Source organism: Phyllobates terribilis, unplaced genomic scaffold (genome assembly GCF_046119375.1).
Source record: "Phyllobates terribilis strain yellow unplaced genomic scaffold, ASM4611937v1 Scaffold_44__1_contigs__length_10104851, whole genome shotgun sequence".
Taxonomy (NCBI): Eukaryota; Metazoa; Chordata; class Amphibia; order Anura; family Dendrobatidae; genus Phyllobates; species Phyllobates terribilis.
In genome coordinates, this window is record NW_027362804.1 from 2,016,424 (window position 1) to 2,158,219 (window position 141,796).

A 141,796-nucleotide genomic window follows, 5' to 3' on the forward strand; every position below is an offset into this window, starting at 1 on the left:
AGGTAGCAGTAGCTAAACATGAGGGTTTAAATGCACCTCCCAAGAGACGTGCAGGTCGCAGTAGCTTAACAAGAGGGTTTAAATGCCCCTTGGAAGAGACGTGCAGGTCGCAGTAGCTTAACAAGAAAGTTTAAATGCCCCTTGGAGGAGACATGCAGGTCGCAGTTGCTTAACAAGACAGCTTAATTGACCCTTGGAAAAGTGGTGGAGGTTACAGTAGCTTAACAAGACTCTTTAAATGCACCTTGGAAGAGACGTGCAAGTCGCAGTAGCATAACAAGACTGTTTAAATGCCCCTTAGAAGAGACGTGCAGGTCGCAGTAGCTTAACAAGACAGTTTAAATGCCCCTTGGAAGAGACGTGCAGGTCGCAGTAGCTTAACAAGAAGGTTTAAATGCACTTTGGAAGAGACATGCAGTTCGCAGCAGCTTAACAAGACGGTTTAATTGCCCCTTGGAGAAGTTTTGGAGGTTACAGTAGCTTAAAAAGACTGTTTAAATGCACCTTGGAAAAGACGTGCAAGTCGCTTTAGCTTAACAAGACGGTTTAAATGCCCCTTAGAAGAGACGGGCAGGTCGCAGTAGCTTAACAAGACGGTTTAAATGTCCCTTGGAAGAGACGTGCAGGTCGCAGTAGCTTAACAAGATGGTTTAAATGCCCCTTGGAAGAGCGGTGGAGGTCGCAGTAGCTTAACAAGACAGTTTAAATGCCCCTTGGAAGAGACTTGCAGGTCGCAGTAGCTTAACAAGACGGTTTAAATGCCCCTTGGAAGAGGCTTGCACGTCGCAGTAGCTTACCAAGACGATTTAAATGCCCCTTGGAAGAGCGGTGGGGGTCGCAGTAGCTTAACAAGACAGTTTAAATGCCCCTTGGAAGAGACATGCAGGTCGCAGCAGCTTAACAAGACGGTTTAAATGCCCCTTGGAAGAGACGTGCAGGTCGCAGTAGCTTAACAAGACGCTTTAAATGCCCCTTGGAAGAGACGTGCAGGTCGCAGTAGCTTACCAAGACAGTTTAAATGCCCCTTGGAAGAGACGTGCAGGTCGCAGTAGCTTAACAAGAAAGTTTAAATGCCCCTTGGAAGAGACATGCAGGTCGCAGTTGCTTAACAAGACAGCTTAATTGACCCTTGGAAAAGTGGTGGAGGTTACAGTAGCTTAACAAGACTCTTTAAATGCCCCTTGGAAGAGACGTGCAAGTCGCAGTAGCATAACAAGACTGTTTAAATGCCCCTTAGAAGAGACGTGCAGGTCGCAGTAGCTTAACAAGACAGTTTAAATGCCCCTTGGAAGAGACGTGCAGGTCGCAGTAGCTTAACAAGAAGGTTTAAATGCACTTTGGAAGAGACATGCAGTTCGCAGCAGCTTAACAAGACGGTTTAATTGCCCCTTGGAGAAGTGGTGGAGTTTACAGTAACTTAAAAAGACTGTTTAAATGCACCTTGGAAGAGACGTGCAAGTCGCTTTAGCTTAACAAGACGGTTTAAATGCCCCTTAGAAGAGACGGGCAGGTCGCAGTAGCTTAACAAGACGGTTTAAATGTCCCTTGGAAGAGACGTGCAGGTCGCAGTAGCTTAACAAGATGGTTTAAATGCCCCTTGGAAGAGCGGTGGAGGTCGCAGTAGCTTAACAAGACAGTTTAAATGCCCCTTGGAAGAGACTTGCAGGTCGCAGTAGCTTAACATGACGGTTTAAATGCCCCTTGGAAGAGGCTTGCACGTCGCAGTAGCTTACCAAGACGATTTAAATGCCCCTTGGAAGAGCGGTGGGGGTCGCAGTGGCTTAACAAGACAGCTTAAATTCCCCTTGGAAGAGACATGCAGGTCGCAGCAGCTTAAGAAGACGGTTTAAATGCCCCTTCGAAGAGACGTGCAGGTCCCAGTAGCTTAACAAGACGGTTTAAATGCCCCTTGGAAGAGACATGCAGGTCGCATTAGCTTAACAAGACGGTTTAAATGCCTCTTGGAAAAGTGGTGGAGGTTACAGTTGCTAAACAAGAAGGTTTAAATGCCCCTTGGAAGAGACGTGCAAGTCGCAGTAGCTTAACAAGACGGTTTAAATGCCCCTTGGAAGAGACATGCAGGGCGCAGTAGCTTAACAAGACGGTTTAAATGCCTCTTGGAAGAGACGTGCAGGTAGCAGTAGCTAAACATGAGGGTTTAAATGCACCTCACAAGAGACGTGCAGGTCGCAGTAGCTTAACAAGAGGGTTTAAATGCCCCTTGGAAGAGACGTGCAGGTCGCAGTAGCTTAACAAGAAAGTTTAAATGCCCCTTGGAGGAGACATGCAGGTCGCAGTTGCTTAACAAGACAGCTTAATTGACCCTTGGAAAAGTGGTGGAGGTTACAGTAGCTTAACAAGACTCTTTAAATGCACCTTGGAAGAGACGTGCAAGTCGCAGTAGCATAACAAGACTGTTTAAATGCCCCTTAGAAGAGACGTGCAGGTCGCAGTAGCTTAACAAGACAGTTTAAATGCCCCTTGGAAGAGACGTGCAGGTCGCAGTAGCTTAACAAGAAGGTTTAAATGCACTTTGGAAGAGACATGCAGTTCGCAGCAGCTTAACAAGACGGTTTAATTGCCCCTTGGAGAAGTTTTGGAGGTTACAGTAGCTTAAAAAGACTGTTTAAATGCACCTTGGAAAAGACGTGCAAGTCGCTTGAGCTTAACAAGACGGTTTAAATGCCCCTTAGAAGAGACGGGCAGGTCGCAGTAGCTTAACAAGACGGTTTAAATGTCCCTTGGAAGAGACGTGCAGGTCGCAGTAGCTTAACAAGATGGTTTAAATGCCCCTTGGAAGAGCGGTGGAGGTCGCAGTAGCTTAACAAGACAGTTTAAATTCCCCTTGGAAGAGACTTGCAGGTCGCAGTAGCTTAACAAGACGGTTTAAATGCCCCTTGGAAGAGGCTTGCACGTCGCAGTAGCTTACCAAGACGATTTAAATGACCCTTGGAAGAGACATGCAGGTCGCATTAGCTTAACAAGACAGTTTAAATGCCCCTTGGAAGAGACATGCAGGTCGCAGCAGCTTAACAAGACGGTTTAAATGCCCCTTCGAAGAGACGTGCAGGTCCCAGTAGCTTAACAAGACGGTTTAAATGCCCCTTGGAAGAGACATGCAGGTCGCATTAGCTTAACAAGACGGTTTAAATGCCTCTTGGAAAAGTGGTGGAGGTTACAGTTGCTAAACAAGAAGGTTTAAATGCCCCTTGGAAGAGACGTGCAAGTCGCAGTAGCTTAACAAGACGGTTTAAAAGCCCCTTGGAAGAGACGTGCAGGTCGCAGTAGCTTAACAAGACGGTTTAAATGCCCCTCGGAAGAGACGTGCAGGTCGCAGTAGCTTAAAAAGACGGTTTAAATGCCCCTTGAAAGAGACATGTAGATCGCAGTAGCTTAACAAGACAATTTAAATGCCCCTTGGAAAAGTGGTGGAGGTTACAGTAGCTAAAAAGAAGGTTTAAATGCCCCTTGGAAGAGACGTGCAAGTCGCAGTAGCTTAACAAGACGGTTTAAATGCCCCTTGGAAGAGACGTGCAGGTCGCAGTAGCTTAACAAGACAGTTTAAATGCCACTTGGAAGAGACATGCAGATCGCAGTAGCTTAACCAGACTGTTTAAATGCCCCTTGGAAGAGACGTGCAGGTCGCAGTAGCTTAACAAGACGGTATAAATGTCCCTTGGAAGAGCGGTGGAGGTCGCAGTAGCTTAACAAGACAGTTTAAATGCCCCTTAGAAGAGACGTGCAGGTCGCAGTAGCTTAATAAGACCGTTAAAATGCCCCTTGGAAGATAAGTGCAGGTCGCAGTAGCTTAACAAGACGGTTTAAATGCCCCTTGGAAGAGACGTGCAAGTCGCAGTAGCTTAACAAGACGGTTTAAATGCCCCTTGGAAGAGACGTGCAGGTCGCAGTAGCTTAACAAGACGTTTAAATGCCCCTTGGAAGAGACGTGCAGGTCGCAGTAGCTTAACAAGATGGTTTAAATGCCCCTTGGAAGAGACGTGCAGGTCGCAGTAGCTTAACAAGATGGTTTAAATGCCCCTTGGAAGAGCCGTGCAGGTAGCAGTAGCTAAACATGAGGGTTTAAATGCCCCTCTCAAGAGACGTGCAGGTCGCAGTAGCTTAACAAGAGGGTTTAAATGCCCCTTGGAAGAGACGTGCAGGTCGCAGTAGCTTAACAAGATGTTTTAAATGCCCCCTGGAAGAGCGATGGAGGTCGCAGTAGCTTAACAAGACGGTTTAAAGGCCCCTTGGAAGAGACATGCAGGTCACAGCAGCTTAACAAGACGGTTTAAATGCCCCTTCGAAGAGTCGTACTGGTCGCAGTAGCTTAACAAGACGGTTTAAATGCCCCTTGGAAGAGACATGTAGGTCGCAGTAGCTTAACAAGACGGTTTAAATGACCCTTGAAAGAGACGTGCAGGTCGCAGTAGCTTAACAAGATGGTTTAGATGCCCAATGGAAAAGTGGTGAAGGTTACAGTAGCTTAACAAGACGGTTTAAATACCCCTTGGTAGAGACGAGCAGGTCGCAGTAGCTTACCAAGACAGTTTAAATGCCCCTTGGAAGAGACATGCAGGTCGCAGTAGCTTAACAAGACGGCTTAATTGACCCTTGGAAAAGTGGTGGAGGTTACAGTAGCTTAATAAGACTGTTTAAATGCCCCTTGGAAGAGACGTGCAAGTCGCAGTAGCTTAACAAGACGGTTTAAATGCCCCTTGGAAGAGACGAGCAGGTCGCAGTAGCTTAAAAAGACGGTTTAAATGCCCCTTGGAAGAGAGGTGGAGGTTGCAGTAGCTTAACAAGACAGTTTAAATGACCCTTTGAAGAGACGTGCAGGTCGAGGTAGCTTAACAATACGGTTTAAATGCCCATTGGAAAAGTGGTGGAGGTTACAGTAGCTTAACAAGATAGTTTAAATGCCCCTTGGAAGAGACGTGCAAGTCGCAGTAGCTTAACAAGACGGCTTAAATGCCCCTTAGAAGAGACATGCAGGTCGCAGTAGTTTAACAAGACGGTTTAAATGCCCCTTGGAAGACACGTGCAGATAGCAGCAGCTTAACAAGATGGTTTAAATGCCCATTGGAAGAGACGTGGAGGACGCAGTAGCTTAACAAGACGGTTTAAATGCCCCTTGGAAGAGACGTGCAGGTCGCAGTAGCTTATCAAGACGATTTCAATGCCCCTTGGAAGAAAGGTGCAGGTCGCAGTAGCTTATCAAGACGATTTAAATGCCCCTAGGAAGAGAGGTGAAGGTAGCAGTAGCTTAACAAGTTAGTTTAAATGCCCCTTGGAAGAGACATGCAGGTCGCAGCAGCTAAACAAGACTGTTCAAATGCCCCTTGGAAGAGAACTGCAGGTAGCAGTAGCTTAACAAGACGGTTTAAATGCCCCTTGGTAGAGATATGCAGGTCGCAGTAGCTTAACAAGACGGTTTACATGCCCCAGGGAAAAGAAGTGCAGGTCGCAGTAGCTTAACAAGACGGTTTAAATGCCCCTTGGAAAAGTGGTGGAGGTTACAGTAGCTTAACAAGATTGTTTAAATGACCCTTGGCAGAGCAGTGGAGGTGGCAGTAGCTTAACAAGACAGTTTAAATGCCCCTTGGAAGAGACATGTGTAGCGCCGGCGTCCCTGCCCTCTGCTAGGCAGGGACTCTGTTCCCCTCACCTCTCTGCTCCGTGCCCGGCGTCCTCCTCCCGCTCTGCTGGCAGCGCGCGCTCCTTCCCGGCCACTGTGCTTAGGGCGCGCGCGCTCTCCCTCCCTCTTAAAGGGGCCGCGCGCGCCATCCTAAGGAGTCCCCGGCCAATGGCCGGAGGACTTCACCATATATAAGGCACCTCCTCCAAAATGGAGGTGCCCGAGCAATGTTGTTGCACTGTTCACTACTCTGCTTCAGCCCTCAGGTCCCGTTGCCAGTTACCTGCCAGATACCTGCCAGATTCCTGCCAGCTTGCTGTCTTATTCCTGCCTGATATTCTGCTACCTGCCTGCTAGCCTGAGGTCCGACGGTCTGCCTTACAACTCCTGTTAGTCTGTCTAAGGACCAGCTTGCCCGCTCACCTGGGACCGCACATCAGCTACCTGCCTGCTTGCCTGAGGTCCGACGGTCTGCCTTCCAACTCCTGTCAGTCTGTCTATGGACCAGCTTGCCCGCTCACCTGGGAGCGCACATCTGCTACCTGCCTGCTAGCCTACCTGGAGGCTCCGCCGTCACGTGCTGTGACCACCTGCCTGTCCAGTGACTCCTGCCCGCTCACCTGGGAACGCTCATCTGCTGCCTGTCTGCTAGCCTACCTGGAGGCTCTGCCGTCACGTGCTGTGACCACCCGCCTGTCCAGAGACTTCTGCCCGCTCACCTGGGAGCGCTCATCTGCCGCCTGTCTGTTGGTCTTCCTGGAGGCTCCGCCGTCACATGCTGTGACCACCCGTTTATTCAGAGACTCTTGCCTGCTCACCTGGGAGCTCACGTCTACCATCAGCCGCCACAGGTCGTACCAACCCTTTACCCAGAGACTGCCCCGGTCACTTGCCGTGACCATCTGCCCGTTCATCCAGAGACTGCCCCGGTCACTTGCCGGGACCATTTGCCCGTTCATCCAGAGACTGCCCCGGTCACTTGCCGTGACCATCTGCCCGTTCATCCAGAGACTGCCCCGGTCACTTGCCGTGACCTCCTGCCCGTTCTTCCAGAGACTGTCCCGGTCACCTGCTGTGACTGCCTGCCTGGTCGCCACCCGCTCCCTTACAAGGACCGCCCCCTTGTATAGTAGCTCAGAGGTTCCGCCTCCCAGACCCGTTACAACATGCAGGTCACAGTAGCTTAACAAGACTGTTTAAATGCCCCTTGGAAGAGACGTGCAGGTCGCATAAGCTTAACAAGACGGTTTAAATGCCCTTTGGAAAAGCGGTGGGGGTCGCAGTAGCTTAACAAGTCAGTTTAAATGCCCCTTGGAAGAGACATGCAGGTCGCAGCAGCTAAACAAGACTGTTCAAATGCCCATTGGAAGAGACATGCAGGTCGCAGTATCTTAACAAGACGGTTTAAATGCCCCTTGGTAGAGATATGCAGGTCGCAGTAGCTTAACAAGACGGTTTAAATGCCCCATGGAAGAGACGTGCAGGTCGCAGTAGCTTAACAAGACGGTTTAAATGCCCCTTGGAAAAGTGGTGGAGGTTACAGTAGCTTAACAAGATTGTTTAAATGACCCTTGGCAGAGCGGTGAAGGTCGCAGTAGCTTAACAAGACAGTTTAAATGCCCCTTGGAAGAGACATGCAGGTCACAGTAACTTAACAAGACTGTTTAAATGCCCCTTGGAAGAGACGTGCAGGTCACAGAAGCTTAACAAGACGGTTTAAATGCCCCTTGTAAGAGACGTGCAGTTCGCAGTAGCTTAACAAGACAGTTTAAATGCCCCTTCGAAGAGACGTGCAGGTCGTAGTAGATTAAAAAGATGGATTAAATGCCCCTTGGAAGAGCAGTGTAGGTCGCAGTAGCTTAACAAGACTGTTAAAATGCGCTTTGGAAGAGAGGTGGAGGTCCCAGTAGCTTTACAAGACGGTTTAAATGCCCCTTGGAAGAGACGAGCAGGTCGCAGTAGCTTAACAAGACGGTTTAAATGTCCCTTGGAAGAGACATGCATGGCGCAGTAGATTAACAAGATGGTTTAATTGCCCCTTGGAAGAGACGTGCAGGTCACAGTAGCTTAATAAGACGGTTTAAATGCCCCTTGGAAGAGACGTGCAGGTCCCAGTAGCTTAACAAGATGGTTTAAATGCCCCTTTGAAAAGCGGTGGAGGTCGCAGTAGCTTAACAAGATGATTTAAATGCCCCTTGGAAGAGACGTGCAGGTCGCAGTAGCTTAACAAGATGGTTTAAATGCCCCTTGGAATAGACGTGCAGGTCGAAGTAGCTTAACAAGACGGTTTAAATGCCACCTTGGAAAAGTGGTGGACGTTATAGTAACTTAACATGACGGTTTAAATGCCCCTTGGCAGAGCGGAGGAGGTCGCAGTTGCTTAACAAGACAGTTTAAATGGCCCTTGGAAGAGACATGCAAGTCGCAGTAGCTTAACAAGACGTTTAAATGCCCCTTGGAAGAGACTTGCAGGTCGCAGTAGCTTCACAAGGCTGTTTAGATGCCCCTTAGAAAAGTAGTGGAGGTTACAGTAGCTTAACAAGACGGTTTAAATGCCCCTTGGAAGAGATGTTCAAGTCGCAGTAGCTTAAAAAGAGGGTTTAAATGCGCCTTGGAAGAGACTTACAGGTCGCAGTAGCTTAACAAGACGGTTTAAATGCCCCTTGGAAGAGACGAGCAGGTCGCAGTAGCTTAAAAAGACGGTTTAAATGCCCCTTGGAAGAGAGGTGGAGTTTGCAGTAGCTTAACAAGACAGTTTAAATGCCCCTTGTAAGAGACGTGCAGTTCGCAGTAGCTTTACAAGACGGTTTAAATGCCCCTTCGAAGAGACGTGCAGGTCGTAGTAGCTTAACAAGATGGATTAAATGCCACTTGGAAGAGCAGTGTAGGTCGCAGTAGCTTAACAAGACGGTTTAAATGCCCCTTGGTAGAGACATGCAGGTCACATTAGCTTAACAAGACTGTTAAAATGCCCTTTGGAAGAGAGGTGTATGTCGCAGTAGCTTTACAATACGGTTTAAATGCCCCTTGGAAGAGACATGCAGGTCGCAGTAGCTTAACAAGACGGTTTAAATGTCCCTTGGAAGAGACATGCATGGCGCAGTAGATTAACAAGATGGTTTAATTGCCCCTTGGAAGAGACGTGCAGGTCACAGTAGCTTAATAAGACGGTTTAAATGCCCCTTGGAAGAGACGTGCAGGTCCCAGTAGCTTAACAAGATGGTTTAAATGCCCCTTTGAAAAGCGGTGGAGGTCGCAGTAGCTTAACAAGACGAATTAAATGCCCCTTGGAAGAGACGTGCAGGTCGCAGTAGCTTAACAAGACGGTTTAAATGCCCCTTGGAAGAGACGTGCAGGTCGCAGTAGCTTAACAAGACGGTTTAAATGCCACCTTGGAAAAGTGGTGGACGTTATAGTAACTTAACAAGACGGTTTAAATGCCCCTTGGCAGAGCGGTGGAGGTCGCAGTTGCTTAACAAGACAGTTTAAATGGCCCTTGGAAGAGACATGCAAGTCGCAGTAGCTTAACAAGACGTTTAAATGCACCTTGGAAGAGACTTGCAGGTCGCAGTAGCTTCACAAGGCTGTTTAGATTCCCCTTAGAAAAGTAGTGGAGGTTACAGTAGCTTAACAAGACGGTTTAAATGCCCCTTGGAAGAGATGTTCAAGACGCAGTAGCTTAAAAAGAGGGTTTAAATGCGCCTTGGAAGAGACTTGCAGGTCGCAGTAGCTTAACAAGACGGTTTAAATGCCCCTTGGAAGAGAGGTGGAGGTTGCAGTAGCTTAACAAGACAGTTTAAATGCCCCTTTGAAGAGACGTGCAGGTCGAGGTGCAGATAGCAGCAGCTTAACAAGATGGTTTAAATGCCCATTGGAAGAGACGTGGAGGTCGCAGTAGCTTAACAAGACGGTTTAAATGCCCCTTGGAAGAGACGTGCAGGTCGCAGTAGCTTATCAAGATGATTTAAATGCCCCTTGGCAGAAAGGTGCAGGTCGCAGTAGCTTATCAAGACGATTTAAATGCCCCTAGGAAGAGAGGTGAAGGTAGCAGTAGCTTAACAAGTTAGATTAAATGCCCCTTGGAAAAGACATGCAGGTCGCAGCAGCTAAACAAGACTGTTCAAATGCCCCTTGGAAGAGAACTGCAGGTAGCAGTAGCTTAACAAGACGGTTTAAATGCCCCAGGGAAGAGACGTGCAGGTCGCAGTAGCTTAACAAGATGGTTTAAATGCCCCTTGGAAAAGTGGTGGAGGTTACAGTAGCTTAACAAGATTGTTTAAATGACACTTGGCAGAGCGGTGGAGGTCGCAGTAGCTTAACAAGACAGTTTAAATGCCCCATGGAAGAGACATGCAGGTCGCAGTAGCTTAACAAGACGGTTTAAATGCCCCTTGGAAAAGTGGTGAAGGTTACAGTAGCTTAACAAGACGGTTTAAATTCCCCTTGTAAAAGTGGTGGAGGTTACAGTGGCTTAACAAGACGGTTTAAATGCCCCTTGGCAGAGCGGTGGAGGTCGCAGTTGCTTAACAAGACAGTTTAAATATCCCTTGGAAAAGTAGTGGAGGTTACAGTAGTTTAACAAGACGATTTAAATGCCCCTTGGAAGAGACGTTCAAGTCGCAGTAGCTTAAAAAGAGGGTTTAAATGCGCCTTGGAAGACACTTGCAGGTCGCAGTAGCTTAACAAGACGGTTTAAATGCCCCTTGGAAGAGACGTGCAGGTCGCAGTAGCTTATCAAGATGATTTAAATGCCCCTTGGAAGAGAGGTGCAGGTCGCAGTAGCTTAACAAGTTAGTTTAAATGCCCCTTGGAAGAGACATGCAGGTCGCAGCAGCTAAACAAGACTGTTCAAATGCCCCTTGGAAGAGAAGTGCAGGTAGCAGTAGCTTAACAAGACGGTTTAAATGTCCCTTGGAAGAGCGGTGGAGGTCGCAGTAGCTTAACAAGACAGTTTAAATGCCCCTTGGAAGAGACGTGCAGGGCGCAGTAGCTTAATAAGACGGTTTAAATGCCCCTTGGAAGAGACGTGCAGGTCGCAGTAGCTTAACAAGATGGTTTAAATGCCCCATGGAAGAGACGTGCAGGTAGCAGTAGCTAAACATGAGGGTTTAAGTGCCCCTCTCAAGAGACGTGCAGGTCGCAGTAGCTTAACAAGAGGGTTTAAATGCCCCTTGGAAGAGACGTGTAGGTCGCAGTAGCTTAACAAGAAAGATTAAATGCCCCTTGGAAGAGACATGCAGGTCGCAGTAGCTTAACAAGACAGCTTAATTGACCCTTGGAAGAGACGTGCAAGTCGCTTTAGCTTAACAAGACGGTTTAAATGCCCCTTAGAAAAGACGGGCAGGTCGCAGTAGCTTAACAAGACGGTTTAAATGTCCCTTGGAAGAGACGTGCAGGTCGCAGTAGCTTAACAAGATGGTTTAAATGCCCCTTGGAAGAGCGGTGGAGGTCGCAGTAGCTTAACAAGACAGTTTAAATGCCCCTTGGAAGAGACTTGCAGGTGGCAGTAGCTTAACAAGACGGTTTAAATGCCACTTGGAAGAGGCTTGCACATCGCAGTAGCTTACCAAGACGATGTAAATGCCCCTTGGAAGAGCGGTGGGGGTCACAGTAGCTTAACAAGACAGTTTAAATGCCCCTTGGAAGAGACATGCAGGTCGCAGCAGCTTAAAAAGACGGTTTAAATGCCCCTTGGAAGAGACGTGCAGTTCGCAGTAGCTTAACAAGACGGTTTAAATGCCCCTTCGAAGAGACGTGCAGGTCGTAGTAGCTTAACAAGATGGATTAAATGCCCCTTGGAAGAGCAGTGTAGGTCGCAGTAGCTTAACAAGACGGTTTAAATGCCCCTTGGTAGAGACATGCAGGTCACAGTAGCTTAACAAGACTGTTAAAATGCCCTTTGGAAGAGAGGTGGAGGTCGCAGTAGCTTTACAAGACGATTTAAATGCCCCTTGGAAGAGACGTGCAGGTCGCATTAGCTTAACAAGACGGTTTAAATGTCCCTTGGAAGAGACATGCATGGCGCAGTAGATTAACAAGACGGTTTAATTGCCCCTTGGAAGAGACGTGCAGGTCACAGTAGCTTAATAAGACGGTTTAAATGCCCATTGGAAGAGACGTGCAGGTCCCAGTAGCTTAACAAGACGGTTTAAATGCCACTTGGAAAAGTGGTGGAGGTTATAGTAACTTAACAAGATTTTTTAAATGCCCCTTGGCAGAGCGGTGGAGGTCGCAGTAGCTTAACAAGACAGTTTAAATGCCCCTTGGAAGAGACATGCAGGTCACAGTAGCTTAACAAGAATGTTTAAATGCCCCTTGGAAGAGACGTGCAGGTCGCAGAAGCTTAACAAGAAGGTTTAAATGCCCTTTCGAAGAGACATGCAGTTCTCAGTAGCTTAACAAGAAGGTTTAAATGCCCCTTCGAAGAGACATACAGGTCGCAGTAGCTTAACAAGATGGATTAAATGCCCCTTGGAAGAGCAGTGGTGGTGGTAGTAGCTTAACAAGACAGTTTAAATGCCCCTTGGTAGAGACGTGCAGGTCGCAGTAGCTTAACAAGACGGTTTAAATGCCCCTTAGAAGAGATGTGCAGGTCGCAGTAGCTTAACAAGACGGTTTAAAAGTCCCTTGGAAGAGACGTGCAGGTCGCAGTAGCTTAACAAGATGGTTTAAATGCCCCTTGGAAGAGAGGTGGAGGTCGCAGTAGCTTAACAAGACAGTTTAAATGCCCCTTGGAAGAGACAAGCAGGTCGCAGTAGCTTAACAAGACGGTTTAAATTCCCCTTGGAAAAGTGGTGTAGGTCGCAGTTGCTTAACAAGACAGTTTAAATAGCCCTTGGAAGAGACATGCAAGTCGCAGTAGCTTAACAAGACGGTTAAATGCCCCTTGGAAGAGACTTGCAGGTCGCAGTAGCTTCACAAGGCTGTTTAGATGCCCCTTAGAAAAGTAGTGGAGGTTACAGTAGCTTAACAAGACGGTTTAAATGCCCCTTGGAAGAGACGTTCAAGTCGCAGTAGCTTAAAAATAGGGTTTAAATGCTCCTTGGAAGACACTTGCAGGTCGCAGTAGCTTAACAAGACGGTTTAAGTGCCCCTTGAAAGAGAGGTGGAGGTTGCAGTAGCTTAACAAGACAGTTTAATTGCCCCTTGGAAGAGACGTGCAGGTCGAGGTAGCTTAACAAGATAGTTTAAATGCCCCTTGGAAGAGACGTGCAAGTCGCAGTAGCTTAACAAGACGGCTTAAATGCCCCTTAGAAGACACGTGTAGGCGACAGAAGTTTAACAAGACGGTTTAAATGCCCCTTGGAAGAGACATGCAGGTGGCAGCAGCTTAACAAGATGGTTTAAATGACCCTTGGCAGAGCGGTGAAGGTCACAGTAGCTTAACAAGACAGTTTAAATGCCCCTTGGAAGAGACATGCAGGTCACAGTAGCTTAACAAGGCTGTTTAAATGCCCCTTGGAAGAGACGTGCAGGTCGCATAAGCTTAACAAGACGGTTTAAATGCCCCTTGGAAAAGCGGTGGGGGTCGCAGTAGCTTAACAAGTCAGTTTAAATGCTCCTTGGAAGAGACATGCAGGTCGCAGCAGCTAAACAATACTGTTCAAATACCCCTTGGAAGAGACGTGCAGGTCGCAGTATCTTAACAAGATGGTTTAAATGCCCCTTGGTAGAGATATGCAGGTCGCACTAGCTTAACAAGACGGTTTAAATGCCCCATGGAAGAGACGTGCAGGTCACAGTAGCTTAACAAGACGGTTTAAATGCCCTTTGGAAAAGTGGTAGAGGTTACAGTAGCTTAACAAGATTGTTTAAATGACCCTTGGCAGAGCGGTGGAGGTCGCAGTAGCTTAACAAGACAGTTTAAATGCCCCTTGGAAGAGACATGCAGATCACAGTAGCTTAACAAGTCTGTTTAAATGCCCCTTGGAAGAGACGTGCAGGTCGCAGAAGCTTAACAAGACGGTTTAAATGCCCCTTGTAGGAGACGTGCAGTTCGCAGTAGCTTAACAAGACGGTTTAAATGCCCCTTCGAAGAGACGTGCAGGTCGCAGTAGCTTAACAAGATGGATTAAATGCCCCTTGGAAGAGACGTGGAGGTCGCAGTAGCTTAACAAGACGGTTTAAATGCCCATTGGTAGAGACATGCAGGTCACAGTAGCTTAACAAGACTGTTAAAATGCCCTTTGGAAGAGAGGTGGAGGTCGCAGTAGCTTTACAAGACGGTTTAAATGCCCCTTGGAAGAGACGTGCAGGTCGCAGTAGCTTAACTAGACGGTTTAAATGTCCCTTGGAAGAGACATGCATGGCGCAGTAGATTAACAAGACGTTTTAATTGCCCCTTGCAAGAGACGTGCAGGTCACAGTAGCTTAATAAGACGGTTTAAATGCCCCTTGGAAGAGACGTGCAGGTCCCAGTAGCTTAACAAGATGGTTTAAATGCCCATTTGAAAAGCGGTGGAGGTCGCAGTAGCTTAACAAGACGATTTAAATGCCCGTTGGAAGAGACGTGCAGGTCGCAGTAGCTTAACAAGACGGTTTAAATGCCCCTTGGAAGAGACGTGCAGGTCGCAGTAGCTTAACAAGACGGTTTAAATGCCACCTTGGAAAAGTGGTGGAGGTTATACTAACTTAATAAGATGGTTTAATTGCCACATTGCAGAGCGGTGGAGGTCGCAGTAGCTTAACAAGACAGTTTAAATGCCCCTTGGAAGAGACATGCAGGTCACAGTAGCTTATCAAGACGGTTTAAATGCCCCTTGGAAGAGACGTGCAGGTCGCAGAAGCTTAACAAGACGGTTTAAATGCCCCTTGGAAGAGCAGTGGTGGTGGTAGTAGCTTAACAAGACAGTTTAAATGCCCCTTGGTACAGACGTGCAGGTCACAGTAGCTTAACAAGATGGTTAAAATGCCCTTTGGAAGAGCGGTGGAGGTCGCAGTAGCTTAACAAGACGGTTTAAATGCCCCTTGGAAGAGACGTGCAGGTCGCAGTAGCTTAACAAGACGGTTTAAATGTCCCTTGGAAGAGAAGTTCACAGCGCAGTAGATTAACAAGACGGTTTAAATGCCCCTTGGTAGAGACGTGCAGGTCGCAGTAGCTAAACAAGACGGTTTAAATGCCCCTTGGAAGAGCGGTGGAGGTCGCAGTAGCTTAACATGACGATTTAATTGCCCCTTGGAAGAGACCTGCAGGTCGCAGAAGCTTAACAATACAGTTTAAATGCCCCTTGAAAGAGACTTACAGGTCGCAGTAGCTTAACAAGAAGGTTTAAATGCCCCTTGGAAGAGATATGCAGGTCGCAGTAGCTTAAAAAGACGGTTTAAATGCCCCTTGGAAGAGCGGTGTAGGTCGTAGTAGCTTAGCAAGATGGATTAAATAACCCCTTGGTAGAGACGTGCAGATCGCAGCAGCTTACCAAGACAGTTTAAATGCCCCTTGGAAGAGCGTTGGAGGTCGCAGTAGATTAACAAGATGGTTTAAATGCCCGTTGGAACAGACGTGATAAAATGCCCTTTGAAAGAGCGGTGGAGGTCGCAGTAGCTTAACAAGACGGTTTAAATGCACTTTGGAAAAGTGGTGGAGGTTACAGTAGCTTAACAAGAAGGTTTAAATGCCCCTTGGCATAGCAGTGGAGGTTGCAGTAGCTTAACAAGACGGTTTAAATGCCCTTTGGAAGAGACGTGCAGGTCGGAGAAGCTTAACAAGACGGTATAAATGCCACTTGGAAGAGACGTGCAGGTCGGAGAAGCTTAACAAGACGGTTTAAATGCTCCTTGGAAGAGGCGTGCAGGTCACAGAAACTTAAAAAGACGGTTTAAATGCGCTTGGAAGACACGAGTAGGTCGCAGTAGCTTAACAAGACGGTTTAAATGCCCTTTGGAAGAGAGGTGGAGGTCGAAGTAGCTTAACAAGACAGTTTAAATGCCCCTTGGAAGAGACTTGCAGGTCGCAGCAGCATAACAAGAGGTTTTATATGCCCTTTAGAAAAGTGGTGGAGGTTACAGTAGCTTAACAAGACGGTTTAAATGCCCCTTGGAAGAGACGTGCAAGTCGCAGTAGCTTAACAAGACGGTTTTAATGCCCCTTGGAAAAGACGTGCAGGTCAGAGTAGCTTAACAAGGCGGTTTAAATGCCCCTTGGAAGAACGGTGGAGGTCACAGTAGCTTAACAAGATAGTTTAAATGCCCCTTTGAAGAGACGTGCAGGTCGCAGTAGCTTAACAAGACGGTTTAAATGCCCCTTGGAAGAGGCTAGCATGTCGCAGTAGCTTACCAAGACGGTTTAAATGCCCCTTGGAAGAGGCTAGCATGTCGCAGTAGCTTAACAAGACGGTTTAAATGCCCCATGGAAGAGTGCTGGGGGTCGCAGTAGCTAAACAGGTCAGTTTAAATGGCCCTTGGAAGAGACATGCAGGTCGCAGCAGCCTAACAAGTCTGTTAAATGCCCCTTGGAAGAGACGAGCCCGTCGCAGTAGCTTAACAAGATGGCTAAATGCCCCTTGGTAGAGATCTGCAGGTCGCAGCAGCCTAACAAGTCTGTTAAATGCCCCTTCGAAGAGACGTGCAGGTCGAAGTAGCTTAACAAGACAGTTAAAATGCCCTTTGGAAGAGCAGTGGAGGTCGCAGTAGCTTAACAAGACGGTTTAAATGCCCCTTGGTAGAGACCTGCAGGTCACAGTAGCTTAACAAGACGGTTAAAATGCCCTTTGGAAGAGCGGTGAAGGTCGCATTAGCTTAACAAGACGGTTTAAATGCCCCTTGGAAGAGACGTGCAGGTCGCAGGAGCTTAACAAGACGGTTTAAATGCCCCTTGGAAGAGACGTGCATGGCGCAGTAGATTAACAAGACGGTTTAAATGCCCATTGGTAGAGACGCGCAGGTCGCAGTAGCTAAACAAGACGGTTTAAATGCCCCTTGGAAGAGCAGTGGAGGTCGCAGTAGCTTAACAAGATGGTTTAAATGCCCCTTGGTAGAGACGTGCAGGTCACAGTAGCTTAATAAGACGGTTTAAATGGCCCGTGGAAGAGACGTGCAGGTCCCAGTAGCTTAACAAGATGGTTTAAATGCCCCTTTGAAAAGCGGTGGAGGTCGCAGTAGCATAACAAGATGATTTAAATGCCCCTTGGAAGAGACGTGCAGGTCGCAGTAGCTTAACAAGATGGTTTAAATGCCCCTTGGAAGAAACGTGCAGGTCGCAGTAGCTTAACAAGACGGTTTAAATGCCCCTTGGAAGAAACATGCAGGTCGCAGTAGCTTAACAAGACGGTTTAAATGACCCTTGTAAGAGCGGTGGAGGTCGTAGTAGCTTAACAAGACGGATTAAATGCCCCTTGGTAGAGACGTGCAGATCGCAGCAGCTTACCAAGACGGTTTAAATGCCCCTTGGAAGAGACGTGCAGGTCGAAGTAGCTTAACAAGACGATTTAAATGCCCCTTGGAAAAGCGATGGAGGTCGCAGTAGATTAACAAGATTGTTTAAATGTCCCTTGGAAGAGACGTGCAGGTCGCAGTAGCTTAACAAGACGGTTAAAATGCCCCTTGGAAGAGCGGTGGAGGTCGCAGTAGCTTAAAAAGACGGTTTAAATGCCCCTTGGAAGAGACGTGCAGGTCGCAGTAGCTTAACAAGACGGTTTAAATGCCCCTTGGAAGAGCGATGGAGGTCGCAGTAGCTTAACAAGACGGTTTAAGTGCCCCTTGGAAGAGACATGCAGGTTGCAGCAGCTTAACAAGACCGTTTAAATGCCCCTTGGAAGAGACGTGCAGGTCCCAGTAGCTTAACGAGATGGTTTAAATGCCACTTGGAAGAGACATGCAGGTCGCAGTAGCTTAACAAGATGGTTTAAATTCCCCTTGGAAAAGAGGTGGAGGTTACAGCAGCTTAACACGACGACTTAAATGCCCCTTGGAAAAGCGGTGGAGGTCGCAGTAGCTTAACAAGACGGTTTAAATGCCCCTTGGAAGAGACGTGCAGGTCGCAGTAGCTTAACCAGACGGTTTAAATGCCCCTTGGAAAAGCGGTGGAGGTCGCAGTAGCTTAACAAGACGGTTTAAATGCCCCTTGGAAGAGACGTGCAGGTCGCAGTAGCTTAACAAGAAGTTTTAAATGCCCCTTGGAAAAGAGGTGGAGGTCGCAGTAGATTAACAAGATGGTTTAAATGCGCCTTGGAAGAGACGTGCCGGTCGCAGTAGCTTAACAAGACGGTTAAAATGCCCCTTGGAAGAGCGGAGGAGGTCGCAGTAGCTTAACAAGACGGTTTAAGTGCCCCTTGGAAGAGACATGCAGGTCGCAGCAGCTTAACAAGACGGTTTAAATGCCCCTTGGAAGAGACGTGCAGGTAGCAGTAGCTTAAAAAGATGGTTTAAATGCCCCTTGGAAGAGACGTGCAGGTCGCAGTAGCTTAACAAGACGGTTTAAATGCCCCTAGGCAGAGAAGTGTAGGTCGCAGTAGCTTAACAAGTGAAAAGAAAAGAAAGGGCGCATGTGTAGACTCACAGGGCTATATAATTAATTTAAAAAGTGCCAGTACACTCACCTGTGATGGTTGTGTACGTCTACACAACCAAGATTAAGCGTGTGATTAATGAGGCTCCGGGTCACCTCTATTTGTAGTACCGTCCTGTCGGTGTTTGCCTCGCAACTCCGTGCTCCTCAAGTGGTCACACGATCCTGCTGGACCAGATACTACGTCACCGCAGGTCCTCAGTAGTTTAACCCGGTGGCTGGATAACCGCAGGTCCTCAAACATCCAAATAGACCAGGCTGCTCCTGCCGCTTTGGCTCCGTATGGAGATATTTCACAAGTAAACAATGGTGCAGCGGTCTCAGGGAGCGCGAAAGGAATACTGGACAATTTAATAGATGTCAACCGACTTTTATTCTTCCTCCAATACCACTGCCACAACGCGTTTCAACGGTCTAAGCCGTCTTCATCAGGTGCGGTAAAGGGGAATGTTACCTTCCCCTTTACCCCACCTGATGAAGACGGCTTAGACCGTTGAAACGCGTTGTGGCAGTGGTATTGGAGGAAGAACAAAAGTCGGTTGACATCTACTAAATTGTCCAGTATTCCTTTGGCGCTCCCTGAGACCGCTGCACCATTGTTTACTTGCAGTAGCTTAACAAGACGGTTTAAATGCCCCTTGGAAGAGACGTGCAGGTCGCAGTAGCTTAACAAGATGGTTTAAATGCCCCTTGGAAGAGACGTGCAGGTCGCAGTAGCTTAACAAGACGGTTTAAATGCCCCTTGGAAGCGGCGTGCAGGTCGCAGTAGCTTAACAAGATGGATTAAATGCCCCTTGGAAGAGCAGTGGAGGTCGCAGTAGCTTAACAAGACGGTTTAAATGCCCCTTGGTAGAGACGTGCAGGTCACAGTAGCTTAACAAGACAGTTAAAATGCTCTTTGGAAGAGCGGTGGAGGTCGCAGTAGCTTAACAAGACGGTTTAAATGCACCTTGGAAAAGTGGTGGAGGTTACAGTAGCTTAACAAGATGGTTTAAATGCCCCTTGGAAGAGATGTGGAGGTCGCAGTAGCTTAACAAGACGGTTTAAATGCCCCTTGGAAGAGCGGTGGAGGTCGCAGTAGCTTAAGAAGACAGTTTAAATGCCCCTTGGACAAGACGTGCAGGTCGCAGTAGCTTAACAAGACGGTTTAAATGCCTCTTGGGAGAGACATGCAGGTCGCAGTAGCTTAACAAGATGGTTTAAATGCCACTTGGAAGAGCGGTGGAGGTCGCAGTAGCTTAACGAGACAGTTTAAATTCCCCTTGGACAAGACGTGCAGGTCGCAGTAGCTTACCAAGATGATTTAAATGCCCCTTGGCAGAGATATGCAGGTCGCAGTTGCTTAACAAGACAGTTTAAATGCCCCTTGGAAGAGCGGTGGAGGTCGCCGTAGCTTAACAAGACAGTTTAAATGCCCCTTGGAAGAGACATGCAGGTCACAGCAGCTTAACAAGACTGTTTAAATGCCCCTTGGAAGAGACGTGAAGGTCGCAGTATCTTAACAAGACAGTTTAAATGTCCCTTGGTAGAGACATGCAGGTCGCAGTAGCTTAACAAGACGGTTTAAATGCCCCATGGAAGAGACGTGCAGGTCGCAGTAGCTTAACAAGACGGTTTAAATGACCCTTGGAAAAGTGCTGGTGGTTACAATAGCTTAACAAGATGGTTTAAATGCCCCTTGGAAGAGACGTGCAAGTCGCAGTAGCTTAACAAGACGGTTTAAATGCCCCTTGGAAGACACGTGCAGGTCGCAGTAGCTTAACAAGATGGTTTAAATGACCCTTGGAAGAGATGTGAAGGTCGCAGCAACTTAACAAGACTGTTTAAATGCCCCTTGGAAGAGCGGTGGAGGTCGCAGTAGCTTAACAAGACAGTTTAAATGCCCCTTGGAAGAGCGGTGGAGGTAGCAGTAGCTTAACAAGACAGTTTAAATGCCCCTTGGAAGAGACATGCAGGTCGCAGCAGCTTAACAAGGTTGTTTAAATGCCCCTTGAAAGAGATATACAGGTCGCAGTAGTTTAACAAGACGGTTTAAATGTCCCTTGGTAGAGACATGCAGGTTGCAGTAGCTTAACAAGACGGTTTAAATGCCCCATGGAAGAGACGTGCAGGTCGCAGTCGCTTAACAAGACGGTTTAAATGCCCCTTGGAAGACACGTGCAGGTCGCAGTAGCTTAACAAGACGGTTTAAATGCCCCTTGGAAGAGATGTGGAGGTCTCTGTAGCTTAACAAGACGGTTTAAATGCCCCTTGGAAGAGCGGTGGAGGTCGCAGTAGCTTAAGAAGACAGTTTAAATGCCCCTTGGTAGAGACGTGCAGGTCGCAGTAGCTTAACAAGATGGTTTAAATGCCCCTTGGACGAGACATGCAGGTCGCAGTAGCTTAACAAGACGGTTTAAATGCCCCTTGGAAGAGACATGCAGGTCGCAGTAGCTTAACAAGACGGTTTAAATGCCTCTTGGGAGAGACATGCAGGTCGCAGTAGCTTAACAAGATGGTTTAAATGCCACTTGGAAGAGCGGTGGAGGTCGCAGTAGCTTAACGAGACGGTTTAAATGCCCCTTGGAAAAGTGGTGGTGGTTACAATAGCTTAACAAGACGGTTTAAATGCCCCTTGGAAGAGACGTGCAAGACGCAGTAGCTTAACAAGACGTTTTAAATGCCCCTCGGAAGACACGTTCAGGTCGCAGTAGCTTAACAAGACGGTTTAAATGCCCCTTGGAAGAGATGTGGAGGTCGCAGTAGCTTAACAAGACGGTTTAAATGCCCCTTGGAAGAGCGTTGGAGGTCGCAGTAGCTTAACAAGACAGTTTAAATGCCCCTTGGAAGAGACATGCAGGTCGCAGTAGCTTAATAAGACGCTTTAAATGCCCCTTAGAAGAGACGTGCAGGTCGCAGTAGCTTAACAAGATGGTTTAAATGCCCCTTGGAAGAGACGTGCAGGTCGCAGTAGCTTAACAAGACGGTTTAAATGCCCCTTGGAAGAGACGTGCAGGTCGCAGTAGCTTAACAAGATGGTTTAAATGCCACTTGGAAGAGACGTGGAGGTCGCAGTAGCTTAACAAGACAGTTTACATGCACCTTGTACGAGACGTGCAGGTCGCAATAGCTTAACAAGATGGATTAAATGTCCCTTGGAAGAGCGGTGAAGGTCGCAGTAGCTTAACAAGACAGTTTAAATGCCCCTTGGAAGAGACGTGCAGGTCGCAGTAGCTTAACAAGATGTTTTAAATGCCCCTTGGAAGAGGCTTGCAGGTCGCAGTAGCTTACCAAGATGATTTAAATGCCCCTTGGAAGAGACGTGCAGGTCGCAGTAGCTTAACAAGACAGTTTAAATGACCCTTGGAAGAGCGGTGGAGGTCGCAGTAGCTTAACAAGATGGTTTAAATGCCCCTTGGAAGAGCGGTGAAGGTAGCAGTAGCTTAACAAGACAGTTTAAATGCCCCTTGGAAGAGACATGCAGGTAGCAGCAGCTTAACAAGACTGTTTAAATGCCCCTTGGAAGAGACGTGAAGGTCACAGTATCTTAACAAGACAGTTTAAATGTCCCTTGGTAGAGACATGCAGGTCGCAGTAGCTTAACAAGACGGTTTAAATGCCCCATGGAAGAGACGTGCAGGTCGCAGTAGCTTAACAAGACGGTTTAAATGACCCTTGGAAAAGTGCTGGTGGTTACAATAGCTTAACAAGACGGTTTAAATGCCCCTTGGAAGAGACGTGCAAGTCGCAGTAGCTTAACAAGACGGTTTAAATGCCCCTTGGAAGACACGTGCAGGTCGCAGTAGCTTAACAAGATGGTTTAAATGCCCCTTGGAAGAGATGTGAAGGTCGCAGCAGCTTAACAAGACTGTTTAAATGCCCCTTGGAAGAGCGGTGGAGGTCGCAGTAGCTTAACAAGACAGTTTAAATGCCCCTTGGAAGAGACGTGCAGGTCGCAGTAGCTTAATAAGACTGTTTAAATGCCCCTTGGAAAAGACGTGCAGGTCGCAGTAGCTTAACAAGATGGTTTAAATGCCCCTTGGAAGAGACGTGCAGGTCGCAGTAGCTTAACAAGACGGTTTAAATGCCCCTTGGAAAAGTGGTGGTGGTTACAATAGCTTAACAAGACGGTTTAAATGCCCCTTGGAAGAGACGTGCAAGACGCAGTAGCTTAACAAGACGTTTTAAATGCCCCTCGGAAGACACGTTCAGGTCGCAGTAGCTTAACAAGACGGTTTAAATGCCCCTTGGAAGAGATGTGGAGGTCGCAGTAGCTTAACAAGACGGTTTAAATGCCCCTTGGAAGAGCGTTGGAGGTCGCAGTAGCTTAACAAGACAGTTTAAATGCCCCTTGGAAGAGACATGCAGGTCGCAGTAGCTTAATAAGACGCTTTAAATGCCCCTTAGAAGAGACGTGCAGGTCGCAGTAGCTTAACAAGATGGTTTAAATGCCCCTTGGAAGAGACGTGCAGGTCGCAGTTGCTTAACAAGACGGTTTAAATGCCCCTTGGAAGAGACGTGCAGGTTGCAGTAGCTTAACAAGATGGTTTAAATGCCACTTGGAAGAGACGTGGAGGTCGCAGTAGCTTAACAAGACAGTTTAAATGCACCTTGTACGAGACGTGCAGGTCGCAATAGCTTAACAATATGGATTAAATGTCCCTTGGAAAAGCGGTGAAGGTCGCAGTAGCTTAACAAGACAGTTTAAATGCCCCTTGGAAGAGACGTGCAGGTCGCAGTAGCTTAACAAGACGTTTTAAATGCCCCTTGGAAGAGGCTTGCAGGTCGCAGTAGCTTACCAAGATGATTTAAATGCCCCTTGGAAGAGACGTGCAGGTCGCAGTAGCTTAACAAGACAGTTTAAATGACCCTTGGAAGAGCGGTGGAGGTCGCAGTAGCTTAACAAGATGGTTTAAATGCCCCTTGGAAGAGCGGTGAAGGTAGCAGTAGCTTAACAAGACAGTTTAAATGCCCCTTGGAAGAGACGTGCAGGTCGCAGTAGCTTAACAAGACGTTTTAAATGCCCCTTGGAAGTGGTTTGCAGGTCGCAGTAGCTTACCAAGACGATTTAAATGCCCCTTGGAAGAGACGTGCAGGTCGAAGTAGCTTAACAAGACAGTTTAAATGCCCCTTGGAAGAGAGGTGGAGGTCGCAGTTAGAGATGAGCGTTGTTCTACTCGAACTGTTCGCCAATCTCAAATTCGAGCTGTTTTGGGCGGTGTTCGAGCCGTTCGGCGAATACGAACAATTTGAGAAAAATTCGGCTGTTCGAGGTTATGTTCGATAACTGTTCGTGCACCAAAATCATAACTGGATTTTTTCTCAGTAATGATGAAAATTAATGTTAATATGCAGTTTGAGTGTACAGCGGGGTGGGGGGAGGGGCAGGGGATGGATTTCTGCAGGAACAATGAAGATCTCCATTTTTTTTCTCTTTCCCGCATTTGCAGTGGGGAGGTGCAATCTGTCAGCCTATCAGCAGCGCACACACGGAGCGAAGTGCTTTTTTTCACACAAGCAAGGGCATGTGTCATTGGCAGTGTATGTCTCATGTCCTTGCCATATAAGACCAAGCCATTTTCCCCGTCGCCACCATTTTCTCACTGCTGCAGCTGCGTGTTAGACGGCACCGCGGTTGCTGTGTGCGCTATACCTTGTTAATTTCAAGCCAATTTTCGCACAAATCTACAGATAGCTTGGGAGTAAGGAATAGTTGTGATTGCAGTCCTTTTAAGGACTAGGTTACAGCATTTCCTACGACTTTTATCAGGCAGGTCTGTGCTCTTAAATAGATAGATTGTGGGAGTAAAGACTAATTGTAATTGGAGTCCTTTTCAGGACTAGGTTACATCAGTTCCTATCAGTTTTTGCCAGGCAGGTCTGTGCCAGTGCTGTGCAAGTTTTTTTCACAGCATTTGGCTGAATCTAGCAAAGCTAATCCTTTTTGGCCTATTGCAGAGTGTGTTAGTCAGTGGAGTAGCCTATCTGTGTTGCAAGATATACCACCTGTGTATAGAATACCAATTTTTTTACTGCACCTAGTGAAGTAGAATCTTTTGGGCATAGCATCATTCTATTAGTCCATCTATACTGACCTCCATCAGGTTGCAAATTGAATATAATTTTTTTCTGCATCTAGCTCTGAAAAAATATTGGGCTTCTAGCTGTGTGTGGGACTTGTTCTATTAATCCATCTATACAGACCTCCATCAGGTTGCAAACTGAATATATTTTTTTCTGCATCTACCTCTGAAAAAATATTGGGCTTCTAGCTGTGTGTGGGACTTGTTCTATTAATCCATCTATACAGACCTCCATCAGGTTGCAAACTGAATATATTTTTTTCTGCATCTACCTCTGAAAAAATATTGGGCTTCTAGCTGTGTGCGGGACTTGTTGTATTAGTCCATCTATACTGACCTCCATCAGGTTGCAAACTGAATATATTTTTTTCTGCATCTAACCCAGCCAATAGTTTTGGCCTAATACCACAGTTTGGCCACTCAGCTCTGTTCCCATCCATTGTTTTTTTGTGCAAACAACTCCAGAGTTGTGAATTAGTTAACCACCAAAATGAGTGGAAAAAGGCCTGCTGCTGGTGGAAAGGGGAATAGGCGTGTTGGGAAGGGGAAAAAAGGTTGTGTCCGTGGGGTAGGTGTTAAAGCAACAGTAACATCTGCAGAAGAAAGACCATCTTCCAGCCAAACTAAAATGTCTACTTCTTTTAGCCGACAATGTGATAAGATCCCTTTCTTGCGGCCACGCCAATCGCTACAAATTCCAGATGAGGCACAAAAACAGCAGGTGCTTCAACGGATATCAAGTGCTCCTTTAAGTGGGCTCTCCTCCACATCAACTTCAACATCACAAATACTCCAGTCCTCAAAGTTGTCACCCCAATCGCACTTGCTTCCTCACAGCTCCCAAATCTCCAGCTGCCCGTCTGAGTATGAGGTAGAACAGATGGTTGAGTCTGCAGAGCTGTTTACTCATACTATAGCCTGGGAATCAGAGGTCGACTCCAGCGCTTCTGTGAATCCAGACGAGGAAATGATCTGCACTGATGCCCAGAATCTTTATGAGTCGGATCCAGGACCAGACGCAGAAGGTTCTGACCATAATGTAGACCCTCAATCCCAAACTGTAACTCCTGTTGGTGGAGACAATGAGGAAGACGATGATAAGACTCAAATACCTGATTGGAGCGACAACTTTAGTTTTTTGTCAGGGCAGGAACAGGTTGGCTCTGAGGACGACGGGTGTGATAACACACAGGGTGATGATGATGAGGTTGGAGATCCCACTTACTGTCAACCCACAGTCAGCCAAGAGATGAGGTCAGCAGAGGAGGTGGAGGAAGATGCTAGTGTCGACGAGGTCAGGTTGCGCCTTCCTGGACAGAGACGTAGTACTGGAAGCACGTCAACAACTGCATCCTCAAACACAACTCTGTCTCTCACCACAAGTCGTGGTGGCTCTTCAGGTCGCATGGGTGCTAAGCCTTGCATAGCCTGGGCATTTTTTCAGATCGATAAAGATGACCCAACTCGTGTTATCTGTAACATTTGTCAGCAAAAGCTAAGTAGAGGCCAAAAAATACATAGTTTGAGTACTTCATGCATGAACCGGCACATGGACATGAAGCATAAGTTGCAGTGGGAAGCTCAGTGTGCTACAATGCGGCCTAGCCGGCCGGGCCAACCACCGTCTGCCATATCTTGTGCATCCGCGGCCTCTTCATCCTCTGTGACTGGGGGGACAGCAGTCACACCTGTTTTGGGGCGCAGACCTGCCACCTCTTTACCCGCAACAGCCAGCGTGATTGGCAGGTCATCATTTTCTTTGGAGGTGGTAACACCAGCTGGTGTTGAGCGCTGTCCGACATCGATAGCACCACCTTTGGATCAAGGCAACCTAACATGTCCGCCTGCATCTTCCTCACAGACCGGCAGTTTGCCGGGGACACCCTTATCAACCCCGTCTAAGCACAATAGCCAGCCCTCGGTCCCTCAGGTGTGGACAAGTAAAAGACCATTTCCTCCTAGCCATGAGAAAGCTAAGAGGTTGAATTTCACCATCTGCAAGCTCTTGGCTACAGAAATGCTGCCTTTCCGCCTGGTGGACACAGAGGATTTTCGAGACCTTATGTCCGTCGCAGTGCCCCAGTACCAGATGCCCAGTCGGCACTACTTCTCAAAGAAAGGTGTGCCTGCGCTCCACCAGCATGTCGCACACAACATCACCGCTTCTTTGAGAAACTCTGTGTGTGACAGGGTGCATTTCACCACAGACACTTGGACGAGTAGGCATGGACAGGGGCGTTACATGTCGCTGACTGGGCACTGGGTAACTATGGTGACAGCAGGACAAGGGGCTGCTGTCCAAGTCTTGCCGTCCCCACGAGTTGTGCGTCAATCCTCTTTATGTCAAAGTTCCTCCACTGCTTCTGCCTCCTCAACCTCCTCTTGGTCTTCCACCTGCACCCAAAGCCTGTCTGGTCATGCCACAAGCTTTCTAACTGCGCAGAAGGAATCCTGCACACCTCCTTACTATGCTGGCAGTAGGGCTCAACGTCATCAGGCGGTTTTTACATTGAAATGTCTGGGAAATGTGAGTCACACAGCTGAGGAGTTGTGGTCAGCTCTGGAGAACCAATTTCATGAATGGTTGTCTCCACTGGACCTGAAACCAGGGAAGGCCGTGTGCGACAATGCTGCAAACCTGGGTGCGGCCCTTCGCCGGGGCAATGTAACACACGTGCCTTGTATGGCTCACGTGTTGAACCTGGTTGTCCAGCAATTTTTAGCCCACTATCCCAGACTAGATGGCCTTCTGCAGAGGGCACAGTCGCTGTGTGCTCACTTCCGCCGTTCGCATCCCGCAGCTCAGCGACTTACATCTCTACAGAAGTCGTTGGGCCTGCCACTTCACCGGCTAAAATGCGATGTGCCTACCCGGTGGAATTCAACTCTGTACATGTTGCAGCGACTGTAGAAGCACCGACAAGCCCTGGTGCAATACGTTCTGACGTATAGCCTGGGCCAACGAGATTCAGAGGTGGGGCAAATCACGCTGGAGGAGTGGTCTCAGATCAGGGACCTATGCACCCTTCTGCACAGTTTTGAAATGGCGACGAAGATGTTTAGTGCTGACGATGCCATTATCAGCATGACTATTCCGGTGATTTACATGCTGGAGCACATGTTAAACAGAATTTGGAGTCAGGTGGTGGCACAAGAGGAGGTGGAGGAAGTAGAGGAGGAGGAGTTGTATGCGGAAGGGCTAACATCTGCAAGGTCCAGACGGTCGGCAGCACCAAGGCGGCAGGCATGTGAGGGTGGGGGAGATGGTTTTACCAGGGCGCATGGTAGCAGCCAAACTAGTGAGGAAGGTGCAGGAGCCCAGGAAGAAGTGGAGGACGAACTGATGGAAGACTCATCAGATGAGGGAGACCTTGATCACATTTCTGTTGTGCGAGGTTGGGGGGAGAGGACAGAGGAAGGAAGCATGATTGTTACCTCGCCACCAACACAACAGGGACTTGGTGCTCCTGGATGCGCAACACACATGAGTGCCTTCTTGCTGCACTACCTGCAACATGACCCTCGAATTGTGAGAATTAGAAATAATCCTGACTACTGGGTTGCCACACTGTTAGATCCCCGGTACAAAAGTAAATTTGCAGAAATTATTCCTGCCATAGAAAGGGATGCACGCATGCAGGAGTATCAGCAGAGACTGTTGCAGAATCTTACATGTGCTTTTCCACAAAATACCAGTGGTGCACGTAGTGAATCTCACAGTTCCAACTTGCCAACCGTGGGACCGTCAAGTGTTCAGCACTCAAACCGTAACAGAACCACAGTATCTGCTGGTAACATCAATTTTGCGGAATCATTTCACCACTTTTTTAGCCCATCCTTTGCAAGGCCACAGGAGACAAGAAGTCTGACACATAGTCAACGCCTAGAGACGATGGTACAGGAGTATCTCCAAGTAAACATTGAAGCCACGACTGTGTCACTGGACCCTTGCTTTTTTTGGGCTTCCAATCTGGATAAATGGCCGGAGCTAGCCACTTACGCTTTGGAGATCTTGTCATGCCCCGCAGCCAGCGTTCTGTCTGAACGTGTGTTCAGCGCTGCTGGTGGTGTGCTGACAGATAAGAGCACGCGGCTCTCCACTGATAATGTAGACAGACTCACGTTCATAAAGATGAACAAATCATGGTTCCGAAACGACTTTTCTACCCCTGTGTCATCCTGGGGAGAGTAAAAGCTTGATGATTGGTTAAAATCACCCTACCAACCGTTTTAAGCTTTCAAATTACTAATCATGTTTATCTGTATCTTGGCTGGAAAATAATTGGGCTTTGTAGCAGTGTGCAGCACTGATCCTATTAGGCCATCTATACTAAAGCTTCACCAGATTTAAAATTAATAATAATTTTTAGCTGCATCTAGCCCGGAAAATAATTTTGGGGCTCCGAGATGCGCAAGACACATAAGTGCCTTCTTGCTGCACTACCTGCAGCATGACCCTCATATTGTCAGAATTCAAAGTAATCATGACTACTGGGTTGCCACACTCTTAGATCCCCCAAACTTTTCGATCAACCTTTTCATTTTAATAAAGACCAAAAAAATGGTCATTTTTGAAATTATAAGCATTAGCAGGTTGTTAGAAACTGAAATCAAAGTTTTCAACTCAAAACTTTATTCTAGGTGATGTTACATTTTCACATAGGACCCCTTGTTCGAAAGGAGCTTCTGAACTCTCTTGTCCATTGAATTTGTCAGGTTTTGGATGGTTTCTGCTTCAATTGTTTTGCATGAGGACAGAATACCCTCCCAGAGCTGTTGCTTAGATGTGAACTGCCTCCCGCCATCATAGACACTCCTTTTAATGATGCTCCAAAGGTTCTGAATGGGGTACAGGTCAGGGGAGCATGGGGGTCACACCATAAGTTTGTCCCCTTTTATGCCCATATCAGCCAGAGATGCAGATGTTTTATGTGCAGCATGAGATGGTGCATTATCATGCAGAAAAATGATCTTGCTGTGAAATACACGGTTCTTCTTCTTGAACCATGGCAGGAAGTGCTGTTTGAGAAAATCCACATACATTATGGAGTTCATCTTTAGCGCCTTCAGGGATCCTAAAGGGGCCGACAATCTCTCTCCCCATGATTCCAGCCCAAAACATTACTCCACCTCCTCCTTGTTGGCGCTCTAGCCGTGTTTGCGTGGGGTGTCCATCAACCAGCCATCCTCCACTCCATCCATCTGGACCATCGAGCGCTGCACGGCACTCATCCGTGAACAAAACAGTTTTGAAATCAGTCTTCATGTAATTTTTGGCCCACTGGATCCGTTTCTGCTTGTGTGAAGTGGATAGAGGAGGTCGACAGGATGGCGTATGCACAGCTGCAAACCTCTGAAGGACCCTGCATCTTGTTGTTCGGGGGACGTTGGAGGCACAAGCAGCTTCAAAAACTTGTCTGCTGCTATGACAAGGCTTTTTTGCCGCTGCTCTTTCAACCTGACGTAATTGCCTGTAGGAAAGAGTCCTCAATTTGCCCTTATCAGCACGCACACGTGTGTACTGTGAATCAGCTACATACTTCTTGATTGCCAAGACACTTCATCCTGATCATCGCACAATGTTGATTGTAGTCATGCCTTCACCTAAACACTCCACAATTTGTTGCTTCTCAGCAGCCGACACATCCTTTTTCTTTCCCATTTTGGCAGAAAATGTAGGCTGCTTAATAATGTGAGACAGCCTTCTTAAGTAGTCTTGCCTTTCATTGGACACACCTGCCAAACTAATTAGCACAGGTGTCTGCAATTGCTTACAGTGATATAAAGAGCCCTGACACACATCACCATCAATGAGTTTAACTGACAAACAAACAAATTCTTCCCTTATCACTCCTAAACACTTTTTGCATAATAATTTGGAACGCAGTGTACATGTGCTTTTCCACAAAACACCAGTGGTTCACGTAGTGAATCTTACAGTTCTAACTTGCCAACCGTGGTCTGTATGGAGTTGTTCAATAAAGGGCCCAAAATTAAGATAACATAGATGGGAGAGGTCTCTATGAATAGGAATTCCTAAGTATTTGATACCCTGTGAGGGCCAGGCAAAGGGAAAGTTGGACTGGATGGAATCCTATATGGATTTGGGGAGGGAGACATCGAGGGCCTCAGACTTCGCTGCATTGATTTTAAAATTTGACCATGTAACAAAGTGATCTATTTCAGCCATAACAGCATGGATGGATATATGTGATTGAGTGATATATACTAGGACATCATCAGCAAATAGAGAGCACTTGTACTCGGTGCCTCCCACCTCAATCCACCTAATATTGGGGTTATGGCGAATTGATGAGAGCAGGTGCTCCGTCACTAGGATGTATAAGAGAGGGGACAGAGGACATCCCTGCCTTGTCCCATTGGTGATTGTGAAAGGTGATGAAAATGTTCTGATGCACCCCCTGGGCCTTGGGACACCCGGAGCCGGACCCTTTTTGGTGGATGCTGGTGGTTGTAGTCTTCGTGGCGGCGACCCGGTTCCGTGGCTCAGGGTGGTCAAACCAGTGGCGGAACTATTTATGTGGTTTTGATGTTTAAATGTCCGACTACGCCACCCGTGGATTGCGGTCAGAGTGAACCGCCGCTGCAGGGCAGACCGCTGAGGCTGGTGTTGTGGGTGCAGCAGAGCGTAGCATAACTCCCCACGGGAGGAGTATAGCCTCAGGGCAGTGTATGCGGAGGATGGGGGTGATGGTGCAGGGCAGCAGCAGTAACGACACGGAGTCAGTGATGCAGTCCAGGGCCTTTACTCACAGTTCTTATTATCCAGACCACGTCTGCAGGTAACGGCTGCCCACGTCGTACTGTGCTCACCAGGTGAGGGGCTCAGACAACTCCCAGATAACTTTGGAGCGCTTCACAGGACCCCCTTTGTGTGTCCTTTGTCTGGCCTTTCTTACCAACCCTTCTGTCCGGCTGCCTCGGGCCTCCTCTTGGTAAACTTGGCGCCAGTTTCCCTGACCCTATGTGGTGCCTTCCTAGCGGGTGTAGCGAGGGGCTGCGCCACATAAAATGTCACAGCCTCCGGTTTCTAGCTGAGGGTCGTTTCCTGCCTCCACTAGTTTCGGGGACCGGTCTCCCCCTTTGGCCTGACCCCTCCACGCAGGTGGATTCGGGCGTGCGGTGGCGACTCGCCCGTCCGCACCCCTGGGATCCCTTCATTCCTCGTTCCTGGAGCCTTCTCCGCTCCTCTTCCTTCCTTCTCCCTCTTCCAGGCCTGGGCCTCTGTTACTAGGCCCGCCTCCGGAGCAGAGCTCATGGAGAGCCCCTGCTCCCTGCCACTTCTGCTCAGACTTCTCTGCACTGAACTAAGATGGTGCCCACCTTTTATACTCCCTTCTCAATGCACCCAGGAACTGCTTCCTCCCTGCTCCTGCACTACAGGGTTCCCCTTCCTCAGTGTTCCCTCCCCCCACTCCAGCCAGGGACAGGGACTGTCGTGCCCATCTCAGAGGCATATTGGTCGCCCTGCCCCACGGCAATGTGGTGTAATGCATGCAGGTGTCGGGTCCTGATCCACACTCCATCCTTACCTGAGAGTGAGATATCACACCTCTGGGTGAGGTGCAATACCTCTGTAGCAACCGAGCCCTCAGGGTGCTACAGTTCCATTTATCTTCAGCCTAGGTGACGTATTGTGATACAGGGCCGTGATTTTGGCTATAAAAGGGTCCCCTAGACCCCTACCCCAAGCTTTTTAAGAGAATCATATATGGCGTGCCAGGAGACTCTATGGAATGCTTTCTCAGCATCCAACGAGAGTATCTAATTACAAATTTTTAACTGCATCTAGCCCAGGAAATACTTTGTGCCTAGTAGCAGTGTCTGCTAGTCAGCGGATTATCCCGGCTGTTAAGCAAGCTACACCACCTGTAGTTTAGACACTTAATTTTTTCAAAGGAAATGCTTCGGGACCATGGAATACTCAGTGAAGAGCATCAGGAGGCACCCCAAGGCATAGGGGCTGGGACTGGCAGTAGGATGCCTTGCGGTGGACAGCCAAGCTCGATCCATATAAAAGCTTTTTAACTGCAGCAGCTTTAGTGGACGCTACTGGAACTGGAATTACGCGGCTGCTGGCATGAGACTTGCCCTCCAATAGATCCTTGTAAATGGATTTAAAGTGTATTCATTCAAATTAGAGAGACAATTTAAATTAAAAAGCTTAGAGCTGCCTCCACCACAGGGGGGCTCGCTCGACCCACCAGCGGACAGGCACCAGTATTGGGAGAGGGGGACTGGCCATCAGGGTTCACCGCGGCTCTGGCACAAACCCGGCGACACGGAGGTGGCACGGGCAGGAGCGGACTGGCCGTGTCGGCTTCTCACTTTTTGGATTTTAGAAGGGCATGACTTGCCTATATCTGTGTCTCCCCCTCCTTTTACTCCTCCACCTCTTTTATTTTCGCATGACTATATGTACTTGTCACTTTTCCATGTGTTAGTTATGTCTTCTGAGCAGTTTGTCAGCTTTTGGACACCTTTGAAGGTGTTTTCTATGTGTTTCTATGTGTTTTTGTTTGCCTGCCATTGGTTTTAACGGTGTTCGACGAACAGTTCGACGAACAGTTCGGCGAACACACGGGTGTTCGACGAACCGAACCGAACTCGAACACTACGGGGGTGGCTCAACACTAGTCGCAGTAGATTAACAAGACAGTTTAAATGCCACTTGGAAGAGACGTGCAGGTAGCAGTAGCTTAAAAAGACAGTTTAAATGCCCCTTGGAAGAGACTTGCAGGTCGCAGTAGCTTAACAAGACGGTTTAAATGCCCCTTGGAAGAGGCTTGCACGTCGCAGTAGCTTACCAAGATGATTTAAATGCCCCTTGGAAGAGCGGTGGAGGTCGCAGTAGCTTAACAAGACAGTTTAAATGCCCCTGGAAGAGACATGCAGGTCGCAGCAGCTTAACAAGACAGTTTAAATGCCCCTTGGAAGAGACGTGCAGGTCCCAGTAGCTTAACAAGACGGTTTAAATGCCCCTTGGAAGAGACATGCAGGTCGCATTAGCTTAACAAGACGGTTTAAATGCCCCTTGGAAAAGTGGTGGAGGTTACAGTTGCTAAACAAGAAGGTTTAAATGCCCCTTGGAAGAGACGTGCAGGTAGCAGTAGCTTAAAAAGACGGTTTAAATGCCCCTTGAAAGAGACATGTAGATCGCAGTAGCTTAACAAGACAGTTTAAATGCCCCTTGGAAAAGTGGTGGAGGTTACAGTAGCTTAACAAGATTGTTTAAATGACCCTTGGCAGAGCGGTGGAGGTCGCAGTAGCTTAACAAGACAGTTTAAATGCCCCTTGGAAGAGACATGCAGGTCACAGTAACTTAACAAGACTGTTTAAATGCCCCTTGGAAGAGACGTGCAGATCGCAGAAGCTTAACAAGACGGTTTAAATGCCTCTTGTAAGAGACGTGCAGTTCACAGTAGCTTAACAAGATGGTTTAAATGCCCCTTCGAAGAGACGTGCAGGTCGTAGTAGCTTAACAAGATGGATTAAATGCCCCTTGGAAGAGCAGTGTAGGTCGCAGTAGCTTAACAAGACGGTTTAAATGCCCCTTGGTAGAGACATGCAGGTCACAGTAGCTTAACAAGACTGTTATATTGCCCTTTGGAAGAGAGGTGGAGGTCGCAGTAGCTTTACAAGACGGTTTAAATGCCCCTTGGAAGAGACGTGCAGGTCGCAGTAGCTTAAAAGACGGTTTAAATGTCCCTTGGAAGAGACATGCATGGCGCAGTACATTAACAAGACGGTTTAATTGCCCCTTGGAAGAGACGTGCAGGTCACAGTAGCTTAATAAGACGGTTTAAATGCCCCTTGGAAGAGACGTGCAGGTCCCAGTAGCTTAACAAGATGGTTTAAATGCCCCTTTGAAAAGTGGTGGAGGTCGCAGTAGCTTAACAAGACGATTTAAATGTCCGTTGGAAGAGACGTGCAGGTCGCAGTAGCTTCACAAGACGGTTTAAATGCCCCTTGGAAGAGACGTGCAGGTCGCAGTAGCTTAACAAGACGGTTTAAATGCCACCTTGGAAAAGTGGTGGAGGTTATAGTAACTTAACAAGATGGTTTAAATGCCCCTTGGCAGAGCGGTGGAGGTCGCAGTAGCTTAACAAGACAGTTTAAATGCTCCTTGGAAGAGACATGCAGGTCACAGTAGCTTAACAAGACGGTTTAAATGCCCCTTGGAAGAGACGTGCAGGTCGTAGTAGCTTAACAAGATGGATTAAATGCCCCTTGGAAGAGCAGTGTAGGTCGCAGTAGCTTAACAAGACGGTTTAAATGCCCCTTGGTAGAGACATGCAGGTCACAGTAGCTTAACAAGACTGTTAAAATGCCCTTTGGAAGAGAGGTGGAGGTCGCAGTAGCTTTACAAGACGGTTTAAATGCCCCTTGGAAGAGACGTGCAGGTCGCAGTAGCTTAAAAGACGGTTTAAATGTCCCTTGGAAGAGACATGCATGGCGCAGTACATTAACAAGACGGTTTAATTGCCCCTTGGAAGAGACGTGCAGGTCACAGTAGCTTAATAAGACGGTTTAAATGCCCCTTGGAAGAGACGTGCAGGTCCCAGTAGCTTAACAAGATGGTTTAAATGCCCCTTTGAAAAGCGGTGGAGGTCGCAGTAGCTTAACAAGACGATTTAAATGTCCGTTGGAAGAGATGTGCAGGTCGCAGTAGCTTCACAAGACGGTTTAAATGCCCCTTGGAAGAGACGTGCAGGTCGCAGTAGCTTAACAAGACGGTTTAAATGCCACCTTGGAAAAGTGGTGGAGGTTATAGTAACTTAACAAGATGGTTTAAATGCCCCTTGGCAGAGCAGTGGAGGTCGCAGTAGCTTAACAAGACAGTTTAAATGCTCCTTGGAAGAGACATGCAGGTCACAGTAGCTTAACAAGACGGTTTAAATGCCCCTTGGAAGAGACGTGCAGGTCACAGTAGCTTAACAAGACGCTTTAAATGCCCCTTGGAGGAGACGTGCAGGTCGCAGAAGCTTAACAAGACGGTTTAAATGCCCCTTGGAAGAGACGTGCAGTTCTCAGTAGCTTAACAAGAAGGTTTAAATGCCCCTTCAAAGAGACGTGCAGGTCGCAGTAGCTTAACAAGATGGATTAAATGCCCCTTGGAAGAGCAGTGGTGGTGGTAGTAGCTTAACAAGACAGTTTAAATGCCCCTTGGTAGAGACGTGCAGGTCGCAGTAGCTTAACAAGATGGTTTAAATGCCCCTTAGAAGAGACGTGCAGGTCGCAGTAGCTTAACAAGACGGTTTAAATGTTCCTTGGAAGAGACGTGCAGGTTGCAGTAGCTTAACAAGATGGTTTAAATGCCCCTTGGAAGAGCGGTGGACGTCGCAGTAGCTTAAGAAGACAGTTTAAATGCCCCTTGGAAGAGACAAGCAGGTCGCAGTAGCTTAACAAGACGGTTTAAATTCCCCTTGGAAAAGTGGTGGAGGTTACAGTGGCTTAACAAGACGGTTTAAATGCCCCTTGGCAGAGCGGTGTAGGTCGCAGTTGCTTAACAAGACAGTTTAAATAGCCCTTGGAAGAGACATGCAAGTCGCAGTAGCTTAACAAGACGGTTAAATGCCCCTTAGAAGAGACTTGCAGGTCGCAGTAGCTTCACAAGGCTGTTTAGATGCCCCTTAGAAAAGTAGTGGAGGTTACATTAGCTTAACAAGACAGTTTAAATGCCCCTTGGAAGAGACGTTCAAGTCGCAGTAGCTTAAAAAGAGGGTTTAAATGCGCCTTGGAAGACACTTGCAGGTCGCAGTAGCTTAACAAGACGGTTTAAATGCCCCTTGGAAGAGACGAGCAGGTCGCAGTAGCTTAAAAAGACGGTTTAAATGCCCCTTGGAAGAGAGGTGGAGGTTGCAGTAGCTTAACAAGACAGTTTAAATGCCCCTTGGAAGAGACGAGCAAGTCGAGGTAGCTTAACAAGAAGGTATAAATGCCCATTGGAAAAGTGGTGGAGGTTACAGTAGCTTAACAAGATAGTTTAAATGCCCCTTGGAAGAGACGTGCAAGTCGCAGTAGCTTAAGAAGACGGCTTAAATGCCCCTTAGAAGAGACGTGCAGGTGACAGAAGTTTAACAAGACGGTTTAAATGCCCCTTGGAAGAGACGTGCAGGTGGCAGCAGCTTAACAAGATGGTTTAAATGCCCATTGGAAGAGACGTGGAGGTCGCAGTAGCTTAACAAGACGGTTTAAATGCCCCTTGGAAGAGACGTGCAGGTCGCAGTAGCTTATCAAGACGATTTAAATGCCCCTTGGAAGAGAGGTGCAGGTCGCAGTAGCTTAACAAGACGATTTAAATGCCCCTTGGAAAAGCGGTGGGGGTCGCAGTAGCTTAACAAGTCAGTTTAAATGCCCCTTGGAAGAGACATGCAGTTCGCAGCAGCTTAACAAGACTGTTCAAATGCCCCTTGGAAGAGACGTGCAGGTAGCAGTAGCTTAACAAGACGGTTTAAATGCCCCTTGGTAGAGATATGCAGGTCGCAGTAGCGTAACAAGACGGTTTAAATGCCCCATGGAAGAGACGTGCAGGTCGCAGTAGCTTAGCAAGACGGTTTAAATGCCCTTTGGAAAAGTGGTGGAGGTTACAGTAGCTTAAGAAGATTGTTTAAATGACCCTTGGCAGAGCGGTGTAGGTCGCAGTAGCTTAACAAGACAGTTTAAATGCCCCTTGGAAGAGACAAGCAGGTCACAGTAGCTTAACAAGACTGTTTAAATACCCCTTGGAAGAGACGTGCAGGTCGCATAAGCTTAACAAGACGGTTTAAATGCCCCTTGGAAAAGCGGTGGGGGTCGCAGTAGCTTAACAAGTCAGTTTAAATGCCCCTTGGAAGAGATATGCAGGTCGCAGCAGCTAAACAAGACTGTTGAAATGCCCCTTGGAAGAGACGTGCAGGTCGGAGTATCTTAACAAGATGGTTTAAATGCCCCTTTGTAGAGATATGCAGGTCGCACTAGCTTAACAAGACGGTTTAAATGCCCCATGGAAGAGACGTGCAGGTCGCAGTAGCTTAACAAGACGGTTTAAATGCCCTTTGGAAAGTGGTGGAGGTTACAGTAGCTTAACAAGATTGTTTAAATGACCCGTGGCAGAGCGGTGGAGGTCGCAGTAGCTTAACAAGACAGTTTAAATGCCCCTTGGAAGAGACATGCAGGTCACAGTAGCTTAACAAGACTGTTTAAATGCCCCTTGGAAGAGACGTGCAGGTCGCAGTAGCTTAACAAGACGGTTTAAATGCCCCTTGTAAGAGACGTGCAGTTCGCAGTAGCTTAACAAGACGGTTTAAATGCCCCTCGAAGAGACGTGCAGGTCGCAGTAGCTTAACAAGATGGATTAAATGCCCCTTGGAAGAGACGTGGAGGTCGCAGTAGCTTAACAAGACAGTTTAAATGCCCCTTGGTAGAGACATGCAGGTCACAGTAGCTTAACAAGACTGTTAAAATGCCCTTTGGAAGAGAGGTGGAGGTCGCAGTAGCTTTACAAGACGGTTTAAATGCCCCTTGGAAGAGACGTGCAGGTCGCAGTAGCTTAACAAGACGGTTTAAATGTCCCTTGGAAGAAACATGCATGGCACAGTAGATTAACAAGACGATTTAATTGCCTCTTGCAAGAGACGTGCAGGTCACAGTAGCTTAATAAGACGGTTTAAATGCCCCTTGGAAGAGACGTGCAGGTCCCAGTAGCTTAACAAGATGGTTTAAATGCCCCTTTGAAAAGCGGTGGAGGTCGCAGTAGCTTAACAAGACGATTTAAATGCCCGTTGGAAGAGACGTGCAGGTCGCAGTAGCTTAACAAGACGGTTTAAATGCCCCTTGGAAGAGACATGCAGGTCGCAGCAGCTTAACAAGACGGTTTAAATGCCCCTTGGAAAAGTGGTGGAGGTTAGAGTAGCTAAACAAGAAGGTTTAAATGCCCCTTGGAAGAGACGTGCAAGTGGCAGAAGCTTAACAAGACAGTTTAAATGCCCCTTGGAAGAGACGTGCAGGTCCCAGTAGCTTAACAAGATGGTTTAAATGCCCCTTTGAAAAGCGGTGGAGGTCGCAGTAGCTTAACAAGACGATTTAAATGCCCGTTGGAAGAGACGTGCAGGTCGCAGTAGCTTAACAAGACGGTTTAAATGCCCCTTGGAAGAGACATGCAGGTCGCAGCAGCTTAACAAGACGGTTTAAATGCCCCTTGGAAAAGTGGTGGAGGTTAGAGTAGCTAAACAAGAAGGTTTAAATGCCCCTTGGAAGAGACGTGCAAGTGGCAGAAGCTTAACAAGACAGTTTAAATGCCCCTTGGAAGAGACGTGCAGGTCGCAGTAGCTTAACAAGACGGTTTAAATGCTCCTTGGAAAAGGTGTGCAGGTCACAGTATCTTAAAAAGATGGTTTAAATGCCCCTTGGAAGAGACGAGCAGGTCGCAGTAGCTTAACAAGACGGTTTAAATGCCCCTTGGAAGAGATGTGGAGGTCGAAGTAGCTTAACAAGACAGTTTAAATGCCCCTTGGAAGAGACATGCAGGTCGCAGTAGCTTAACAAGACGGTTTAAATGCCCCTTGGAAGAGACGTGCAAGTCGCAGTAGCTTAACAATACGGTTTAAATGTCCCTTGGAAGAGACGTGCAGGTCGCAGTAGCTTAACAAGACAGTTTAAATGCTCCTTGGAAAAGGTGTGCAGGTGACAGTAGCTTAAAAATACGGTTTAAATGCCCCTTGGAAGAGACGAGCAGGTCGCAGTAGCTTAACAAGATGGTTTAAATGCCCCTTGGAAGAGACGTGCAGGTCGCAGTAGCTTAACAAGACGGTTTAAATGCTCCTTGGAAAAGGCGTGCAGGTCACAGTAGCTTAAAAAGATGGTTTAAATGCCCCTTGGAAGAGACGGGCAGGTCGCAGTAGCTTAACAAGATGGTTTAAATGCTCCTTGGAAAAGGGGTGCAGGTCGCAGTAGCTTAACAAGACAGTTTAAATGCCCCTTGGAAGAGAGGTGGAGGTCGAAGTAGCTTAACAAGACAGTTTAAATGCCCCTTGCAAGAGACTTGCAGGTCGCAGTAGCTTAAGAAGAAGGTTTAAATGCCCCTTGGAAGAGACATGCAGGTCACAGTAGCTTAACACAGCGCTTTAAATGCCCCTTGGAAGAGACGTGCAGGTCGCAGTAGCTTAACAAGACGGTTTAAATGCCCCTTGGAAAAGTGGTGGAGGTTACAGTAGCTTAACAAAACGGTTTAAATGCCCCTTGGAAGAGACATGCAAGTCGCAGTAGCTTAACAAGACGGTTTAAATGCCCCTTGGTAGAGACTTGCAGGTCGCAGTAGCTAAACAAGACGGTTTAAATGCCCCTTGGAAGAGCGGTGGAGGTCGCAGTAGCTTAACATGACAATTTAATTGCCCCTTGGAAGAGACCTGCAGGTCGCAGAAGCTTAACAAGACAGTTTAAGTGCCCCTTGAAAGAGACTTACAGGTCGCAGTAGCTTAACAAGAAGGTTTAAATGCCCCTTGGAAGAGATATGCAGGTCGCAGTAGCTAAAAAAGACAGTTTAAATGCCCCTTTGAAGAGCGGTGTAGGTCGTAGTAGCTTAGCAAGATGGATTAAATAACCCCTTGGTAGAGACGTGCAGATCGTAGCAGCTTACCAAGACAGTTTAAATGCCCCTTGGTGGAGGTTGCAGCAGATTAACAAGATGGTTTAAATGCCCGTTGGAAGATTCGTGCAGGTCGCAGTAGCTTAACAAGACGGTTTAAATGCCCCTTGGAAGAGACGTGCAGGTCGCAGTAGCTTAACAAGACGGTTTAAATGTCCCTTGGAAGAGACGTGCAGGTTGCAGTAGCTTAACAAGACGGTTTAAATGCCCCTTGGAAGAGCGGTGGAGGTCGCAGTACCTTAACAAGACGGTTTAAATGCTCCTTAGAAGAGACGTGCAGGTCGCAGTAGCTTAACAAGATGGATTAAATGCCCCTTGGAAGAGCAGTGGTGGTGGTAGTAGCTTAACAAGACGGTTTAAATGCCCCTTGGTAGAGACGTGCAGGTCACAGTAGCTTAACAAGACAGTTAAAATGCCCTTTGGAAGAGCGGTGGAGGTCGCAGTAGCTTAACAAGATGGTTTAAATGCCCCTTGGAAGAGACGTGCAGGTCGCAGTAGCTTAACAAGATGGTTTAAATGTCCCTTGGAAGAGACGTGCATGGAGCAGTAGATTAACAAGATGGTTTAAATGCTCCTTGGTAGAGACGTGCAGGTCGCAGTAGCTAAACAAGACGGTTTAAATGCCCCTTGGAAGAGCGGTGGAGGTCGCAGTAGCTTAACATGACGATTTAATTGCCCCTTGGAAGAGACCTGCAGGTCACAGTAGCTTAATAAGATGGTTTAAATGCCCCTTGGAAGAGACGTTCTGGTCCCAGTAGCTTAACAAGATGGTTTAAATGCCCCTTTGTAAAGCGGTGGAGGTCGCAGTAGCTTAACAAGACGATTTAAATGCCCTTTGGAAGAGACGTGCAGGTCGCAGTAGCTTAACAAAACGGTTTAAATACCCCTTGCAAGAGACGTGCGTGTCGCAGTACCTTACAAGATGGTTTAAATGCCCGTTGGAAGAGACGTGCAGGTCGCAGTAGCTTAACAAGACGGTTTAAATGCCCTTTGGAAGAGACGTGCAGGTCGCAGTAGCTTAACAAGACGGTTTAAATGCCCCATGGAAGAGACGTGCAGGTCGTAGTAGCTTAACAAGACGGTTTAAATGCCCCTTGGAAGAGCGGTGGAGGTCGCAGGAGTTTAACAAGACGGTTTAAATACCTATTGGAAGAGACGTGCCGGTCGCATTAGCTTAACAAGACGGTTTAAATGCCCCTTGGAAAAGCGGTGGAGGTCGCAGTAGATTAACAAGATGGTTAAAATGCCCCTTGGAAGAGCGGTGGAGGTCGCAGTAGCTTAACAAGATGGTTTAAATGCCCTTTGGTAGAGAAGTGCAGGTCGCAGTAGCTTAACAAGATGGTTTAAATGCCCCTTGGAAGAGACATGCAGGTCGCAGCAGCTTAACAAGACGGTTTAAATGCCCCTTGGAAGAGACGTGCAGGTCCCAGTAGCTTAAAAAGACGGTTTAAATGCCCCTTGGAAAAGTGGTGGAGGTTACAGTAGCTAAACAAGAAGGTTTAAATGTCGCTTGGAAGAGACGTGCAAGTCTCAGTAGCTTAACAAGAAGGTTTAAATGCCCCTTGGAAGAGACGAGCACGTCGCAGTAGCTTAACAGGAATGTTTAAATACCCCTTGGAAGAGATATGCAGATCGCAGTAGCTTAAAAAGACGGTTGAAATGCCCCTTGGAAGAGCGGTGTAGGTCATAGTAGCTTAGCAAGATGGATTAAATAACCCCTTGGTAGAGACGTGCAGATCGCAGCAGCTTACCAAGACAGTTTAAATGCCCCTTGGAAAAGCGGTTGAGGTCGCAGTAGATTAACAAGATGGTTTAAATGTCCGTTGGAAGAGACGTGCAGGTCGCAGTAGCTTAACAAGACGGTTTAAATACCCCATGGAAGAGACGTGCAGGTCGCAGTAGCTTAACAAGACGGTTTAAATGCCCCTTGGAAGAGACATGCAGGTTGCAGTAGCTTAACAAGACGGTTTAAATGCCCCTTGGAAGAGCGGTGGAGGTCGCAGTAGCTTAACAAGACGATTTAAATGCCCCTTGGAAAAGCGGTGGAGATCGCAGTAGATTAACAAGATGGTTTAAATGCCCCTTGGAAGAGACGTGCAGGTCGCAGTAGCTTAACAAGACGGTTAAAATGCCCGTTGGTAGAGAAGTGCAGGTAGCAGTAGCTTAACAAGATGGTTTAAATGCCCCTTGGAAGAGACATGCAGGTCGCAGCAGCTTAACAAGACGGTTTAAATGCCCCTTGGAAGAGACGTGCAGGTCCCAGTAGGTTAACAAGACGGTTTAAATGCCCCTTGGAAGAGACATGCAGGTCGCAGTAGCTTAACAAGACGGTTTAAATGCCCCTTGGAAAAGTGGTGGAGGTTACAGTAGCTAAACAAGAAGGTTTAAATGCCCCTTGGAAGAGACGTGCAAGTCGCAGAAGCTTAACAAGACAGTTTAAATGCCCCTTGGATGAGACGTGCAGGTCGCAGTAGCTTAACAAGACGGTTTAAATGCTCCTTGGAAAAGGCGTGCAGGTCACAGTAGCTTAAAAAGATGGTTTAAATGTTCCTTGGAAGAGACGAGCAGGTCGCAGTAGCTTAACAAGACGGTTTAAATGCCCCTTGGAAGAGAGGTGGAGGTCGAAGTAGCTTAACAAGACAGTTTAAATGCCGCTTGGAAGAGACATGCAGGTCGCAGTAGCTTAACAAGATGGTTTAAATGCCCCTTGGAAAAGTGGTGGAGGTTACAGTAGCTAAACAAGAAGGTTTAAATGCCCCTTGGGAGAGACGTGCAAGTCGCAGTAGCTTAACAAGACGGTTTAAATGTCCCTTGGAAGAGACGTGCAGGTCGCAGTAGCTTAACAAGACGGTTTAAATGCTCCTTGGAAAAGGTGTGCAGGTGACAGTAGCTTAAAAATACGGTTTAAATGCCCCTTGGAAGAGACGAGCAGGTCGCAGTAGCTTAACAAGACGGTTTAAATGCCCCTTGGAAGAGACGTGCAGGTTGCAGTAGCTTAACAAGACGGTTTAAATGCTCCTTGGAAAAGGCGTGCCGGTCACAGTAGCTTAAAAAGACGGTTTAAATGACCCTTGGAAGAGACGTGCAGGTCGTAGTAGATTAACAAGACGGTTTAAATGCTCCTTGGAAAAGGCGTGCAGGTCACAGTAGCTTAAAAAGATGGTTTAAATGCCCCTTGGAAGAGACGGGCAGGTCGCAGTAGCTTAACAAGACGGTTTAAGTGCTCCTTGGAAAAGGGGTGCAGGTCGCAGTAGCTTAACAAGACAGTTTAAATGCCCCTTGGAAGAGAGGTGGAGGTCGAAGTAGCTTAACAAGACAGTTTAAATGCCCCTTGCAAGAGACTTGCAGGTCGCAGTAGCTTAAGAAGAAGGTTTAAATGCCCCTTGGAAGAGACATGCAGGTCACAGTAGCTTAACACAGCGGTTTAAATGCCCCTTGGAAGAGACGTGCAGGTCGCAATAGCTTAACAAGACGGTTTAAATGCCCCTTGGAAAAGTGGTGGAGGTTACAGTAGCTTAACAAAATGGTTTAAATGCCCCTTAGAAGAGACGTGCAGGTCGCAGTAGCTTAAAAAAGACGGTTTAAATGCCCCTTGGAAGAGGCTTGCAGGTCGCAGTAGCTTACCAAGATGATTTAAATGCCCCTTGGAAGAGAGGTGCAGGTCGCAGTAGCTTAACAAGACGGTTTAAATGTCCCTTGGAAGAGCGGTGGGGGTCGCAGTAGCTTAACAAGTCTGTTTAAATGCCCCTTGGAAGAGACATGCTGGATGCAGCAGCAGCCTAACAAGACAGTTTAAATGCCCCTTGGAAGAGACGTGCAGGTCGCAGTAGCTTAACATGACGTTTTAAATGCCCCTTGGTAGAGATATGCATGTCGCAGTAGCTTAACAAGTCGGTTTAAATGCCCCTTGGAAGAGACATGCTGGTCGCAGCAGCCTAACAAGACAGTTTAAATGCCCCTTCGAAGAGACGTGCAGGTCGCAGTAGCTTAACAAGACGGATTAAATGCCCCTTGGAAGAGCAGTGGAGGTCGCAGCAGCTTAATAAGACGGTTTAAATGCCCCTTGGTAGAGACGTGCAGGTCACAGTAGCTTAACAAGACAGTTAAAATGCCCTTTGGAAGAGCGGTGGAGGTCGCAGTAGCTTAACAAGACGGTTTAAATGCACCTTGGAAAAGTGGTGGAGGTTACAGGAGCTTAACAAGATGGTTTAAATGCCCCTTGGCAAAGCGGTGGTGGTCGCAGTAGCTTAACAAGACAGTTTAAATGCCCCTTGGAATAGACATGCAGGTCACAGTAGCTTAAAAAGACGGTTTAAATGCCCCTTGGAAGAGACGTGCAGTTCGGAGAAGCTTAACAAGACGGTTTAAATGCCCCTTGGAAAAGTGGTGCAGTTCACAGTAGCTTAAAAAGACGGTTAAAATGCCCTTTGGAAGAGCGGTGGAGGTCGCAGTAGCTTAACAAGACGGTTTAAATGCCCCTTGGAAGAGACGTGCATGGCGCAGTAGATTAACAAGACGGTTTAAATGCCCCTTGGTAGAGACGTGCAGGTCACAGTAGCTTAATAAGACGGTTTAAATGCCCCTTGGAAGAGACGTGCAGGTCACAGTAGCTTAACAAGATGGTTTAAATGCCCCTTTGAAATGCGGTGGAGGTCGCAGTAGCTTAACAAGATGATTTAAATGCCCCTTGGAAGAGACGTGTAGGTTGCAGTAGCTTAACAAAAGGTTTTAAATACCCCTTGCAAGAGACGTGCAGGTCGCAGTAGCTTAACAAGACGGTTTAAATGCCCCTTGGAAGAAACGTGCAGGTCGCAGTAGCTTAACAAGACGGTTTAAATGCCCCTTGGAAGAAACGTGCAGGTCGCAGTAGCTTAGCAAGACGATTTAAATACCCCTTGGAAAAGCGGTGGAGGTCGCAGTAGATTAACAAGATTGTTTAAATGCCCCTTGGAAGAGACGTGCAGGTCGCAGTAGCTTAACAAGACGGTTAAAATGCCCCTTGGAAGAGCGGTGGAGGTTCCAGTAGCTTAACAACATGGTTTAAATGCCCCTTGGAAGAGACATGCAGGTCTCAGTAGCTTAACAAGATGGTTTAAATGTCCCTTGGAAAAGAGGTGGAGGTTACAGTAGCTAAACAAGAAGGTTTAAATGCCCCTTGGAAGAGACGTGCAAGTCGCAGTAGCTTACCAAGACGGTTTAAATTCCCCTTGGAAGAGACGTGCAGGTCGCAGTAGCTTAACAAGACGAATTAAATGCCCCTTGGAAAAGCGGTGGAGGTCGCAGTAGATTAACAAGATTGTTTAAATGCCCCTTGGAAGAGACGTGCAGGTCGCAGTAGCTTAACAAGACGGTTAAAATGCCCCTTGGAAGAGCGGTGGAGGTCGCAGTAGCTTAAAAAGACGTTTTATATGCCCCTTGGAAGAGACATGCAGGTCGCAGTAGCTTAACAAGATGGTTTAAATGCCCTTTGGTAGAGAAGTGCTGGTCGCAGTAGCTTAAAAAGACTGTTTAAATGCCCCTTGGAAGAGCGGTGGAGGTCGCAGTAGCTTAACAAGACGGTTTAAGTGCACCTTGGAAGAGACAAGCAGGTCGCAGCAGCTTAACAAGACGGTTTAAATGCCCCTTGGAAGAGACGTGCAGGTACCAGTAGCTTAACAAGATGGTTTAAATGCCCCTTGGAAGAGACATGCAGGTCGCAGTAGCTTAACAAGATGGTTTAAATGCCCCTTGGAAAAGAGGTGGAGGTTACAGTAGCTAAAGAAGAAGGTTTAAATGCCCCTTGGAAGAGACGCGTAGGTCGCAGTAGCTTAACAAAACGTTTTAAATACCCCTTGCAAGAGACGTGCAGGTCGCAGTAGCTTAACAAGACGGTTTAAATGCCCCTTGGAAGAAACGTGCAGGTCGCAGTAGCTTAACAAGACGGTTTAAATGCCACTTGGAAGAAACGTGCAGGTCGCAGTAGCTTAACAAGACGGTTTAAATGACCCTTGGAAGAGCGGTGGAAGTCGTAGTAGCTTAACAAGACGGATTAAATGCCCCTTGGTAGAGACGTGCAGATCGCAGCAGCTAACCAAGACGGTTTAAATGCCCCTTGGAAGAGACGTGCAGGTAGCAGTAGCTTAGCAAGACGATTTAAATACCCCTTGGAAAAGCGGTGGAGGTCGCAGTAGATTAGCAAGATTGTTTAAATGCCCCTTGGAAGAGACGTGCAGGTCGCAGTAGCTTAACAAGACGGTTAAAATGCCCCTTGGAAGAGCGGTGGAGGTTCCAGTAGCTTAACAAGATGGTTTAAATGCCCCTTGGAAGAGACATGCAGGTCTCAGTAGCTTAACAAGATGGTTTAAATGCCCCTTGGAAAAGAGGTGGAGGTTACAATAGCTAAACAAGAAGGTTTAAATGCCCCTTGGAAGAGACATACAAGTCGCAGTAGCTAACTAAGACGGTTTAAATGCCCCTTGGAAGAGACGTGCAGGTCGCAGTAGCTTAACAAGACGATTTAAATGCCCCTTGGAAAAGCGGTGGAGGTCGCAGTAGATTAACAAGATTGTTTAAATGCCCCTTGGAAGAGACGTGCAGCTCGCAGTAGCTTAACAAGACGGTTAAAATGCCCCTTGGAAGAGCGGTGGAGGTCGCAGTAGCTTAAAAAGACGTTTTAAATGCCCCTTGGAAGAGACGTGCAGGTCGCAGTAGCTTAACAAGACGGTTTAAGTGCCCTTTGGTAGAGAAGTGCAGGTCGCAGTAGCTTAAAAAGACGGTTTAAATGCCCCTTGGAAAAGAGGTGGAGGTTACAGTAGCTAAAGAAGAAGGTTTAAATGCCCCTTGGAAGAGACATGCAGGTCGCAGTAGCTTAACAAGATGTTTTAAATGCCCCTTGGAAAATAGGTGGAGGTTACAATAGCTAAAGAAGAAGGTTTAAATGCCCCTTGGAAGAGACGTGCATGTCGCAGTAGCTTACCAAGACGGTTTAAATGCCCCTTGGAAGAGACGTGCAGGTCGCAGTAGCTTAACAAGACGATTTAAATGCCCCTTGGAAAAGCGGTGGAGGTCGCAGTAGATTAACAAGATTGTTTAAATGCCCCTTGGAAGAGACGTGCAGGTCGCAGTAGCTTAACAAGACGGTTAAAATGCCCCTTGGAAGAGCGGTGGAGGTCGCAGTAGCTTAAAAAGACGTTTTAAATGCCCCTTGGAAGAGACGTGCAGGTCCCAGTAGCTTAACAAGATGGTTTAAATGCCCCTTGGAAGAGACATGCAGGTCGCAGTAGCTTAACAAGATGGTTTAAATGCCCCTTGGAAAAGAGGTGGAGGTTACAGTAGCTAAAGAAGAAGGTTTAAATGCCCCTTGGAAGAGACGCGTAGGTCGCAGTAGCTTAACAAAACGTTTTAAATACCCCTTGCAAGAGACGTGCAGGTCGCAGTAGCTTAACAAGACGGTTTAAATGCCCCTTGGAAGAAACGTGCAGGTCGCAGTAGCTTAACAAGACGGTTTAAATGACCCTTGGAAGAGCGGTGGAAGTCGTAGTAGCTTAACAAGACGGATTAAATGCCCCTTGGTAGAGACGTGCAGATCGCAGCAGCTAACCAAGACGGTTTAAATGCCCCTTGGAAGAGACGTGCAGGTCGCAGTAGCTTAGCAAGACGATTTAAATACCCCTTGGAAAAGCGGTGCAGGTCGCAGTAGATTAACAAGATTGTTTAAATGCCCCTTGGAAGAGACGTGCAGGTCGCAGTAGCTTAACAAGACGGTTAAAATGCCCCTTGGAAGAGCGGTGGAGGTTCCAGTAGCTTAACAAGATGGTTTAAATGCCCCTTGGAAGAGACATGCAGGTCTCAGTAGCTTAACAAGATGGTTTAAATGCCCCTTGGAAAAGAGGTGGAGGTTACAATAGCTAAACAAGAAGGTTTAAATGCCCCTTGGAAGAGACATGCAAGTCGCAGTAGCTAACTAAGACGGTTTAAATGCCCCTTGGAAGAGACGTGCAGGTCGCAGTAGCTTAACAAGACGATTTAAATGCCCTTTGGAAAAGCGGTGGAGGTCGCAGTAGATTAACAAGATTGTTTAAATGCCCCTTGGAAGAGACGTGCAGGTCGCAGTAGCTTAACAAGACGGTTAAAATGCCCCTTGGAAGAGCGGTGGAGGTCGCAGTAGCTTAAAAAGACGTTTTAAATGCCCCTTGGAAAAGAGGTGGAGGTTACAGTAGCTAAAGAAGAAGGTTTAAATGCCCCTTGGAAGAGACATGCAGGTCGCAGTAGCTTAACAAGATGTTTTAAATGCCCCTTGGAAAATAGGTGGAGGTTACAATAGCTAAAGAAGAAGGTTTAAATGCCCCTTGGAAGAGACGTGCAAGTCGCAGTAGCTTACCAAGACGGTTTAAATGCCCCTTGGAAGAGACGTGCAGGTCGCAGTAGCTTAACAAGACGATTTAAATGCCCCTTGGAAAAGCGGTGGAGGTCGCAGTAGATTAACAAGATTGTTTAAATGCCCCTTGGAAGAGACGTGCAGGTCGCAGTAGCTTAACAAGACGGTTAAAATGCCCCTTGGAAGAGCGGTGGAGGTCGCAGTAGCTTAAAAAGACGTTTTAAATGCCCCTTGGAAGAGACGTGCAGGTCGCAGTAGCTTAACAAGACGGTTTAAATGCCCTTTGGTAGAGAAGTGCAGGTCGCAGTAGCTTAAAAAGACGGTTTAAATGCCCCTTGGAAGAGCGGTGGAGGTCGCAGTAGCTTAACAAGACGGTTTTAGTGCCCCTTGGAAGAGACATGCAGGTCGCAGCAGCTTAACAAGACGGTTTAAATGCCCCTTGGAAGAGACGTGCAGGTCCCAGTAGCTTAACAAGATGGTTAAATGGCCCTTGGAAGAGACATGCAGGTCGCAGTAGCTTAACAAGATGTTTTAAATGCCCGTTGGAAAAGAGGTGGAGGTTACAGTAGCTAAAGAAGAAGGTTTAAATGCCCCTTGGAAGAGACGTGCAAGTCGCAGTAGCTTACCAAGACGGTTTAAATGCCCCTTGGAAGAGACGTGCAGGTCGCAGTGGCTTAACAAGACGATTTAAATGCCCCTTGGAAAAGCGGTGGAGGTCGCAGTAGATTAACAAGATTGTTTAAATGCCCCTTGGAAGAGACGTGCAGGTCGTAGTAGCTTAACAAGACGGTTAAAATGCCCCTTGGAAGAGCGGTGGAGGTCGCAGTAGATTAACAAGATTGTTTAAATACCCCTTGGAAGAGACGTGCAAGTCGCAGTAGCTTAACAAGACGGTTTAAATGCCCCTTGGAAGAGACGTGCAGGTCGCAGTAGCTTAACAACACGGTTTAAATGACCCCTTGAGAGAGACGTGCAGGTCGCAGTAGCTTAAAAAGATGGTTTAAATGCCCTTGGAAGAGACGTGCAGGTCGCAGTAAATTAACAAGACGGTTTAAATGCCACTTGGGAGAGACGTGTAGGTCGCAGAAGCTTAACAAGATGGTTTAAATGCCCCTTGGAAGAGACGTGCAAGTCGCAGTAGCTTAACAAGACGGTTTAAATGCCCCTTGGAAGAGACGTACAGGTAGCAGTAGCTTAACAAGATGGTTTAAATGTCCCTTTGAAGAGACGTGCAGGTCGCAGTAGCTTAACAAGACGGTTTAAATGCCCCTTGGGAGAGACGTGCAGGTCTCAGTAGCTTAAAAAGACGGTTTAAATGCCCCTTGAAGAGACATGCAGGTGGCAGTAGCTTAACGAGACGATTTAAATGCCCCTTGGAAAAGAGGTGGAGGTCATAGTAGCTTAACAAGATGGATTAAATGCCCCTTGGAAGAGCGGTGCAGGTGACAGTAGCTTAACAAGACGGTTTAAATGCCCCTCGGAAGAGACATACAGGTCGCAGTAGCTTAACAAGATGGTTTAAATGCCCCTTGCAAAAGTGGTGGAGGTTACAGTAGCTAAACAAGAAGGTTTAAATGCCCCTTGGAAGAGACGTGCAAGTCGCAGTAGCTTAACAAGACGGTTTAAATGCATTTGGAAGAGACGTGCAGGTCGCAGTAGCTTAACAAGACGGTTTAAATGCCCCTTGGAAGAGGCGTGCATGTCGCAGTAGCTTAAAAAGACGGTTTAAATGCCACTTGGAAGAGTCGAGCACGTCGCAGTAGCTTAACAAGACGGTTTAAATGCCCCTTGGAAGAGAGGTGGAGGTCGCAGTAGCTTAAAAAGACGGTTTAAATGCCCGTTGGAAGAGATTTGCAGGTCGCAGTAGCTTAACAAGAAGGTTTAAATGCCCTCTGGAAGAGACATGCAGGTCGCAGTAGCTTAACAAGACGGTTTAAATGCCCCTTGGAAGAGACGTGCAGGTCGCAGTAGCTTAACAAGATGGTTTAAATGCCCCTTGGAAGAGAGGTGTAGGTCGTAGTAGCTTAACAAGATGGATTAAATGCCCCTTCGTAGAGACGTGCAGATCGCAGCAGCTTACCAAGACGGTTTAAATGCCCCTTGGAAAAGCGGTGGAGGACGCAGTTGATTAACAAGATGGTTTAAATGCTCGTTGGAAGAGACATGCAGGTCGCAGTAGCTTACCAAGATGATTTAAATGCCCCTTGGAAGAGAGGTGCAGGTCGCACTAGCTTAACAAGACGGTTTAAATGCACCTTGGAAGAGCGGTGGGGGTCGCAGTAGCTTAACAAGACGGTTAAATGCCCCTTGGTAGAGATATGCAGGTCGCAGTAGCTTAACAAGCCGCTTTAAATGCCCCATGGAAGAGACGTGCAGGTCGCAGTAGGTTAACAAGACGGTTTAAATGCACCTTGGAAAAGTGGTGGAGGTTACAGTAGCTGAACAAGATGGTTTAAATGCCCCTTGGCAGAGCGGTGGAGGTCGCAGTAGCTTAACAAGACAGTTTAAATGCACCTTGGAAGAGACATGCAGGTCACAGTAGCTTGACAAGACGGTTTAAATCCCCCTTGTAAGAGACATGCAGGTTGGAGAAGCTTAGCAAGACGTTTTAAATGCCCCTTGGAAGAGACGTGCAGTTCGCAGTAGCTTAACAAGACGGTTTAAATGCCCCTTCGAAGAGACGTGCAGGTCGCAGTAGCTTAACAAGAGGGTTTAAATCCCCATTGGAAGAGACGTGCAGGTTGCAGTAGCTTAACAAGATGGTTTAAATGCCCCTTGGAAGTGCGGTGGAAGTCGCAGTAGCTTAACAAGACGGTTTAAATGCTCCTTGGAAGAGACGTGCAGGTCGCAGTAGCTTAACAAGATGGTTTAAATGCCCCTTGGAAGAGCGGTGGAGGTCGCAGTAGCTTAACAAGACGGTTTAAATGCCCCTTGGAAGAGACGTGCTGGTCGCAGTAGCTTAACAAGACGGTTTAAATGCCCTTTGGTAGAGAAGTGCAGGTCGCAGTTGCTTAACAAGATGGTTTAAATGCCCCTTAAAAGAGACATGCAGGTCGCAGCAGCTTAACAAGATGGTTTAAATGCCCCTTGGAAGAGACGTGCAGGTCCCAGTAGCTTAACAAGACGGTTTAAATGCCCCTTTGAAGAGACGTGCCGGTCGCAGTAGCTTAACAAGATGGTTTAAATGCCCTTTGGTAGAGAAGTGCAGGTCGCAGTTGCTTAACAAGATGGTTTAAATGCCCCTTGAAAGAGACATGCAGGTCGCAGCAGCTTAACAAGACGGTTTAAATGCCCCTTGGAAGAGACGTGCAGGTCCCAGTAGCTTAACAAGACGGTTTAAATCCACCTTGGAAAAGTGGTGGAGGTTACAGTAGCTAAACAAGAAGGTTTAAATGCCCCTTGGAAGAGACGTGCAAGTCGCAGTAGCTTAACAAGACAGTTTAAATGCCCCTTGGAAGAGACGTGCAGGTCGCAGTAGCTTAACAAGACTGTTTAAATGCTCCTTGGAAAAGGCGTGCAGGTCACAGTAGCTTAAAAAGACGGTTTAAATGCCCCTTGGAAGAGACGAGCAGGTCGCAGTAGCTTAACAAGACGGTTTAAATGCCCCTTGGAAGAGAGGTGGAGGTCGCAGTAGCTTAACAAGAAGCTTTAAATGCCCCTTGGAAGAGACATGCAGGTCGCAGTAGCTTAACAAGGCGGATTAAATGCCTTTTGGAAAAGTGGTGGAGGTTACATTAGCTAAACAAGAAGGTTTAAATGCCCCATGGAAGAGACGTGCAAGTCGCAGTAGCTTAACAAGACGGTTTAAATGCCCCTTGGAAGAGACGTGCAGGTCGCAGTAGCTTAACAAGACGGTTTAAATGCTCCTTGGAAAAGGTGTGCAGGTGACAGTAGCTTAAAAATACGGTTTAAATGCCCCTTGGAAGAGACGAGCAGGTCGCAGTAGCTTAACAAGACGGTTTAAATGCCCCTTGGAAGAGACGTGCAGGTCGCAGTAGCTTAACAAGACGGTTTAAATGCTGCTTGGAAAAGGCGTGCTGGTCACAGTAGCTTAAAAAGACGGTTTAAATGCCCTTTGGAACAGACGTGCAGGTCGCAGTAGCTTAACAAGACGGTTTAAATGCTCCTTGGAAAAGGCGTGCAGGTCACAGTAGCTTAAAAAGATGGTTTAAATGCCCCTTGGAAGAGACGTGCTGGTCGCAGTAGCTTAACAAGACGATTTAAATGCTCCTTGGAAAAGGGGTGCAGGTCGCAGTAGCTTAACAAGACAGTTTAAATGCCCCTTGGAAGAGAGGTGGAGGTCGAAGTAGCTTAACAAGACAGTTTAAATGCCCCTTGGAAGAGACTTCCAGGTCGCAGTAGCTTAACAAGAAGGTTTAAATGCCCCTTGGAAGAGACATGCAGGTTGCAGTAGCTTAACAAGACGGTTTAAATGCTCCTTGGAAAAGGGGTGCAGGTCGCAGTAGCTTAACAAGACGGTTTAAATGCCCCTTTGAAGAGATGTGCAGGTCGCAGTTGCTTAACAAGACGGATTAAATGCCCCTTGGCATAGCAGGGGAGGTCGCAGTAGCTTAACAAAACAGTTTAAATGCCCCTTGGAAGAGACATGCAGGTCACAGTAGCTTAACAAGACGGTTTAAATGCCCCTTGGAAGAGACGTGCAGGTCGGAGAAGCTTAACAAGACGGTTTAAATGCTCCTTGGAAGAGGCGTGCAGGTCACAGAAGCTTAAAAAGACGGTGTAAATGCACTTGGAAGACACGAGTAGGTCGCAGTAGCTTAACAAGACGGTTTAAATGCCCCTTGGAAGAGAGGTGGAGGTCGAAGTAGCTTAACAAGACAGTTTAAATGCCCCTTGGAAGAGACTTGCAGGTCGCAGCAGCTTAACAAGAAGGTTTAAATGCCCCTTGGAAGAGACATGCAGGTCGTAGTAGCTTAACACAGCGGTTTAAATGCCCCTTGGAAGAGACGTGCAGGTCGCAGTAGCTTAACAAGACGGTTTATATGCCCTTTGGAAAAGTGGTGGAGGTTACAGTAGCTTAACAAGACGGTTTAAATGCCCCTTGGAAGAGACATGCAAGTCGCAGTAGCTTAACAAGATGGTTTAAATGCCCATTAGAAGAGACGTGCAGGTCGCAGTAGCTTAACAAGACGGTTTAAATGCCCCTTGGAAAAGACGTGCAGGTCAGAGTAGCTTAACAAGACGGTTTAAATGCCCCTTGGAAGAACGGTGAAGGTCACAGTAGCTTAACAAGATAGTTTTAATGCCCCTTGGTAGAGACGTGCAGGTCACAGTAGCTTAACAAGACGGTTTAAATGCCCCTTGGAAGAGACGTGCATGGCGCAGTATATTAAAAAGACGGTTTAAATGCCCATTGGTAGAGACGTGCAGGTTGCAGTAGCTAAACAAGACGGTTTAAATGCCCCTTGAAAGAGCAGTGGAGGTCGCAGTAGCTTAACAAGATGGTTTAAATGCCCCTTGGTAGAGACGTGCAGGTCACAGTAGCTTAATAAGACGGTTTAAATGGCCCGTGGAAGAGACGTGCAGGTCCCAGTAGCTTAACAAGACGGTTTAAATGCCCCTTGGAAAAGCGGTGGAGGTCGCAGTAGCTTAACAAGATGGTTTAAATGCCCCTTGGAAGAGACGTGCAGGTCGCAGTAGCTTAACAAGATGGTTTAAATGCCCCTTGGAAGAGACGTGCAGGTCCCAGTAGCTTAACAATATGGTTTAAATGCCCCTTGGAAGAGACATGCAGGTCGCAGTAGCTTAACAAGATGGTTTAAATTCCCCTTGGATAAGAGGTGGAGGTTACAGTAGCTAAACAAGACGGTTTAAATGCCCCTTGGAAGAGACGTGCAATTCGCAGCAGCTTAACAAGACGATTTAAATGCCCCTTGGAAAAGAGGTGGAGGTCGCAGTAGATTAACAAGATGGTTTAAATGCCCCTTGGAAGCGACGTGCCGGTCGCAGTAGCTTAACAAGACGGTTAAAATGCCCCTTGGAAGAGCGGAGGAGGTCGCAGTAGCTTAACAAGATGGTTTAAGTGCCCCTTGGAAGAGACATGTGTGGCACCCCAGGGGTCTGGTTTCCACAGTAATAGCAATATTACGTCTGAGAGCAGGTGGGAGGTCTCCTGGTCAGGAACCCTAAGCATACCACACCTCCTGCCCAGTCCTGGGAGGGGAAGAACTTCCCCTACATAAACTGGGGCTGAGGCAGGGTTAGAGGAGAAGGAGAGGAGTTCCAGACAGAGACGGAGTCTGGTCTGGACACGCAGAAACAGGGACAGATAGACATCAGGAGCTCTGTAGGAGCCAAGGAGAAGCGCCAGGGGCTGGAGCTGTGCAGAGCTCGCCCTGGGAGAAGGTACTAAAACCGGACACAGGAGTCCGAGGCTGTGGGGACTAAGATATACCCAGCAGCAGAATCCATCCGGCAGGGGATTCCAGGTCCTCTGGCCATAAAAGCCCGGAGGCTCAGTCACAACGAAGGGACCAGCACCGCCATCCCGGAGCGGAGGCTAACAGGAGGCCCCAGGTCACCAGCCATACGGGTGAGCACCACACGGTATACCCAGGGACGTGGGCTACTTGTAACCGCCGAAAGCAGGGTAGCCAGGAAGGGTACAGACTAACGGGAAGGCTTACAACTCCACCTGGCCAGGGGAACTCCGGCTTACTCGCAGACTAACCAGGCCCCAACTACTAGCCAGTACTCCCGGGAGAGTTTGCCTTGTACCATCAGTAAAGACCCTGAACTGTACCCTCGCGTCTCCGTGCTTCCTTGTCGCACCATTAGTGCTGGGACATCCACACCATCACTCCCAACATCATCCACATCCGCTGCCCTGAGGCCATACCTCTCCCGTTGGGGGTTATATCAACATCGCTGCACACCCATACCACCGGCCTCAGCGGTCTGCCCTGCAGCGGCGGTTTCATAACCGCATTCAACGGGTGGCGTAGTCGGACACTAATACCATCATACCAATAACTGCCACTTAGTTTGACCACCCTGGGCACGGACCGGGTCACCGCCACACGAAGACTACTACCCCCATCGGATCCGGCTCCGGGTATTCCCCCGCGCGCACGTGCGCCGCACTACAGCACTGGCCCAGGGGGCGCGTCACATGCAGGTCGCAGCAGCTTAACAAGACGGTTTAAATGCCCCTTGGAAGAGACGTGCAGGTCCCAGTAGCTTAACAAGATGGTTTAAATGCCCCTTGGAAGAGACATGCAGGTCGCAGTAGCTTAACAAGATGGTTTAAATTCCCCTTGGAAAAGAGGTGGAGGTTACAGTAGCTAAACAAGACGGCTTAAATGCCCCTTGGAAGAGACGTGCAAGTCGCAGCAGCTTAACAAGACGATTTAAATGCCCCTTGGAAGAGACGTGCAGGTCGTAGTAGCTTAAAAAGATGGTTTAAATGCCCCTTGGGAGAGATGTGCAGGTCGCAGTAGCTTAAAAAGATGGTTTAAATGCCCCTTGGAAGAGACGTGCAGGTCGCAGTAGCTTAACAAGGCGGTTTAAATGCCCCTAGGGAGAGGCGTGTAGGTCGCAGTAGCTTAACAAGACGGTTTAAATGCCCCTTGGAAGAGACGTGCAGGTCGCAGTAGCTTAACAAGATGGTTTAAATGCCCCTTGGAAGAGACGTGCAGGTCGAAGTAGCTTAACAAGGCGGTTTAAATGCCCCTAGGGAGAGACGTGTAGGTCGCAGTAGCTTAACAAGACGGTTTAAATGCCCCTTGGAAGAGACGTGCAGGTCGCAGTAGCTTAACAAGACGGTTTAAATGCCCCTTGGAAGAGACGTGCAGGGCGCAGTAGCTTAACAAGAAGGTTTAAAAGCCCCTTGGAAGAGAGGTGGAGGTCGCAGTAGCTTAACAAGAAGCTTTAAATGCCCCTTGGAAGAGACATGCAGGTCGCAGTAGCTTAACAAGGCGGATTAAATGCCTTTTGGAAAAGTGGTGGAGGTTACATTAGCTAAACAAGAAGGTTTAAATGCCCCATGGAAGAGACGTGCAAGTCGCAGTAGCTTAACAAGACGGTTTAAATGCCCCTTGGAAGAGACGTGCAGGTCGCAGTAGCTTAACAAGACGGTTTAAATGCTCCTTGGAAAAGGTGTGCAGGTGACAGTAGCTTAAAAATACGGTTTAAATGCCCCTTGGAAGAGACGAGCAGGTCGCAGTAGCTTAACAAGACGGTTTAAATGCCCCTTGGAAGAGACGTGCAGGTCGCAGTAGCTTAACAAGACGGTTTAAATGCTGCTTGGAAAAGGCGTGCTGGTCACAGTAGCTTAAAAAGACGGTTTAAATGCCCTTTGGAACAGACGTGCAGGTCGCAGTAGCTTAACAAGACGGTTTAAATGCTCCTTGGAAAAGGCGTGCAGGTCACAGTAGCTTAAAAAGATGGTTTAAATGCCCCTTGGAAGAGACGTGCTGGTCGCAGTAGCTTAACAAGACGATTTAAATGCTCCTTGGAAAAGGGGTGCAGGTCGCAGTAGCTTAACAAGACAGTTTAAATGCCCCTTGGAAGAGAGGTGGAGGTCGAAGTAGCTTAACAAGACAGTTTAAATGCCCCTTGGAAGAGACTTCCAGGTCGCAGTAGCTTAACAAGAAGGTTTAAATGCCCCTTGGAAGAGACATGCAGGTTGCAGTAGCTTAACAAGACGGTTTAAATGCTCCTTGGAAAAGGGGTGCAGGTCGCAGTAGCTTAACAAGACGGTTTAAATGCCCCTTTGAAGAGATGTGCAGGTCGCAGTTGCTTAACAAGACGGATTAAATGCCCCTTGGCATAGCAGGGGAGGTCGCAGTAGCTTAACAAAACAGTTTAAATGCCCCTTGGAAGAGACATGCAGGTCACAGTAGCTTAACAAGACGGTTTAAATGCCCCTTGGAAGAGACGTGCAGGTCGGAGAAGCTTAACAAGACGGTTTAAATGCTCCTTGGAAGAGGCGTGCAGGTCACAGAAGCTTAAAAAGACGGTGTAAATGCACTTGGAAGACACGAGTAGGTCGCAGTAGCTTAACAAGACGGTTTAAATGCCCCTTGGAAGAGAGGTGGAGGTCGAAGTAGCTTAACAAGACAGTTTAAATGCCCCTTGGAAGAGACTTGCAGGTCGCAGCAGCTTAACAAGAAGGTTTAAATGCCCCTTGGAAGAGACATGCAGGTCGTAGTAGCTTAACACAGCGGTTTAAATGCCCCTTGGAAGAGACGTGCAGGTCGCAGTAGCTTAACAAGACGGTTTATATGCCCTTTGGAAAAGTGGTGGAGGTTACAGTAGCTTAACAAGACGGTTTAAATGCCCCTTGGAAGAGACATGCAAGTCGCAGTAGCTTAACAAGATGGTTTAAATGCCCATTAGAAGAGACGTGCAGGTCGCAGTAGCTTAACAAGACGGTTTAAATGCCCCTTGGAAAAGACGTGCAGGTCAGAGTAGCTTAACAAGACGGTTTAAATGCCCCTTGGAAGAACGGTGAAGGTCACAGTAGCTTAACAAGATAGTTTTAATGCCCCTTGGTAGAGACGTGCAGGTCACAGTAGCTTAACAAGACGGTTTAAATGCCCCTTGGAAGAGACGTGCATGGCGCAGTATATTAAAAAGACGGTTTAAATGCCCATTGGTAGAGACGTGCAGGTTGCAGTAGCTAAACAAGACGGTTTAAATGCCCCTTGAAAGAGCAGTGGAGGTCGCAGTAGCTTAACAAGATGGTTTAAATGCCCCTTGGTAGAGACGTGCAGGTCACAGTAGCTTAATAAGACGGTTTAAATGGCCCGTGGAAGAGACGTGCAGGTCCCAGTAGCTTAACAAGACGGTTTAAATGCCCCTTGGAAAAGCGGTGGAGGTCGCAGTAGCTTAACAAGATGGTTTAAATGCCCCTTGGAAGAGACGTGCAGGTCGCAGTAGCTTAACAAGATGGTTTAAATGCCCCTTGGAAGAGACGTGCAGGTCCCAGTAGCTTAACAATATGGTTTAAATGCCCCTTGGAAGAGACATGCAGGTCGCAGTAGCTTAACAAGATGGTTTAAATTCCCCTTGGATAAGAGGTGGAGGTTACAGTAGCTAAACAAGACGGTTTAAATGCCCCTTGGAAGAGACGTGCAATTCGCAGCAGCTTAACAAGACGATTTAAATGCCCCTTGGAAAAGAGGTGGAGGTCGCAGTAGATTAACAAGATGGTTTAAATGCCCCTTGGAAGCGACGTGCCGGTCGCAGTAGCTTAACAAGACGGTTAAAATGCCCCTTGGAAGAGCGGAGGAGGTCGCAGTAGCTTAACAAGATGGTTTAAGTGCCCCTTGGAAGAGACATGTGTGGCACCCCAGGGGTCTGGTTTCCACAGTAATAGCAATATTACGTCTGAGAGCAGGTGGGAGGTCTCCTGGTCAGGAACCCTAAGCATACCACACCTCCTGCCCAGTCCTGGGAGGGGAAGAACTTCCCCTACATAAACTGGGGCTGAGGCAGGGTTAGAGGAGAAGGAGAGGAGTTCCAGACAGAGACGGAGTCTGGTCTGGACACGCAGAAACAGGGACAGATAGACATCAGGAGCTCTGTAGGAGCCAAGGAGAAGCGCCAGGGGCTGGAGCTGTGCAGAGCTCGCCCTGGGAGAAGGTACTAAAACCGGACACAGGAGTCCGAGGCTGTGGGGACTAAGATATACCCAGCAGCAGAATCCATCCGGCAGGGGATTCCAGGTCCTCTGGCCATAAAAGCCCGGAGGCTCAGTCACAACGAAGGGACCAGCACCGCCATCCCGGAGCGGAGGCTAACAGGAGGCCCCAGGTCACCAGCCATACGGGTGAGCACCACACGGTATACCCAGGGACGTGGGCTACTTGTAACCGCCGAAAGCAGGGTAGCCAGGAAGGGTACAGACTAACGGGAAGGCTTACAACTCCACCTGGCCAGGGGAACTCCGGCTTACTCGCAGACTAACCAGGCCCCAACTACTAGCCAGTACTCCCGGGAGAGTTTGCCTTGTACCATCAGTAAAGACCCTGAACTGTACCCTCGCGTCTCCGTGCTTCCTTGTCGCACCATTAGTGCTGGGACATCCACACCATCACTCCCAACATCATCCACATCCGCTGCCCTGAGGCCATACCTCTCCCGTTGGGGGTTATATCAACATCGCTGCACACCCATACCACCGGCCTCAGCGGTCTGCCCTGCAGCGGCGGTTTCATAACCGCATTCAACGGGTGGCGTAGTCGGACACTAATACCATCATACCAATAACTGCCACTTAGTTTGACCACCCTGGGCACGGACCGGGTCACCGCCACACGAAGACTACTACCCCCATCGGATCCGGCTCCGGGTATTCCCCCGCGCGCACGTGCGCCGCACTACAGCACTGGCCCAGGGGGCGCGTCACATGCAGGTCGCAGCAGCTTAACAAGACGGTTTAAATGCCCCTTGGAAGAGACGTGCAGGTCCCAGTAGCTTAACAAGATGGTTTAAATGCCCCTTGGAAGAGACATGCAGGTCGCAGTAGCTTAACAAGATGGTTTAAATTCCCCTTGGAAAAGAGGTGGAGGTTACAGTAGCTAAACAAGACGGCTTAAATGCCCCTTGGAAGAGACGTGCAAGTCGCAGCAGCTTAACAAGACGATTTAAATGCCCCTTGGAAGAGACGTGCAGGTCGTAGTAGCTTAAAAAGATGGTTTAAATGCCCCTTGGGAGAGATGTGCAGGTCGCAGTAGCTTAAAAAGATGGTTTAAATGCCCCTTGGAAGAGACGTGCAGGTCGCAGTAGCTTAACAAGGCGGTTTAAATGCCCCTAGGGAGAGGCGTGTAGGTCGCAGTAGCTTAACAAGACGGTTTAAATGCCCCTTGGAAGAGACGTGCAGGTCGCAGTAGCTTAACAAGATGGTTTAAATGCCCCTTGGAAGAGACGTGCAGGTCGAAGTAGCTTAACAAGGCGGTTTAAATGCCCCTAGGGAGAGACGTGTAGGTCGCAGTAGCTTAACAAGACGGTTTAAATGCCCCTTGGAAGAGACGTGCAGGTCGCAGTAGCTTAACAAGACGGTTTAAATGCCCCTTGGAAGAGACGTGCAGGGCGCAGTAGCTTAACAAGAAGGTTTAAAAGCCCCTTGGAAGAGACATGCAGGTCGCAGTAGCTTAACAAGACGATTTAAATGCCCCTTGGAAAAGCGGTGGAGGTCGTAGCAGCTTAAAAAGATGGATTAAATGCCCCTTGGAAGAGAGGTGCAGGTCACAGTAGCTTAACAAGATGGTTTAAATGCCCCATGGAAGAGACGTGCAGGTCGCAGTAGCTTAACCAGACGGTTTAAATGCCCCTTGGAAAAGCGGTGGAGGTCGCAGTAGATTAACAAGATGGTTTAAATGCCCGTTGGAAGAGACGTGCAGGTCGCAGTAGCTTAACAAGACGGTTTAAATGCCCCATGGAAGAGACGTGCAGGTCGCAGTAGCTTAACCAGACGGTTTAAATGCCCCTTATAAAAGCGGTGGAGGTCGCAGTAGCATAACAAGACGGTTTAAATGCCCCTTGGAAGAGACGTGCAGGTCGCAGTAGCTTAACAAGACGTTTTAAATGCCCCTTGGAAAAGAGGTGGAGGTCGCAGTAGATTATCAAGATGGTTTAAATGCCCCTTGAAAGAGACGTGCAGGTCACAGTAGCTTAACAAGACGGTTAAAATGCCCCTTGGAAGAGCGAAGGAGATCGCAGTAGCTTAACAAGACGGTTTAAATGCCCCTTGGAAGATACGTGCAGGTCGTAGTAGCGTAACGAGACGGATTAAATGCCCTTTAGTAGAGAAGTGCAGGTCGCAGTAGCTTAACAAGACGGTTTAAATGCCCCTTGGAAGAGACATGCAGGTCGCAGCAGCTTAGCAAGACGGTTTAAATGCCCCTTGGAAGAGACGTGCAGGTCGCAGTAGATTAACAAGACGGTTTAAATGCCCCTTGGAAGAGACATACAGTTCGCAGTAGCTTAACAAGATGGTTTAAATGCCCCTTGCAAAAGTGGTGGAGGTTACAGTAGCAAAACAAGAAGGTTTAAATGCCCGTTGGAAGAGACATGCAAGTCGCAGTAGCTTAACAAGACGGTTTAAATGCCCCTTGGAAGAGACGTGCAGGTCGCAGTAGCTTAACAAGACAGTTTAAATGCCCCTTGGAAGAGGCGTGCAGGTCGCAGTAGCTTAAAAAGACGGTTTAAATGCCCCTTAGAAGAGTCGAGCACGTCGCAGTAGCTTAACAAGACGGTTTAAATGCCCCTTGGAAGAGCGGAGGAGGTCGCAGTAGCTTAACAAGACGGTTTAAATGCCCCTTGGAAGAGACTTGCAGGTCGCAGTAGCTTAACAAGAAGGTTTAAATGCCCCCTGGAAGAGACATGCAGGTCGCAGTAGCTTAACAAGACGGTTTAAATGCCCTTTGGTAGAGAAGTGCAGGTTGCAGTTGCTTAACAAGATGGTTTAAATGCCCCTTAAAAGAGACATGCAGGTCGCAGCAGCTTAACAAGACGGTTTAAATGCCCCTTGGAAGAGACGTGCAGGTCTCAGTAGCTTAACAAGACGGTTTAAATGCCCATTTGAAGAGACGTGACGGTCGCAGTAGCTTAACAAGATGGTTTAAATGCCCTTTGGTAGAGAAGTGCAGGTCGCAGTTGCTTAACAAGATGGTTTAAATGCCCCTTGAAAGAGACATGCAGGTCGCAGCAGCTTAACAAAACGGTTTAAATGCCCCTTGGAAGAGACGTGCAGGTCCCAGTAGCTTAACAAGACGGTTTAAATGCACCTTGGAAAAGTGGTGGAGGTTACAGTAGCTAAACAAGAAGGTTTAAATGCCCCTTGGAAGAGACGTGCAAGTCGCAGTAGCTTAACAAGACAGTTTAAATGCCCCTTGGAAGAGACGTGCAGGTCGCAGTAGCTTAACAAGACGGTTTAAATGCTCCTTGGAAAAGGCGTGCAGGTCACAGTAGCTTAAAAAGACGGTTTAAATGCCACTTGGAAGAGACGAGCAGGTCGCAGTAGCTTAACAAGACGGTTTAAATGCCCCTTGGAAGAGAGGTGGAGGTCGCAGTAGCTTAACAAGAAGCTTTAAATGCCCCTTGGAAGAGACATGCAGGTCGCAGTAGCTTAACAAGGCGGATTAAATGCCTTTTGGAAAAGTGGTGGAGGTTACATTAGCTAAACAAGAAGGTTTAAATGCCCCATGGAAGAGACGTGCAAGTCGCAGTAGCTTAACAAGACGGTTTAAATGCCCCTTGGAAGAGACGTGCAGGTCACAGTAGCTTAACAAGACGGTTTAAATGCTCCTTGGAAAAGGTGTGCAGGTGACAGTAGCTTAAAAATATGGTTTAAATGCCCCTTGGAAGAGACGAGCAGGTCGCAGTAGCTTAACAAGACGGTTTAAATGCCCCTTGGAAGAGACGTGCAGGTCGCAGTAGCTTAACAAGACGGTTTAAATGCTCCTTGGAAAAGGCGTGCTGGTCACAGTAGCTTAAAAAGACGGTTTAAATGCCCTTTGGAACAGACGTGCAGGTCGCAGTAGCTTAACAAGACGGTTTAAATGCTCCTTGGAAAAGGCGTGCAGCTCACAGTAGCTTAAAAAGATGGTTTAAATGCCCCTTGGAAGAGACGTGCTGGTCGCAGTAGCTTAACAAGACGATTTAAATGCTCCTTGGAAAAGGGGTGCAGGTCGCAGTAGCTTAACAAGACAGTTTAAATGCCCCTTGGAAGAGAGGTGGAGGTCGAATTAGCTTAACAAGACAGTTTAAATGCCCCTTGGAAGAGACTTGCAGGTCGCAGTAGCTTAACAAGAAGGTTTAAATGCCCCTTGGAAGAGACATGTAGGTTGCAGTAGCTTAACAAGACGGTTTAAATGCTCCTTGGAAAAGGGGTGCAGGTCGCAGTAGCTTAACAAGACGGTTTAAATGCCCCTTTGAAGAGATGTGCAGGTCGCAGTAGCTTAACAAGACGGATTAAATGCCCCTTGGAAAAGCAGTGGAGGTCGCAATAGCTTAACAAGAAGGTTAAAATGCCCTTTGGAAGAGCGGTGGAGGTCGCAGTAGCTTAACAAGACGGTTTAAATGCACTTTGGAAAAGTGGTGGAGGTTACAGTAGCTTAACAAGAAGGTTTAAATGCCCCTTGGCATAGCAGTGGAGGTCGCAGTAGCTTAACAAAACAGTTTAAATGCCCCTTGGAAGAGACATGCAGGTCACAGTAGCTTAACAAGACGGTTTAAATGCCCCTTGGAAGAGACGTGCAGGTCGGAGAAGCTTAACAAGACGGTTTAAATGCTCCTTGGAAGAGGCGTGCAGGTCACAGAAGCTTAAAAAGACGGTTTAAATGCACTTGGAAGACACGAGTAGGTCGCAGTAGCTTAACAAGACGGTTTAAATGACCCTTGGAAGAGAGGTGGAGGTCGAAGTAGCTTAACAAGACAGTTTTAATGCCCCTTGGAAGAGACTTGCAGGTCGCAGCAGCTTAACAAGAAGGTTTAAATGCCCCTTGGAAGAGACGTGCAGGTCGTAGTAGCTTAACACAGCGGTTTAAATGCCCCTTGGAAGAGACGTGCAGGTCGCAGTAGCTTAACAAGACGGTTTATATGCCCTTTGGAAAAGTGGTGGAGGTTACAGTAGCTTAACAAGAAGGTTTAAATGCCCCTTGGAAGAGACGTGCAAGTCGCAGTAGCTTAACAAGATGGTTTAAATGCCCATTAGAAGAGACGTGCAGGTCGCAGTAGCTTAAAAAGACGGTTTAAATGCCCCTTGGAAAAGACGTGCAGGTCAGAGTAGCTTAACAAGACGGTTTAAATGCCCCTTGGAAGAACGGTGAAGGTCACAGTAGCTTAACAAGATAGTTTTAATGCCCCTTGGTAGAGACGTGCAGGTCACAGTAGCTTAACAAGACGGTTTAAATGCCCCTTGGAAGAGACGTGCATGGCGCAGTAGATTAAAAAGACGGTTTAAATGCCCATTGGTAGAGACGTGCAGGTTGCAGTAGCTAAACAAGACGGTTTAAATGCCCCTTGAAAGAGCAGTGGAGGTCGCAGTAGCTTAACAAGATGGTTTAAATGCCCCTTGGTAGAGACGTGCAGGTCACAGTAGCTTAATAAGACGGTTTAAATGGCCCGTGGAAGAGACGTGCAGGTCCCAGTAGCTTAACAAGATGGTTTAAATGCCCCTTGGAAAAGCGGTGGAGGTCGCAGTAGCTTAACAAGACGGTTTAAATGCCCCTTGGAAGAGACGTGCAGGTCGCAGTAGCTTAACAAGATGGTTTAAATGCCCCTTGGAAGAGACGTGCAGGTCCCAGTAGCTTAACAAGATGGTTTAAATGCCCCTTGGAAGAGACATGCAGGTCGCAGTAGCTTAACAAGATGGTTTAAATTCCCCTTGGAAAAGAGGTGGAGGTTACAGTAGCTAAACAAGACGGTTTAAATGCCCCTTGGAAGAGACGTGCAAGTCGCAGCAGCTTAACAAGACGATTTAAATGCCCCTTGGAAAAGAGGTGGAGGTCGCAGTAGATTAACAAGATGGTTTAAATGCCCCTTGGAAGAGATGTGCCGGTCGCAGTAGCTTAACAAGACGGTTAAAATGCCCCTTGGAAGAGCGGAGGAGGTCGCAGTAGCTTAACAAGACGGTTTAAGTGCCCCTTGGAAGAGACATGTGTGGCACCCCAGGGGTCTGGTTTCCACAGTAATAGCAATATTACGTCTGAGAGCAGGTGGGAGGTCTCCTGGTCAGGAACCCTAAGCATACCACACCTCCTGCCCAGTCCTGGGAGGGGAAGAACTTCCCCTACATAAACTGGGGCTGAGGCAGGGTTAGAGGAGAAGGAGAGGAGTTCCAGACAGAGACGGAGTCTGGTCTGGACACGCAGAAACAGGGACAGATAGACATCAGGAGCTCTGTAGGAGCCAAGGAGAAGCGCCAGGGGCTGGAGCTGTGCAGAGCTCGCCCTGGGAGAAGGTACTAAAACCGGACACAGGAGTCCGAGGCTGTGGGGACTAAGATATACCCAGCAGCAGAATCCATCCGGCAGGGGATTCCAGGTCCTCTGGCCATAAAAGCCCGGAGGCTCAGTCACAACGAAGGGACCAGCACCGCCATCCCGGAGCGGAGGCTAACAGGAGGCCCCAGGTCACCAGCCATACGGGTGAGCACCACACGGTATACCCAGGGACGTGGGCTACTTGTAACCGCCGAAAGCAGGGTAGCCAGGAAGGGTACAGACTAACGGGAAGGCTTACAACTCCACCTGGCCAGGGGAACTCCGGCTTACTCGCAGACTAACCAGGCCCCAACTACTAGCCAGTACTCCCGGGAGAGTTTGCCTTGTACCATCAGTAAAGACCCTGAACTGTACCCTCGCGTCTCCGTGCTTCCTTGTCGCACCATTAGTGCTGGGACATCCACACCATCACTCCCAACATCATCCACATCCGCTGCCCTGAGGCCATACCTCTCCCGTTGGGGGTTATATCAACATCGCTGCACACCCATACCACCGGCCTCAGCGGTCTGCCCTGCAGCGGCGGTTTCATAACCGCATTCAACGGGTGGCGTAGTCGGACACTAATACCATCATACCAATAACTGCCACTTAGTTTGACCACCCTGGGCACGGACCGGGTCACCGCCACACGAAGACTACTACCCCCATCGGATCCGGCTCCGGGTATTCCCCCGCGCGCACGTGCGCCGCACTACAGCACTGGCCCAGGGGGCGCGTCACATGCAGGTCGCAGCAGCTTAACAAGACGGTTTAAATGCCCCTTGGAAGAGACGTGCAGGTCCCATTAGCTTAACAAGATGGTTTAAATGCCCCTTGGAAGAGACATGCAGGTCGCAGTAGCTTAACAAGATGGTTTAAATTCCCCTTGGAAAAGAGGTGGAGGTTACAGTAGCTAAACAAGACGGTTTAAATGCCCCTTGGAAGAGACGTGCAAGTCGCAGCAGCTTAACAAGACGATTTAAATGCCCCTTGGAAGAGACGTGCAGGTCGTAGTAGCTTAAAAAGATGGTTTAAATGCCCCTTGGGAGAGATGTGCAGGTCGCAGTAGCTTAAAAAGATGGTTTAAATGCCCCTTGGAAGAGACGTGCAGGTCGCAGTAGCTTAACAAGGCGGTTTAAATGCCCCTAGGGAGAGACGTGTAGGTCGCAGTAGCTTAACAAGACGGTTTAAATGCCCCTTGGAAGAGACGTGCAGGTCGCAGTAGCTTAACAAGACGGTTTAAATGCCCCTTGGAAGAGACGTGCAGGGCGCAGTAGCTTAACAAGATGGTTTAAAAGCCCCTTGGAAGAGACATGCAGGTCGCAGTAGCTTAACAAGACGATTTAAATGCCCCTTGGAAAAGCGGTGGAGGTCGTAGCAGCTTAACAAGATGGATTAAATGCCCCTTGGAAGAGAGGTGCAGGTCACAGTAGCTTAACAAGATGGTTTAAATGCCCCTTGGAAGAGATGTGCAAGTCGCAGCAGCTTAACAAGACGATTTAAATGCCCCTTGGAAGAGACGTGCAGGTCGTAGTAGCTTAAAAAGATGGTTTAAATGCCCCTTGGGAGAGATGTGCAGGTCGCAGTAGCTTAAAAAGATGGTTTAAATGCCCCTTGGAAGAGACGTGCAGGTCGCAGTAGCTTAACAAGGCGGTTTAAATGCCCCTAGGGAGAGACGTGTAGGTCGCAGTAGCTTAACAAGACGGTTTAAATGCCCCTTGGAAGAGACGTGCAGGTCGCAGTAGCTTAACAAGATGGTTTAAATGCCCCTTGGAAGAGACGTGCAGGTCGAAGTAGCTTAACAAGGCGGTTTAAATGCCCCTAGGGAGAGACGTGTAGGTCGCAGTAGCTTAACAAGACGGTTTAAATGCCCCTTGGAAAAGACGTGCAGGTCGCAGTAGCTTAACAAGACGGTTTAAATGCCCCTTGGAAGAGACGTGCAGGGCGCAGTAGCTTAACAAGATGGTTTAAAAGCCCCTTGGAAGAGACATGCAGGTCGCAGTAGCTTAACAAGACGATTTAAATGCCCCTTGGAAAAGCGGTGGAGGTCGTAGCAGCTTAACAAGATGGATTAAATGCCCCTTGGAAGAGAGGTGCAGGTCACAGTAGCTTAACAAGATGGTTTAAATGCCCCTTGGAAGAGACGTGCAGGTCGCAGTAGCTTAACCAGACGGTTTAAATGCCCCTTGGAAAAGCGGTGGAGGTCGCAGTAGATTAACAAGATGGTTTAAATGCCCGTTGGAAGAGACGTGCAGGTCGCAGTAGCTTAACAAGACGGTTTAAATGCCCCATGGAAGAGACGTGCAGGTCGCAGTAGCTTAACCAGACGGTTTAAATGCCCCTTGGAAAAGCGGTGGAGGTCGCAGTAGATTAACAAGATGGTTTAAATGCCCATTGGAAGAGACGTGCAGGTCGCAATAGCATAACAAGACGGTTTAAATGCCCCTTGGAAGAGACGTGCAGGTCGCAGTAGCTTAACAAGACGTTTTAAATGCCCCTTGGAAAAGAGGTGGAGGTCGCAGTAGATTATCAAGATGGTTTAAATGCACCTTGAAAGAGACGTGCAGGTCACATTAGCTTAACAAGACGGTTAAAATGCCCCTTGGAAGAGCGAAGGAGATCGCAGTAGCTTAACAAGACGGTTTAAATGCCCCTTGGAAGATACGTGCAGGTCGTAGTAGCGTAACGAGACGGTTTAAATGCCCTTTGGTAGAGAAGTGCAGGTCGCAGTAGCTTAACTAGACGGTTTAAATGCCCCTTGGAAGAGACATGCAGGTCGCAGCAGCTTAGCAAGACAGTTTAAATGCCCCTTGGAAGAGACGTGCCGGTCGCAGTAGATTAACAAGACGGTTTAAATGCCCCTTGGAAGAGACATACAGGTCGCAGTAGCTTAACAAGATGGTTTAAATGCCCCTTGCAAAAGTGGTGGAGGTTACAGTATCAAAACAAGAAGGTTTAAATGCCCGTTGGAAGAGACGTGCAAGTCGCAGTAGCTTAACAAGACGGTTTAAATGCCCCTTGGAAGAGACGTGCAGGTCGCAGTAGCTTAACAAGACGGTTTAAATGCCCCTTGGAAGAGGCGTGCAGGTCGCAGTAGCTTAAAAAGACGGTTTAAATGCCCCTTGGAAGAGTCGAGCACGTCGCAGTAGCTTAACAAGACGGTTTAAATGCCCCTTGGAAGAGCGGAGGAGGTCGCAGTAGCTTAACAAGACGGTTTAAATGCCCCTTGGAAGAGACTTGCAGGTCGCAGTAGCTTAACAAGAAGGTTTAAATGCCCCCTGGAAGAGACATGCAGGTCGCAGTAGCTTAACAAGACGGTTTAAATGCCCCTTGGAAGAGACGTGCAGGTCGCAGTAGCTTAACAAGACGGTTTTAAATGCCCCTTGGAAGAGCGGTGTAGGTCGTAGTAGCTTAACAAGATGAATTAAATGCCCCTTGGTTTAGACGTGCAGATCGCAGCAGCTTACCAAGACGGTTTAAATGCCCCTTGGAAAAGCGGTGAAGGACGCAGTTGATCAACAAGATGGTTTAAATGCCCGTTGGAAGAGACGTGCAGGTCGCAGTAGCTTACCAAGATGGTTAAATGCCCCTTGGTAGAGATATGCAGGTCGCAGTAGCTTAACAAGCCGCTTTAAATGCACCTTGGAAAAGTGGTGGAGGTTACAGTAGCTTAACAAGATGGTTTAAATGCCCCTTGGCAGAGCGGTGGAGGTCGCAGTAGCTTAACAAGACAGTTTAAATGCCCCTTGGAAGAGACATGCAGGTCACAGTAGCTTAACAAGACGGTTTAAATGCCCCTTGTAAGAGACGTGCAGGTCGGAGAAGCTTAACAAGATGTTTTAAATGCCCCTTGGAAGAGACGTGCAGTTCGCAGAAGCTTAACAAGACGGTTTAAATGCCCCTTCGAAGAGACGTGCAGGTCGCAGTAGCTTAACAAGATGGATTAAATGCCCCTTGGAAGAGCAGTGGAGGTCGCAGTAGCTTAACAAGACGGTTTAAATGCCCCTTGGTAGAGACGTGCAGGTCACAGTAGCTTAACAAGACAGTTAAAATGCCCTTTGGAAGAGCGGTGGAGGTCGCAGTAGCTTAACAAGACGGTTTAAATGCACCTTGGAAAAGTGGTGGAGGTTACAGTAGCTTAACAAGATGGTTTAAATGCCCCTTGGCAAAGCGGTGGTGGTGGCAGTACCTTAACAAGACAGTTTAAATGCCCCTTGGAAGAGAAATGCAGGTCACAGTAGCTTAACAAGACGGTTTAAATGCCCCTTGGAAGAGACGTGCAGTTCGGAGAAGCTTAACAAGACGGTTTAAATGCCCCTTGGAAGAGACGTGCAGTTCGCAGTAGCTTAACAAGACGTTTTAAATGTCGCTTCGAAGAGACGTGCAGGTCGCAGTAGCTTAACAAGACGTTTTAAATGCCGCTTCGAAGAGACGTGCAGGTCGCAGTAGCTTAACAAGACGGATTAAATGCCCTTTGGAAGAGCGGTGGAGGTCGCAGTAGCTTCACAAGGCGGTTTAAATGCCCCTTGGAAGAGAAATGCAGGTCACAGTAGCTTAACAAGACGGTTTAAATGCCCCTTGGAAGAGACGTGCAGTTCAGAGAAGCTTAACAAGACGGTTTAAATGTAGAGATGAGCGTTGTTCTACTCGAACTGTTCGCCAATCTCAAATTCGAGCTGTTTTGGGCGGTGTTCGAGCCGTTCGGCGAACACGAACAATTTGAGAAAAATTCGGCTGTTCGAGGTTATGTTCGATAACTGTTCGTGCACCAAAATCATAACTGGATTTTTTCTCAGTAATGATGAAAATTAATGTTAATACGCAATTTGAGTGTACAGCGGGGTGGGGGGAGGGGCAGGGGATGGATCTCTGCAGGAACAATGAAGATCTCCATTTTTTTTTCTCTTTCCCGCATTTGCAGTGGGGAGGTGCAATCTGTCAGCCTATCAGCAGCGCACACACGGAGCGAAGTGCTTTTTTTCACACAAGCAAGGGCATGTGTCATTGGCAGTGTATGTCACATGTCCTTGCCCTATAAGACCAAGCCATTTTCCCCGTCGCCACCATTTTCTCACTGCTGCAGCTGCGTGTTAGACGGCACCGCTGTTGCTGTGTGCGCTATACCTTGTTAATTTCAAGCCAATTTTCGCACAAATATACAGATAGCTTGGGAGTAGGGAATAGTTGTGATTGCAGTCCTTTTAAGGACTAGGTTACAGCATTTCCTACGACTTTTATCAGGGAGGTCTGTGCTCTTAAATAGATAGATTGTGGGAGTAAAGACTAATTGTAATTGGAGTCCTTTTCAGGACTAGGTTACATCAGTTCCTATCAGTTTTTGCCAGGCAGGTCTGTGCCAGTGCTGTGCAAGTTTTTTTCACAGCATTTGGCTGAATCTAGCAAAGCTAATCCTTTTTGGCCTATTGCAGAGTGTGTTAGTCAGTGGAGTAGCCTATCTGTGTTGCAAGATATACCACCTGTGTATAGAATACCAATTTTTTTACTGCACCTAGTGAAGTAAAATCTTTTGGGCATAGCATCATTCTATTAGTCCATCTATACTGACCTCCATCAGGTTGCAAACTGAATATAATTTTTTTCTGCATCTAGCTCTGAAAAAATATTTGGCCTTCTAGCAGTGTGTCGGACTTTCTCTATTAGTCCATCTATACTGACCTCCATCAGGTTGCAAATTAAAAATAATTTTCATCTGCATCTACAGTACCTCTGAAAAAATATTTGGGCTTCTAGCAGTGTGTGGGACTTGGTCTATTAGTCCATCTATACTGACCTCCATCAGGTTGCAAACTGAATATATTTTTTTCTGCATCTACCTCTGAAAAAATATTGGGCTTCTAGCTGTGTGTGGGACTTGTTGTATTAGTCCATCTATACTGACCTCCATCAGGTTGCAAACTGAATATATTTTTTTCTGCATCTACCTCTGAAAAAATATTGGGCTTCTAGCTGTGTGTGGGACTTGTTGTATTAGTCCATCTATACTGACCTCCATAAGGTTGCAAACTGAATATATTTTTTTCTGCATCTACCTCTGAAAAAATATTGGGCTTCTAGCTGTGTGTGGGTCTTGTTCTATTAATCCATCTATACAGACCTCCATCAGGTTGCAAACTGAATATAATTTTTTTCTGCATCTAGCTCTGAAAAAATATTTGGCCTTCTAGCAGTGTGTGGGACTTGTTCTATTAGTCCACCTATACTGACCTCCATCAGGTTGCAAATTCAAAATAATTTTTTGTATGCATCTAGCTCTGAAAAAATATTTGGCCTTCTAGTAGTGTGTGGGACTTTCTCTGTTAGTCCATCTATACTGACCTCCATCAGGTTGCAAACTGAATATAATTTTTTTCTGCATCTAGCTCTGAAAAAATATTTGGCCTTCTAGCAGTGTGTGGGACTTTCTCTATTAGTCCATCTATACTGACCTCCATCAGGTTGCAAATTAAAAATAATTTTTATCTGCATCTACAGTACCTCTGAAAAAATATTTGGGCTTCTAGCTGTGTGTGGGACTTGTTGTATTAGTCCATCTATACTGACCTCCATCAGGTTGCAAACTGAATATATTTTTTTCTGCATCTACCTCTGAAAAAATATTGGGCTTCTAGCTGTGTGTGGGACTTGTTGTATTAGTCCATCTATACTGACCTCCATCAGGTTGCAAACTGAATATATTTTTTTCTGCATCTACCTCTGAAAAAATATTGGGCTTCTAGCTGTGTGTGGGACTTGTTGTATTAGTCCATCTATACTGACCTCCATCAGGTTGCAAATTGAATATAATTTTTTTCTGCATCTAACCCAGCCAATAGTTTTGGCCTAATACCACAGTTTGGCCACTCAGCTCTGCTCGGTTACCATCCATTGTTTTTTTGTGCAAACAACTCCAGAGTTGTGAATTAGTTAACCACCAAAATGAGTGGAAAAAGGCCTGCTGCTGGTGGAAAGGGAAATAGGCGTGTTGGGAAGGGGAAAAAAGGTTGTGTCCGTGGGGTAGGTGTTAAAGCAACAGTAACATCTGCAGAAGAAAGACCATCTTCCAGCCAAACTAAAATGTCTACTTTTTTTAGCGGACAATGTGATAAGATCCCTTTCTTACGGCCACGCCAATCGCTACAAATTCCAGATGAGGCACAAAAACAGCAGGTGCTTCAACGGATATCAAGTTCTCCTTTAAGTGGGCTCTCCTCCACATCAACTTCAACATCACAAATACTCCAGTCCTCAAAGGTGTCACCCCAATCGCACTTGCTTCCTCACAGCTCCCAAATCTCCAGCTGCCCGTCTGAGTATGAGGTAGAACAGATGGTTGAGTCTGCAGAGCTGTTTACTCATACTATAGCCTGGGAATCAGAGGTCGACTCCAGCGCTTCAGTGAATCCAGACGAGGAAATGATCTGCACTGATGCCCAGAATCTTTATGAGTCGGATCCAGGACCAGACGCAGAAGGTTCTGACCATAATGTAGACCCTCATTCCCAAGCTGTAACTCCTGTTGGTGGAGACAATGAGGAAGACGATGATAAGACTCAAATACCTGATTGGAGCGACAACTTTAGTTTTTTGTCAGGGCAGGAACAGGTTGGCTCTGAGGACGACGGGTGTGATAACGCACAGGGTGATGATGATGAGGTTGGAGATCCCACTTACTGTCAACCCACAGTCAGCCAAGTGATGAGGTCAGCAGAGGAGGTGGAGGAAGATGCTAGTGACGACGAGGTCAGGTTGCGCCTTCCTGGACAGAGACGTAGTACTGGAAGCACGTCAACAACTGCATCCTCAAACACAACTCTGCCTCTCACCACAAGTCGTGGTGGCTCTTCAGGTTGCATGGGTGCTAAGCCTTGCATAGCCTGGGCATTTTTTCAGATCGATAAAGATGACCCAACTCGTGTTATCTGTAACATTTGTCAGCAAAAGCTAAGTAGAGGCCAAAAAATACATAGTTTGAGTACTTCATGCATGAACCGGCACATGGACATGAAGCATAAGTTGCAGTGGGAAGCTCAGTGTGCTACAATGCGGCCTAGCCGGCCGGGCCAACCACCGTCTGCCATATCTTGTGCATCCGCGGCCTCTTCATCCTCTGTGACTGGGGGGACAGCAGTCACACCTGTTTTGGGGCGCAGACCTGCCACCTCTTTACCCGCAACAGCCAGCGTGATTGGCAGGTCATCATTTTCTTTGGAGGTGGTAACACCAGCTGGTGTTGAGCGCTGTCCGACATCGATAGCACCACCTTTGGATCAAGGCAACCTAACATGTCCGCCTGCATCTTCCTCACAGACCGGCAGTTTGCCGGGGACACCCTTATCAACCCTGTCTAAGCACAATAGCCAGCCCTCGGTCCCTCAGATGTGGACAAGTAAAAGACCATTTCCTCCTAGCCATGAGAAAGCTAAGAGGTTGAATTTCACCATCTGCAAGCTCTTGGCTACAGAAATGCTGCCTTTCCGCCTGGTGGACACAGAGGATTTTCGAGACCTTATGTCCGTCGCAGTGCCCCAGTACCAGATGCCCAGTCGGCACTACTTCTCAAAGAAAGGTGTGCCTGCGCTCCACCAGCATGTCGCACACAACATCACCGCTTCTTTGAGAAACTCTGTGTGTGACAGGGTGCATTTCACCACAGACACTTGAACGAGTAGGCATGGACATGGGCGTTACATGTCGCTGACTGGGCACTGGGTAACTATGGTGACAGCAGGACAAGGGGCTGCTGTCCAAGTCTTGCCGTCCCCACGAGTTGTGCGTCAATCCTCTTTATGTCAAAGTTCCTCCACTGCTTCTGCCTCCTCAACCTCCTCTCGGTCTTCCACCTGCACCCAAAGCCTGTCTGGTCATGCCACAAGCTTTCTAACTGCGCAGAAGGGATCCTGCACACCTCCTTACTATGCTGGCAGTAGGGCTCAACGTCATCAGGCGGTTTTTACATTGAAATGTCTGGGAAATGTGAGTCACACAGCTGAGGAGTTGTGGTCAGCTCTGGAGAACCAATTTCATGAATGGTTGTCTCCACTGGACCTGAAACCAGGGAAGGCCGTGTGCGACAATGCTGCAAACCTGGGTGCGGCCCTTCGCCGGGGCAATGTCACACACGTGCCTTGTATGGCTCACGTGTTGAACCTGGTTGTCCAGCAATTTTTAGCCCACTATCCCAGACTAGATGGCCTTCTGCAGAGGGCACGGTCGCTGTGTGCTCACTTCCGCCGTTCGCATCCCGCAGCTCAGCGACTTACATCTCTACAGAAGTCGTTGGGCCTGCCACTTCACCGGCTAAAATGCGATGTGCCTACCCGGTGGAATTCAACTCTGCACATGTTGCAGCGACTGTGGCAGCACCGACAAGCCCTGGTGCAATACGTTCTGACGTATAGCCTGGGCCAACGAGATTCAGAGGTGGGGCAAATCACGCTGGAGGAGTGGTCTCAGATCAGGGACCTATGCACCCTTCTGCACAGTTTTGAAATGGCGACGAAGATGTTTAGTGCTGACGATGCCATTATCAGCATGACTATTCCGGTGATTTACATGCTGGAGCACATGTTAAACAGAATTCGGAGTCAGGTGGTGGCACAAGAGGAGGTGGAGGAAGTAGAGGAGGAGGAGTTGTATGCGGAAGGGCTAACATCTGCAAGGTCCAGACGGTCGGCAGCACCAAGGCGGCAGGCATGTGAGGGTGGGGGAGATGGTTTTACCAGGGCGCATGGTAGCAGCCAAACTAGTGAGGAAGGTGCAGGAGCCCAGGAAGAAGTGGAGGACGAACTGATGGAAGACTCATCAGATGAGGGAGACCTTGATCACATTTCTGTTGTGCGAGGTTGGGGGGAGAGGACAGAGGAAGGAAGCATGATTGTTACCTCGCCACCAACACAACAGGGACTTGGTGCTCCTGGATGCGCAACACACATGGGTGCCTTCTTGCTGCACTACCTGCAACATGACCCTTGAATTGTGAGAATTAGAAATAATCCTGACTACTGGGTTGCCACACTGTTAGATCCCCGGTACAAAAGTAAATTTGCAGAAATTATTCCTGCCATAGAAAGGGATGCACGCATGCAGGAGTATCAGCAAAGACTGTTGCAGAATCTTACATGTGCTTTTCCACAAAATACCAGTGGTACACGTAGTGAATCTCACAGTTCCAACTTGCCAACCGTGGGACCGTCAAGTGTTCAGCACTCAAACCGTAACAGAACCACAGTATCTGCTGGTAACATCAATTTTGCAGAATCATTTCACCACTTTTTTAGCCCATCCTTTGCAAGGCCACAGGAGACAAGAAGTCTGACACATAGTCAACGCCTAGAGACGATGGTACAGGAGTATCTCCAAGTAAACATTGAAGCCACGACTGTGTCACTGGACCCTTGCTCTTTTTGGGCTTCCAATCTGGATAAATGGCCGGAGCTAGCCACTTACGCCTTGGAGATCTTGTCATGCCCCGCAGCCAGCGTTCTGTCTGAACGTGTGTTCAGCGCTGCTGGTGGTGTGCTGACAGATAAGCGCACGCGGCTCTCCACTGATAATGTAGACAGACTCACGTTCATAAAGATGAACAAATCATGGATCCGAAACGACTTTTCTACCCCTGTGTCATCCTGGGGAGAGTAAAAGCTTGATGATTGGTTAAAATTACCCTACCAACCATTTTAAGCTTTCAAATTACTAATCATGTTTATCTGTATCTTGACTGGAAAATAATTTGGGCTTTGTAGCAGTGTGCAGCACTGATCCTATTAGGCCATCTATACTAAAGCTTCACCAGATTTAAAATTAAAAATAATTTTTAGCTGCATCTAGCCCGGAAAATAATTTTGGGGCTCCGAGATGCGCAAGACACATAAGTGCTTTCTTGCTGCACTACCTGCAGCATGACCCTCATATTGTCAGAATTCGAAGTAATCATGACTACTGGGTTGCCACACTCTTAGATCCCCCAAACTTTTCGATCAACCTTTTCATTTTAATAAATACCAAAAAAATGGTCATTTTTGAAATTATAAGCATTAGCAGGTTGTTAGAAACTGAAATCAAACAGTTTTCAACTCAAAACTTTATTCTAGGTGATGTTACATTTTCACATAGGACCCCTTGTTCGAAAGGAGCTTCTGAACTCTCTCGTCCATTGAATTTGTCAGGTTTTGGATGGTTTCTGCTTCAATTGTTTTGCATGAGGACAGAATACCCTCCCAGAGCTGTTGCTTAGATGTGAACTGCCTCCCGCCATCATAGACACTCCTTTTAATGATGCTCCAAAGGTTCTGAATGGGGTAGAGGTCAGGGGAGCATGGGGGTCACACCATAAGTTTGTCCCCTTTTATGCCCATATCAGCCAGAGATGCAGATGTTTTATGTGCAGCATGAGATGGTGCATTATCATGCAGAAAAATGATCTTGCTGTGAAATACACGGTTCTTCTTCTTGAACCATGGCAGGAAGTGCTGTTTGAGAAAATCCACATACATTATGGAGTTCATCTTTAGCGCCTTCAGGGATCCTAAAGGGGCCGACAATCTCTCTCCCCATGATTCCAGCCCAAAACATTACTTCACCTCCTCCTTGTTGGCGCTGTAGCCGTGTTTGCGTGGGGTGTCCATCAACCAGCCATCCTCCACTCCATCCATCTGGACCATCGAGCGCTGCACGGCACTCATCCGTGAACAAAACAGTTTTGAAATCAGTCTTCATGTAATGTTTGGCCCACTGGAGCCGTTTCTGCTTGTGTGAAGTGGATAGAGGAGGTCGACAGGATGGCGTATGCACAGCTGCAAACCTCTGAAGGACCCTGCATCTTGTTGTTCGGGGGACGTTGGAGGCACAAGCAGCTTCAAAAACTTGTCTGCTGCTATGACAAGGCTTTTTTGCCGCTGCTCTTTCAACCTGACATAATTGCCTGTAGGAAAGAGTCCTCAATTTGCCCTTATCAGCACGCACACGTGTGTACTGTGAATCAGCTACATACTTCTTGATTGCCAAGACACTTCATCCTGATCATCGCACAATGTTGATTGTAGTCATGCCTTGACCTAAACACTCCACAATTTGTTGCTTCTCAGCAGCCGACACATCCTTTTTCTTTCCCATTTTGGCAGAAAATGTAGGCTGCTTAATAATGTGAGACAGCCTTCTTAAGTAGTCTTGCCTTTCATTGGACACACCTGCCAAACCAATTAGCACAGGTGTCTGCAATTGCTTACAGTAATATAAAGAGCCCTGACACACATCACCATCAATGAGTTTAACTGACAAACAAACAAATTCTTCCCTTATCACTCCTAAACACTTTTTGCATAATAATTTGGAACGCACTGTACATGTGCTTTTCCACAAAACACCAGTGGTTCACGTAGTGAATCTTACAGTTCTAACTTGCCAACCGTGGTCTGTATGGAGTTGTTCAATAAAGGGCCCAAAATTAAGATAACATAGATGGGAGAGGTCTCTATGAATAGGAATTCCTAAGTATTTGATACCCTGTGAGGGCCAGGCAAAGGGAAAGTTGGACTGGATGGAATCCTATATGGATTTGGGGAGGGAGACATCGAGGGCCTCAGACTTCGCTGCATTGATTTTAAAATTTTACCATGTAACAAAGTGATCTATTTCAGCCATAACAGCATGGATGGATATATGTGATTGAGTGATATATACTAGGACATCATCAGCAAATAGAGAGCACTTGTACTCGGTGCCTCCCACCTCAATCCACCTAATATTGGGGTTATGGCGAATTGATGAGAGCAGGTGCTCCGTCACTAGGATGTATAAGAGAGGGGACAGAGAACATCCCTGCCTTGTCCCATTGGTGATTGTGAAAGGTGATGAAAATGTTCTGACGCGCCCCCTGGGCCTTGGGACACCCGGAGCCGGACCCTTTTTGGTGGATGCTGGTGGTTGTAGTCTTCGTGGCGGCGACCCGGTTCCGTGGCTCAGGGCGATCAAACCAGTGGCGGAACTATTTATGTGGTTTTGATGTTTAAATGTCCGACTACGCCACCCGTGGATTGCGGTCAGAGTGAACCGCCGCTACAGGGCAGACCGCTGAGGCTGGTGTTGTGGGTGCAGCAGAGCGTAGCATAACTCCCCACGGGAGGAGTATAGCCTCAGGGCAGTGTATGCGGAGGATGGGGGTGATGGTGCAGGGCAGCAGCAGTAACGACACGGAGTCAGTGATGCAGTTCAGGGCCTTTACTCACAGTTCTTATTATCCAGACCACGTCTGCAGGTAACGGCTGCCCACGTCGTACTGTGCTCACCAGGTGAGGGGCTCAGACAACTCCCAGATAACTTTGGAGCACTTCACAGGACCCCCTTTGTGTGTCCTTTGTCTGGCCCTTCTTACCAACACTTCTGTCCGGCTGCCTCGGGCCTCCTCTTGGTAAACTTGGCGCCAGTTTCCCTGACCCTATGTGGTGCCTTCCTAGCGGGTGTAGCGAGGGGCTGCGCCACATAAAATGTCAGATCCTCCGGTTTCTAGCTGAGGGTCGTTTCCTGCCTCCACTAGTTCGGGGACCGGTCTCCCCCTTTGGCCTGACCCCTCCACGCAGGTGGATTCGGGCGTGCGGTGGCGACTCGCCCGTCCGCACCCCTGGGATCCCTTCATTCCTCGTTCCTGGAGCCTTCTCCGCTCCTCTTCCTTCCTTCTCCCTCTTCCAGGCCTGGGCCTCTGTTACTAGGCCCACCTCCGGAGCAGAGCTCATGCAGAGCCCCTGCTCCCTGCCACTTCTGCTCAGACTTCTCTGCACTGAACTAAGATGGTGCCCACCTTTTATACTCCCTTCTCAATGCACCCAGGAACTGCTTCCTCCCTGCTCCTGCACTACAGGGTTCCCCTTCCTCAGTGTTCCCTCCCCCCACTCCAGCCAGGGACAGGGACTGTCGTGCCCATCTCAGGGGCATATTGGTCGCCCTGCCCCACGGCAATGTGGTGTAATGCATGCAGGTGTCGGGTCCTGATCCACACTCCATCCTTACCTGAGAGTGAGATATCACACCTCTGGGTGAGGTGCAATACGTCTGTAGCAACCGAGCCCTCAGGGTGCTACAGTTCCATTTATCTTCAGCCTAGGTGACGTATTGTGATACAGGGCCGTGATTTTGGCTATAAAAGGGTCCCCTAGACCCCTACCCCAAGCTTTTTAAGAGAATCATATATGGCGTGCCAGGAGACTCTATGGAATGCTTTCTCAGCATCCAACGAGAGTATCTAATTACAAATTTTTAACTGCATCTAGCCCAGGAAATACTTTGTGCCTAGTAGCAGTGTCTGTTAGTCAGCGGATTATCCCGGCTGTTAAGCAAGCTACACCACCTGTAGTTTAGACACTTAATTTTTTCAAAGGAAATGCTTCGGGACCATGGGATACTTAGTGAAGAGCATCAGGAGGCACCCCAAGGCATAGGAGCTGGGACTGGCAGTAGGATGCCTTGCGGTGGACAGCCGAGCTCGATCCTTATAAAAGCTTTTTAACTGCAGCAGTTTTAGTGGACGCTACTGGAGCTGGAATTACGCGGCTGCTGGCATGAGACTTGCCCTCCAATAGATCCTTGTAAATGGATTTAAAGTGTATTCATTCAAATTAGAGAGACAATTTAAATTAAAAAGCTTAGAGCTGCCTCCACCACAGGGGGGCTCGCTCGACCCACCAGCGGACAGGCACCAGTATTGGGAGAGGGGGGCTGGCCATTAGGGTTCACCGCGGCTCTGGCACAAACCCGGCGACATGGAGGTGGCACGGGCAGGAGCGGACTGGCCGTGTCGGCTTCTCACTTTTTGGATTTTAGAAGGGCATGACATGCCTATATCTGTGTCTCCCCCTCCTTTTACTCCTCCACCTCTTTTATTTTCGCATGACTATATGTACTTGTCACTTTTCCATGTGTTAGTTATGTCTTCTGAGCAGTTTGTCAGCTTTTGGACACCTTTGAAGGTGTTTTCTATGTGTTTCTATGTGTTTTTGTTTGCCTGCCATTGGTTTTAACGGTGTTCGAAGGTGTTCGACGAACAGTTCGACGAACAGTTCGGCGAACACACGGCTGTTCGACGAACCGAACCGAACTCGAACACTACGGGGGTGGCTCAACACTATTTAAATGCCCCTTGGAAGAGAAGTGCAGTTCGCAGTAGCTTAACAAGACGTTTTAAATGCCGCTTCGAAGAGACGTGCAGGTCGCAGTAGCTTAACAAGACGGATTAAATGCCCCTTGGAAGAGCAGTGGAGGTCGCACTAGCTTAACAAGACGGTTTAAATGCCCCTTGGAAGAGACGTGCAGTTCGCAGTAGCTTAATAAGACGTTTTAAATGCCGCTTCGAAGAGACGTGCAGGTCGCAGTAGCTTAACAAGACGGATTAAATGCCCCTTGGAAGAGCAGTGGAGGTCGCAGTAGCTTAACAAGACGGTTTAAATGCCCCTTGGTAGAGACGTGCTAGTCACAGTAGCTTAACAAGACGGTTAAAATGCCCTTTGGAAGAGCGGTGGAGGTCGCAGTAGCTTAACAAGGCGGTTTAAATGCCCCTTGGAAGAGACGTGCATGGCGCAGTAGCTAAATAAGACGATTTAAATGCCCCTTTTGAAGAGCGGTGGAGATCGCAGTAGCTTAACAAGACGATTTAATTGCCCTTTGTAAGAGACGTGCAGGTCGCAGTAGCTTAACAAGATGATTTAAATGCCCCTTGGAAGAGACGTGCAGGTCACAGTAGCTTAACAGAACGTTTTAAATACCCTTTGCAAGAGACATGCAGGTGGCAGTAGCTTAACAAGACGGTTTAAATGCGCCTTGGAAGAAACGTGCAGGTCGCAGTAGCTTAACAAGACGGTTTAAATGCCCCTTGGAAGAGACGTGCAGGTTGCAGAAGCTTAACAAGACAATTTAAATGCCCCTTGGAAAAGCGGTGGAGGTCGCAGTAGATAAACAAGACGGTTTAAATGCCCCTTGGAAAAGACGTGCAGGTCGCAGTAGCTTAACAAGACGGTTAAAATGTCCCTTGGAAGAGCGGTGGAGGTCGCAGTAGCTTAAAAAGACGGTTTAAATGCCCCTTGGAAGAGACGTGCAGGTCGCAGTAGCATAACAAGACGGTTTAAATGCCCTTTGGTAGAGAATTGCAGGTCGCAGTAGCTTAACAAGACGGATTAAATGCCATTTGGAAGAGCGGTGGAGGTCGCAGTAGCTTAACAAGACGGTTTAAGTGCCCCTTGGAAGAGACATGCAGGTCGCAGTAGCTAAACAAGAAGGTTTAAATGCCCCTTGGAAGAGACGTGCAAGTCGCAGTAGCTTAACAAGACGGTTTAAATGCCCCTTGGAAGAGACGTGCAGGTCGCAGTAGCTTAACAAGACGGTTTAAATGCCCCTTGGAAGAAACGTGCAGGTCGCAGTAGCTTAACAAGACGGTTTAAATGCCCCTTGGAAGAGACGTGCAGGTCGCAGTAGCTTAACAAGACGGTTAAAATGTCCCTTGGAAGAGAGGTGGAGGTCGCAGTAGCTTAAAAAGACGGTTTAAATGACCCTTGGAAGAGACGTGCAGGTCGCAGTAGCCTAACAAGACGGTTTAAATGCCCTTTGGTAGAGAAGTGCAGGTCGCAGTAGCTTAACAAGACGGATTAAATGCCCCTTGGAAGAGCGGTGGAGGTCGCAGTAGCTTAACAAGACGGTTTAAGTGCCCCTTGGAAGAGACATGCAGGTCGCAGTAGCTTAACAAGACGGTTTAAGTGCCCCTTGGAAGAGACGTGCAGGTCGCAGTAGCTAAACAAGAAGGTTTAAATGCCCCTTGGAAGAGACGTGCAGGTCGCAGTAGCTTAACAAGACGGTTTAAATGCCCCTTGGGACAGACGTGCAAGTCGCAGTAGCTTAACAAGACGGTTTAAATGCCCCTTGGAAGAAACGTGCAGGTCGCAGTAGCTTAACAAGACGGTTTAAATGCCCCTTGGAAGAGACGTGCAGGTCGCAGTAGCTTAACAAGACGGTTAAAATGTCCCTTGGAAGAGAGGTGGAGGTCGCAGTAGCTCAAAAAGACGGTTTAAATGCCCCTTGGAAGAGACGTGCAGGTCGCAGTAGCCTAACAAGACGGTTTAAATGCCCTTTGGTAGAGAAGTGCAGGTCGCAGTAGCTTAACAAGACGGATTAAATGCCCCTTGGAAAAGCGGTGGAGGTCGCAGTAGCTTAACAAGACGGTTTAAGTGCCCCTTGGAAGAGACATGCAGGTCGCAGTAGCTTAACAAGACGGTTTAAGTGCCCCTTGGAAGAGACATGCAGGTCGCAGTAGCTAAACAAGAAGGTTTAAATGCCCCTTGGAAGAGACGTGCAGGTCGCAGTAGCTTAACAAGACGGTTTAAATGCCCCTTGGGAGAGACGTGCAGGTCGCAGTAGCTTAAAAAGATGGTTTAAATGCCCCTTGGAAGAGACATGCAGGTCGCAGTAGCTTAACAAGGCGGTTTAAATGCCCCTAGGGAGAGACGTGTAGGTCGCAGTAGCTTAACAAGACGGTTTAAATGCCCCTTGGAAGAGACGTGCAGGTCGCAGTAGCTTAACAAGACGGTTTAAATGCCCCTTGGGAGAGACGTGCAGGTCGCAGTAGCTTAACAAGACGATTTAAATGCCCCTTGGAAAAGCGGTGGAGGTCGTAGTAGCTTAACAAGATGGATTAAATGCCCCTTGGAAGAGAGGTGCAGGTCACAGTAGCTTAACAAGATGGTTTAAATGCCCCTTGGAAGAGACGTGCAGGTCGCAGTAGCTTAACAAGACGGTTTAAATGCCCCTTGGGAAAGCGGTGGAGGTCGCAGTAGATTAACAAGATGTTTTAAATGCCGGTTGGAAGAGACGTGCAGGTCACATTAGCTTAACAAGACATTTTAAATGCCCCATGGAAGAGACGTGCAGGTCGCAGTAGCTTAACCAGACGGTTTAAATGCCCCTTGGAAAAGAGGTGGAGGTCGCAGTAGATTAACAAGATGGTTTAAATGCCCCTTGAAAGAGACGTGCAAGTCGCAGTAGCTTAACAAGACGGTTAAAATGCCCCTTGGAAGAGCGGAGGAGATCGCAGTAGCTTAACAAGACGGTTTAAATGCCCCTTGGAAGATACGTGCAGGTCGTAGTAGCGTAACGAGACGGTTTAAATGCCCTTTGGTAGAGAAGTGCAGGTCGCAGTAGCTTAACAAGACGGTTTAAATGCCCCTTGGAAGAGACATGCAGGTCGCAGCAGCTTAGCAAGACGGTTTAAATGCCCCTTGGAAGAGACGTGCAGGTCGCAGTAGATTAACAAGACGGTTTAAATGCCCCTTGGAAGAGACATACAGGTCGCAGTAGCTTAACAAGATGGTTTAAATGCCCCTTGCAAAAGTGGTGGAGGTTACAGTAGCTAAACAAGAAGGTTTAAATGCCCGTTGGAAGAGACGTGCAAGTCGTAGTAGCTTAACAAGACGGTTTAAATGCCCCTTGGAAGAGACGTGCAGGTCGCAGTAGCTTAACAAGACGGTTTAAATGCCCCTTGGAAGAGACGTGCAGGTTGCAGAAGCTTAACAAGACAATTTAAATGCCCCTTGGAAGAGCGGTGGAGGTCGCAGTAGCTTAAAAAGACGGTTTAAATGCCCCTTGGAAGAGACGTGCAGGTCGCAGTTGCCTAACAAGACGGTTTAAATGCCCTTTGGTAGAGAATTGCAGGTAGCAGTAGCTTAACAAGACGGATTAAATGCCCCTTGGAAGAGCGGTGGAGGTCGCAGTAGCTTAACTAGACGGTTTAAGTGCCCCTTGGAAGAGACATGCAGGTCGCAGTAGCTAAACAAGAAGGTTTAAATGCCCATTGGAAGAGACGTGCAAGTCGCAGTAGCTTAACAAGACGGTTTAAATGCCCCTTGGAAGAGACGTGCAGGTCGCAGTAGCTTAACAAGACGGTTTAAATGCCCCTTGGAAGAAACGTGCAGGTCGCAGTAGCTTAACAAGACGGTTTAAATGCCCCTTGGAAGAGACGTGCAGGTCGCAGTAGCTTAACAAGACGGTTAAAATTTCCCTTGGAAGAGAGGTGGAGGTCGCAGTAGCTTAAAAAGACGGTTTAAATGCCCCTTGGAAGAGACGTGCAGGTCGCAGTAGCCTAACAAGATGGTTTAAATGCCCTTTGGTAGAGAAGTGCAGGTCGCAGTAGCTTAACAAGACGGATTAAATGCCCCTTGGAAGAGCGGTGAAGGTCGCAGTAGCTTAACAAGACGGTTTAAGTGCCCCTTGGAAGAGACATGCAGGTCGCAGTAGCTTAACAAGACGGTTTAAGTGCCCCTTGGAAGAGACGTGCAGGTCGCAGTAGCTAAACAAGAAGGTTTAAATGCCCCTTGGAAGAGACGTGCAGGTCGCAGTAGCTTAACAAGACGGTTTAAATGCCCCTTGGGAGAGACGTGCAGGTCGCAGTAGCTTAAAAAGACGGTTTAAATGCCCCTTGGAAGAGACGTGCAGGTCGCAGTAGCTTAACAAGGCGGTTTAAATGCCCCAAGGGAGAGACGTGTAGGTCGCAGTAGCTTAACAGTACGGTTTAAATGCCCCTTGGAAGAGACGTGCAGGTCGCAGTAGCTTAACAAGACGGTTTAAATGCCCCTTGGGAGAGACGTGCAGGTCACAGTAGCTTAAAAAGATGGTTTAAAAGCCCCTTGGAAGAGACATGCAGGTCGCAGTAGCTTAACAAGACGATTTAAATGCCCCTTGGAAAAGCGGTGGAGGTCGTAGTAGCTTAACAAGATGGATTAAATGCCCCTTGGAAGAGAGGTGCAGGTCACAGTAGCTTAACAAGATGGTTTAAATGCCCCTTGGAAGAGACGTGCAGGTCGCAGTAGCTTAACAAGACGGTTTAAATGCCCCTTGGGAAAGCGGTGGAGGTCGCAGTAGATTAACAAGATGTTTTAAATGCCCGTTGGAAGAGAAGTGCAGGTCGCAGTAGCTTAACAAGACATTTTAAATGCCCCATGGAAGAAACGTGCAGGTCGCAGTAGCTTAACCAGACGGTTTAAATGCCCCTTGGAAAAGAGGTGGAGGTCGCAGTAGATTAACAAGATGGTTTAAATGCCCCTTGAAAGAGACGTGCAAGTCGCAGTAGCTTAACAAGACGGTTAAAATGCCCCTTGGAAGAGCGGAGGAGATCGCAGTAGCTTAACAAGACGGTTTAAATGCCCCTTGGAAGATACGTGCAGGTCGTAGTAGCGTAACGAGACGGATTAAATGCCCTTTGGTAGAGAAGTGCAGGTCGCAGTAGCTTAACAAGACGGTTTAAATGCCCCTTGGAAGAGACATGCAGGTCGCAGCAGCTTAGCAAGACGGTTTAAATGCCCCTTGGAAGAGACGTGCAGGTCGCAGTAGATTAACAAGACGGTTTAAATTCCCCTTGGAAGAGACATACAGGTCGCAGTAGCTTAACAAGATGGTTTAAATGCCCCTTGCAAAAGTGGTGGAGGTTACAGTAGCTAAACAAGAAGGTTTAAATGCCCGTTGGAAGAGACGTGCAAGTCGCAGTAGCTTAACAAGACGGTTTAAATGCCCCTTGGAAGAGACGTGCAGGTCGCAGTAGCTTAACAAGACGGTTTAAATGCCCCTTGGAAGAGACGTGCAGGTCGCAGTAGCTTAAAAAGACGGTTTAAATGCCCCTTGGAAGAGTCGAGCACGTCGCAGTAGCTTAACAAGACGGTTTAAATGCCCCTTGGAAGAGCAGAGGAGGTCGCAGTAGCTTAACAAGACGGTTTAAATTCCCCTTGGAAGAGACTTGCAGGTCGCAGTAGCTTAACAAGAAGGTTTAAATGCCCCCTGGAAGAGACATGCAGGTCGCAGTAGCTTAACAAGAAGGTTTAAATGCACCTTGGAAGAGACATGCAGGTCGCAGTAGCTTAACAAGACGGTTTAAATGCCCCTTGGAAGAGCGGTGTAGGTCGTAGTAGCTTAACAAGATGAATTAAATGCCAGTTGGTAGAGACGTGCAGATCGCAGCAGCTTACCAAGACGGTTTAAATGCCCCTTGGAAAAGCGGTGGAGGACGCAGTTGATCAACAAGATGGTTTAAATGCCCGTTGGAAGAGACGTGCAGGTCGCAGTTGCTTACCAAGACGGTTAAATGCCCCTTGGTAGGGATATGCAGGTCGCAGTAGCTTAACAAGCCGCTTTAAATGCACCTTGGAAAAGTGGTGGAGGTTACAGTAGCTTAACAAGATGGTTTAAATGCCCCTTGGCAGAGCGGTGGAGGTCGCAGTAGCTTAACAAGACACTTTAAATGCCCCTTGGAAGAGACATGCAGGTCACAGTAGCTTAACAAGACGGTTTAAATGCGCCTTGTAAGAGACGTGCAGGTCGGAGAATCTTAACAAGATGTTTTAAATGCCCCTTGGAAGAGACGTGCAGTTCGCAGAAGCTTAACAAGACGCTGTAAATGCCCCTTCGAAGAGACGTGCAGGTCGCAGTAGCTTAACAAGATGGATTAAATGCCCCTTGGAAGAGCAGTGGAGATCGCAGTAGCTTAACAAGACGGTTTAAATGCCCCTTGGTAGAGACGTGCAGGTCACAGTAGCTTAACAAGACAGTTAAAATGCCCTTTGGAAGAGCGGTGGAGGTCGCAGTAGCTTAACAAGACGGTTTAAATGCACCTTGGAAAAGTGGTGGAGGTTACAGTAGCTTAACAAGATGGTTTAAATGCCCCTTGGCAAAGCGGTGGTGGTCGCAGTAGCTTAACAAGACAGTTTAAATGCCCCTTGGAAGAGAAATGCAGGTCACAGTAGCTTAACAAGATGGTTTAAATGCCCCTTGGAAGAGACGTGCAGTTCGGAGAAGCTTAACAAGACGGTTTAAATGCCCCTTGGAAGAGACGTGCAGTTCGCAGTAGCTTAACAAGACGTTTTAAATGCCACTTCGAAGAGACGTGCAGGTCGCAGTAGCTTAACAAGACGGATTAAATGCCCCTTGGAAGAGCAGTGGAGGTCGCAGTAGCTTAACAAGACGGTTTAAATGCCCGTTGGTAGAGACGTGCTTGTCACAGTAGCTTAACAAGACGGTTAAAATGCCCTTTGGAAGAGCGGTGGAGGTAGCAGTAGCTTAACAAGGCGGTTTAAATGCCCCTTGGAAGAGACGTGCATGGCGCAGTAGCTACACAAGACGGTTTAAATGCCCCTTTTGAAGAGCGGTGGAGATCGCAGTAGCTTAACAAGACGATTTAATTGCCCCTTGTAAGAGACGTGCAGGTCGCAGTAGCTTAACAAGATGATTTAAATGCCCCTTGGAAGAGACGTGCAGGTCGCAGTAGCTTAACAGAACGTTTTAAATACCCTTTGCAAGAGACGTGCAGGTGGCAGTAGCTTAACAAGACGGTTTAAATGCCCCTTGGAAGAAACGTGCAGGTCGCAGTAGCTTAACAAGACAATTTAAATGCCCCTTGGAAAAGAGGTGGAGGTCGCAGTAGATTAACAAGACGGTTTAAATGCCCCTTGGAAGAGACGTTCAGGTCGCAGTAGCTTGACAAGACGGTTAAAATGTCCCTTGGAAGAGCGGTGGAGGTCGCAGTAGCTTAAAAAGACGGTTTAAATGCCCCTTGGAAGAGACGTGCAGGTCGCAGTAGCCTAACAAGACGGTTTAAATGCCCTTTGGTAGAGAAGTGCAGGTCGCAGTAGCTTAACAAGACGGATTAAATGCCCCTTGGAAGAGCGGTGGAGGTCGCAGTAGCTTAACAAGACGGTTTAAGTGCCCCTTGGAAGAGACATGCAGGTCGCAGTAGCTAAACAAGAAGGTTTAAATGCCCCTTGGAAGAGACGTGCAAGTCGCAGTAGCTTAACAAGACGGTTTAAATGCCCCATGGAAGAGACGTGCAGGTCGCAGTAGCTTAACAAGACGGTTTAAATGCCCCTTGGGAGAGACGTGCAGGTCGCAGTAGCTTAAAAAGATGGTTTAAATGCCCCTTGGAAGAGACATGCAGGTCGCAGTAGCTTAACAAGACGATTTAAATGCCCTTTGGAAGAGCGGTGGAGGTCGTAGTAGCTTAACAAGATGGATTAAATGCCCCTTGGAAGAGCGGTGCAGGTCACAGTAGCTTAACAAGATGGTTTAAATGCCCCTTGGAAGAGATGTGCAGGTCGCAGTAGCTTAACAAGACGGTTTAAATGCCCCTTGGAAAAGCGGTGGAGGTCGCAGTAGCTTAACAAGACGGTTTAAATACCCCTTGGAAGAGACGTGCAGGTCGCAGTAGCTTAACAAGACGGTTTAAATGCGCCTTGGAAAAGCGGTGGAGGTCGCAGTAGATTAACAAGATGGTTTAAATGACCCCTTGGAAGAGACGTGCAGGTCGCAGTAGCTTAACAAGACGGTTAAAATGCCCCTTGGAAGAGCGGAGGAGGTCGCAGTAGCTTAACAAGACGGTTTAAATGAACCTTGGAAGATACGTGCACGTGGCAGCAGCTTAACGAGACGGTTTAAATGCCCTTTGGTAGAGAAGTGCAGGTCGCAGTAGCTTAACAACACGGTTTAAATGCCCCTTGGAAGAGACATGCAGGTCGCAGCAGCTTAGCAAGACGGTTTAAATGCCCATTGGAAGAGACGTGCAGGTCACAGTAGCTTAACAAAACGGTTTAAATGCCCCTTGGAAGAGACATACAGGTCGCAGTAGCTTAACAAGAAGGTTTACATGCCCCTTGGAAGAGACATGCAGGTCGCAGTAGCTTAACAAGACGGTTTAAATGCCCCTTGGAAGAGACGTGCAGGTCGCAGTAGCTTATCAAGACGGTTTAAATGCCCCTTGGAAGAGCGGTGTAGGTCGTAGTAGCTTAACAAGATGGATTAAATGCCCCTTGGTAGAGACGTGCTGATCGCAGCAGCTTACCAAGACGGTTTAAATGCCCCTTGGAATAGCGGTGGAGGATGCAGTTGATTAACAAGATGGTTTAAATGCCCGTTGGAAGAGACGTGCAGGTCGCAGTAGCTTAACAAGATGGTTTAAATGACCCTTGGAAGAGACGTTTAGTTCGCAGTAGCTTAACAAGACAGTTTAAATGCCCCATGGAAGAGACGTGCACGTCGCAGTAGCTTAACAAGACGGTTTAAATGCTCCTTGGAAGAGCGGTGGAGGTCGCAGTAGCTTAACAAGACGGTTTAAATACTCCTTGGAAGAGACGTGCAGGTTGCAGTAGCTTAACAAAACGCTTTAAATGCCCCTTGGAAAAGTGGTGGAAGTCGCAGTAGATTAACAAGATAGTTTAAATGCCCCTTAGAAGAGACGTGCAGGTCGCAGTAGCTTAACAAGACGGTTAAAATGCCATTGGAAGAGCGGTGGAGGTCGCAGTACCTTAACAAGATGGTTTAAATGCTCCTTGGAAGAGGCGTGCAGGTCACAGTAGCTTAACAAGACCGTTTAAATGCCCTTTGGTAGAGAAGTGCAGGTCGCAGTAGCTTAATAAGACGGTTTAAATGCCCCTTGGAAGAGACATGCAGGTTGCAGCAGCTTAACAAGACGGTTTAAATGCCCCTTGGAAGAGACATGCAGGTCCCAGTAGCTTAACAAGGCGGTTTAAATGCCCCTTGGAAGAGACATGCAGGTCCCAGTAGCTTAACAAGACGGTTTAAATGCCCCTTGGAAAAGTGGTGGAGGTTACAATACCTAAACAAGAAGGTTTAAATGCCCCTTGGAAGAGACGTGCAAGTCGCAGTAGCTTAACAAGACGGTTTAAATGCCCCTTGGAATATACGTGCAGGTCGCAGTAGCTTAACAAAACGGTTTAAATGCTCCTTGGAAGAGGCGTGCAGGTCACAGTAGCTTAAAAAGACGGTTTAAATGCCCCTTGGAAGAGAAGAGCAGGTCGCAGTAGCTTAACAAGACTGTTTAAATGCCCTTTGGAAGAGAGGTGGAGGTCGCAGTAGCTTAACAAGAAGGTTTAAATGCCCATTGGAAGAGACATGCAGGTCGCAGTAGCTTAACACAGTGGTTTAAATGCCCCTTGGAAGATAAGTGCAGGTCGCAGTAGCTTAACAAGACGGTCTAAATGCCCCCTGGAAAAGTGTTGGAGGTTACAGTAGCTTAACAAGACGGTATAAATGCCCCTTGGAAGAGACTTGCAGGTCGCAGTAGCTTAACAAGAAGGTTTAAATGCCCCTTGGAAGAGACATGCAGGTCGCAGGAGCTTAACACAGCGGTTTAAATGCCCCTTGGAAGAGATGTGCAGGTCGCAGTAGCTTAACAAGACGGTTTAAATGCCCCTTGGAAAAGGGGTGGAGGTTACAGTAGTTTAACAAGACGGTTTAAATGCCCCTTGGAAGAGACGTGCAAGTCGCAGTAGCTTAACAAGACAGTTTAAATGCCGCTTGGAAAAGACGTGCAGGTCACAGTAGCTTAACAAGACAGTTTAAATGCCCCTTGGAACAGCGGTGGAGGTCGCAGTAGTTTAACAAGACAGTTTAAATGCCCCTTGGAAGAGACTGGCAGGTCGCAGTAGCTTAACAAGACGGTTTAAATGCCCTTTGGTAGAGAAGTGCAGGTCGCAGTAGCTTAACAAGACGGTTTAAATGCCCCTTGGAAGAGCGGTGGAGTTTGCAGTAGCTTAACAAGACGGTTTAAATGCCCCTTGGAAGAGACGTGCAGGTCGCAGTAGCTTCACAAGACGGTTTAAATGCCCCATGGAATCATAGAATCATAGAATCATAGAATGGTAGAGTTGGAAGGGACCTCCTGGGTCATCTGGTCCAACCCCCTGCTCAAAGCAGGATTCACTAGATCATCTCAGACAGATGTCTGTCCAGCCTCTGTTTGAAGACGTCCATTGAAGGGGAACTCACCACCTTTCGTGGCAGCCTGTTCCACTCATTAATCACCCTAACTGTCAAAAAGTTTTTTCTAATATCTAATCTGTGTCTCCTCCCATTTAGTTTCATCCCATTGCTTCTAGTCTTTCCTTGTGCAAATGAGAATAAAGATGATCCTTCTACAATGTGACAGCCCTTGACATATTTGTAGACAGCTATTAAGTCTCCTCTCAGTCTTCTTTTTTGCAAGCTAAATATTCCCAAATCCTGCAACCGTTCCTCATAGGACATGGTTTGCAGACCAGTCACCATTCTGGTCGCTCTTCTCTGAACTTGCTCCAGTTTGTCTATGTCTTTTTTAAAATGTGGTGCCCAAAACTGTACACAGTATTCCAGATGAGGTCTGACCAAAGAGTAGTAAAGACCGATAATGACTTCACGTGATCTAGACTGTATGCTTCTGTTAATACATCCCAGAATTGTATTTGCCTTTTTTGCTGCTGCATCACACTGTTGACTCATGTTCAGTCTATTATCTATTAGTATACCTAAGTCTTTTTCACATGTACTGTTGCTTAGCTCTATTCCTCCCATTCTGTATATGCTTTTTTCATTTTTATTGCCCAGATGTAGTACTTTGCATTTTTCCCTGTTAAAAACCATTCTGTTGGTTGCTGCCCACTGCTCCAGTTTATTTAGGTCTTTTTGAAACCTCTCTCTCTCTTCTCTAGTATTAGCTATCCCTCCTAGCTTTGTGTCATCAGCAAATTTAATCAGTTTACTCTCAATTCCTTCATCTAAATCATTGATAAAGATGTTGAACAATACAGGTCCCAGGACGGAGCCCTGTGGTACCCCACTTGAGACATTCATCCAGCTGGATGTGAAGCCATTTACAACCACCCTTTGAGTCCGATCACTAAGCCAGTTATGAATCCACCTAACAGTTGCCTGGTCCATTGCATACTTGGTCATTTTTTCAATAAGGATGGTGTGAGATACTTTGTCAAATGCTTTGCTGAAGTCAAGATATACTATATCTACAGCATTTCCCTGATCCACCCAGTCAGTGATTCTGTCATAGAAGGAAATTAAGTTAGTCTGACATGACTTGTTAGTTACAAACCCATGCTGACTCTGGTTAATCACTTCATTCGTATCCATGTACTTACATACATGTTGTTTAATAATTTGTTCAAAGATCTTTCCTGGTATAGAAGTCAGACTCACCGGCCTATAGTTCCCAGGGTCCACCTTCTTCCCCTTTTTGAAGATAGGAACAACATTTGCTCTTCTCCAGTCTTCTGGGACTTCTCCTGTTCTCCAAGAATTTTCAAAGATTATGGAGAGTGGTTCTAAAATTTCTTCTACGATCTCCTTCAGTACTCTGGGGTGTAATTCATCTGGACCTGGAGACTTGAACTTATTTATGTTAGCTAAATATTCCCTCACAATCTTTCTGTTTACAGATAACTTGGATTCCTCTATTCCTTTAAAAGGACAGTGAAGATCAGTTGATGTTACATTTTCTTTCTGAGAGAAAACAGATGCAAAATAGGAATTAAAAAGTTCGGCCTTCTCAACATCCTCTCTTACCTTTTCTCCATTTTCATCCTGTAAAAATCCTATAGCATCTTTGACTTTTCTTTTACTTTTGACATACCCCCAAAATCCTTTTTTATTGCTTTTGACATCTCTTGCAAGCCTTAATTCATTGTCAGCTTTAGCTAACCTGATACGTGCCCTGCAGGATCTGCAGACTGCATTATAATCTTCTTTAGATATGCCTCCCTCTTTCCATTTAATAAACATTTCTTTCTTTCCTTTTAGCATGTGTTTAAGTTCTGTGTTCATCCATCCTGGTTTCCTTAAATGCTTCCCATTCTTCCTACTTTTCGGGATTGTTAACGATTGTGCTTTGAGAATCTCATTTTTAAAAATTTCCCATCCTTCCTGGACATTTTTGTCCTTAAGGACATCCAGCCATTGGATCCCTCCTATTCTCTTTCTGAGTCTCTTAAAATCTGCCTTTCTAAAATCTAACCTTGAAGTTTGAGTCTTCACATGTCTTCCTCCTCTAGTTATCCAAAATTCTATAATAGCATGATCGCTGCCTCCTAGGGTCCCAGCCACCTTTACCTCCTCAACCATTTCCTCCCTGTTTATAAGGATTAGATCCAAAGTAGCAGATCCCCTTGTTTTCTCCCCTACCTTTTGGAAGATAAAGTTGTCAGCAAGAGAGGATAAGAATTTGCTCGACCTGTTAGTTTTACTTGAGAGAGATTCCCAACAAATGTCTGGATAGTTGAAATCTCCCATGACCACTACGTCATATTTTTTGGAGAACTTGGTCATTTGATACATAAAGAGTTCATCCATATCTTCAGCTTGCCTAGGTGGCCTGTAGTAAATGCCTACAATGGTGTCCTTTCCGTTGTTCTCTCCTTGTATTCTTACCCAAACAGTTTCCACAGAACTCCCAGTCTCTGAAGCTTCAATCTCTGTGCAGATATACGCTTTTCTAACATACAATGCAACACCTCCTCCTCGTTTATCAAGTCTGTTTCTTGCAAATAAGTTGTATCCTTTTAGCCTTTTATTCCAATCATGTGTATCGTCCCACCAAGTTTCAGTGATTCCAATGACATCATATTTCTTTTCTTGCATTAGTAGTTCCAATTCTCCTTGTTTATGCCCATGCTTTGTGCATTTGTATAAAAACATTTTAGTTTGTGATTGGTTTCTCTTCCTCCCATATTTTTATTATTTAAATTGTTTTGTCTTTGTTCTTCCTTTCCACTTCCAGTAGCACAGATCTCAATAGTATTTGTCAGCTGTATGGCTTTTTCTGGCCTTTTGCTTCCCTTCCCACATTGTTCTAGTTTAAAGCTCTTCTGATGAGTGTAGCAAGGCGACTTCCAAATACATGTTTTCCAGTCTTCGTCAGGTGCACCCCATCTCTAGCAAGTAGTCCATCGTATAGGTAATTCATTCCGTGATCCAGAAATTCAAATTCTTGTTGACGGCACCATCGACGTAGCCAGTTGTTCACCTGTAGAATCTTATTCCACCTCATTGTTCCATGGCCATCCACTGGGAGGATGGATGAGAAGACCACCTGCGCTCCCAATTCTTTCACTTTCTTGCCTAAGTCTTCAAAGTCACTGCAGATGGTTTCCAGGTCCTTTCTTGCGGTGTCATTTGTCCCCACATGTATTAGCAGGAATGGGTAGTGATCTGTAGGTCTGAAGAGTCTTGATATCCTGTCAGACACATCTTTAATTTTTGCTCCTGGAAGACAGCACATTTCTCTTGAGGTTATGTCTGGTCTGCAGATAGCGGCCTCTGTTCCTCTTAACAGGGAATCCCCCATGACCACCACTCTCTGTTTTTTCTTCACAACATTCTTCTTTCTCCATCCAGGAGGATTCTGAGGGCTTACAAGGTTATTCATTGCTGGCAAAGTCTTATTTTGCTGTATTTCTTCGTGGTTCTCCTGCATGAGAGCCTGGTACTGGTTCCTGAGCAGTATGGGTGCTGACTGCCTCTCGATCCTCCTGCTTCTGTGGGTCACATGCTTCCATTCCTCTGTTTCGTCAGGTGCAGTTCGAATTTCTTCTCTTTCTGAATCATGAAGAGATAATTCTGCTCTGTCTAAGAACTCTTCACCTTCCTTAATGATTTTCAAGGTAGTTAACCTCTCTTCTAGATTTTGCAACTTTTCCTCCAACAGGGACAAAAGCTTGCATTTCTGGCATGTGAAGTTTGGCTTTTCCACTGGCAAGTCTGTGAACATGTAGCAGGATATGCAGCTCACCAAATGGCTCCTGGACTCTTCCATGTTCTTATTGTTAATGTTCTGAAAACAGTGAAAAAAGCTTAAAAAAAAAGCCTCAAAATGCTCGCGCCGGTAGGCGCGCGGTTTACCGATGTCCTCTTTTCAGCTCCAACAGCCAAAATCCAGTGTTCTTTGAGCTCGCGGAGACTCTTCACTTACCCCAAAATGCAGTGGGAATATGCAAAGAGACGTGCATATGGAAGAGACGTGCAGGTCGCAGTAGCTTAAAAAGACGGTTTAAATGCCCCTTGGAAAAGAAGAGTGTGGCACCCCAGGGGTCTGGTTTCCACAGTAACAGCAATGATATGTCTGAGAGCAGGTGGGAGGTCTCTTGGTCAGGAATCCTATGCATGCCACACCTTCTGCCCAGTCCTGGGAGGGGAAGGACTTCTCCTATATAAACCTGGGGCTGAGGCAGGGTTAGAGAGTTCTGAGGGAGAGTTCGGCCAGGAGGGGCTGACAGGGAGCTGTGGTTCCGGCTGGGCCCAGCTCCTGGGCCATGCCTGGAGTAGAGAAGAGAAGCAGCATAGGAAGAAACAACAGGAGCTCTGTGGGAGCAGTGCTACAAGGAGTCAGGGGCTGGCAGCTGCAGAGCTCGCCCTGACTGAGAAGTTATCACCGGACCCGGAGTCCGAGGCTGTGGGGACTAATCCTTACCCAGCAGCAGAAACCGACCGGCAGGGGATTTCAGGTCCTCTGGCCCAGAAACCCGAAGGCACGGTCACACGCGTGGGACCAGCACCGCCGTCGTGGAGCGGAAGCCATTAGAAGGCCCCGAGTCACCGGCCATACGGGTGAGCACCACACGGTACACTCAGGGACGTGGGCTACTTATATCCGCCTCTAGCAAGGTAGCCAGAAGAGTATCGTTAGTTTGGGAGGCCTACAACTCCACCTGGCCAGGGGAGATCCCATCTGCTCAAGGACTGACCAGGCCCCGATCGCTAGCAAGTACTCCGGGAGGGTCTATCTTTGTTACCAGTAAAGACCCTGAACTACACCGCATCGTCTCTGAGTGGTTCCTGCTACCCCCATCATCCACATCTGCTGCCCTGAGGCCATACCCCTCCCGTTGGGGGTTATACCACCACGCTGCACATACCTATACACCTGGCCTCAGTGGACTGTTCTGCAGCGGCGGCTTCAAAGCCGCACTCAACGGGTGGCGTAGTCGATCAAGTTAACATCTACTGCCACAGACTGCCACTTAGTTTGACACCCTGGGCACGGACCAGGTCACCGCCACAAGGACTACTACCCCTATCCAGATCCGGCTCCGGGTTTCCCCTGAACATGGCCCAGGGGGCGCGTCAACTTTTGGCGTAGTCGGCAGGATTTCGTGCCCGTAACCACCGGGTACTGCGTGCCTGAAAAAAACTGTTCAAAACTTACCAGTGGTGAAGATTCCCGCCATCCGTGGAGTTTTCCCGCCGTTGGACGCCATCTTGAAGACGCCGCGCGGGAAGAAGAGGGGCGTGGACTTCGAAAGAGCGCGAGAACTGAAGCCCCGCCTCACGTCCGGACGTTGCGTAAGGTCCTGGAAGGAGCCCAGCAGACGCCGACGTCACAGGAGCGCGACGGAAGGTCCTCAACCCTGACGATCCACTGCGGAGCCGCGGCCTACGGAAGAGGATCATCGCAAGGTAGGCCACGGTCCACTAGGGGGGAGGAGGACACCAGGAACGGACAGCAATATGGCGGACCGGCAGCAGACTAAGCTGCCCAGCATCGGCAGCGCCCCAGCCGTCGCGGGCCCCGACCAGCACCAGGAGAAGACGCGTGACGCAGGAGCTGTCGCGGGAGCAGGTAAGAGGAGTCTCCCTGTCCCGGACGCTGCCAGCGTCAGCCTGCTCCCGGGCCCCCTGGTGGAGCCGCTGACCCCGGGCGCTGTAGACACCAATCTGCTCCAGCCCCCGCAACAAGACCTGCGGCCGATACCTCCAGCCCTGGGCACTGCCACCACCAGCCCGCGCCCAGGCCCAAATTCGCACCCTCTGACCCCGGGCGTCATCAACGGCGACCCTCTCCAGGCCCGGTCGCAAGGCCTGAACTCCCCGGGTGCCAAAGGACTGTACGCCCTCCATGTACACCGTCTGACTGAGGAGGAGCTGCGGTATCGTCCAGACACATACTACCAATATGAGGAAAGCCAAAAGGACCCGGACGGGTCTGAGGACTACCCTTAGGGGGGAGCACAAAGAGGACATAGCTGCTGAAGGGAAGTAGCGTGAATAAAGAGCTGTACATAGTTACCCGTTAGGGTACAAGGACTGCTGCTAAGTAAAATATGGTCCCCGTTGGGACAAGTGTGAACTGTTCCCGTGTGCCCCAATTCCCACAGGCTGAGGACTGTGAGCAGCCATTCCCTATCCCTTACCAGGCTGAGGACTGTGAGCAGCCATCCCCTATCCCTTACCAGGCTGAGGACTGTGAACAGCCATCCCTTTTTCCCCACTGGCCGAGGACTGAGAGCGGCCACCTTGTACAGTTAGTGGAGCGTAACCCAGGATGGACTAAAGACTGTTAAGGACTTGGGGCAGGACAGACCCCTACCTGGTTACGTCTCCCTGTTTTGGTGAAATGGACACCTTGCTTTTCTTCAAAGACTGCACCCGGTTACGGACATGCCGTGACCACCTTTATGTGCTTTTCTTATTGTATTATTATTGTTGGTACCCTGTTCTGTTTTTCTAAAAATATGTTTAGTCCCGGAGTACTAAATTTCACTAGGGGGGAATGTGGCACCCCAGGGGTCTGGTTTCCACAGTAACAGCAATGTTATGTCTGAGAGCAGGTGGGAGGTCTCTTGGTCAGGAATCCTATGCATGCCACACCTCCTGCCCAGTCCTGGGAGGGGAAGGACTTCCCCTATATAAACCTGGGGCTGAGGCAGGGTTACAGAGTTCTGAGGGAGAGTTCGGCCAGGAGGGGCTGACAGGGAGCTGTGGCTCCGGCTGGGCCCAGCTCCTGGGCCATGCCTGGAGTAGAGAAGAGAAGCAGCATAGGAAGAAACAACAGGAGCTCTGTGGGAGCAGTGCTACAAGGAGTCAGGGGCTGGCAGCTGCAGAGCTCGCCCTGACTGAGAAGTTATCACCGGACCCGGAGTCCGAGGCTGTGGGGACTAATCCTTACCCAGCAGCAGAAACCGACCGGCAGGGGATTTCAGGTCCTCTGGCCCAGAAACCCGAAGGCACGGTCACACGCGTGGGACCAGCACCGCCGTCGTGGAGCGGAAGCCATTAGAAGGCCCCGAGTCACCGGCCATACGGGTGAGCACCACACGGTACACTCAGGGACGTGGGCTACTTATATCCGCCTCTAGCAAGGTAGCCAGAAGAGTATCGTTAGTTTGGGAGGCCTACAACTCCACCTAGCCAGGGGAGATCCCATCTGCTCAAGGACTGACCAGGCCCCGATCGCTAGCAAGTACTCCGGGAGGGTCTATCTTTGTTACCAGTAAAGACCCTGAACTACACCGCATCGTCTCTGAGTGGTTCCTGCTACCCCCATCATCCACATCTGCTGCCCTGAGGCCATACCCCTCCCGTTGGGGGTTATACCACCACGCTGCACATACCTATACACCTGGCCTCAGTGGACTGTTCTGCAGCGGCGGCTTCAAAGCCGCACTCAACGGGTGGCGTAGTCGATCAAGTTAACATCTACTGCCACAGACTGCCACTTAGTTTGACACCCTGGGCACGGACCGGGTCACCGCCACAAGGACTACTACCCCTATCCAGATCCGGCTCCGGGTTTCCCCTGAACATGGCCCAGGGGGCGCGTCAACTTCAGGTCGCAGTAGCTTAACAAGACTGTTTAAATGCCCCTTGGAAGGGAGGTGGAGGTCGCAGTAGCTTAACAAGAAGGTTTAAATGCTCATTGGAAGAGACATTCAGGTCGCAGTAGCTTAACACAGCGGTTTAAATGCCCCTTGGAAGATAAGTGCAGGTCGCAGTAGCTTAACAAGATGGTCTAAATGCCCCCTGGAAAAGTGTTGGAGGTTACAGTAGCTTAACAAGACGGTATAAATGCCCCTTGGAGGAGACTTGCAGGTCGCAGTAGCTTAACAAGACGGTTTAAATGCCCCTTGGAAGAGACGTGCAGGTCGCAGTAGCTTAACAAGACGGTTTAAATGCCCCATGGAAGAGACGTGCAGGTCGCAGTAGCTTAACAAGACGGTTTAAATGCCCTTTGGAAGAGAAGTGCAGGTCGCAGTAGCTTAACAAGACGGTTTAAATGCCCCATGGAAGAGACGTGCAGGTCGCAGTAGCTTAACAAGACGGTTTAAAAGACCTTTGGAAGAGCGGTGGAGGTCGCAGTAGCTTAACAAGACGGTTTAAATGCTCCTTGGAAGAGACGTGCAGGTCGCAGTAGCTTAACAAGATGGTTTAAATGCCCGTAGGAAGAGATGTGCAGGTCGCAGAATCTTAACAAGACGGTTTAAATGCCCCTTGGAAGAGACGTGCAGCTCTCAGTAGCTTAACAAGACGGTTTAAATGCCCCATGGAAGAGACGTGCAGGTCGCAGTAGCTTAACAAGACGATTTAAATGCCCCTTGGAAAAGCGGTGGAGGTCGCAGTAGATTAACAAGACGGTTTAAATGCCCCTTGGAAGAGACATGCAGGTCGCAGTAGCTTAACAAGACGGTTAAAATGCCCCTTGGAAGAGCGGTGGAGGTCGCAGTAGCTTAAAAAGACGGTTTAAATGCCCCTTGGAAGAGACGTGCAGGTCGCAGTAGCCTAACAAGACGGTTTAAATGCCCTTTGGTAGAGGAGTGCAGGTCGCAGTAGCTTAACAAGACGGTTTAAATGCCCCTTGGAAGAGCGGTGCAGGTCGTAGTAGCTTAACAAGATGGATTAAATATCCCTTGGAAGAGCGGTGCAGGTCACAGTAGCTTAACAAGATGGTTTAAATGCCCCTTGGAAGAGACATGCAGGTCGCAGTAGCTTAACAAGACGGTTTAAATGCCCCTTGGAAAAGCGGTGGAGGTCGCAGTAGGTTAACAAGACGGTTTAAATGCCCCTTGGAAGAGACGTGCAGGTCGCAGTAGCTTAACAAGACGGTTTAAATGCCCCTTGGAAAAGCGGTGGAGGTCGCAGTAGATTAACAAGATGGTTTAAATGACCCCTTGGAAGAGACGTGCAGGCCGCAGTAGCTTAACAAGACGGTTAAAATGCCCCTTGGAAGACCGTAGGAGGTCGCAGTAGCTTAACAAGACAGTTTAAATGCCCCTTGGAAGATACGTGCAGGTCGCAGCAGCTTAACGAGACGGTTTAAATGCCCTTTGGTAGAGAAGTGCAGGTCGCAGTAGCTTAACAAGACGGTTTAAATGCCCCTTGGAAGAGACGTGCAGGTCACATTAGCTTAACAAGACGGTTTAAATGCCCCTTGGAAGAGACATACAGGTCGCAGTAGCTTAACAAGATGGTTTAAATGCCCCTTGCAAAAGTGGTGGAGGTTACAGTAGCTAAACAAGAAGGTTTAAATGCCCCTTGGAAGAGACGTGCAAGTTGCAGTAGCTTAACAAGACGGTTTAAATGCCCCTTGGAAGAGAAGTGCAGGTCGCAGTAGCTTAACAAGACGGTTTAAATGCCCTTGGAAGAGGCGTGCAGGTCGCAGTAGCTTAAAAAGACGGTTTAAATGCCCCTTGGAAGAGACGAGCACGTCGCAGTAGCTTAACAAGATGGTTTAAATGCCCCTTGGAAGAGAGGTGGAGGTCGCAGAAGCTTAACAAGACGGTTTAAATGCCTCTTGGAAGAGACTTGCAGGTCGCAGTAGCTTAACAAGAAGGTTTAAATGCCCCTTGGAAGAGACATGCAGGTCGCAGTAGCTTAACAAGACGGTTTAAATGCCCCTTGGAAGAGACGTGCAGGTCGCAGTAGCTTAACAAGTCGGTTTAAATGCCCCTTGGAAGAGACATGCAGATCGCAGCAGTTCACCAAGACTGTTTAAATGCCCCTTGGAATAGCGGTGGAGGACGCAGTTGATTAACAAGATGGTTTAAATGCCCGTTGGAAGAGACGTGCAGGTCGCAGTAGCTTAACAAGACGGTTTAAATACTCCTTGGAAGAGACTTGCAGGTTGCAGTAGCTTAACAAGACGCTTTAAATGCCCATTCGAAAAGCGGTGGAGGTCGCAGTAGATTAACAAGATGGTTTAAATGCCCCTTGGAAGAGACGTGCAGGTCGCAGTAGCTTAACAAGACGGTTAAAATGACATTGGAAGAGCGGTGGAGGTCGCAGTAGCTTAACAAGATGGATTAAATGCCCCTTGGTAGAGACGTGCAGATCGCAGCAGCTTACCAAGACGGTTTAAATGCCCCTTGGAATAGCGGTGGAGGACGCAGTTGATTAACAAGATGGTTTAAATGCCCGTTGGAAGAGACGTGCAGGTCGCAGTAGCTTAAGAAGACGGTTTAAATCGCCCTTGGAAGAGACGTGCAGTTCGCAGTAGCTTAACAAGACGGTTTAAATGCTCCTTGGAAGAGCGGTGGAGGTCGCAGTAGCTTAACAAGACGGTTTAAATACTCCTTGGAAGAGACTTGCAGGTTGCAGTAGCTTAACAAGATGCTTTAAATGCCCCTTGGAAAAGCGGTGGAGGTCGCAGTAGATTAATAAGATGGTTTAAATGCCCCTTGGAAGAGATGTGCAGGTCTCAGTAGCTTAACAAGACGGTTAAAATGACATTGGAAGAGCGGTGGAGGTCGCAGTAGCTTAACAAGACGGTTTAAATGCTCCTTGGAAGAGACGTGCAGGTCGCATTAGCTTAACAAGACGGTTTAAATGCCCTTTGGTAGAGAAGCTCAGGTCGCAGTAGCTTTACAAGACGGTTTAAATACCCCTTGGAAGAGACATGCAGGTCGCAGCAGCTTAACAAGACGGTTTAAATGCCCCTTGGAAGAGACATGCAGGTCGCAGTAGCTTAACAAGACGGTTTAAATGCCCCTTGGAAAAGTGTGGAGGTTACAATACCTAAACAAGAAGGTTTAAATGCCCCTTCGAAGAGACGTGCAAGTCGCAGTAGCTTAACAAGACGGTTTAAATGCCCCTTGGAAGAGACGTGCAGGTCGCAGTAGCTTAACAAGACAGTTTAAATGCTCCTTCGAAGAGGCGTGCAGTTCACAGTAGCTTAACAAGACGGTTTAAAATGCCCCTTGGAAGAGAAGAGCAGGTCGCAGTAGCTTAACAAGACTGTTTAAATGCCCCTTGGAAGAGAGGTGGAGGTCGCAGTAGCTTAACAAGAAGGTTTAAATGCCCATTGGAAGAGACATGCAGGTCGCAGTAGCTTAACACAGCGGTTTAAATGCCCCTTGGAAGATAAGTGCAGCTCGCAGTAGCTTAACAAGACGGTTTAAATGCCCCCTGGAAAAGTGTTGGAGGTTACTGTAGCTTAACAAGACGGTAAATATGCCACTTGGAAGAGACTTGCAGGTCGCAGTAGCTTAACAAGAAGGTTTAAATGCCCCTTGGAAGAGACATGCAGGTCGCAGTAGCTTAACACAGCGGTTTAAATGCCCCTTGGAAGAGATGTGCAGGTCGCAGTAGCTTAACAAGATGGTTTAAATGCCCCTTGGAAAAGGGGTGGAGGTTACAGTAGCTTAACAAGACGGTTTAAATGCCCCTTGGAAGAGACGTGCAAGTCGCAGTAGCTTAGCAGGACGGTTTAAATACCCCTTAGAAGAGACGTGCAGGTCGCAGTAGCTTAACAAGACGGTTTAAATGCCGCTTGGAAAAGACGTGCAGGTCAGAGTAGCTTAACAAGACGGTTTAAATGCCCCTTGGAAGAGCGGTGGAGGTCGCAGTAGTTTAACAAGACAGTTTAAATGCTCCTTGGAAGAGACTGGCAGGTCGCAGTAGCTTAACAAGACGATTTATATGCCCTTTGGTAGAGAAGTGCAGGTCGCAGTAGCTTAACAAGACGGTTTAAATGCCCCTTGGAAGAGTGGTGGAGTTTGCAGTAGCTTAACAAGACGGTTTAAATGCCCCTTGGAAGAGACGTGCAGGTCGCAGTAGCTTAACAAGACGGTTTAAATGCCCCATGGAAGAGACGTGCAGGTCGCAGTAGCTTTACAAGACGGTTTAAATGCCCCTTGGAAGAGACGTGCAGGTCGCAGTAGCTTAACAAGACGGTTTAAATGCCCCATGGAAGAGACGTGCAGGTCGCAGTAGCTTAACAAGACGGTTTAAATGCCCCTTGGAAGAGCGGTGGAGGTCACAGTAGCTTAACAAGACGGTTTAAATGCTCCTTGGAGGAGACGTGCAGGTCGCATTAGCTTAACAAGACCGTTTAAATGCCCCTTGGAAAAGCGGTGGAGGTCGCAGTAGATTAACAAGATGGTTTAAATGCACCTTGGAAGAGACGTGCAGGTTGCATTAGCTTAACAAGACCGTTAAAATGCCCATTGGGAGAGCGGTGGAGTTCGCAGTAACTTAACAAGACGGTTTAAATGCCCCTTGGAAGAGACGTGCAGGTCGCAGTAGCTTAATAAGACGGTTTAAATGCCCCTTGGAAGAGATGTGCAGGTCGCAGTAGCTTAATAAGACGGTTTAAATGCCCCTTGGAAGAGAGGTGGAGGTCGCAGTAGCTTAACAAGACAGTTTAAATGCCCCTTGGAAGAGACGTGCAGGTCGTAGTAGCTTAACAAGATGGTTTAAATGCCACTTGGAAGAGACGTGCAGGTCGCAGCAGCTTAACAAGGTGGTTTAAATGCCCCTTGGAGGAGCGGTGGAGGTCACAGTAGCTTAACAAGACTGTTTAAATGCCCCTTGAAAGAGCGGTGGATGTCGCAGTAGTTTAACAAAATGGTTTAAATGCCCCTTGGAAGAAACATGCAGGTCGCAGAAGCTTAACAAGACAGTTTAAATGCCCCTTGGAAGAGACGTGCAGGTCGCAGTAGCTTAACAAGATGGTCTAAATGCCCTTTGGAAGAGACGTGCAGGTCGCAGTAGCTTAACAAAGCATTTTAAATGCCCCTTGGAAGAGACGTGCAGGTCGCAGTAGCTTAACAAGACGGTTTAAATGCCCCTTGGAAAAGTGGTGGAGGTTACAGTAGCTTAACAAGACGGTATAAATGCCACTTGGAAGAGACGTGCAAGTCGCAGTAGCTTAACAAGACGGTTTAAATACCCCTTAGAAGAGACGTGCAGGTCGCAGTAGCTTAACAAGGCAGTTTAAATGCCCCTTGGAAGAGACGTGCAGGTCGCAGTAGCTTACCAAGATGGTTTAAATGCCCCTTGTAAGAGCGGTGGAAGTCGCAGTAGCTTAACAAGACAGTTTAAATGCCCCTTGGAAGAGACGTGTAGGTCGCAGTAGCTTAACAAGACGGTTTAAATGCCCCTTGGAACAGACGTGCAAGTCGCAGTAGCTTAAACAGATGGTTTAAATGCACCTTGGAAGAGACGTGCAGGTCGCAGTAGCTTAACAAGACTGTTTAAATGGCCCTTGGAAGAGAAGAGCAGGTCGCAGTAGCTTAACAAGATGGTTTAAATGCCCTTTGGAAGAGACGTGCAGGTCGCAGTAGCTTAACAAGACAGTTTAAATGCTCCTTCGAAGAGGCGTGCAGTTCACAGTAGCTTAACAAGACGGTTTAAATGCCCCTTGGAAGAGAAGAGCAGGTCGCAGTAGCTTAACAAGACTGTTTAAATGCCCCTTGGAAGAGAGGTGGAGGTCGCAGTAGCTTAACAAGAAGGTTTAAATGCCCATTGGAAGAGACATGCAGGTCGCAGCAGCTTAACACAGCGGTTTAAATGCCCCTTGGAAGATAAGTGCAGCTCGCAGTAGCTGAACAAGACGGTTTAAATGCCCCCTGGAAAAGTGTTGGAGGTTACTGTAGCTTAACAAGACGGTAAATATGCCACTTGGAAGAGACTTGCAGGTCGCAGTAGCTTAACAAGAAGGTTTAAATGCCCCTTGGAAGAGACATGCAGGTCGCAGTAGCTTAACACAGCGGTTTAAATGCCCCTTGGAAGAGATGTGCAGGTCGCAGTAGCTTAACAAGACGGTTTAAATGCCCCTTGGAAAAGGGGTGGAGGTTACAGTAGCTTAACAAGACGGTTTAAATGCCCCTTGGAAGAGACGTGCAAGTCGCAGTAGCTTAGCAAGACGGTTTAAATACCCCTTAGAAGAGACGTGCAGGTCGCAGTAGCTTAACAAGACGGTTTAAATGCCGCTTGGAAAAGACGTGCAGGTCAGAGTAGCTTAACAAGACGGTTTAAATGCCCCTTGGAAGAGCGGTGGAGGTCGCAGTAGTTTAACAAGACAGTTTAAATGCTCCTTGGAAGAGACTGGCAGGTCGCAGTAGCTTAACAAGACGATTTAAATGCCCTTTGGTAGAGAAGTGCAGGTCGCAGTAGCTTAACAAGACGGTTTAAATGCCCCTTGGAAGAGTGGTGGAGTTTGCAGTAGCTTAACAAGACGGTTTAAATGCCCCTTGGAAGAGACGTGCAGGTCGCAGTAGCTTAACAAGACGGTTTAAATGCCCCATGGAAGAGACGTGCAGGTCGCAGTAGCTTTACAAGACGGTTTAAATGCCCCTTGGAAGAGACCTGCAGGTCGCAGTAGCTTAACAAGACGGTTTAAATGCCCCATGGAAGAGACGTGCAGGTCGCAGTAGCTTAACAAGACGGTTTAAATGCCCCTTGGAAGAGCGGTGGAGGTCGCAGTAGCTTAACAAGACGGTTTAAATGCTCCTTGGAAGAGACGTGCAGGTCGCATTAGCTTAACAAGACCGTTTAAATGCCCCTTGGAAAAGCGGTGGAGGTCGCAGTAGATTAACAAGATGGTTTAAATGCACCTTGGAAGAGACGTGCAGGTCGCATTAGCTTAACAAGACCGTTAAAATGCCCATTGGGAGAGCGGTGGAGTTCGCAGTAACTTAACAAGACGGTTTAAATGCCCCTTGGAAGAGACGTGCAGGTCGCAGTAGCTTAATAAGACGGTTTAAATGCCCTTTGGAAGAGATGTGCAGGTCGCAGTAGCTTAATAAGACGGTTTAAATGCCCCTTGGAAGAGAGGTGGAGGTCGCAGTAGCTTAACAAGACAGTTTAAATGCACCTTGGAAGAGACGTGCAGGTCGCAGTAGCTTAACAAGATGGTTTAAATGCCACTTGGAAGAGACGTGCAGGTCACAGCAGCTTAACAAGATGGTTTAAATGCCCCTTGGAGGAGCGGTGGAGGTCACAGTAGCTTAACAAGACAGTTTAAATGCCCCTTGAAAGGGACGTGCATGTTGCAGTAGCTTCACAAGACTGTTTAATTGCCCCTTGAAAGAGCGGTGGATGTCGCAGTAGTTTAACAAAACGGTTTAAATGCCCCTTGGAAGAAACATGCAGGTCGCAGAAGCTTAACAAGACAGTTTAAATGCCCCTTGGAAGAGACGTGCAGGTCGCAGTAGCTTAACAAGATGGTCTAAATGCCCCTTGGAAGAGACGTGCAGGTCGCAGTAGCTTAACAAAGCATTTTAAATGCCCCTTGGAAGAGACGTGCAGGTCGCAGTAGCTTAACAAGACGGTTTAAATGCCCCTTGGAAAAGTGGTGGAGGTTACAGTAGCTTAACAAGACGGCATAAATGCCACTTGGAAGAGAAGTGCAAGTCGCAGTAGCTTAACAAGACGGTTTAAATACCCCTTAGAAGAGACGTGCAGGTCGCAGTAGCTTAACAAGGCAGTTTAAATATCCCTTGGAAGAGACGTGCAGGTCGCAGTAGCTTACCAAGATGGTTTAAATGCCCCTTGTAAGAGCGGTGGAGGTCGCAGTAGCTTAACAAGACAGTTTAAATGCCCCTTGGAAGAGACGTGTAGGTCGCAGTAGCTTAACAAGATGGTTTAAATGCCCCTTGGAAGAGCTGTGGATGTCGCAGTAGCTTAACAAGACAGTTTAAATGCCCCTTGGAAGAGACGTGCATGTCGCAGTAGCTTAATAAAATGGTTTAAATGCCCCTTGGAAGAGATGTGCAGGTCGCAGTAACTTAATAAGATGGTTTAAATGCCCCTTGGAAGAGATGTGGAGGTCGCAGTAGCTTAACAAGAGGGTTTAAATGCCCCTTTCAAGGGACGTGCAGGTCGCAGGAGCTTAACAAGAGGGTTTAAATGCCCCTTGGAAGAGACGTGCGGGTCGCAGTAGCTTATCAAAATGGTTTAAATGACCCTTGGAAGAGCGGTGGAGGTCGCAGTAGCTTAACAATACCGTTTAAATGCCCCTTGTAAGAGACATGAAGGTCGCAGTAGCTTAACAAGATGGTTTAAATGCCCCTTGGAAGAGACGTGCAGGTCGCAGTAGCTTAACAAGACTGTTTAGATGCCCCTTGGAAAATTGGTGGAGGTAACGGTAGCTTAACAAGACAGTTTAAATGCCCCTTGGAAGAGACGTTCAAGTCGCAGTAGCTTAAAAAGATGGTTTAAATGCGCCTTGGAAGAGACTTGCAGGTCGCAGTAGCTTAACAAGACGGTTTAAATGCCCCTTGGAAGTGACGAGCAGGTCGCAGTAGCTTAACAAGACGTTTTAAATGCCACTTGGAAGAGAGGTGGAGATCGCAATAACTTAACAACATAGTTTAAATGCCACTTGGAAGAGACTTGCAGGTCGCAGTAGCTTAACAAGACGGTTTAACTGCCACTTGGAAGAGACGTGCAGGTCACAGTAGCTTAACAAGACGGATTAAATGCCCCTTGAAAGAGCGGTTGAGGTCGCTGTAGCTTAACAAGACAGTTTAAATGCCCCTTAAAAGAGACGTGCAGGTCGCAGCAGCTTAACAAGATGGTTTAAATGCCCCTTGGAGGAGCGGTGGAGGTCACAGTAGCTTAACAAGACAGTTTAAATGCCCCTTGAAAGGGACGTGCATGTTGCAGTAGCTTCACAAGACTGTTTAAATGCCCCTTGAAAGAGCGGTGGATGTCGCAGTAGTTTAACAAAACGGTTTAAATGCCCCTTGGAAGAAACATGCAGGTCGCAGAAGCTTAACAAGACAGTTTAAATGCCCCTTGGAAGAGACGTGCAGGTCGCAGTAGCTTAACAAGATGGTCTAAATGCCCCTTGGAAGAGACGTGCAGGTCGCAGTAGCTTAACAAAGCATTTTAAATGCCCCTTGGAAGAGACGTGCAGGTCGCAGTAGCTTAACAAGACCGTTTAAATGCCCCTTGGAAAAGTGGTGGAGGTTACAGTAGCTTAACAAGACGGTATAAATGCCACTTGGAAGAGACGTGCAAGTCGCAGTAGCTTAACAAGACGGTTTAAATACCCCTTAGAAGAGACGTGCAGGTCGCAGTAGCTTAACAAGGCAGTTTAAATGCCCCTTGGAAGAGACGTGCAGGTCGCAGTAGCTTACCAAGATGGTTTAAATGCCCCTTGTAAGAGCGGTGGAGGTCGCAGTAGCTTAACAAGACAGTTTAAATGCCCCTTGGAAGAGACGTGTAGGTCGCAGTAGCTTAACAAGACGGTTTAAATGCCCCTTGGAACAGACGTGCAAGTCGCAGTAGCTTAAAAAGATGGTTTAAATGCACCTTGGAAGAGACGTGCAGGTCGCAGTAGCTTAACAAGACTGTTTAAATGGCCCTTGGAAGAGAAGAGGAGGTCGCAGTAGCTTAACAAGACGGTTTAAATGCCCTTTGGAAGAGACATGCAGGTTGCAGTAGCTTAACAAGATGGATTAAATCCCCCTTGGAAGAGACGTGCAGGTCGCAGTAGCTTAAGAAGAGGGTTTAAATGCCCCTTGGAATAGGCTTGCAGGTCGCAGTAGCTTACCAAGAGGGTTTAAATGCCCCTTGGAAGAGACGTGCAGGTCGCAGTAGCTTAACAAGATGGTTTAAATGCCCCTTGGAAGAGCTGTGGATGTCGCAGTAGCTTAACAAGACAGTTTAAATGCCCCTTGGAAGAGACGTGCATGTCGCAGTAGCTTAATAAAATGGTTTAAATGCCCCTTGGAAGAGATGTGCAGGTCGCAGTAACTTAATAAGATGGTTTAAATGCCCCTTGGAAGAGATGTGGAGGTCGCAGTAGCTTAACAAGACAGTTTAAATGCATATTGGAAGAGACGTGCAGGTCGCAGTAGCTTAACAAGAGGGTTTAAATGCCCCTTTCAAGGGACGTGCAGGTCGCAGGAGCTTAACAAGCGGGTTTAAATGCCCCTTGGAAGAGACGTGCAGGTCGCAGTAGCTTAACAAAGCATTTTAAATGCCCCTTGGAAGAGACGTGCAGGTCGCAGTAGCTTAACAAGACGGTTTAAATGCCCCTTGGAAAAGTGGTGGAGGTTACAGTAGCTTAACAAGACGGTATAAATGCCACTTGGAAGAGACGTGCAAGTCGCAGTAGCTTAACAAGACGGTTTAAATACCCCTTAGAAGAGACGTGCAGGTCGCAGTAGCTTAACAAGGCAGTTTAAATGCCCCTTGGAAGAGACGTGCAGGTCGCAGTAGCTTACCAAGATGGTTTAAATGCCCCTTGTAAGAGCGGTGGAGGTCGCAGTAGCTTAACAAGACAGTTTAAATGCCCCTTGGAAGAGACGTGTAGGTCGCAGTAGCTTAACAAGACGGTTTAAATGCCCCTTGGAACAGACGTGCAAGTCGCAGTAGCTTAAAAAGATGGTTTAAATGCACCTTGGAAGAGACGTGCAGGTCGCAGTAGCTTAACAAGACTGTTTAAATGGCCCTTGGAAGAGAAGAGGAGGTCGCAGTAGCTTAACAAGACGGTTTAAATGCCCTTTGGAAGAGACATGCAGGTTGCAGTAGCTTAACAAGATGGATTAAATCCCCCTTGGAAGAGACGTGCAGGTCGCAGTAGCTTAAGAAGAGGGTTTAAATGCCCCTTGGAATAGGCTTGCAGGTCGCAGTAGCTTACCAAGAGGGTTTAAATGCCCCTTGGAAGAGACGTGCAGGTCGCAGTAGCTTAACAAGATGGTTTAAATGCCCCTTGGAAGAGCTGTGGATGTCGCAGTAGCTTAACAAGACAGTTTAAATGCCCCTTGGAAGAGACGTGCATGTCGCAGTAGCTTAATAAAATGGTTTAAATGCCCCTTGGAAGAGATGTGCAGGTCGCAGTAACTTAATAAGATGGTTTAAATGCCCCTTGGAAGAGATGTGGAGGTCGCAGTAGCTTAACAAGACAGTTTAAATGCATATTGGAAGAGACGTGCAGGTCGCAGTAGCTTAACAAGAGGGTTTAAATGCCCCTTTCAAGGGACGTGCAGGTCGCAGGAGCTTAACAAGCGGGTTTAAATGCCCCTTGGAAGAGACGTGCAGGTCGCAGTAGCTTATCAAAATGGTTTAAATGACCCTTGGAAGAGCGGTGGAGGTCGCAGTAGCTTAACAAGACCGTTTAAATGCCCCTTGTAAGAGACATGAAGGTCGCAGTAGCTTAACAAGATGGTTTAAATGCCCCTTGGAAGAGACGTGCAGGTCGCAGTAGCTTAACAAGACTGTTTAGATGCCCCTTGGAAAATTGGTGGAGGTAACGGTAGCTTAACAAGACAGTTTAAATGCCCCTTGGAAGAGACGTTCAAGTCGCATTAGCTTAAAAAGATGGTTTAAATGCGCCTTGGAAGAGACTTGCAGGTCGCAGTAGCTTAACAAGACGGTTTAAATGCCCCTTGGAAGTGACGAGCAGGTCGCAGTAGCTTAACAAGACGTTTTAAATGCCACTTGGAAGAGAGGTGGAGATCGCAATAACTTAACAACATAGTTTAAATGACACTTGGAAGAGACTTGCAGGTCGCAGTAGCTTAACAAGACGGTTTAACTGCCACTTGGAAGAGACGTGCAGGTCACAGTAGCTTAACAAGACGGATTAAATGCCCCTTGAAAGAGCGGTTGAGGTCGCTGTAGCTTAACAAGACAGTTTAAATGCCCCTTAAAAGAGACGTGCAGGTCGCAGTAGCTTAACAAGACGGTTTAAATGCCCCTTGGAAGTGCGGTGGAGGTCGCAGTAGCTAAACAAGACGGTTTAAATGCCCCTTGGAAGAGACGTGCAGGTCGCAGTAGCTTAACAAGACGGTTTAAATGCCCCTTGGAAGAGACATGCAGGTCGCAGTAGCTTAACAAGACGGTTTAAACGCCCCTTGGAAGAGACGTGCAGGTCGCAGTAGCTTAACAAGATGGTTTAGATGCCCCTTGGAAAAGTGGTGGAGTTTACAGTAGCTTAACAAGACGGTTTAAAGGCCCCTTGGAAGAGACCTTCAAGTCGCAGTAGCTTAAAAAGACAGTTTAAATACGCCTTGGAAGAGACTTGCAGGTCGCAGTAGCTTAACAAGACGGTTTAAAAGCCCCTTGGAAGATACGAGCAGGTTGCAGTAGCTTAACAAGACGGTTTAAATGCCCCTTGGAATAGAGGTGGAGGTCGCAGTAGCTTAACAAGACAGTTTAAATGCCCCTTGGAAGAGACGTGCAGGTCGCAGTAGCTTAACAAGACGGTTTAAATGCCACTTGGAAGAGACATGCAGGTCGCAGTAGCTTAACAAGACGGTTTAAATGCCCCTTGGAAGAGACATGCAGGTCGAAGTAGCTTAACAAAGGGTTTTAAATGCGCCTTGGAAGAGACTGGCAGGTCGCAGTAGCTTAACAAGACGGTTTAAATGCCTCTTGTAAAAGTGGTGGAGGTTACAAGAGCTTAACAATACAGTTTAAATGCCCCTTGGAAGGGACGTGCAGGTCGCAGGAGCTTAACAAGCGGGTTTAAATGCCCCTTGGAAGAGACGTGCAGGTCGCAGTAGCTTACCAAAATGGTTTAAATGACCCTTGGAAGATCTGTGGAGGTCGCAGTAGCTTAACAAGACCGTTTAAATGCCCCTTGTAAGAGACATGAAGGTCGCAGTAGCTTAAAAAGATGGTTTAAATGCCCCTTGGAAGAGACGTGCAGGTCGCAGTAGCTTAACAAGACTGTTTAGATGCCCCTTGGAAAATTGGTGGAGGTAACGGTAGCTTAACAAGACAGTTTAAATGCCCCTTGGAAGAGACGTTCAAGTCGCAGTAGCTTAAAAAGATGGTTTAAATGCGCCTTGGAAGAGACTTGCAGGTCGCAGTAGCTTAACAAGACGGTTTAAATGCCCCTTGGAAGTGACGAGCAGGTTGCAGTAGCTTAACAAGACGTTTTAAATGCCACTTGGAAGAGAGGTGGAGATCGCAATAACTTAACAACATAGTTTAAATGCCACTTGGAAGAGACTTGCAGGTCGCAGTAGCTTAACAAGACGGTTTAACTGCCACTTGGAAGAGACGTGCAGGTCACAGTAGCTTAACAAGACGGATTAAATGCCCCTTGAAAGAGCGGTTGAGGTCGCTGTAGCTTAACAAGACAGTTTAAATGCCCCTTAAAAGAGACGTGCAGGTCGCAGTAGCTTAACAAGACGGTTTAAATGCCTCTTGGAAGTGCGGTGGAGGTCGCAGTAGCTAAACAAGACGGTTTAAATGCCCCTTGGAAGAGACGTGCAGGTCGCAGTAGCTTAACAAGACGGTTTAAATGCCCCTTGGAAGAGACATGCAGGTCGCAGTAGCTTAACAAGACGGTTTAAACGCCCCTTGGAAGAGACGTGCAGGTCGCAGTAGCTTAACAAGATGGTTTAGATGCCCCTTGGAAAAGTGGTGGAGTTTACAGTAGCTTAACAAGACGGTTTAAAGGCCCCTTGGAAGAGACCTTCAAGTCGCAGTAGCTTAAAAAGACAGTTTAAATACGCCTTGGAAGAGACTTGCAGGTCGCAGTAGCTTAACAAGACGGTTTAAAAGCCCCTTGGAAGATACGAGCAGGTTGCAGTAGCTTAACAAGACGGTTTAAATGCCCCTTGGAATAGAGGTGGAGGTCGCAGTATCTTAACAAGACAGTTTAAATGCCCCTTGGAAGAGACGTGCAGGTCGCAGTAGCTTAACAAGATGGTTTAAATGCCACTTGGAAGAGACATGCAGGTCGCAGTAGCTTAACAAGACGGTTTAAATGCCCCTTGGAAGAGACATGCAGGTCGCAGTAGCTTAACAAGACGGTTTAAACGCCCCTTGGAAGAGACGTGCAGGTCGCAGTAGCTTAACAAGATGGTTTAGATGCCCCTTGGAAAAGTGGTGGAGTTTACAGTAGCTTAACAAGACGGTTTAAATGCCCCTTGGAAGAGACATGCAGGTCGAAGTAGCTTAACAAGACGGTTTAAATGCCCCTTGGAAGAGACATGCAGGTCGAAGTAGCTTAACAAAGGGTTTTAAATGCGCCTTGGAAGAGACTGGCAGGTCGCAGTAGCTTAACAAGACGGTTTAAATGCCTCTTGTAAAAGTGGTGGAGGTTACAAGAGCTTAATAATACAGTTTAAATGCCCCTTGGAAGAGACGTGCAAGTCGCAGTAGCTTAACAAGACGGTTTAAATGCCCCTTAGAAGGGACGTGAAGGTCGCAGTAGCTTAACAAGACAGTTTAAATGCCCCTTGGAAGAGACGTGCAGGTCACAGTAGCTTAACAAGATGGTTTCAATGCCGCTTGGAAGAGCGTTGGAGGTTGCAGTAGCTTAACAAGACAGTTTAAATGCCCCTTGGAAGAGACGTGCAGGTCGCAGTAGCTTAAAATGATGGTTCAAATGCTCCTTGGAAGAGCGGTGGAGGTCGCAGTAGCTTAACAATACAGTATAAATGCCCCTTGGAAGAGACGTGCAGGTCGCAGTAGCTTAACAAGACGGTTTAAATGCCCCTTGAAAGAGGCTTGCAGGTCGCAGTAGCTTACCAAGACGGTTAAAATGCCCCTTGGAAGAGACGTGCAGGTCGCAGTAGCTTAACAAGACAGTTTAAATGCCACTTGGAAGAGACGTGCAGGTCGCAGTAGCTTAACAACACAGTTTAAATGCCCCTTGGAAGAAACGTGCAGGTCTCAGTAGCTTAAAATGATGGTTCAAATGCTGCTTGGAAGAGCGGTGGAGGTCGCAGTAGCTTAACAAGACAGTTTAAATGCCCCTTGGAAGAGACGTGCAGGTCGCAGTAGCTTAACAAGATGGTTTAAATGCCCCTTGGAAGAGGCTTGCAGGTCGCAGTAGCTTACCAAGACAGTTTAAATGCCCCTTGGAAGAGACGTGCAGGTCACAGTAGCTTAACAAGACAGTTTAAATGCCCCTTGGAAGAGACGTGCAGGTCGCAGTAGCTTAACAAGACAGTTTGAATGCCCCTTGAAGAGACGTGTAGGTCGCAGTAGCTTAACAAGACAGTTTAAATGCCCCTTGGAAGAGACGTGCAGGTCGCAGTAGCTTAAAATGATGGTTCAAATGGTCCTTGGAAGAGCGGTGGAGGTCGCAGTAGCTTAATAAGACAGTTTAAATGCAACTTGGAAGAGACGTACAGGTCGCAGTAGCTTAACAAGACGGTTTAAATGCCCCTTGGAAGGGTGGTGGAGGTCGCAGTAGCTTAATAAGACGGTTTAAATGCCCCTTGGAAGAGATGTGCAAGTCGCAGTAGCTTAATAAGACGTTTTAAATGACCCTTGGAAGAGCGGTGGAAGTCTCAGTAGCTTAACAAGGCAGTTTAAATGCTCTTTGGAAGAGAAGTGCAGGTCGCAGTAGCTTAACTAGACGGTTTAAATGCCACTTGGAAGAGACGTGCAGATCGCAGTAGCTTAACAAGATGGTTTAAATGCCTCTTGGAAGAGCGGTGGAGGTCGCAGTAGCTTAACAAGACGGTTTAAATGCCCCTTGGAAGAGACATGCAGGTCGCAGCAGCTTAACAAGACGGTTTAAATGCCCCTTGGAAGAGACGTGCAGGTTGCAGTGGCTTAACTAGACGGTTTAAATGCCCCTTGGAAGAGACTTGCAGTTCGCAGTAGCTTAACAAGACGGTTTAAATGCCCCTTGGAAGAGACGTGCAAGTCGCAGTAGCTTAACAAGACGGTTTAAATGCCCCTTGGAAAAGAGGTGGAGGTTACAGTAACTTAAAAAGACTGTTTAAATGCCCCTTGGAAGAGACGTGCAAGTCGCAGTAGCTAAAAAAGACCGTTTAAATGCGCCTTGGAAGAGGCGTGCAGGTCGCAGTAGCTTAACAAGACGGTTTAAATGCCCCTTGGAAGAGACAAGCAGGTCGCAGTAGCTTAACAAGACGGTTTAAATGCCCCTTGGAAGAGACATGCAGGTCGCAGTAGTTTAACAAGATGGTTTAAATCCCCCTTGGAAGAGACGTGCAGGTCGCAGTAGCTTAACAAGAGGGTTTAAATGTCCCTTGGAATAGGCTTGCAGGTCACAGTAGCTTACCAAGACGGTTTAAATGCCCATTGGAAGAGACGTGCAGGTAGTAGTAGCTTAACAAGACTGTTTAAATGCACTTTGGAAGAGCGGTGGAGGACGCAGTAGCTTAAAAAGACTGTTTAAATGCCCCTTGGAAGAGACGTGCAGGTCGCAGTAGCTTAATAAGACGGTTTAAATGCCCCTTGGAAGAGACATGCAGGTCGCAGTAGCTTAACAAGATGGTTTAAATCCCCCTTGGAAGAGACGTGCAGGTCGCAGTAGCTTAACAAGAGGGTTTAAATGTCCCTTGGAATAGGCTTGCAGGTCACAGTAGCTTACCAAGACGGTTTAAATGCCCATTGGAAGAGACGTGCAGGTCGTAGTAGCTTAACAAGACTGTTTAAATGCACTTTGGAAGAGCGGTGGAGGACGCAGTAGCTTAAAAAGACAGTTTAAATGCCCCTTTGAAGAGACGTGCAGGTCGCAGTAGCTTAATAAGACGGTTTAAATGCCCCTTGGAAGAGATGTGCAAGTCGCAGTAGCTTAATAAGACGTTTTAAATGACCCTTGGAAGAGCGGTGGAAGTCTAAGTAGCTTAACAAGGCAGTTTAAATGCTCTTTGGAAGAGAAGTGCAGGTCGCAGTAGCTTAACTAGACGGTTTAAATGCCACTTGGATGAGACGTGCAGATCGCAGTAGCTTAACAAGATGGTTTAAATGCCTCTTGGAAGAGCGGTTGAGGTCGCAGTAGCTAAACAAAACGGTTTAAATGCCCCTTGGAAGAGACGTGCAGGTCGCAGTAGCTTAACAAGACGGTTTAAATGCCCCTTGGAAGAGACATGCAGGTCGCAGTAGCTTAACAAGACGGTTTAAACGCCCCTTGGAAGAGACGTGCAGGTCGCAGTAGCTTAACAAGATGGTTTAGATGCCCCTTGGAAAAGTGGTGGAGTTTACAGTAGCTTAACAAGACGGTTTAAAGGCCCCTTGGAAGAGACCTTCAAGTCGCAGTAGCTTAAAAAGACAGTTTAAATACGCCTTGGAAGAGACTTGCAGGTCGCAGTAGCTTAACAAGACGGTTTAAAAGCCCCTTGGAAGATACGAGCAGGTTGCAGTAGCTTAACAAGACGGTTTAAATGCCCCTTGGAATAGAGGTGGAGGTCGCAGTAGCTTAACAAGACAGTTTAAATGCCCCTTGGAAGAGACGTGCAGGTCGCAGTAGCTTAACAAGACGGTTTAAATGCCACTTGGAAGAGACATGCAGGTCGCAGTAGCTTAACAAGACGGTTTAAATGCCCCTTGGAAGAGACATGCAGGTCGAAGTAGCTTAACAAAGGGTTTTAAATGCGCCTTGGAAGAGACTGGCAGGTCGCAGTAGCTTAACAAGACGGTTTAAATGCCTCTTGTAAAAGTGGTGGAGGTTACAAGAGCTTAACAATACAGTTTAAATGCCCCTTGGAAGGGACGTGCAGGTCGCAGGAGCTTAACAAGCGGGTTTAAATGCCCCTTGGAAGAGACGTGCAGGTCGCAGTAGCTTATCAAAATGGTTTAAATGACCCTTGGAAGAGCGGTGGAAGTCGCAGTAGCTTAACAAGACCGTTTAAATGCCCCTTGTAAGAGACATGAAGGTCGCAGTAGCTTAACAAGATGGTTTAAATGCCCCTTGGAAGAGACGTGCAGGTCGCAGTAGCTTAACAAGACTGTTTAGATGCCCCTTGGAAAATTGGTGGAGGTAACGGTAGCTTAACAAGACAGTTTAAATGCCCCTTGGAAGAGACGTTCAAGTCGCAGTAGCTTAAAAAGATGGTTTAAATGAGCCTTGGAAGAGACTTGCAGGTCGCAGTAGCTTAACAAGACGGTTTAAATGCCCCTTGGAAGTGACGAGCAGGTCGCAGTAGCTTAACAAGACGTTTTAAATGCCACTTGGAAGAGAGGTGGAGATCGCAATAACTTAACAACATAGTTTAAATGCCACTTGGAAGAGACTTGCAGGTCGCAGTAGCTTAACAAGACGGTTTAACTGCCACTTGGAAGAGACGTGCAGGTCACAGTAGCTTAACAAGACGGATTAAATGCCCCTTGAAAGAGCGGTTGAGGTCGCTGTAGCTTAACAAGACAGTTTAAATGCCCCTTAAAAGAGACGTGCAGGTCGCAGTAGCTTAACAAGACGGTTTAAATGCCTCTTGGAAGTGCGGTGGAGGTCGCAGTAGCTAAACAAGACGGTTTAAATGCCCCTTGGAAGAGACGTGCAGGTCGCAGTAGCTTAACAAGACGGTTTAAATGCCCCTTGGAAGAGACATGCAGGTCGCAGTAGCTTAACAAGACGGTTTAAACGCCCCTTGGAAGAGACGTGCAGGTCGCAGTAGCTTAACAAGATGGTTTAGATGCCCCTTGGAAAAGTGGTGGAGTTTACAGTAGCTTAACAAGACGGTTTAAAGGCCCCTTGGAAGAGACCTTCAAGTCGCAGTAGCTTAAAAAGACAGTTTAAATACGCCTTGGAAGAGACTTGCAGGTCGCAGTAGCTTAACAAGACGGTTTAAAAGCCCCTTGGAAGATACGAGCAGGTTGCAGTAGCTTAACAAGACGGTTTAAATGCCCCTTGGAATAGAGGTGGAGGTCGCAGTAGCTTAACAAGACAGTTTAAATGCCCCTTGGAAGAGACGTGCAGGTCGCAGTAGCTTAACAAGACGGTTTAAATGCCACTTGGAAGAGACATGCAGGTCGCAGTAGCTTAACAAGACGGTTTAATGCCCCTTGGAAGAGACATGCAGGTCGAAGTAGCTTAACAAAGGGTTTTAAATGCGCCTTGGAAGAGACTGGCAGGTCGCAGTAGCTTAATAATACGGTTTAAATGCCTCTTGTAAAAGTGGTGGAGGTTACAAGAGCTTAACAATACAGTTTAAATGCCCCTTGGAAGAGACGTGCAAGTCGCAGTAGCTTAACAAGACGGTTTAAATGCCCCTTAGAAGGGACGTGAAGGTCGCAGTAGCTTAACAAGACAGTTTAAATGCCCCTTGGAAGAGACGTGCAGGTCACAGTAGCTTAACAAGATGGTTTCAATGCCGCTTGGAAGAGCGTTGGAGGTTGCAGTAGCTTAACAAGACAGTTTAAATGCCCCTTGGAAGAGACGTGCAGTTCGCAGTAGCTTAAAATGATGGTTCAAATGCTCCTTGGAAGAGCGGTGGAGGTCGCAGTAGCTTAACAATACAGTATAAATGCCCCTTGGAAGAGACGCGCAGGTCGCAGTAGCTTAACAAGACGGTTTAAATGCCCCTTGAAAGAGGCTTGCAGGTCGCAGTAGCTTACCAAGACGGTTAAAATGCCCCTTGGAAGAGACGTGCAGGTCGCAGTAGCTTAACAAGACAGTTTAAATGCCACTTGGTAGAGACGTGCAGGTCGCAGTAGCTTAACAACACAGTTTAAATGCCCCTTGGAAGAAACGTGCAGGTCTCAGTAGCTTAAAATGATGGTTCAAATGCTGCTTGGAAGAGCGGTGGAGGTCGCAGTAGCTTAACAAGACAGTTTAAATGCCCCTTGGAAGAGACGTGCAGGTCGCAGTAGCTTAACAAGATGGTTTAAATGCCCCTTGGAAGAGGCTTGCAGGTCGCAGTAGCTTACCAAGACAGTTTAAATGCCCCTTGGAAGAGACGTGCAGGTCACAGTAGCTTAACAAGACAGTTTAAATGCCCCTTGGAAGAGACGTGCAGGTCGCAGTAGCTTAACAAGACAGTTTGAATGCCCCTTGAAGAGACGTGTAGGTCGCAGTAGCTTAACAAGACAGTTTAAATGCCCCTTGGAAGAGACGTGCAGGTCGCAGTAGCTTAAAATGATGGTTCAAATGGTCCTTGGAAGAGCGGTGGAGGTCGCAGTAGCTTAATAAGACAGTTTAAATGCAATTTGGAAGAGACGTACAGGTCGCAGTCGCTTAACAAGACGGTTTAAATGCCCCTTGGAAGGGCGGTGGAGGTCGCAGTAGCTTAATAAGACGTATAAATGCCCCTTGGAAGAGATGTGCAAGTCGCAGTAGCTTAATAAGACGTTTTAAATGACCCTTGGAAGAGCGGTGGAAGTCTCAGTAGCTTAACAAGGCAGATTAAATGCTCTTTGGAAGAGAAGTGCAGGTCGCAGTAGCTTAACTAGACGGTTTAAATGCCACTTGGAAGAGACGTGCAGATCGCAGTAGCTTAACAAGATGGTTTAAATGCCTCTTGGAAGAGCGGTGGAGGTCGCAGTAGCTTAACAAGACGGTTTAAATGCCCCTTGGAAGAGACATGCAGGTCGCAGCAGCTTAACAAGACGGTTTAAATGCCCCTTGGAAGAGACGTGCAGGTTGCAGTGGCTTAACTAGACGGTTTAAATGCCCCTTGAAAGAGACATGCAGTTCGCAGTAGCTTAACGAGACGGTTTAAATGCCCCTTGGAAGAGACGTGCAAGTCGCAGTAGCTTAACAAGACGGTTTAAATGCCCCTTGGAAAAGAGGTGGAGGTTACAGTAACTTAAAAAGACTGTTTAAATGCCCCTTGGAAGAGACGTGCAAGTCGCAGTAGCTAAAAAAGACCGTTTAAATGCGCCTTGGAAGAGGCGTGCAGGTCGCAGTAGCTTAACAAGACGGTTTAAATGCCCCTTGGAAGAGACAAGCAGGTCGCAGTAGCTTAACAAGACGGTTTAAATGCCCCTTGGAAGAGACATGCAGGTCGCAGTAGTTTAACAAGATGGTTTAAATCCCCCTTGGAAGAGACGTGCAGGTCGCAGTAGCTTAACAAGAGGGTTTAAATGTCCCTTGGAATAGGCTTGCAGGTCACAGTAGCTTACCAAGACGGTTTAAATGCCCATTGGAAGAGACGTGCAGGTCGTAGTAGCTTAACAAGACTGTTTAAATGCACTTTGGAAGAGCGGTGGAGGACGCAGTAGCTTAAAAAGACTGTTTAAATGCCCCTTGGAAGAGACGTGCAGGTCGCAGTAGCTTAATAAGACAGTTTAAATGCCCCTTGGAAGAGACATGCAGGTCGCAGTAGCTTAACAAGATGGTTTAAATCCCCCTTGGAAGAGACGTGCAGGTCGCAGTAGCTTAACAAGAGGGTTTAAATGTCCCTTGGAATAGGCTTGCAGGTCACAGTAGCTTACCAAGACGGTTTAAATGCCCATTGGAAGAGACGTGCAGGTCGTAGTAGCTTAACAAGACTGTTTAAATGCACTTTGGAAGAGCGGTGGAGGACGCAGTAGCTTAAAAAGACAGTTTAAATGCCCCTTGGAAGAGACGTGCAGGTCGCAGTAGCTTAATAAGACGGTTTAAATGCCCCTTGGAAGAGATGTGCAAGTCGCAGTAGCTTAATAAGACGTTTTAAATGACCCTTGGAAGAGCGGTGGAAGTCTCAGTAGCTTAACAAGGCAGTTTAAATGCTCTTTGGAAGAGAAGTGCAGGTCGCAGTAGCTTAACTAGACGGTTTAAATGCCACTTGGATGAGACGTGCAGATCGCAGTAGCTTAACAAGATGGTTTAAATGCCTCTTGGAAGAGCGGTTGAGGTCGCAGTAGCTTAACAAGACGGTTTAAATGCCCCTTGGAAGAGACATGCAGGTCGCAGCAGCTTAACAAGACGGTTTAAATGCCCCTTGGAAGAGACGTGCAGGTTGCAGTGGCTTAACTAGACGGTTTAAATGCCCCTTGGAAGAGACATGCAGTTCGCAGTAGCTTAACAAGATGGTTTAAATGCCCCTTGGAAGAGACGTGCAGGTCGCAGTAGCTTAACAAGACGGTTTAAATGCCCCTTGGAAAAGAGGTGGAGGTTACAGTAACTTAAAAAGACTGTTTAAATGCCCCTTGGAAGAGACGTGCAAGTCGCAGTAGCTAAAAAAGACCGTTTAAATGCGCCTTGGAAGAGGCGTGCAGGTCGCAGTAGCTTAACAAGACGGTTTAAATGCCCCTTGGAAGAGACGAGCAGGTCGCAGTAGCTTAACAAGACGGTTTAAATGCCCCTTGGAAGAGACATGCAGGTCGCAGTAGCTTAACAAGATGGTTTAAATCCCCCTTGGAAGAGACGTGCAGGTCGCAGTAGCTTAACAAGAGGGTTTAAATGTCCCTTGGAATAGGCTTGCAGGTCACAGTAGCTTACCAAGACGGTTTAAATGCCCATTGGAAGAGACGTGCAGGTCGTAGTAGCTTAACAAGACTGTTTAAATGCACTTTGGAAGAGCGGTGGAGGACGCAGTAGCTTAAAAAGACAGTTTAAATGCCCCTTGGAAGAGACGTGCATGTCGCAGTAGCTTAATAAGACGGTTTAAATGCCCCTTGGAAGAAACATGCAGGTCGCAGTAGCTTAAGAAGATGGTTTAAATCCCCCTTGGAAGAGACGTGCTGGTCGCAGTAGCTTAACAAGAGGGTTTAAATGTCCCTTGGAATAGGCTTGCAGGTCAAAGTAGCTTACCAAGACGGTTTAAATGCCCATTGGAAGAGACGTGCAGGTCGTAGTAGCTTAGCAAGACTGTTTAAATGCACTTTGGAAGAGCGGTGGAGGACGCAGTGGCTTAAAAAGACAGTTTAAATGCCCCTTGGAAGAGAGGTGCAGGTCGCAGTAGCTTAATAAGACGGTTTAAATGCCCCTTGGAAGAGATGTGCAGGTCGCAGTAGCTTAATAAGACGGTTTAAATGCCCCTTGGAAGAGACGTGCAGGTCGCAGTAGCTTCACAAGACTGTTTAAATGCCCCTTGAAAGAGCGGTGGATGTCGCAGTAGTTTAACAAAACGGTTTAAATGCCCCTTGGAAGAGACATGCAGGTCGCAGAAACTTAACAAGACAGTTTAAATGCCCCTTGGAAGAGACGTGCAGGTCGCAGTAGCTTAACAAGACGGTCTAAATGCCCATTGGAAGAGACGTGCAGGTCGCAGTAGCTTAACAAAGCATTTTAAATGCCCCTTGGAAGAGACGTGAATGTCGCAGTAGCTTAACAAGACGGATTAAATGCCCCTTGGAAAAGTGGTGGAGGTTACAGTAGCTTAACAAGACGGTATAAATGCCACTTGGAAGAGACGTGCAAGTCGCAGTAGCTTAACAAGACGGTTTAAATACCCCTTAGAAGAGACGTGCAGGTCGCAGTAGCTTAACAAGACAGTTTAAATGCCCCTTGGAAGAGACGTGCAGGTTGCAGTAGCTTACCAAGATGGTTTAAATGCCCCTTGTAAGAGCGGTGGAGGTCGCAGTAGCTTAACAAGACAGTTTAAATGCCCCTTGGAAGAGACGTGTAGGTCGCAGTAGCTTAACAAGACGGTTTAAATGCCCCTTGGAAAAGTGGTGGAAGTTACAGTAGCTTAACAAGACGGTTTAAATGCCCCTTGGAACAGACGTGCAAGTCGCAGTAGCTTAAAAAGACGGTTTACATACACCTTGGAAGAGACGTGCAGGTCGCAGTAGCTTAACAAGACTGTTTAAATGGCCCTTGGAAGAGAAGAGCAGGTCGCAGTAGCTTAACAAGGCGGTTTAAATGCCCTTTGGAACAGACATGCAGGTTGCAGTAGCTTAGCAAGATGGATTAAATCCCCCTTGGAAGAGACGTGCAGGTCGCAGTAGCTTAAGAAGAGGGTTTAAATGCCCCTTGGAATAGGCTTGCAGGTCGCAGTAGCTTACCAAGAGGGTTTAAATGCCCCTTGGAAGAGACGTGCAGGTCGCAGTAGCTTAACAAGATGGTTTAAATGCCCCTTGGAAGAGATGTGGAGGTCGCAGTAGCTTAACAAGACAGTTTAAATGCCCATTGGAAGAGACGTGCAGGTCGCAGTCGCTTAACAAGAGGGTTTAAATGCCCCTTTCAAGGGATGTGCAGGTCGCAGGAGCTTAACAAGCGGGTTTAAATGCCCCTTGGAAGAGACGTGCTGGTCGCAGTAGCTTATCAAAATGGTTTAAATGACCCTTGGAAGAGCGGTGGAGGTCGCAGTAGCTTAACAAGACCGTTTAAATGCCCCTTGGAAGAGACATGAAGGTCGCAGTAGCTTAACAAGAAGGTTTAAATGCCCCTTGGAAGAGACGTTCAGGTCGCAGTAGCTTAACAAGACGGCTTAAATGCCCATTGGAAGAGCGGTGGAGGTCGCAGTAGCTTAACAAGACAGTTTAAATGCCCCTTGGAAGAGACATGCAGATCGCAGTAGCTTAATAAGACAGTTTAAATGCCCCTTGGAAGAGACGTGCAGGTCGCAGTAGCTTAACAAGACGGTTTACATGCCCCCTGAAAGAGACGTGCAGGTCGCAGTAGCTTAACAATAGGGTTTAAAAGCCCCTTGGAATAGGCTTGCAGGTCGCAGTAGCTTACCAAAACGGTTTAAATGCCCCTTGGAAGAGACGTGCAGGTCGCAGTAGCTTAACAAGATGGTTTAAATGTCCCTTGGAAGAGCGGAGGAGGACGCAGTAGCTAAACAAGACTCTTTAAATGCCCCTTGGAGGAGACGTGCAGGTCGCAGCAGCTTAAATAGACTGTTTAAATGCCCCTTGGAAGAGACGTGCAGGACGCAGTAGCTTAACAAGATGGTTTAAATGGACCTTGGAAGAGACGTGCAAGTGGCAGTAGCTTAAAAAGACGGTTTAAATGCCCCTTGGAATAGGATTGCAGGTCACAGTAGATTACCAAGACGGTGTAAATGCCCCTTGGAAGAGACGTGCAGGTCGCAGTAGCTTAACAAGATGGTTTAAATGCCCCCTGGAAGAGACATGCAGGTCGCAGCAGCTTAACAAGACGGGTTAAATGCCGCTTGGAAGAGACATACAGGTCGCAGTAGCTTAACAAGACGGTTTAAATGCCCCTTGGAAGAGACGTGCTGGTCGCAGTAGCTTAACATGACGGTTTAAATGCCCCTTGGAAAAGAGGTGGAGGTTACAGTAGCTTAACAAGACGGTTTAAATGCCCCTTGGAAGAGACGTGCAAGACGCAGTAGCTTAAAAAGACGCTTTAAATGCCCCTTGGAAGAAACGTGCAAGTCGCAGTAGCTTAAAAAGACGGATTAAATGCGCCTTGGAAGAGATGTGCAAGACGCAGTAGCTTAAAAAGACGGATTAAATGCGCCTTGGAAGAGACGTGCAGGTCGCAATAGCCCTACAAGACAGTTTAAATGCCCCTAGGAATAGACGTGCAGGTCTCAGTAGCTTAACAAGATGGTATAAATGCCCCTTGGAAGAGCGGTGGAGGTCGCAGTAGCTTAATAAGACAGTTTAAATGCCCCTTGGATGAAACTTGCAGGTCGCAGTAGCTTAACAAGACAGTTTAAATGCCCCTTGGAAGAGGCTTGCAGGTCGCAGTCGCTTACCAAGACGATTTAAATGCCCCTTGGAAGAGATGTGCAGGTCGCAGTAGCTTAGCAAGACAGTTTAAATGCCCCTTGGAAGAGCGGTGGAGGTCGGAGTAGCTTAACAAGACAGTTTAAATGCTCCTTGGAAGAGACATGCAGGTCGCAGCAGCTTAACAAGACTGTTTAAATGCCCCTTGGAAGAGGCGTGCAGGTCGCAGTAGCTTAACAAGACGGTTTAAATGTCTCTTGGTAGAGACATGCAGGTCGCAGTAGCTTAACAAGACGGTTTAAATGCCCCATGGAAGAGACGTGCAGGTCGCAGTAGCTTAACAAGATGGTTTAAATGCCCCTTGGAAAAGTGGTGGAGTTTGCAGTAGCTTAACAAGACGGTTTAAATGCCCCTTGGAAGAGACGTGCAGGTAGCAGTAGCTTAACAAGACAGTTTAAATGCCCCTTGGAAGAGACGTGGAGGTCGCAGTACCTTAACAAGACGGTTTAAATGCCCCTTGGAAGAGCGGTGGAGTTCACAGTAGCTTAACAAGACAGTTTAAATGCCCCTTGCAAGAGACGTGCAGGTCGCAGTAGCTTAATAAGACGGCTTAAATGCCCCTTAGAAGAGACGTCAAGGTCGCAGTAGCTAAACAAGACGGTTTAAATGCCCCTTGGAAGGGACGTGCAGGTCGCAGTAGCTTAACAAGACGGTTTAAATGCCCCTTGGAAGAGACGTGCAGGTCTCAGTAGCTTAACAAGATGGTTTAAATGCCACTTGGAAGAGCAGTGGAGGTCGCAGTAGCTTAACGAGACAGTTTAAATGCACCTTGGAAGAGACTTGCAGGTCGCAGTAGCTTAACAAGACGGTTTAAATGAACCTTGGAAGAGAGGTGCAGGTCGCAGTAGCTTAACAAGACGGTTTAAATCCCCCTTGGAAGAGACGTGCAGGTCGCAGTAGCTTAACAAGAGGGTTTAAATGCCCCTTGGAATAGGCTTGCAAGTCAAAGTAGCTTACCAAGATGGTTTAAATGCCCCTTGGAAGAGACATGCAGGTCGCAGTAGCTTAACAAAGCGTTTTAAATGCCCCTTGGAAGAGCCATGCAGGTCGCACTATCTTAACAAGACGGTTTAAATGCCTCTTGGAAAAGTGGTGGAGGTTACAGTAGCTTAACAAGACGGTTTAAATGCCCCTTGGAAGAGAAGTGCAAGTCGCAGTAGCTTAACAAGATGGTTTAAATGCCCCTTAGAAGAGACGTGCAGGTCGCAGTAGCTTAACAAGACGGTTTAAATTCCCCTTGTAAGAGCGGTGGAGGTCGCATTAGCTTACCAAGACGGTTTCAATGCCCCTTGGAAGAGACTTGCAGGTCGCAGTAGCTTAACAAGATGATTTAAATGCGACTTGGAAGAGCGGTGGAGGTCGCAGTAGCTTAACAAGATGGATTAAATGCCCCTTGGAAGAGACGTGCAGGTCGCAGCTGCTTAAAAAGACGGTTTAAATGCCCCTTGGAAGAGACATGCAGGTCGCAGTGGCTTAACAAGATGGTTTAAATGCCCCTTGGAAGAGACATGCAGGTCGCAGTAGCTTAACAAGACGGTTTAAATGCCCCTTGGAAGAGACGTGCAGATCGCAATAGCTTTACAAGACGGATTAAATGCCCCTTGGAAAAGTGGTGGAGGTTAAAGTAGCTTAATAAGATGTTTTAAATGCCCCTTGGATGAGACGTGCAAGTCGCAGTAGCTAAAAAAGTCAGTTTAAATGCACCTTGGAAGAGACGTGCAGGTCGCAGTAGCTTAACAAGGCGGTTTAAATGCACCTTGGAAGAGACGTGCAGGTCGCAGTAGCTTAACAAGGCGGTTTAAATGCACTTTGGAAGAGACATGCAGGTCGCAGCAGCTTAAGAAGACGGTTTAAATGCCCCTTGGAAAAGTGGTGGAGGTTACAGTAGCTTAAAAAGACTGTTTAAATGGCCCTTGGAAAAGACTTGCAAGACGCAGTAGCTTAACAAGACGGTTTAAATGCCCCTTGGAAGAGACGTGCAGGTCGCAGTAGCTTAACAAGACGGTTTAAATTCCCCTTGGAAGAGACGTGCAGGTCGCAGTAGCTTAACAAGACGGTTTAAATGCCCCTTGGAAGATCAGTGGAGGTCGCAGTAGCTTAACAAGACAGTTTAAATACCCCTTGGAAGAGACAAGCAGGTCGCAGTAGCTTAACAAGACGGTTTAAATGCCCCTTGGAAGAGACATGCAGGTCGCAGTAGCTTAACAAGATGGTTTAAATCCCCCTTGGAAGAGACGTGCATTTCGCAGTAGCTTAACAAGAGGGTTTAAATGTCCCTTGGAATAGGCTTGCAGGTCACAGTAGCTTACCAAGACGGTTTAAATGCCCATTGGAAGAGACGTGCATGTCGTAGTAGCTTAACAAGACTGTTTAAATGCACTTTGGAAGAGCGGTGGAGGACGCAGTAGCTTAAAAAGACAGTTTAAATGCCCCTTGGAAGAGACGTGCAGGTCGCAGTAGCTTAATAAGACGGTTTAAATTCCCCTTGGAAGAGACATGCAGGTCGCAGTAGCTTAACAAGATGGTTTAAATCCCCCTTGGAAGAGACGTGCAGGTCGCAGTAGCTTAACAAGAGGGTTTAAATGTCCCTTGGAATATTCTTGCAGGTCACAGTAGCTTACCAAGACGGTTTAAATGCCCATTGGAAGAGACGTGCAGGTCGTAGTAGCTTAACAAGACTGTTTAAATGCACTTTGGAAGAGCGGTGGAGGACGCAGTAGCTTAAAAAGACAGTTTAAATGCCCCTTGGAAGAGACGTGCAGGTCGCAGTAGCTTAATAATACGGTTTAAATGCCCATTGGAAGAGATGTGCAAGTCGCAGTAGCTTAATAAGACATTTTAAATGACCCTTGGAAGAGCGGTGGAAGTCTCAGTAGCTTAACAAGGCAGTTTAAATGCTCTTTGGAAGAGAAGTGCAGGTCGCAGTAGCTTATCTAGACGGTTTAAATGCCACTTGGAAGAGACGTGCAGATCGCAGTAGCTTAACAAGATGGTTTAAATGCCTCTTGGAAGAGCGGTGGAGGTCGCAGTAGCTTAACAAGACGGTTTAAATGCCCCTTGGAAGAGACATGCAGGTCGCAGCAGCTTAACAAGACGGTTTAAATGCCCCTTGGAAGAGACGTGCAGGTTGCAGTGGCTTAACTAGACGGTTTAAATGCCCCTTGGAAGAGGCATGCAGTTCGCAGTAGCTTAACAAGACGGTTTAAATGCCCCTTGGAAGAGACGTGCAGGTCGCAGTAGCTTAACAAGACGGTTTAAATGCCACTTGGAAAAGAGGTGGAGGTTACAGTAACTTAAAAAGACTGTTTAAATGCCCCTTGGAAGAGACATGCAAGTCGCAGTAGCTAAAAAAGACCGTTTAAATGCGCCTTGGAAGAGGCATGCAGGTCGCAGTAGCTTAACAAGACGGTTTAAATGCCCCTTGGAAGAGACGAGCAGGTCGCAGTAGCTTAACAAGACGGTTTAAATGTCCCTTGGAAGAGACATGCAGGTCGCAGTAGCTTAACAAGATGGTTTAAATCCCCCTTGGAAAAGACGTGCAGGTCGCAGTAGCTTAACAAGAGGGTTTAAATGTCCCTTGGAAAAGGCTTGCAGGTCACAGTAGCTTACCAAGACGGTTTAAATGCCCATTGGAAGAGACGTGCAGGTCGTAGTAGCTTAACAAGACTGTTTAAATGCACTTTGGAAGAGCGGTGGAGGACGCAGTAGCTTAAAAAGACAGTTTAAATGCCCCTTGGAAGAGACGTGCAGGTCGCAGTAGCTTAATAAGACGGTTTAAATGCCCCTTGGAAGAGACATGCAGGTCGCAGTAGCTTAACAAGATGGTTTAAATCCCCCTTGGAAGAGACGTGCAGGTCGCAGTAGCTTAACAAGAGGGTTTAAATGTCCCTTGGAATAGGCTTGCAGGTCACAGTAGCTTACCAAGACGGTTTAAATGCCCATTGGAAGAGACGTGCAGGTCGTAGTAGCTTAACAAGACTGTTTAAATGGACTTTGGAAGAGCGGTGGAGGACGCAGTAGCTTAAAAAGACAGTTTAAATGCCCCTTGGAAGAGACGTGCAGGTCGCAGTAGCTTAATAAGACGGTTTAAATGCCCCTTGGAAGAGATGTGCAGGTCGCAGTAGCTTAATAAGATGGTTTAAATGCCCCTTGGAAGAGACGTGCAGGTCGCAGTAGCTTAACAAGACAGTTTAAATGCCCCTTGGAAGAGACGTGCAGGTCGCAGTAGCTTCACAAGACTGTTTAAATGCCCCTTGAAAGAGCGGTGGATGTCGCAGTAGTTTAACAAAACGGTTTAAATGCCCCTTGGAAGAGACATGCAGGTCGCAGAAACTTAACAAGACAGTTTAAATGCCCCTTGGAAGAGACGTGCAGGTCGCAGTAGCTTAACAAGACGGTCTAAATGCCCCTTGGAAGAGACGTGCAGGTCGCAGTAGCTTAACAAAGCATTTTAAATGCCCCTTGGAAGAGACGTGCAGGTCGCAGTAGCTTAACAAGACGGTTTAAATGCCCCTTGGAAAAGTGGTGGAGGTTACAGTAGCTTAACAAGACGGTATAAATGCCACTTGGAAGAGACGTGCAAGTCGCAGTAGCTTAACAAGACGGTTTAAATACCCCTTAGAAGAGACGTGCAGCTCGCAGTAGCTTAACAAGACAGTTTAAATGCCCCTTGGAAGAGACGTGCAGGTTGCAGTAGCTTACCAAGATGGTTTAAATGCCCCTTGTAAGAGCGGTGGTCGCAGTAGCTTAACAAAACGGTTTAAATGCCCCTTGGAACAGACGTGCAAGTCGCAGTAGCTTAAAAAGACGGTTTAAATGCACCTTGGAAGAGACGTGCAGGTCGCAGTAGCTTAACAAGATTGTTTAAATGGCCCTTGGAAGAGAAGAGCAGGTCGCAGTAGCTTAACAAGGCGCTTTAAATGCCCTTTGGAAGAGACATGCAGGTTGCAGTAGCTTAACGAGATGGATTAAATCCCCCTTTGAAGAGACGTGCAGGTCGCAGTAGCTTAAGAAGAGGGTTTAAATGCCCCTTGGAATAGGCTTGCAGGTCGCAGTAGCTTACCAAGAGGATTTAAATGCCCCTTGGAAGAGACGTGCAGGTCGCAGTAGCTTAACAAGATGGTTTAAATGCCCCTTGGAAGAGATGTGGAGGTCGCAGTAGCTTAACAAGACAGTTTAAATGCCCATTGGAAGAGACGTGCAGGTCGCAGTAGCTTAACAAGAGGGTTTAAATGCCCCTTTCAAGGGATGTGCAGGTCGCAGGAGCTTAACAAGCGGGTTTAAATGCCCCTTGGAAGAGACGTGCAGGTCGCAGTAGCTTATCAAAATGGTTTAAATGACCCTTGGAAGAGCGGTGGAGGTCGCAGTAGCTTAACAAGACCGTTTAAATGCCCCTTGGAAGAGACATGAAGGTCGCAGTAGCTTAACAAGACGGTTTAAATGCCCCTTGGAAGAGACGTTCAGGTCGCAGTAGCTTAACTAGACGGTTTAAATGCCCCTTGAAAGAGGCTTGCAGGTCGCAGTAGCTTACCAAGACGGTTAAAATGCCCCTTGGAAGAGACGTGCAGGTCGCAGTAGCTTAACAAGACAGTTTAAATGCCACTTGGAAGAGACGTGCAGGTCGCAGTAGCTTAACAACACAGTTTAAATGCCCCTTGGAAGAAACGTGCAGGTCTCAGTAGCTTAAAATGATGGTTCAAATGCTGCTTGGAAGAGCGGTGGAGGTCGCAGTAGCTTAACAAGACAGTTTAAATGCCCCTTGGAAGAGACGTGCAGGTCGCAGTAGCTTAACAAGACGGTTTAAATGCCCCTTGGAAGAGGCTTGCAGGTCGCAGTAGCTTACCAAGACAGTTTAAATGCCCCTTGGAAGAGACGTGCAGGTCACAGTAGCTTAACAAGGTGGTTTAAATGCCCCTTGGAAGAGAGGTGGAGGTTGCAGTAGCTTAACAAGACAGTTTAAATGCCCCTTGGAAGAGACGTGCAGGTCGCAGTAGCTTAACAAGACAGTTTGAATGCCCCTTGAAGAGACGTGTAGGTCGCAGTAGCTTAACAACACAGTTTAAATGCCCCTTGGAAGAGACGTGCAGGTCGCAGTAGCTTAAAATGATGGTTCAAATGGTCCTTGGAAGAGCGGTGGAGGTCGCAGTAGCTTAATAAGACAGTTTAAATGCAACTTGGAAGAGACGTACAGGTCGCAGTAGCTTAACAAGACGGTTTAAATGCCCCTTGGAAGGGTGGTGGAGGTCGCAGTAGCTTAATAAGATGGTTTAAATGCCCCTTGGAAGAGATGTGCAAGTCGCAGTAGCTTAATAAGATGTTTTAAATGACCGTTGGAAGAGCGGTGGAAGTCTCAGTAGCTTAACAAGGCAGTTTAAATGCTCTTTGGAAGAGAAGTGCAGGTCGCAGTAGCTTAATTAGACGGTTTAAATGCCACTTGGAAGAGACGTGCAGATCGCAGTAGCTTAACAAGATGGTTTAAATGCCTCTTGGAAGAGCGGTGGAGGTCGCAGTAGCTTAACAAGACGGTTTAAATGCTCCTTGGAAGAGACATGCAGGTCGCAGCAGCTTAACAAGACGGTTTAAATGCCCCTTGGAAGAGACGTGCAGGTTGCAGTGGCTTAACTAGACGGATTAAATGCCCCTTGGAAGAGACATGCAGTTCGCAGTAGCTTAACAAGACGGTTTAAATGCCCCTTGGAAGAGACGTGCAAGTCGCAGTAGCTTAACAAGACGGTTTAAATGCCCCTTGGAAAAGAGGTGGAGGTTACAGTAACTTAAAAAGACTGTTTAAATGCCCCTTGGAAGAGACGTGCAAGTCGCAGTAGCTAAAAAAGACCGTTTAAATGCGCCTTGGAAGAGGCGTGCAGGTCGCAGTAGCTTAATTAGACGGTTTAAATGCCACTTGGAAGAGACGTGCAGATCGCAGTAGCTTAACAAGATGGTTTAAATGCCTCTTGGAAGAGCGGTGGAGGTCGTAGTAGCTTAACAAGACTGTTTAAATGCACTTTGGAAGAGCGGTGGAGGACGCAGTAGCTTAAAAAGACAGTTTAAATGCCCCTTGGAAGAGACGTGCAGGTCGCAGTAGCTTAATAAGACGGTTTAAATGCCCCTTGGAAGAGACATGCAGGTCGCAGTAGCTTAACAAGATGGTTTAAATCCCCCTTGGAAGAGACGTGCAGGTCGCAGTAGCTTAACAAGAGGGTTTAAATGTCCCTTGGAATAGGCTTGCAGGTCACAGTAGCTTACCAAGACGGTTTAAATGCCCATTGGAAGAGACGTGCAGGTCGTAGTAGCTTAACAAGACTGTTTAAATGCACTTTGGAAGAGCGGTGGAGGACGCAGTAGCTTAAAAAGACAGTTTAAATGCCCCTTGGAAGAGACGTGCAGGTCGCAGTAGCTTAATAAGACGGTTTAAATGCCCCTTGGAAGAGATGTGCAAGTCGCAGTAGCTTAATAAGACGTTTTAAATGACCCTTGGAAGAGCGGTGGAAGTCTCAGTAGCTTAACAAGGCAGTTTAAATGCCCCTTGGAAGAGACATGCAGGTCGCAGTAGCTTAACAAGACGGTTTAAATGCCCCTTGGTAAAGAGGTGGAGGTTACAGTAACTTAAAAAGACTGTTTAAATGCCCCTTGGAAGAGACGTGCAAGTCGCAGTAGCTAAAAAAGACCGTTTAAATGCGCCTTGGAAGAGGTGTGCAGGTCGCAGTAGCTTAACAAGACGGTTTAAATGCCCCTTGGAAGAGACGAGCAGGTCGCAGTAGCTTAACAAGACGGTTTAAATGCCCCTTGGAAGAGACATGCAGGTCGCAGTAGCTTAACAAGATGGTTTAAATCCCCCTTGGAAGAGACGTGCAGGTCGCAGTAGCTTAACAAGAGGGTTTAAATGTCCCTTGGAATAGGCTTGCAGGTCACAGTAGCTTACCAAGACGGTTTAAATGCCCATTGGAAGAGACGTGCAGGTCGTAGTAGCTTAACAAGACTGTTTAAATGCACTTTGGAAGAGCGGTGGAGGACGCAGTAGCTTAAAAAGACAGTTTAAATGCCCCTTGGAAGAGACGTGCAGGTCGCAGTAGCTTAATAAGACGGTTTAAATGCCCCTTGGAAGAAACATGCAGGTCGCAGTAGCTTAAGAAGATGGTTTAAATCCCCCTTGGAAGAGACGTGCTGGTCGCAGTAGCTTAACAAGAGGGTTTAAATGTCCCTTGGAATAGGCTTGCAGGTCAAAGTAGCTTACCAAGACGGTTTAAATGCCCATTGGAAGAGACTTGCAGGTCGTAGTAGCTTAGCAAGACTGTTTAAATGCACTTTGGAAGAGCGGTGGAGGACGCAGTAGCTTAAAAAGACAGTTTAAATGCCCCTTGGAAGAGACGTGCAGGTCGCAGTAGCTTAATAAGACGGTTTAAATGCCCCTTGGAAGAGATGTGCAGGTCGCAGTAGCTTAATAAGACGGTTTAAATGCCCCTTGGAAGAGACGTGCAGGTCGCAGTAGCTTCACAAGACTGTTTTAATGCCCCTTGAAAGAGCGGTGGATGTCGCAGTAGTTTAACAAAACGGTTTAAATGCCCCTTGGAAGAGACATGCAGGTCGCAGAAACTTAACAAGACAGTTTAAATGCCCCTTGGAAGAGACGTGCAGGTCGCAGTAGCTTAACAAGACGGTCTAAATGCCCATTGGAAGAGACGTGCAGGTCGCAGTAGCTTAACAAAGCATTTTAAATGCCCCTTGGAAGAGACGTGCATATCGCAGTAGCTTAACAAGACGGTTTAAATGCCCCTTGGAAAAGTGGTGGAGGTTACAGTAGCTTAACAAGACGGTATAAATGCCACTTGGAAGAGACGTGCAAGTCGCAGTAGCTTAACAAGACGGTTTAAATACCCCTTAGAAGAGACGTGCAGGTCGCAGTAGCTTAACAAGACAGTTTAAATGCCCCTTGGAAGAGACGTGCAGGTTGCAGTAGCTTACCAAGATGGTTTAAATGCCCCTTGTAAGAGCGGTGGAGGTCGCAGTAGCTTAACAAGACAGTATAAATGCCCCTTGGAAGAGACGTGTAGGTCGCAGTAGCTTAACAAGACGGTTTAAATGCCCCTTGGAAAAGTGGTGGAAGTTACAGTAGCTTAACAAGACGGTTTAAATGCCCCTTGGAACAGACGTGCAAGTCGCAGTAGCTTAAAAAGACGGTTTAAATACACCTTGGAAGAGACGTGCAGGTCGCAGTAGCTTAACAAGACTGTTTAAATGCCCTTTGGAACAGACATGCAGGTTGCAGTAGCTTAACAAGATGGATTAAATCCCCCTTGGAAGAGACGTGCAGGTCGCAGTAGCTTAAGAAGAGGGTTTAAATGCCCCTTGGAATAGGCTTGCAGGTCGCAGTAGCTTACCAAGAGGGTTTAAATGCCCCTTGGAAGAGACGTGCAGGTCGCAGTAGCTTAACAAGATGGTTTAAATGCCCCTTGGAAGAGACGTGCAGGTCGCAGTAGCTTAACAAGAGGGTTTAAATGCCCGTTTCAAGGGATGTGCAGGTCGCAGGAGCTTAACAAGCGGGTTTAAATGCCCCTTGGAAGAGACGTGCTGGTCGCAGTAGCTTATCAAAATGGTTTAAATGACCCTTGGAAGAGAGGTGGAGGTCGCAGTAGCTTAACAAGACCGTTTAAATGCCCCTTGGAAGAGACATGAAGGTCGCAGTAGCTTAACAAGACGGTTTAAATGCCCCTTGGAAGAGACGTTCAGGTCGCAGTAGCTTAACAAGACGGCTTAAATGCCCCTTGGAAGAGCGGTGGAGGTCGCAGTAGCTTAACAAGACAGTTTAAATGCCCCTTGGAAGAGACATGCAGATCGCAGTAGCTTAATAAGACAGTTTAAATGCCCCTTGGAAGAGACGTGCAGGTCGCAGTAGCTTTACAAGACGGTTTACATGCCCCCTGAAAGAGACGTGCAGGTCGCAGTAGCTTAACAATAGGGTTTAAAAGCCCCTTGGAATAGGCTTGCAGGTCGCAGTAGCTTACCAAAACGGTTTAAATGCCCCTTGGAAGAGACGTGCAGGTCGCAGTAGCTTAACAAGATGGTTTAAATGTCCCTTGGAAGAGCGGAGGAGGACGCAGTAGCTTAACAAGACTCTTTAAATGCCCCTTGGAGGAGACGTGCAGGTCGCAGCAGCTTAAATAGACTGTTTAAATGCCCCTTGGAAGAGACGTGCAGGACGCAGTAGCTTAACAAGATGGTTTAAATGGACCTTGGAAGAGACGTGCAAGTGGCAGTAGCTTAAAAAGACGGTTTAAATGCGCCTTGGAAGAGACGTGCAGGTCGCAGTAGCTTACCAAGAAGGTTTAAATGCCCCTTGGAATAGGATTGCAGGTCACAGTAGATTACCAAGACGGTGTAAATGCCCCTTGGAAGAGACGTGCAGGTCGCAGTAGCTTAACAAGATGGTTTAAATGCCCCGTGGAAGAGACATGCAGGTCGCAGCAGCTTAACAAGACGGGTTAAATGCCGCTTGGAAGAGACATACAGGTCGCAGTAGCTTAACAAGACGGTTTAAATGCCCCTTGGAAGAGACGTGCAGGTCGCAGTAGCTTAACATGACTGTTTAAATGCCCCTTGGAAAAGAGGTGGAGGTTACAGTAGCTTAACAAGACGGTTTAAATGCCCCTTGGAAGAGACGTGCAAGACGCAGTAGCTTAAAAAGACGCTTTAAATGCCCCTTGGAAGAAACGTGCAAGTCGCAGTAGCTTAAAAAGACGGATTAAATGCGCCTTGGAAGAGATGTGCAAGACGCAGTAGCTTAAAAAGACGGATTAAATGCGCCTTGGAAGAGACGTGCAGGTCGCAATAGCCCTACAAGACAGTTTAAATGCCCCTAGGAATAGACGTGCAGGTCTCAGTAGCTTAACAAGATGGTATAAATGCCCCTTGGAAGAGCGGTGGAGGTCGCAGTAGCTTAACAAGACAGTTTAAATGCCCCTTGGATGAAACTTGCAGGTCGCAGTAGCTTAACAAGACAGTTTAAATGCCCCTTGGAAGAGGCTTGCAGGTCGCAGTCGCTTACCAAGACGATTTAAATGCCCCTTGGAAGAGATGTGCAGGTCGCAGTAGCTTAGCAAGACAGTTTAAATGCCCCTTGGAAGAGCGGTGGAGGTCGGAGTAGCTTAACAAGACAGTTTAAATGCTCCTTGGAAGAGATATGCAGGTCGCAGCAGCTTAACAAGACTGTTTAAATGCCCCTTGGAAGAGGCGTGCAGGTCGCAGTAGCTTAACAAGACGGTTTAAATGTCTCTTGGTAGAGACATGCAGGTCGCAGTAGCTTAACAAGACGGTTTAAATGCCCCATGGAAGAGACGTGCAGGTCGCAGTAGCTTAACAAGATGGTTTAAATGCCCCTTGGAAAAGTGGTGGAAGTGACAGTAGCTTAACAAGACAGTTTAAATGCCCCTTGGAACAGACGTGCAAGTCGCAGTAGCTTAAAAAGACGGTTTAAATGCACCTTGGAAGAGACGTGCAGGTCGCAGTAGCTTAACAAGACTGTTTAAATGGCCCTTGGAAGAGAAGAGCAGGTCGCAGTAGCTTAACAAGGCGCTTTAAATGCCCTTTGGAAGAGACATGCAGGTTGCAGTAGCTTAACAAGATGGATTAAATCCCCCTTTGATGAGACGTGCAGGTCGCAGTAGCTTAAGAAGAGGGTTTAAATGCCCCTTGGAAGAGATGTGGAGGTCGCAGTAGCTTAACAAGACAGTTTAAATGCCCATTGGAAGAGACGTGCAGGTCGCAGTAGCTTAACAAGAGGGTTTAAATGCCCCTTTCAAGGGATGTGCAGGTCGCAGGAGCTTAACAAGCGGGTTTAAATGCCCCTTGGAAGAGAAGTGCAGGTCGCAGTAGCTTATCAAAATGGTTTAAATGACCCTTGGAAGAGCGGTGGAGGTCGCAGTAGCTTAACAAGACCGTTTAAATGCCCCTTGGAAGAGACATGAAGGTCGCAGTAGCTTAACAAGACGGTTTAAATTCCCCTTGGAAGAGACGTTCAGGTCGCAGTAGCTTAACAAGACGGCTTAAATGCCCCTTGGAAGAGCGGTGGAGGTCGCAGTAGCTTAACAAGACAGTTTAAATGCCCCTTGCAAGAGACGTGCAGGTCGCAGTAGCTTAATAAGACGGCTTAAATGCCCCTTAGAAGAGACGTCAAGGTCGCAGTAGCTAAACAAGACGGTTTAAATGCCCCTTGGAAGGGACGTGCAGGTCGCAGTAGCTTAACAAGACGGTTTAAATGCCCCTTGGAAGAGACGTGCAGGACTCAGTAGCTTAACAAGATGGTTTAAATGCCACTTGGAAGAGCAGTGGGGGTCGCAGTAGCTTAACGAGACAGTTTAAATGCCCCTTGGAAGAGACTTGCAGGTCGCAGTAGCTTAATAAGACAGTTTAAATGCCCCTTGGAAGAGACGTGCAGGCCGCAGGAGCTTAACAAGACGGTTTAAATGTACCTTGGAAGAGAGGTGCAGGTCGCAGCAGCTTAACAAGACGGTTTAAATCCCCATTGGAAGAGACGTGCAGGTCGCAGTAGCTTAACAAGAGGGTTTAGATGCCCCTTGGAATAGGCTTGCAAGTCAAAGTAGCTTACCAAGATGGTTTAAATGCCCCTTGGAAGAGACATGCAGGTCGCAGTAGCTTAACAAAGCGTTTTAAATGCCCCTTGGAAGAGCCATGCAGGTCGCACTATCTTAACAAGACGGTTTAAATGCCTCTTGGAAAAGTGGTGGAGGTTACAGTAGCTTAACAAGACGGTTTAAATGCCCCTTGGAAGAGAAGTGCAAGTCGCAGTAGCTTAACAAGATGGTTTAAATGCCCCTTAGAAGAGACGTGCAGGTCGCAGTAGCTTAACAAGACGGTTTAAATTCCCCTTGTAAGAGCGGTGGAGGTCGCATTAGCTTACCAAGATGGTTTCAATGCCCCTTGGAAGAGACTTGCAGGTCGCAGTAGCTAAACAAGATGATTTAAATGCGCCTTGGAAGAGCGGTGGAGGTCGCAGTAGCTTAACAAGATGGATTAAATGCCCCTTGGAAGAGACGTGCAGGTCGCAGCTGCTTAAAAAGACGGTTTAAATGCCCCTTGGAAGAGACATGCAGGTCGCAGTGGCTTAACAAGATGGTTTAAATGCCCCTTGGAAGAGACATGCAGGTCGCAGTAGCTTAACAAGACGGTTTAAATGCCCCTTGGAAGAGACGTGCAGATCGCAATAGCTTAACAAGACGGATTAAATGCCCCTTGGAAAAGTGGTGGAGGTTAAAGTAGCTTAATAAGATGTTTTAAATGCCCCTTGGATGAGACATGCAAGTCGCAGTAGGTAAAAAAGTCAGTTTAAATGCACCTTGGAAGAGACGTGCAGGTCGCAGTAGCTTAACAAGGCGGTTTAAATGCACCTTGGAAGAGACGTGCATGTCGCAGTAGCTTAACAAGGCGGTTTAAATGCACCTTGGAAGAGACATGCAGGTCGCAGCAGCTTAACAAGACGGTTTAAATGCCCCTTGGAAAAGTGGTGGAGGTTACAGTAGCTTAAAAAGACTGTTTAAATGGCCCTTGGAAAAGACTTGCAAGACGCAGTAGCTTAACAAGACGGTTTAAATGCCCCTTGGAAGAGACGTGCAGGTCGCAGTAGCTTAACAAGACGGTTTAAATGCCCCTTGGAAGATCGGTGGAGGTCGCAGTAGCTTAACAAGACAGTTTAAATGCCCCTTGGAAGAGACAAGCAGGTCGCAGTAGCTTAACAAGACGGTTTAAATGCCCCTTGGAAGAGACATGCAGGTCGCAGTAGCTTAACAAGATGGTTTAAATCCCCCTTGGAAGAGACGTGCAGGTCGCAGTAGCTTAACAAGAGGGTTTAAATGTCCCTTGGAATAGGCTTGCAGGTCACAGTAGCTTACCAAGACGGTTTAAATGCCCATTGGAAGAGACGTGCAGGTCGTAGTAGCTTAACAAGACTGTTTAAATGCACTTTGGAAGAGCGGTGGAGGACGCAGTAGCTTAAAAAGACAGTTTAAATGCCCCTTGGAAGAGACGTGCAGGTCGCAGTAGCTTAATAAGATGGTTTAAATGCCCCTTGGAAGAGATGTGCAAGTCGCAGTAGCTTAATAAGACATTTTAAATGACCCTTGGAAGAGCGGTGGAAGTCTCAGTAGCTTAACAAGGCAGTTTAAATGCTCTTTGGAAGAGAAGTGCAGGTCGCAGTAGCTTAACTAGACGGTTTAAATGCCACTTGGAAGAGACGTGCAGATCGCAGTAGCTTAACAAGATGGTTTAAATGCCTCTTGGAAGAGCGGTGGAGGTCGCAGTAGCTTAACAAGATGGTTTAAATGCCCCTTGGAAGAGACATGCAGGTCGCAGCTGCTTAACAATACGGTTTAAATGCCCCTTGGAAGAGACGTGCAGGTTGCAGTGGCTTAACTAGACGGTTTAAATGCCCCTTGGAACAGGCATGCAGTTCGCAGTAGCTTAACAAGACGGTGTAAATGCCCCTTGGAAGAGACGTGCAGGTCGCAGTAGCTTAACAAGACGGTTTAAATGCCCCTTGGAAAAGAGGTGGAGTTTACAGTAACTTAAAAAGACTGTTTAAATGCCCCTTGGAAGAGACATGCAAGTCGCAGTAGCTAAAAAAGACCGTTTAAATGCGCCTTGGAAGAGGCGTGCAGGTCGCAGTAGCTTAACAAGACAGTTTAAATGCCCCTTGGAAGAGACGAGCAGGTTGCAGTAGCTTAACAAGACGGTTTAAATGCCCCTTGGAAGAGACATGCAGGTCGAAGTAGCTTAACAAGATGGTTTAAATCCCCCTTGGAAAAGACGTGCAGGTCGCAGTAGCTTAACAAGAGGGTTTAAATGTCCCTTGGAATAGGCTTGCAGGTCACAGTAGCTTACCAAGACGGTTTAAATGCCCATTGGAAGAGACGTGCAGGTCGTAGTAGCTTAATAAGACTGTTTAAATGCACTTTGGAAGAGCGGTGGAGGACGCAGTAGCTTAAAAAGACAGTTTAAATGCCCCTTGGAAGAGACGTGCAGGTCGCAGTAGCTTAATAAGACGGTTTAAATGCCCCTTGGAAGAGACATGCAGGTCGCAGTAGCTTAACAAGATGGTTTAAATCCCCCTTGGAAGAGACGTGCAGGTCGCAGTAGCTTAACAAGAGGGTTTAAATGTCCCTTGGAATAGGCTTGCAGGTCACAGTAGCTTACCAAGACGGTTTAAATGCCCATTGGAAGAGACGTGCAGGTCGTAGTAGCTTAACAAGACTGTTTAAATGGACTTTGGAAGAGCGGTGGAGGACGCAGTAGCTTAAAAAGACAGTTTAAATGCCCCTTGGAAGAGACGTGCAGGTCGCAGTAGCTTAATAAGACGGTTTAAATGCCCCTTGGAAGAGATGTGCAGGTCGCAGTAGCTTAATAAGACGGTTTAAATGCCCCTTGGAAGAGACGTGCAGGTCGCAGTAGCTTAACAAGACAGTTTAAATGCCCCTTGGAAGAGACGTGCAGGTCGCAGTAGCTTCACAAGACTGTTTAAATGCCCCTTGAAAGAGCGGTGGATGTCGCAGTAGTTTAACAAAACGGTTTAAATGCCCCTTGGAAGAGACATGCAGGTCGCAGAAACTTAACAAGACAGTTTAAATGCCCCTTGGAAGAGACGTGCAGGTCGCAGTAGCTTAACAAGAAGGTCTAAATGCCCCTTGGAAGAGACGTGCAGGTCGCAGTAGCTTAACAAAGCATTTTAAATGCCCCTTGGAAGAGACGTGCATGTCGCAGTAGCTTAACAAGACGGTTTAAATGCCCCTTGGAAAAGTGGTGGAGGTTACAGTAGCTTAACAAGACGGTATAAATGTCACTTGGAAGAGACGTGCAAGTCGCAGTAGCTTAACAAGACGGTTTAAATACCCCTTAGAAGAGACGTGCAGGTCGCAGTAGCTTAACAAGACAGTTTAAATGCCCCTTGGAAGAGACGTGCAGGTTGCAGTAGCTTACCAAGATGGTTTAATTGCCCCTTGTAAGAGCGGTGGAGGTCGCAGTAGCTTAACAAGACAGTTTAAATGCCCCTTGGAAGAGACGTGTAGGTCGCAGTAGCTTAACAAGACGCTTTAAATGCCCCTTGGAAAAGTGGTGGAAGTTACAGTAGCTTAACAAGACGGTTTAAATGCCCCTTGGAACAGACGTGCAAGTCGCAGTAGCTTAAAAAGACGGTTTAAATGCACCTTGGAAGAGACGTGCAGGTCGCAGTAGCTTAACAAGACTGTTTAAATGGCCCTTGGAAGAGAAGAGCAGGTCGCAGTAGCTTAACAAGGCGCTTTAAATGCCCTTTGGAAGAGACATGCAGGTTGCAGTAGCTTAACAAGATGGATTAAATCCCCCTTTGAAGAGACGTGCAGGTCGCAGTAGCTTAAGAAGAGGGTTTAAATGCCCCTTGGAATAGGCTTGCAGGTCGCAGTAGCTTACCAAGAGGATTTAAATGCCCCTTGGAAGAGACGTGCAGGTCGCAGTAGCTTAACAAGATGGTTTAAATGCCCCTTGGAAGAGATGTGGAGGTCGCAGTAGCTTAACAAGACAGTTTAAATGCCCATTGGAAGAGACGTGCAGGTCGCAGTAGCTTAACAAGAGGGTTTAAATGCCCCTTTCAAGGGATGTGCAGGTCGCAGGAGCTTAACAAGCTGGTTTAAATGCCGCTTGGAAGAGACGTGCAGGTCGCAGTAGCTTATCAAAATGGTTTAAATGACCCTTGGAAGAGCGGTGGAGGTCGCAGTAGCTTAACAAGACCGTTTAAATGCCCCTTGGAAGAGACATGAAGGTCGCAGTAGCTTAACAAGACGGTTTAAATGCCCCTTGGAAGAGACGTTCAGGTCGCAGTAGCTTAACAAGATGGCTTAAATGCCCCTTGGAAGAGCGGTGGAGGTCGCAGTAGCTTAACAAGACAGTTTAAATGCCCCTTGGAAGAGACATGCAGATCGCAGTAGCTTAATAAGACAGTTTAAATCCCCCTTGGAAGAAACGTGCAGGTCGCAGTAGCTTAACAAGACGGTTTACATGCCCCTTGAAAGAGACGTGCAGGTCGCTGTAGCTTAACAATAGGGTTTAAAAGCCCCTTGGAATAGGCTTGCAGGTCGCAGTAGCTTACCAAAACGGTTTAAATGCCCCTTGGAAGAGACGTGCAGGTCGCAGTAGCTTAACAAGATGGTTTAAATGTCCCTTGGAAGAGCGGAGGAGGACGCAGTAGCTTAACAAGACTCTTTAAATGCCCCTTGGAGGAGACGTGCAGGTCGCAGCAGCTTAAATAGACTGTTTAAATGCCCCTTGGAAGAGACGTGCAGGACGCAGTAGCTTAAAAACATGGTTTAAATGGACCTTGGATGTGACGTGCAAGTGGCAGTAGCTTAAAAAGACGGTTTAAATGCGCCTTGGAAGAGACGTGCAGGTCGCAGTAGCTTAACAAGACGGTTTAAATGCCCCTTGGAATAGGATTGCAGGTCACAGTAGATTACCAAGACGGTGTAAATGCCCCTTGGAAGAGACGAGCAGGTCGCCGTAGCTTAACAAGATGGTTTAAATGCCCCTTGGAAGAGACA